The sequence below is a fragment of the Barbus barbus genome (assembly GCF_936440315.1).
Source record: "Barbus barbus genome assembly, chromosome: 2".
NCBI classification, from domain to species: Eukaryota; Metazoa; Chordata; class Actinopteri; order Cypriniformes; family Cyprinidae; genus Barbus; species Barbus barbus.
The window spans coordinates 23,311,628-23,455,480 of NC_136730.1; the positions used below are offsets into that span (position 1 = coordinate 23,311,628).

Consider the following 143,853-nt stretch of genomic DNA (forward strand, 5'->3'; position numbering starts at 1 on the left):
AACATGACTTAGTACTTCGTGGCAAAATTCTTGTTGGTCAGACGTTTCTTGTAGTTAGCCACCAGGTTTGCACACATCTCAGGAGGGATTTTGTCCTGCTCCTCTTTGCAGATCCTCTCCAAGTTATTAAGGTTTCGAGGCTGACGTGATTAAGGTCTGGAGACTGGCTAGGCCACTCCAGGACCTTAATGTGCTTCTTCTTGAGCCACTCCTTTGTTGCCTTGGCTGTGTGTTTTGGATCATTGCTTCAATGCCCTGCCCCTGACAGCACATGGCCCCATCCATTGTCCCTTTGATGCAGTGCAGTAGTCCTGTCCCCTTAGCAGAAAAACACCCCCAAAGCATAATGTTTCCACCTCCATGTTTGACGGTGGGGGTGGTGCTCTTGGAGTCAAAGGCAGCATTCCTACTCCTCCAAACACGGCAAGTTGAGTTGATGCCAACTCGATTTTGGTGTCATCTGACCATAACACTTTCACCCAGTTCTCCTCTGAATCAATGGCAAACTTCAGACGGGCCTACTTTCTTGAGCAGGGGGACCTTGCGGGCGCTACAGGATTTCAGTCCTTCACGGTGTAGTGTATCCCAGCTGCCTTGAGATCATTGATAAGATCCTCCCATGTAGTTCTGGTCTGATTCCTCACTGGTACATGTGCATGTATTTTTATTATTATTTGTCTGCCCTCTAGGAGGCTGGAAACCTGTGTTACCTATGTTTGTGATTGAGCAGATTTCCTACAGCTGAGGACCATTAGCACGTGCTGAATAGAAGCCACGCAGCTGCACTTGAGTGTGCGGGACTTGAGCGGCCGTCCAGACATGGAGATGCGCTCTCTTTTCTACTTTTGCTCTCCTGACTAATTCCTCCTATTCGTGGTTTATATTGAATGACTTACGCACATCTGTGGCCACAGGATATCACTAGTTTCTCACACTGTGCTGGGGTGCTTTTGGACCACTCTTTTCCATAGTTAGTTTCCCCAGTTTGACGCCAAAAAGAAAAATGTTTCCCATCGGACCCAAATATTAAACTTGCTAAACAGATACAATACAGTTGGCCTTTTAATTATTAAATGCATAATTATGCAAAAAAAAAAGAAAAAAAGGAAGAGTTTTCAGTATGATAGTCTCACAACCCCATGCAGTCCATCAGTTAACAAATCCACCATTAAAGCATTGCTTCTGGCCAAAAGACTCATTGGTGAGCAACTGATGTATTGTTAAATATCTTCAAATTTCGATGAAGAAACATCTGCATCTTAGATGGCCTGATGGTGAGAAATGTTTCATTTTGGGCTAAACTATTCCTTTAATAACATGTATGGACATAATCTTGATTCACAACATGATTGCAGCTCCATTCAGACAATAATGAATTTTAATGATTTAAAAAACTAATGATTAAAACAAAAATCTGGTGTACACTCTTTTTCTCCTTCTCAAATGTACAGAAAGAGGTGGTGCTGATTTATGAGAATGTGTTCTCCATTCATCCAAGCCACCATAAAACCTGTGAATGAAGGTTGCTACATGTTTTACAAATCACAGCTTGAAGTGACCAGGTCATGTGTGCGTGTGTGTGTGTGCATGTGATGCATCCAATCTGCCCTCTGAGCCTCTCCTGGCTTAGACTGATCCATGTTGCCAAGGTGATGTGAGAAGGCTGAGTGATCGAGATCCTTTCTGCATTCATCACGAGGGCTGGTTGGTAATTTAGAAAGGAATGACTGCTGAACAACATCATGGTTTAGAAATATCAGTTCAGACCATTTCCTCAACAATCGTCTCAGAACTATCAGACACAAAATGTGCAAGTCCTTAACAGTAACAATTCAACAATCAGTTTTACCAGAGTAGAGAGATCAATAGGTTAACAAGGAGACATAGATCAGAGGATAACAGGATATGGGGAAAGTAGCAGAACTAATGAGGGGAGAGGGGGGCAGAAACAGATTGATCTTCAAGAGAACAAACTAACAGAATTTCAAAGCAGAGACAAACACATGAAGCAAGGAGAGAATTAGCTGCTTAAGACATTCACTGTGACTGGATTTGTCTTCTGACACTATAAGCTGCTCTACCTTGATGGCTATTATGGTCAAAAACATAAAAATAACACTATATATAAAATGTAATAACTTGCACCTCCTTTAAAATTAAAAGAAGAGCTCTTCTTGCTCCTTGTTGTGCGATAATAATAATTGTAATAAATTGTTGTTGTGCGATGAGATTTCATGTTAACTTTTCCCTAAGAGCAGGTTCCCCAATACGTTTAGAAACTACAAATAGCTTTAGGCATTGGACAGAACTGCACTTTTATCAAGAGATCTAATATAGGTCAAATTTTTCTTTATGCCTTTTTATTTGCACATCAGACAAAAAATGAACTCTCAGATCCATTTCCATTATAAGTGCCATATAATTGCTGCTGCTGTGATTAGCGCCAGCCAGGTAGCATCGCAAAATCAAACTTTTGCTCATGGCACAAACTTGTTGAGGGATATTAGACTACTGTAACAAATATTTCTGCAATATATGTTTCTTGCATTAGCCTATAGTGTTGGGCGGTAGCGTCGCTACAAGTAATGAAGCTACTAGTTTAAATTCATTTCTCAGTAGCGTGGTGGTAGCGTCGCTGCTTTCTGAATCAAATAGCTTTTCAGCTTTTTTGGATCAAGTAGCGCGGTAGCATCAACAAAAGCTAACGTTACATTATCCAAAGTATTTCTGAAAGTCAAGTTTAAATCATAAATATTACAACTAAAGCCAAGTTCACACTACACGACTTTACACGTCAGCAGATCGCTGTGCCGTTCAGACTACATGACTTTGTCTGTCTTTTAGTCGTTGTGGCGTTACATGACTCTTATGTAAATGATCTGCAACCAGGGGTTACACACTACACGAGCTGACAACAACCCTGTCACCCAACTACTCGATTCGGTCCCTAAACCACGTTTTGTCATGAGAACACGCGAGAATTGACCGTTCGCAAAGAGCTTGATTGAAAGGTGATCTGACCAATTACAACATGTATATTATGTGCCGCCGCTGCTATCCGCCATCTTGCCTGACAGCTGCCCAGTCTTCATATAAATACATGTTAAAACGGGGTGAAAAAAATCGACTGAATTTAAACTTTTTCAATATAACTAAATATAAATATGTGAGGAGGGTTAAGCTGTGCTGTTGTTGGGTGCCATGGTAACGGCAATAAGCTGAGGTATTTAAAAGTGCTTGTTTTGGTCCAGAAATTTGGCATGCTAGATATTTGTTTGGCGTCAGGGAGCGTCTTTGATGCATCCTTGTGCAGTTCACACATAAAGATCGCGGAGCGCCGATCACCCGCAGATTTCCCCCCGATTACAGCTCGTTAATTTGCAAATCGGGTTTAAAATCCTGTAGTGTGAACTAGCCTTTACTGGATCAGTAAGTGACGCCACCGCCGTAAACCTCGTAACGCCATTGGCTCCTCAAGCTGTCAATCAAACCTCATTATTCCTCCCGCCTCTCTCTCATGAATAAAGTGCGGCGCGCTATAGTAAAAGCCGTTTTGTCTTTTATTCCTTCTCAGGATATGAATTGTTGATATCAACAATTAAATTGTTGATATCTGTAATTGTATTTTCACTAGTTAAATGTCACCATAGGCTGCCATTCAAAATCAATTGTTGATATCAAGAATTAATTTATTACTAGTTGAAATTCCAATTTCACATCAGAAATGCAATTCTTACTAGTAAAGATAGGCTATAGTTCAGTTTCTGATAGGCTCTAATGGCAATGAAAAGTTATTGTGCTGTTATATTGTGCATTTAAGGAAATGAATGTTATGCCATTTAGAACTTGTAGAAATATAAAGCTTTGAAGCGAAGTGATATGAGATGTTTTGCATTTGTACTGACACTGTGGGCATATTTCGAGTAGCCAGCATGAAAACATTTTAAATACAAACACTGCATCAGAATGTGGTGGTGTTTTATACTTTAAAGTATACTTATACGCATTGTTTTTTGTCAAAACGTCCACAAAACCTTTTGTTCTGTAGCTACCGTGTGTCCTAGCTGTGCTCCTCCGCCGACTGTAGGCGTGTAAAGCAGAGCTGTGCTTCTAGCGCCATCTTGTGCTCGAAAGTTTGACTTTCAGCTTTATTTGGTGAGGGTGCATGCAGCGGTGTTGCCAGCCGCCGTTAAAAACCAAGAAGAAGAAGAAGAAGAAGCGGTAGCTGTTTCTAGGAGACTGAGGTCTCTGCAGAGTAAAAGAGGGCGTTTCTGAATTTGTGGGTGTTTTCAAACTGCTGGGAGTTTCTCAATCATACAAAAAAAATGATTTCCTTTACCTAACCCCACCCCTAAACCTACCATCACTATGACGTCAGCCAATCAGGACACATGGTCTAAAAACGCCCCGATCTGGTAACTCCCATTACTTTGCTGCAGAGACCTATACTTGGGTTTCTAGAGGGAACCGTTTCTGTGAAACAGTCAGCTACTTGACTTCCGGTCGATGCACCTTTGGCTGGAGAACGATAGTTTTCCCGGAGTTTGGATGGATAAACAAGACCGTCGTGTGGCCAATGCGCAGAGGAAATATAGCCCTGAGTTGATTGAAAGTGTTTATGCTAATGCTTATGTTTTCAGATTCAACCAATGACCTACTAGATGAACACTGTTTTTTTTTTTTTTTTTTAGCACAATCTGTATCTATGAAGAAGCTTTAAAGATACACAGCAAAACAATATTTGCTAGGGATCTATAGGACATTGCGCTTTACTCCATAAAGAAAGATGTGGAATGCATTGGACAATGATATTCATCTTCGAATATCTGCATCTGTCCCATAATACTTTATAGTTTACTAACTGCACATTGCTTTATAAACTTACAAACAGAATTATCACGTGAAAGGTTACCAAAGTCTTAAATCTACCATATTGTTCTAAAATTGTGCATTTAATGAAGAACTGCATTCATTCGTATTGTAACGTGCATTAATCCGTATTGCATCTAACCATGACATTCACAGTACAAAAATGACTAGTAGTTATAACCATTGTTGTTATTACTGTGAAACCTTAATAAATAAATACTGACTTTCCTTCAAACAGTAAGAAATAAGAAACCATCTAGAAATAAATCTTTCTGATGTGTCTGAGAAAAAAAAAAAAAGAAATAGAATGAAAAAGTATGTTAATTTAATTAAAAATGAGCACAGCCCAATAACAATCATCAAGAATGAGTGCTGTCCATCTGTATTAGCATTTAATTTAATAATGTCCCATTTTTATTGCTAAATTGTCTGAGCTACATTTTTTAAGATGAAAGTGTGAGTACCACCTTGTCTAATTGTGGTGTGTTTTTATCTAGTGGCTACAGGCATTGAGAGGGACAAAGGCTCTGGGAACATGAGAGACTCCATCCACAGCGTGCTGAGATCAGTACCGCGAGGGCTGACCCTGTGTCCTTCTCTGGCTGAAGATGGACAGCTGGGTCTGTGGTGTGTTGGGCGAGTGCTAGAGAAAGGACTCTGCTAGTTCTGGAGGAACCTGACAAAATAAACAGGAAAGAAAAAGCTGAGGTATGCATACTAGTGTGTTTCAATTTTCATTTTGCACCATACAGCTGAGATAAAGGTTTGTTTGTTTGTTTAGTACCATTGTGTGTTTCAAGACAATAGCAGCCTTTATATTTACTTCTCACCTAATACTGCAAGTACTTTATATGTTCAAGAAGCATTGTTATAGTTTTTTCTCTTTTTTAACTGAATAATAGCCCCAAGTAAGAAGCAAAAATGTGTTCAAAAATAAAATCTCAGATTAAATCTACTGGATGAGGTAAATTTACCCAGAATTTATTAATTATTATATTTAGTAGAACTATTAAGTTACATATCAAGACATCGCAGAATCAGACTTGTTTAATTGCCTTCACAGGTTTGCCTGCAGTGCTCAAAGTGAGGAAGAGTGCAATGTCAGTGTGCTCGAGGTGGATGGAAAATTAAACCTCAGGGTCTGTCGGGACATTCAACCAGGAACAGAACTGCTCCTCTGCAAAGAACAAAAACAAGAAACCCCTCTTGAAAAAAACATAGAAGTAATGCAACAAAAAGTCTGTGAAAATAGCAGTACTCCAAACAGACAACAAGAAAATGCTTGGCCATCACTTTAGATCACCTCTCAGGCTGTGCAGGTGAGTTTATACATAATATTTGCACCGTGTAAGTGGTCCATGATATGATGTTGTTCTTCTGAAAATGTGGAATTTTTTGTATTCTAACAGATCCTGTTCAAAGTGCCACACAAGAGGATACAAAACCTCCAATCAAGGAGAAAAATCTTGTGCAGGAGTCTAGAGCATGTAATTCCAGCGTCCTGGAGAAGAATGAGGTAGATGAGGCACATGGGGAAGGTGAAGCTCATCAGTGATGAACATCCTGCTAGAGATAAGATTCAGAGCATCAGTGATGGTACATCACAAGTCCAGGGTTCATCAGAACATCTGAAGCCAGAGAGAAGCCTGAGAGCCAGCTCTCGTCTTGCTGCTAAACCTCGTAAAGTGCACTCGTCAACCATCCGCATCTACAAACGACAAGATCCAAAAAACAGGTCAGACCTCAGCAGCAAGAAGAAGCTCTCGGATCACAAAGACAACACAATACAGACATTGTATACTAATGAGGATTCCAGCGCAGAGCAAAATGAGCAGGATTTTCCTCATTTTGTCATCCGAGAGAGGAAGTACAAATGCGACGAGTGTGACAAGAGCTTCTTTCAGCTGTGCCATCTGAAGAAACACAAATTTACACATCAAAATCAGAAGCCTTACATGTGCACAGAGTGTGGTAAAACATACAGTTCGCAGGAGAGCTTCCAAGCCCACCTGCTGATGCATCGCGGCCAGAGGCCCTTTCAATGCCAGCACTGTGACAAAAGCTACGGCTTGTAACGGGACCTCAAGGAGCACCAGGTTCTTCACTCAGGTGAAAAAACGTTCGTCTGTGACATCTGTGGAAAAGCTTTCGCTCACCGGCCCTCGCTACGCGTCCACAGGGAAGTCCATCGGACGAAAGAACCAGACTACCAGGCTCCCAAAGTCAAGTGTCCAGAGTGCAATAACGAACTGGCCAATTCTGGCTCGTTGAGGAACCACATGCGTCTGCACACCGGAGAACGGCCGTACGTTTGCCAGCACTGCAACAAGAGCTTTCGCCAACGTGGCAATCTGCTGGGACACATGCGCATCCACATGGGAGAGAAACCCTACAAGTGTGACCATTGCGAATTGCTCTTTTCCCAAGTTCCTGAACTGCGCCGGCATCTGATTTCTCACACAGGTGAGGTGTATTTGTACATGAAGTCTCACCTAGAGGAGAAGCCACATATTTGCCAAGTGTGCGGAGCCAAATACACAATGATGCAGAGTCTACAGCGGCATCTGCAGTCTCACAAACATCAGTCAGACTCTGGTCATGCATTGCCGACACGAGGTCGACCCAAAAGGTTGGGCCAGAAGGCAGAGGATGAGCAGGGTAGGACTGAATGCAGTAGTTTGGAGGAGGGACAGGCTGTAGCGTACGTTCAAGCCTCAGAAGATTGCACTATGGTGTCTCACCCAGAAGGTGTTTTTTTGGACTCTGGAGTGTACCACCGTGGCACAATTGGTTTGGAAAAAGGAGTGGAGAAGGGGCTCGAACGCATTGAGCTCAGTGAGGATATGATTGAGATTATTGTCTCTGATGAAAATACCAAGTGTATAGTAGTACAAGAACAGCCTTCTAAGTGTATAGAGCTTCAGGAACAGGAAGCAAATGCTAAATGCCTAGTTATGCAGGAAAATGATGCCAGCAGTGGCTGTTTTGTTGTTCCAGAGCAGGATGCTAATAGTTGTTTGGTCATTTTACAAGGTCCGGATGGTTTAAGTTCAGTTGGACAGACAGTAGAAATAGAGACAGGGCTGTGACACTTAAGTGTTTCCATTATGTCTCACACATAAGGAAAAACAACCTTTGTGAAATAAATGTATAAGCTTTGATTTTTGATCTTTGATTTTTAGGAGGGTTTGTGGCACATATCAGTAAATATTGACTCCTGTGCACAGTGGACCTTGTTACATCACTGTTTATACAGACATTGTACAAGTACATCAGCAAAACACAGCTGTGTTGGGAAATGAGCTGATACAACAGGAAATTGTATGATACATCTGTTGCGTTAAAGTTAAAATGATCACATCATTTATGTGTTAACAGTTAAATTGAAATGCCATGTTTGTACTTTTTACATAAAATACATACTGATTACTGATGAATGAAAGGATAAGCAGAGCGCTAACAGCTCTTCAGCTACATAGATAAGATCATTATTTCATACTGAAAGCTATTTCTGATAACATGTAACAAATGCATCTACATTTAAATAAATATATGTAAAGAAAAAGCAATGTGAAATGTTTAACAGAGTACTTTTGTTTACTTTTTGTAAAATTTTTAGAATATGTCCTCACACATGAATTCACATAGCTTTGGAGATATGAAGCTTATCATCTTGTTTTCATTCAATATATCTGTGATTCATGTTCCTTATAAAGCAAAGAATGTTCCACATTGATATAAGGGGGACCTGATACAGAAGAGTGGCTTTTTTGAGTGAAAAGATTTCAGACACTTTGTTCTCTTTGAACTCTGGTAGTTTAATATTAACTTGGTGACTTCAGTAACTCCAGCTGTGGGCTTTCTGGCTGAGTGGGCGATTAGATTTGATGAGATGTTCCAAGTCTTTTCAGGATCACAGTCATCCTCAAGAATGGGAGCAAAAGCAGCACCTCTTCTACTATCCATACTTCTTGGACAAGTTCTCCACCTCACATTGTGTAATTATGGTAAGCATTAACAGAGATTTCTCTGCCTTTTTTGGCTAATTAGGCTAAGAACAAAATTATGATGTGATGATTCTACATATAGTATGCGAGTCTAGATGTTTTTGGAGAAATATTGACTTTTGTGCCTCAGTGTTTATCGACAACAAGGAAGCCTCTCAGATCATTCGAGCAAAGAGGGCTAACAGTGTTTTTGAGGAGATAAAATCAGGGAATCTGGAGAGAGAGTGTATGGAAGAGATTTGTGACCAAGAGGAAGCTCGAGAAGTGTTCGAGAGAGTTGATAAAACGGTGAGAAATGGCCTTGTGGACTGATTAGCTGGAGTTTGAAATAAATGTTTAAATTTCTATCAGTGAATTTTTCAGTGGTATATCGCTATATAAATACAGATATTTGAAGTGCTGTATAATTCATTTGATTTAGTATTAATGTTAATGATTTTTTCTTCCATTGCCTCACAGGAGATTTTTTGGGCGAAATATTTGGGTAAGAATATATATATATATATATATATCACATTACATAAAGTTTCAGTGTAAACAGTGACAACATTTTGTGTAAACAGTTTCTATTGAACCAGGGACAAAGTGCATTTTCACTGACCTTTCCCTGCTCAATTTACAAATTAGAAAGATTAGTATCAGGTTAAAACAGTAGCAATTATAAACAAACCTTAAGAATGACAGCTTGTGAATAAATATCATTGGTGGGAGTGGTAATACTTTATTTTTGAGGTATTTCTCAATATTAACTGTTTATAACTTTAAGAAATTGTTTGACCTGGCACCTCTGTTGGTTTTGATACAAGTTTGGTTTTTTTCACAGGATGTGGGGGAACAAAATTATCCAGAACACTAAGAAACATCAACAGTTTGAGAGTATGTGTGGAAACAGAGGGTAAGGGTGATGCATACTTAACAAATAATGTCTATAAAACTAAAATGAGACGTTTTTGGTAAAAGCTTTAGTTTCTATGTTGCAAAATAACCCTATAAATTGGACGTGTGATTGACAGGAGACTGTTACATTAATAATGGTGAAAACTATGATGGTAGTGTGTCTGTCACCAAGTCTGGAAAGTCGTGTCAGTACTGGAAAAGCAACTTCCCCCACAGGATTCAGTATGTGCTTCTGCTCTTTTTGTTGTTCTTGTGTTGAACCACCTTTAATCATTTTATATTGATTGATTAGAAAACACAAATGCTTTTAGTAAAGAAAAGGTTGTTTTGTTTTCATGTACTTAGCTTTACAAACCTTCAATGATGTTGAAGCAGCTCTCCTGTCTTATGACCGACTTGTTTCCCCCCTAGCGAATTTAATGTGACGCAGCTGAAGCTACCGGAGAATTTTTGCAGAAACCCAGATAAGAGCGAAGGCCCTTGGTGTTTTACAAGAGACCCGACAGTCAGGAGGGAGTCCTGCAGCGTGCCAAAATGCGGTAGAGAAAATACTAAAACATTAAAGTAAAACATCCTGTGGTGCAATAACTAAAGCTCTGTGCTGGCAACCAGAAAGTTGCGCCATCATTGTTGTGCCATTGTACCAGGTTGCTGAGAAGAAACTGTCGCTGTAATAAGTATACTGAATGTTGTTTTGGATCTGCTAAATGACTGCTGACTTACCAAAACATGCATATTACCATATTTGATAGCAACTGACACATATTTGTGCCCTGTGCTTATTGCACATTTTATGCTTCTGTGTAAGTTCATGTTTCATTTAATCAATTTATGCTGGCCCACCAGCACTGATCATCTCACACTTTCCTCCTCAGGTGAGGCTGTTGTTCCTCCTCCTCGACCACCTACTGTGAAACCTGAGGAGGGTTACCTGAAGACTAAAGACTGCCTGGATGGAAATGGGGAGACCTACACAGGGGATATGTCTGTGACTCTGGGAGATCGCACATGCCTGCAGTGGAGCACAGCAGAGGTGCAGGCCTTAATGAAGGGGAAAGAGTTGCTGCCTCAAGTTCATCTGGTGAAGAACTACTGCAGAAACCCAGATGGAGATATGGAGGGTCCCTGGTGCTATGTAAAGGGAGCAGGTGGAAACATTACCATTGATTACTGTGACTTGGAGTTGTGCGGTGAGTGAACAGTACTGTCTTCAACAAAAACACACATACATTAAAGGGATAGTTTACCCAAAATTTAAATCTTGTCATCATTTACTCACCCTCATGTTGTTACAAACCTGTATAAATGTCTTTCTTCTTTTGAACACAAAAGAAGAAAGTAGCTATTGACTTTCAAAGTATGAAAAAAAAACTATGCAAGTCAAAATACCTTTTTCTTTGGAACTACATGACAGAATTTAAATTTTTTTGTGAACTCTCCCAAAAAAATATTAATTTCTTCCCCTGAACCTTGGAGCTCCATTAAAAGTGACATCTGGACCAACATCTTTAAATTAAGATTAAATGTCACTTTCAAATGTTAAGAAAGCCTAGCTGCATTAGACATAAATCATAAACACACCACTGAGCCCACACTGAACATCATTCTGTCTTTGTCATTCACTCTCAGATGCCCCTTTGGACAAGTTTGTCGATGAATCAGGTGGTCGAGAAAGAACAACTCTCGAAGGCAAAAGGAAAGCTTTCTTTAATCCCCGTAGCTTTGGCAATGGAGAGCAAGGTAAAAGTCTGATACCTTCACCATCTCTTTTGCGGATGTTATCACTAGACGTTTGAGTTCTTGTATATTCAACTGATAATTAAGATGATTAAACTGTCCTTCGTCAGAGTGTGGAGTGCGCCCCATGTTTGAGAAGGTCAACAAAGAAGATAAGAACGAGAAGGAGCTACTGATGTCATACTCTGGAAGCAGAATAGTGGGAGGAGATGAGGCTGAAGTGGGCAGTGCTCCATGGTAAATACAGCACAGGGGCTGTTTTTAAACATCTGTTTTCAAAAACCTTGGCATGATTGATCATGTCGAATGCTGCTAATGCTCTGTTTTTAATGTTGTGTTTGATGTCATTTGCAGGCAGGTGATGCTGTATAAGCGTAGTCCTCAGGAGCTGCTGTGTGGAGCCAGTCTGATCAGTGATGAATGGATTCTCACTGCCGCCCACTGCATTCTCTACCCACCATGGAACAAAAACTTCACAATCAATGATATCATCGTCCGCATTGGAAAACACTCTCGTACCAAGTGAGCCCTTTAAAAAATTCTAGAAAACGGCATATATTCCTTTTCACTAATACATTCTTTATTTATGCTAAGTAATTTAGAAATATCAGTTTACAGCTGTTTTGAACCCTTTCCTGTTTCTCTCAGGTATGAGAGGGGCACTGAGAAGATTGTGGCCATTGATGAAATCATTATCCACCCGAAATATAACTGGAAGGAAAACCTGAATCGAGACATTGCTCTTTTGCACATGAAGAAGCCTGTTGCCTTTACGAATGAGATCCACCCTGTTTGTCTGCCCACCAAGAACATCGCAAAGACGTAAGAAAATACAGTAGATTAATATAGACATATTTAATCGCAATGAGATAGAATCAGATATTTTCTTCCATATTGCATATCCGAGTGAACAGATTATTGGAAAAGAAAATCATGTTGGGCAGGGACTCTATTTATCCGTTGTTAACTGAATGGAGGTATAGGCCTATCTGAATGTGAGTTTGCAGTCAGCTGTAAGAAACAGGTGGAGTTTCAACACTAAACGATTCAAGAAGTCTGATGAATCATGGATGAATCATTCACAATAAGATTAAAAACATGCATCAAACTGTTGCCTCTGGCTTGCTCAGTTGGGGACACTTGATTTTTTAGCGATTATCATCAATTTGATTTCACAGATACTATTTAAACTAAACTGAGCTAGACAATGACATCACTGAATTCAATAATGAAATGCCTTTAACTGAAAATTGAGTGTTTAATCTTATTATTAAACATTACTGACACTCTATCCTCCAATTTGATACTGTTAAGTGCTTTGACACAATCTGTATTGTTAAAAGTGCTATATAAATAAAGGTGACTTGACTTGCCTTGACTAGAAAATAGATTTTCATTTGATGCCGATTTCGAAACTCACCTAACCTCTTGAAGGGGTCATTTTATACAATAGTTTACCTTTATGGGGAAACTTATTAAGAACACATTTTCTTGCGGAACAATGATGTATGGAAAATGCATTTTAGCATAACTTTAGAACAAACTGACAGTATACATATACCAGTAATTGACAGATTTTCTCTCTGAAGTCTGATGTTTGCAGGCTACAAGGGCCGTGTAACTGGATGGGGGAACCTCAGGGAATCGTGGACCTCAAACCCAACCAATCTTCCATCAGTGCTGCAACAGATTCACTTGCCCATTGTGGATCAGAGCATCTGTCGCAATTCCACCTCAGTCATCATCACCGATAACATGTTCTGTGCCGGTAAAATACTTCATATTTTTCATGGTCTTTAGACCCTAGGCCTAGACTATTCAGTTGCTGAGAGCTTGTGTGATGCTTTTGTACTCAGGTGTCACAACAAGGTTATCTTTTGGTTTGTAGGTTACCAGCCAGATGATACAAAAAGAGGTGACGCTTGTGAAGGAGACAGTGGCGGACCTTTTGTGATGAAGGTATAATAATGTTCATACTTTTCTCTCCTCAAACAAGTTTGACTTATCAGTGACCTATAAAGCTCTGATTGTTGTACTCACACTTATATTTAAACATCTTGTTCTTTTAAAACCCATTACTGCCCACAGAGTCCTACAGATAAACGCTGGTATCAGATTGGCATTGTGTCGTGGGGTGAGGGCTGTGACCGCGATGGCAAATATGGATTCTATACACACTTATTCCGTATGCGCCGCTGGATGAAGAAATTCATTGAAAAAACAGGCTCAGCAGATGAGGAGTGATCTTCCAAGCTGCCACGCAATGAATGAACACTTTGGTCAAATGTGATCAAATCTGCAAATGGATAAATAAATCTGAATTCTTTGTATGTTGATACCAGTGTGTGAGCATGGAGTTTCTTTCTGTGTACTGAGAGTGAGAATGGGCATGCTTCTTGTTTATAAAGAAAACGATGTAATTCTGGTTTGATTCTGAAATTAAATATCAGGTTTTGCCATACAGAACTAGAGAAGGAACAGTGACGTGACTGATATACAAATTTCAAGGGTGATTACAACAAACACCAAAGATGCTCTTTTTTTCATAGTTGTCAAAAACTACTGTTTTTTTTTTTGTTGTTGAGATGCTTTGAAAAAAAGTTTCCTATTAGTCTATTTACTTAAATGGGAAGGCAGACAAAAATAAACGATTATTAAGATTATTTGAATAATTTTCGTGTTACAAGAGAATTTGTGAAGCTGTGCAATGATCACTAAATGCTCTCATTAATGAATTTCTGTAGGCTATTTCACATCAAAATGTCTTACAATAAGATAAATGTAAAGCCGTTTCAGTGCACTAATATAATATATAATAGATTTATTATAATACCCACAAATCAAACTCATTTAAACTTAAGGTTATTATGTAATTCAATAGTGGTGTTGCTCAGATTTAACGGTCCCTAAATGAATGGGTGTTGAAACAGCGGGAGACTTCTGACATTCATGTCTCTTGACTGAACAAAGAGCAAAACACACAAATGTGTAGGTTTTAGGTCATTTGTTTTTATGTGGTGCATTTTGTATGTTGTTCAACCAATCGTTATGACAACGGGGGCGTGGCCATGCGGTCTCCTCCTGCATCCGGGCCGTTTACACCGAACTACACGGATCGCAAACCGGAAGTGCTGCGTGAAATTTGCAAGATTGTGAAGACTAAAATAGGGAGCGCTGAAAATTAGGTAAATAGGTACATTTATTTCTCCATATTTGATTCATAATATCTGTAGTTTTTTTTTTTGCTCTATTCATACGGCAGGGCAGCTCTTGTTAGAATTTCCGTTCTGTTAAGTCAAGATGAAACAGGTTTGCAGCTAGTTAGCTTAGCTGACTATCGACTGATCATAACGAGCAAATATGTGTGACATCTATCTTTTTGCACTAACGCCGTCACTGAGACCTGCACTATTGCGTCTTATTTAAATCACATGTCTGCATGTTGACTCTGTTCTTGCTGATAAACGCGCGGTTGCGTGTCACTAGAAACTCTGGGGAATCTGTCACTATCTGTCCTGAGCTGGAGACTAGACGTGTAAACACATACGACAATGAAAAAGAGTGTAAACGTTTGCCATTTTACTAAAATACTCAAAAAATTGGAAGAACATGAGCGATTATGTTGTCTGGCAGAAGATTACTGACCTGCCACAGATAAACATAGACTACCATATGTATGGGCAGAATTCAAACTCTGAACACTGATCCCAATGTCGAGTGTTTTTTTCCTGTAGTACTGTTAATGAATGTACATAGTTCATGTACCATGGTTGTTTAAAGTACATGGAAGTTACTCGTAACAGAAAATGTGGTTTTGTGTTGTTGACGTAAGTTACTGCAGTGTAACATGGCATACTTCATCTAAAACCATTCGTTCTTTTGTGATCATTAATATTGTGCATGCAGTTTGTATGACCTCATATTAATTGAGAGACTTACATAAAATATTTATATTTAAAAAAAAAAAACATTTGTTTCACCACAGGGCCATGTAGAACGATCCTTCATATCCATCATACCCTCACAATTTATTAAGTACCTTAATACATTTCTACAAATGACCTGATCACAGTTAATCTACACATTTGCTAATGTGCTCATCTGAGGCCTGCAGAGATCATTTGTTAGTTTTCCTCTGCCTTGGATCCATGTGTGGATGGCAACACTGCAGAGAGCTCTAGACCACCGCACACTCAGTTTTACTTTCATCTGCTTCATTCTGCAGGCGATTCTGTGGCATCTCACTGTGTTTGTCAGCTGAGCATATCTGAACCATCTGGCTCTACTTGAAACAAAACTGATAATTTTTTAGCAGACGTTTAGTAACTTTTGAATGAGGAATGTTACAGCTGGTATGAGCGATGTCTGGCACTCAGAATTACTGACCAGCCACAGATAAACTACCATGTGTATGGACAGAAATCAAGCTATGGGCACAGATCCCAATATTTTTGTTCCTGTAGTATTGTTCATAAGATTGTATATGATAGTGAAATCTTGATTGTACCTTGTTTGTTAATAATTATTAGCTCATTAGTACACGAGAAAAGGCCTAGCTATTGATTTTATTCCGGCGATTATTGCTTTTTATTGTGGTCTTTATATTTTAGAAAGCGTATAGTTGATTTTGGAGGTGTTGTGGTTTCTTGTTCTTAAGCTCTCTTTAGGGTCTTTGTTTCTGTCTGAAGAGCTGGTTGATTCACTGAGTGCAGCCTTGAAACACAACTGTGAATGAGGCGCATTGTTTTTGCTGATGATCTTTTGAACTGGTTAATGAATTAAATGGCACTGTAGAGTGGAAGAGGAATGATTTTGGACAGGTACTGTTTGGTTAGAAGAACCAAAAGATGTATTATCAAGTATTGACATTAATTATAGTCCAACTAGCTACCTACAATTATGAAAGCCTCTTTATATGATTTCTTAAGAGTGTAAGCAATCTATAGCAAGATTGCTGTCAGCAACAAGGCTAGATAACAGATGTTTTTAATCAGAGCGACAGAATAATGACCCGGTTTACGTCACCTGACGGCTGTTATCACATTATTTAGAGATGTGGATGTCATAGCAGAATAAAGGCTGTTAGTAAATGTGAAACTGGCTCTTATAGGGTTGAGGATATAAATAAGAGCAAAGGGTAAAACCGAGAATGCTTGTCAGTATACGGCTGGACGGCCACACTGCCGCGCGGCACCAAAGCGAGGGACTGTCTGAGCAGATCACTGTCTGAGCCCTACTGACGCCTGCACTAGTGACCCTGTGGCTACACACACACAGATTAAAAAATATGGCACATTCACGATGCCACAATATTTTAATACTAAAAGGTTAAGTACTGAATGTAACATAAGAAATTATAATATTATTAAGAATTTAGTTCCACAAAGCTTGACCCTTCTGACACAACATCTAAATGTTTTTGCTGAGAGGATTGATATTGTGATCATTATGGTTATCCAGATTTAATTTATACTTTATTTACATATAAGAAATGATTGACACACATACACAGAGCTCATCACATGACCACGGAAGTTCAAATATTCTGGGTGAACTATCCCTTTAATGCAGTGAGGCTGTGCTGAGGCTGCTTCATTAGTCCACTTCATGATTTTCTCGATGAATTCTACTGGCAAGCTTTCAAATGAATGCATTATGTACTGTTTTAGAAAGAACAACTGGTAGTTTACTGTTGGTGGTAGTTTATTTAAGATGGAGTGCACATGGAAGAACAGCTAGAGATTGTGATCTGGAAATTAATCCTTTTTAATCTTGTTTTTTTTTCTTAATGGACCCAATTTACTAATTGAAAACAAATGGAATGCAACAATTAACCTGATCTTTTGAATGTGATATTGTTGCAGTGAAGAAATTAATATTTTTTTTGTTTTGAGTCAGCACAAAAGCAAATACTTTTGTTTTTCCCCTTTCTGCAGTTGCTTTCTAGTCTATTAGCTGTGTCATTTATGAATAAAAATTCATCCTGAAAAATACAAATATTATTCATTTAAATGCTGGTTTCCCTAACAAAATAATTAAATAATTTTTGCATTATTGTAAATTATATATAAAGAATTAACCGGTATCTAAGCCAGAAAATAAAGCTAATATTGCCCGGTTTCTAGTGATGTGTTCTGTCAGTATTGTGCTGTATTATGAAAGGAACTTGTGTTAAACAATTCTCATGGGGGCAGATTCATAGTTAGCAAGATTGAGTTAGGAAACTAACTCAAATGATCTGTTCAGCATTTGTCATTGTGGTCACTCATGTGAGTCAGCCATTCACTGAACATGCAAGTGTGAAAATGCTGCATTTACCCAGGCTTATGCTGGACAGACCCGTTGTGAAGGCAGCTGAGCTTTCACAGGTCTCAGCATAAAATTGTGTGGTATTGTAAAGTGCAGTTTTGTGTCTAACCGTTATGTGTGAATTGTGTTGTCTTAGAGGACCATCATGTCCTCTGACCTGCTGGTGGACCTTCACGATGATCTGGGAGGAGATGACTCTCCTAGTGCTGCCCTGGACCAGCTCAAACTGGTACAGGACAAACAGTGGCCACCAGATGACCCTGTTAGCTTGAGCAAATCCGGTGAGTGCATGGCGGTGGGAATTGTGCATGTTAAAATCTAGTTTCATTTTGCAGAATTATACTGATTTTGTCAAAGAAAAAAAACAGTGTAAGAAAAAGGAAGTAATTGCCAAGAACTCTACCATTTTATCATGAATACCAATCATATGCTTCCTATATTTTTAGAGGCAAGGGAAGCCGAAACCTTCCAGTTGACATAATTGTCACAGCCTATTTAAGAGGCGGCAGAGAACTCAAGGAGTCATGCAGCATTACTCATACAGTACACACACACACACACACACACACACATACATGCTTGCGACACAGGCATACACCCTGAGACACACTTTAGTACTCTTACAGAGGATGACTATGACTGGGCGGGTGTGGGTGTGGGTGAAGTCCAGTGTAATTGATGCATCATCTGCAGAGTTTGAAAATAGGAATAAAAACCATATTCTCTGTGACTTCTCTTATAAAACAGCACTTATTTATTCACTCCAAAATGAATGTTTAGTGGTAAATTTGTTAAAGATTACCATGTCAGTTTATATCACAAAAAGTCAGCAAAATGAATTTATTCCTCCATTGACATCTATAAAAAAAAAAGAAAAGTGAGAATGGTTCAGAAAAAGTGGCTTGGTCTCCTGAGGGTTCAGTCGCACACTGGACGAGAAGCAGGTATCCCACAATGGATGCGTCATTCTGTAGTCTTTCTGTAGTCCAAACAGTGAACACAATCACTAGTATACAGGCAAAAGTTCACTTTAAGAATAACAAAGTGGCATCGATGACTTTGAATTAGGGCTGCACAATATATCGCATGTGATTGTGATGCGCATCTCATCACAGAACCGGCTTTGCTGACGAGATGCGCATGCAATATATCGTGCCGCCCTACTTTGAATTAAGGTGAAAGAGAAAGGATTATCCATATTATTATATTTCATATGTGCCCCCAGTGTATGTACATGGTTCTTTTCCAGTATGCAGCCCTCTTTATTCTTTGTTTTGTTTTGATGTTGGAGGACATGATATTTTTTACCAACTACAGCTGATTTTACTTGCATATGTTGGGTTGGTGGGTGTTCAGTTCAAAAACTGATCATCTAGTTGAGCTAGTGCTGAGAGGGATATGAGCGGATGACTTCCTCTGTCTATAGCCATGTACTCTATAGCTTGTGTTTGTAATGTTTACATGTTTTTTTTTATTTTTGTTTGAAATGTAGCATTCATTATATTCTTTCCTGCAGCTTCAGACATTAAAAGCCTTGGTGGCACTTCACATCTGCCCTGGGACGACCCCTTCTATGACATTGCCAGACATCAGATTGTGGAGGTGGCAGGCGAGTTGTTGTGAAATGCATAAGCATCACCAGCTAGTGTTAATTCTAGTTCTAAAGTCTTCTGATTTTTCTCTTTCTTTGTAGGTGATGATAACTTTGGTCGGAAGGTCATTGTTTTTAATGCTTGCCGCATGCCTCCTCAACATCAGCTGGACCATCATAAACTTCTCATGTAGGCATCGCTGCTCTTACTTCATTTTGTTGACTTGACGTGGGTTTATTATTTGTTGAGACTAACATACGTAGATGAGCACAAGACACTTAAAAGAGCAAGGTCAAGTGCAGGGAACAAAAAAACATTGATAATGATCCAAGGAGAGAAGTTGTCCCTAGATACACAAATAGAAGGTCTAAGCAGCCAACTGATGTCAACTGATGTTTTCTGTATTTGTGCAGTTTATTTGGTTAATAATATATTTAGATTTTAATTGATATGTTGTTAATATATTGATTACATTCTTACATCCTGATTTTTTTTTTCAGTTTAATGTTAAAATATACAAGCTTATGTCGATTTTAAAATACTATGTTTTTATAACATATATATATATATACACTGCCGCTCAAAAGTATGGGATCAATAAGATTTTTAATGTTTTTAAGGGAGTCTCTTCTGCTCATCAAGAATGTATTTATTCGATCCAAAATACAGAAAAAAACAGTAATATTGTGAAATCTTGTTGCAGTTTCTAATATTGGTTTCCTATTTTGATATACTTTAAAATAGAATTTATTTCTGTGACGCAGCGCTGAATTTTCATCATCATTAGTCCAGTCTTCAATGTCACATGATCCTTAAGAAATCATTCTGATTTATTATCAGTGTTGAAACTCTTGTGCTACTTCATATTGTTTTTTGGAACATGTGATACTTTTTTCTTTGATGAATACAAATTTAAAAAGAGCAGCATTTGTTCAAAATAGCAATCTTTTCTAACAATAGAAGTCTTTACTATGACTTTTAATTCATTTAACACATCCCTCCTGAATAAAAGTATTAATTTCTTTAAAAAAAAAAAAAAGGAAAAAATGTACTGACCCCAAACTTTTGAATAGCATTTTGTATTGTAACACAAAATTATTTTTTTAAATAAATGCTGTTCTTTTTAACTTTTTATTAATCAGATAATCCTAAAAATATGAAGCAGCACAACAATTTCCAACATTGATAATAAATCAGCATATTAGAATTATTTCTGCAGGATCATGACACTGAAGACTGGAGTAATGATGCTGAAGATTCAGCTTTGATCACAGAAATAAATTATATTTTAAAAACTGTTATTTTAAATTGCAATAATTTTTCACAAAATAAAAGTTTTTTTCTGTGTTTTTGATCAAATAGATACAGCCTTGATGAGCAGAAGAAACTTCTTTAAAAAAAACATAAAAAAATCTTACTGATCCCAAACCTTTGGGGAGACAAATTATAATAACTTGATTTTGTTCAGCACATTTATCAGAAACTTTATTTCAGTAGAGTAATTATTAAAAATAATTGTTTTACCTTTTTTTTATAAATGTATATGTCACATTACTTGACACATTTAGGGATTAACTGTCAGTTTTTTCTAGACTTAGTTTAAAATGCCAAAAGCCATATCCTGTGAGACATATATTTAGGACAACAGTATTATATTCTTTTCATATTCTTGAGGTTTACCTTCCTCAATTCTTTTGCTTGAATGTCAACCACTGATATGCTGAGTTATAAATGAATCTTGTGTTCAGTGAGTCAAAACACCACAAGACAGTGTCCTAAGACAATGAAGTTTTTAATGAAGTGAAATCCAGACAGTTTAGTTCCCTGTTGTGAACTTCAGGAGTTGTCTGAGAAGAGTATGGCTTGTGTAATGAAATCTAGAACAAATGTCTAAATGAATCTGAAGTGAATAAATAAAACCTGAAGTTTCAGTAATTGACAGCTGATTAAGTGAAGATGTTCATTCTGTTTGTTTTAGTGTCTAATGTGAACTCAAACTGTCAGTAAAAAAAAAGAAAAGTTTCTATTTGGTGTGCATTTATTGATATTTGTGTGCAGGTATTTGAAGCAGACTCTTGATAAGTATGTGGAGAGTGATTATACCCTCATCTACTTCCATCATGGTCTGACCAACGAAAACAAGCCCTCTCTAAGCTGGCTTCGAGATGCCTATCGAGAGGTTGACAGGAAGTGAGTGATGCTGTTGTTAGTGAGAGGCTCTTGATTGCTTTAACAGCAGTACACATGCAAACCTCATTGGTTCTGTCAAGCTTCAGTATCGTTGTGTCTGTTGCAGGTATAAGAAAAATATCAAGGCGCTGTACATTGTCCATCCCACTATGTTTATCAGAACCATCCTTATTCTCTTCAAACCCATCATCAGGTCAGTGCCACACTATACTCAATATTATTTGTGCAGTGTGATCTGTACTGTAATCACAATCTTACAGCCTGTATTCTATACTTCATAATACACTACAGACCGATGTGCTTGTGTTCTGTTTTCAGCTTTAAGTTCGGCCGTAAGATAAACTACATAAATTATTTGAGTGAGCTGGAGGAGATTGTGAAATGTGATCAGCTGGTGATCCCCAACAGAGTCCGAGAGTAAGAAATTCTATATATGCAGTTATACATGTGCTTAGATCACACTGTTATTTCTTAGCCCAGATAAACAGTTCTTTTAAGGCGTGTTCAAGAGTTTTTTTGTGTAGGTATGATGATAAGATCTGTCTGTCCCTGAAGCCATCTGTCGTCCCTGGACTGATCTCTCCCCCTCATAGTCCTCCTCTTCCTTTCCAGCAGTTTGGGGTCCCACTGTCAGCGTAAGTTCCCCTAACAATTCCTCTCATATCTCACACAGCTACAGTCTGTTACTAACTGAAGTACGAAATTAAAATTTGGACTTGATGTTGTTGAAGAAGAATACATATATGTATATATTATTTATACTTTATAGCTTATAAAAAACGTGTACATTTTGATTGTGCGCTATGAGAAACTCCTATTTAGATATGAGTTTTTTTATATTGTTGTTTGTAATCAGATTGAGACGCAGGGCGGCAGACTCAGAGGGAATTCCACTAGTCATCCGTGATGCTATTGGATACCTGCAAGAGAACGGTAGGTCTTTTTAGTCAAGTCAGATTTATGGCTCAATCAAACTTTTACGTACCTCTTAACGTGAATGTATTCACGTTAGGTTTGATATACCAATAGTAGTCATTTTGTTTAGCCTCAGGGGTGGGTTGTAGGGTACTGGGCCAATGTTATTATAGAATAGTGCAAACGTATGTTTTTACTTACTTTCTTAAATCGAGAATGTGAATTTTATTTCCTTCTTTATTCTAGGTATTAAGACAGAGGGAATATTCCGGCGTTCTGCTAATGTTTCTTTGGTTAAGAAAGTTAAGCAGAAATATAACTCAGGTAAAGTCGTGTGATGCTCTGTATGCAGATTTCCTGTTCACAAAAATGATTGGCATCAGTCCTTAGAATGTTGTGTGTGTCTCTGTCTGTAGGAGAGGAAGTGAATCTCTCTCAGCTGGACGATGTCCACTTGGCAGCTGTGATCTTAAAGATGTTCCTCAGAGAACTGCCAGAGCCGCTGCTCACCTATCAGCTCTACAACGACATTGTCAACTTCCACAGTGAGAACACAAAACGCAACGCTCGCATTGCAACACCAGCAGCTTCCAGAAAGCTCACATAAGCACACACACACATGTCTGTCCACCTACTATACTGACATTTGTTAATAGATTGTTAAAACCACAGTTTTTGCATGTAGACTGTTGAGCCTTGAAAGTGACATAACCACACACATTCACAGCTTAGTTTGCATTCCTTGTGTGTTGTGTTATCAGATGTTGACACAGAGTCACAGGCAGAAAGGATTCGGAACATGCTGACGTCACTTCCTGAGGAGAACTATGCATCACTGCGCTTCCTCATACAGTTTCTTGCTCAGGTAATACTCAATATAACTACCAATGTTCAACAAAAATAATTTTTACTTTAAAATGAATTTAATTTTTTTTTATATATATATATTTTTTATATTTACATATCATTTTATACACACACACACACAAACATATATACATACACACAAAATTTTAAACGCAACACTTTTGTTTTTGCCCCCATTTTTCATGAGCTGAACTCAAAGATCTAAGGCTGTCCACAATAAAAGGCCACTCTAAAATGTGCAGTTTTATAAGTTAAGAAGGACAGTGGTTATATATATATATATATATATATATATATATATATATATATATATATTTGTAGATATATAGGATTTACTGCCAAATTCTCTGAAACGCCTTTGGAGACGGCTTATGGTAGAGAAATTAACATTCAATTCACGGGCAACAGCTCTGGTGGACATTCCTGCAGTCAGCATGCCAATTGCACGCTCCCTCAAAACTTGCGACATCTGTGGCATTGTGCTGTGTGATAAAACTGCACATTTTAGAGTGGCCTTTTATTGTGGCCAGCCTAAGGCACACCTGTGCAATAATCATGCTGTCTAATCAGCATCTTGATATGTCACACCTGTGAGGTGGATGGATTATCTCGGCAAAGGAGAAGTGCTCACTAACACAGATTTAGACAGATTTGTGAACAATATTTGAGAGAAATGGGCCTTTTGTGTACATAGAAAAAGTCTTAGATCTTTGAGTTCAGCTCATGAAAAATGGGGGCAAAAACAAAAGTGTTGCGTTTAAAATTTTATGTATGTATATGTATGTGTGTGTGTAAATGTATAAAATATAATATACACACACATATTTAGGGCCCAAGCCAGTAAGGCGCAGGGCCCTATTGTTCTTCTAAGGATTATTATTTTTTTTTTTTTTTTTTTTTTTTTTTTTTATTTCAATCATCCGGGCACTTTTGGGGGCCTTAACGTGCCCGAAAACTCTCGAAAATTGGCACGCACATTGGAACCTGCGGCCATTAGGACGCCGCTGAGGCTGGGACCCGGGCGTGGCACAGGGGCTCTACGGCGCCCCCTGGAAAATTGTCAGAAAACTTGATGTATAGCTCACACATACTTGCACGTATTCATATGAAACTCGGTACACATATAGAACTCATTGAGCTGAACAACTTCCGCGCAGCATGTCATAGGCTCCGCCCAACAGGAAGTCGGCTATTCAGGGCTGTTTAAAAAGCGCATGCTCTGGAATTTGATATACTCCTCTGAGGATTTCCATACGATTGCCACCAAACTCGGTGAACATGATCTCAAGACATTGGGGACGCTAAATTGCGAAGATATTTTTGATATGTCGAACGGTTTGCCCGTGGCGAGGCGATGAAGTTATGGCGAAAAATGAGACCCAGGAAATGCCTAATAACGTCCACATACATTGTATGATGTTGATCAAACTTCAGTGATTTGTTCGTTGTATGATGCCGATCGGATAGATGTGACTATAATGACTGAAAGTTATAGCGCCACCAACTGGCTGCAGGAAGTGTGTCGTTTTCAAAATGCTTTGAATTCAGCATCTTATTTTTACTCGATTTGCTTCAAACTTCACCAGAATAATGTCAAAACACGGCCGATGTAAAACTGTGAAGGCAATATTGATATCTAAACTTATGTTGCCATGGCAACGTGTCAAAGTTGAAAATTCGTTTCTGGTGATTTTGAGGCAGATAACATGTTTAGAATGTCATGAAACTCAACACACATATGAGTATTAATGATAGTTAGACACTGGAAAAAGCTCATAAACGGGCGTGGAAGAGGCACTCTTTAGCGCCACCTTTTGTCAAAAATGGGGGGGTTAGTTTTAGCTACAGACACCAAACTTGGTACATAAATTGTTCTTATTAATCCGGACAACTTTCTAATTTACAGTCATTAGCTACGACCAACAGGAAGTCGGCTATATTTATTTTAATGTGGGTTTTTTTTTAAAACGGGCTGTAAACAAATTAATACTCCTCCAAGCAGAAACACGGAAATCACACGAAACATTTTTTATCATGATGCCAAAATACTGAAGATGCTAAATTGCGGACGGATTTAGGATATCTTGAACGATGATTTAATGGCAATTTATTAAAGTTACAGTAAAAAAGATAATTTTTATTTTTTTTTATCTTTTAAGAGCAGCTTCCAAACACTTCATAAAAAATTACATACACAGAACAATACAGTCTGAGAATATGTGATTAATTTCATGAATTTACAATACACTATGCTTAGGAGAAAATTTAAAAACTATCAGAGAGTTGATATAATGCTTCTGAGTGAGAGGTCCTGTCAGCCTGCAGCTGAGTGAGGGGTGGGGGTGGGGTGGGCTGTGAGTGACTGTGTGAGTGACTGTGTGGATTGAGGCAGTGGGTGAGAGAGAGAAAGAGAGAGAGAGGGTCTGTTTTTTTAAAATCTTTAAAAAATGCTTATAAATCATTAAAGATTTTGATAACACTTTATAATAAGGTCTCAATTCTTAACATTAGGAAATGCATTAATTAACGTGAACTAACAATGAAAAATATATTTTTACAGCATGTTAATTCTTCCATGATAGTATGAACTAACAAAGAACTTTTTTTTTAAAGCATTTATTAATCTTTTTAATGTTAGAAAAATAATCATGTTCAAAAGATTAACTTTAAAATGTAATAATATATAAACACATTTTGGAATTAATATTCATCAACATTAAATGGTATATAATTATTAATGATTATATATATATAATGATAGCTACAGACACCAAACTCGGTACATAAATTGTTCTTATTAATCCGGACAACTTTCTAATTTACAGTCATTAGCTACGACCAACAGGAAATCGGCTATTTTTTTTTTTATGTGTTTTTTTTTTTTTTTAAACGGGCTGTAAACAAATTCATACTCCTCCCAAGCAGAAACCAACAATTCACACCAAACATTTTTTCACATGCTTCCAAGATACTGAAGATACTACATTGCGGACGGATTTAGGATATCTTGAACGGTGATTTAATGGCAATTTATTAAAGTCACAGTAAAAAATAACACTTTTCTTTTTTTTTATCTTTTAAGAGCAGCTTCAAAACACTTCATAAAAAATTACATACACAGAACAATACAGTCTGAGGATATGTTATTAATTCCATGAATTTACAATACACTATACAGAGGAGAACATTTTCAAACTTATCAGAGTTCTCCTGTCTCTGTGCTTCTAATGTGTGCGGTAGGTGACTGGGTGGGTGACTGACTGTGTGAGTTCAGTGAGTGTGGAGGAGAGAGAGAGAGAGAGAGAGAGAGAGAGAGAGAGAGAGAGAGAGAGGGTCTGTTTAAACTTCTCAATAAAATCCTTAAAAAATGCTTATAAAGCATTAAAGGTTTTGATAACACTTTATAATTAAGTCTCATTTGTTAACAGTAGGGAATGCATTAATTAACATGAACTAACAATGAAAAATGTATTTTTTACAGCATGTTAATTCTTCATTGATAGTATGAACTTACAATGAACTAACAATGAACAAAATATTTTTAATATTAGAAAAATAGTCATGTTCAAAAAATAAAACTTTAAAATGTAATAATATATTAACACATTTTGGAATTGATTTTGATAAACATTAAATGGTATATATTTATTAATGATGTAAATTAACAACAGTTAAATAATGTTGTTTTTTAACATTGGTTAATTCACAAATAACATTAAATATTAACAATATATTTTTTACTTTATTAATTTGTGTTAGAAAAAATTATTCATGTTAGTTAATGGAAAAATAAATCATTAAAAAAAGCTTATAAATCATTAAAACCTTTGGTAACTATAATAATTTCTCATTTGTTAGCATTAGTAAATGCATTAACTAACATCAACTACCAATGAAAAATATATTTTCACAGAATTTAAAGTTTTATATGTTGTTCTGTGTGTGTGTGTTTCACTGAGTTGATGGTTTGGATTAACCCTTTAATTGCCGTATCCCTTAAAACCAAACTGCCAGAGGGTTACTGTGATGCTTGTGCTCGCTGGGCACCGTTTTATCGATGCCACCGGGGTGGCGTATGCTGACGGCTTGGGCCCGTCATCGCTGCTCGCAGCTATATTATATATTTATTCTCCCGTTCAAAAGTTTGGTATCAGTATGATTTGATTATGATATGATGATTGAGTCTCTTATGCTCATCAAGTATTTATTTGATCAAAAATACAGAAAAAAATGTAATATTGTGAAATATTATTGCAATTTATAGTAATGGTTTCCTGTTTAAGTATAATTTTAAATATAATTGATTTCCTTGACACAGCGCTGAATTTTCATCAGCCATTACTCCAGTCTGCAGTGTGACATGATCCTTCAGAAATCATTCTAATATGCCGATTTATTATTAGTGTTGAAACTGTTGTGCTGCTTAATATTTTTTGGAACCTGTCCTGGAATACTTTTTTCTTTGATAAACAAAACGTTAAAAAGCGCAGCAAAATAGCAATCTTTTCTAACAATATTAGTCTTTACTATCACTTTTTTTCTTTAAATATAAAAAAATTACTGACCCCAAACTTTACAATAGTGGTGCATATTGTAACACAAAAATTCTATTTTGAATAACCACTGTCCTTCTTAACTTTTTATTTATCAAAAAATTCTGAAAAAAGTATCACCGTTCCCAAAAAATGTTAAGCAGCAAAACTGTTTCCAACATTGATTATAAAACAGTGTATTAGAATGATTTCTGAAGAATCATGTGACACTGAAGACTGGAATAATGATGCTGAAAATGCAGCTTTTCTTCACGGGAATAAATTTGATTTTAAAGTATATTAAAATAGAAAACTGATATTTCAAATTGCAATAACTTTTCACAAAATTAAGGTTTTTCTGTATTTTTGATCAAATAAATGCAGCCTTGATGAGCATATTATGAAACTTCTTTAAAAAACATTTAAAAACTTATTGATCCCAAACTTTTTATATTTCTCTACATATGAATTTTTAATGTAACTTGTTATAGTTTAACGTGCATTTTTATATTTTATGGAAAATAAAAGAAACGCATTTAACACATTTAATTTTTTTTTTTTTTAAAGAAAGCAATAATAGCTCATAATTATTCAAGAAACCCCAATGCATCCATAAATAGCCCTTCTCATTGTTAATGCTGAGTATTTCGGTAACACTTTACAATAAGGTTCATTAGTTAACATTAGTAAACATGAACTGAATGAACAATACTTCTACAGCATTCATTCATCTTATTTAATGTTAATTTTAGCATTTACTAATGCATTATTAAAATCACAAGTTGTGTTTGTTAACATTAATGCACTGTGTGAACTAACATGAATAAACAATGAACAACTGTATTTTCATTAACATTAACAAAGTTGAATAAATAGTGTAATAAATGCATTGTTCATTGTTTGATCATGTTAGTTAATACATTAACTAATGTTAACAAATGACACCTTATTGTAAAGTGTTACCAGTATTTCTTTCTTACTTTCTCCTTCAAGCCCTTAAGTATTTCTGGTCTTTATTGTTATTGATGTGCAGGTGTCTGCTGAGAGTGAAGTCAATAAGATGACCAATGCCAACCTGGCTGTGGTGTTTGGGCCCAACTTGCTGTGGGGGCAGGATGCTTCCATGACACTCAGCGCAATCGGACCGATCAACAACTTCACCCGCATCCTGCTTGACCTACATCAGGAGGTCTTTATCCAGTGAGGAGCGGGAGAATTTTTCACGATGACTCCTCTCCAGTTATTGTCCCTCCCCGTTCCATAGCTTTGCTCCTCTGTTGCTGTGTCCCGTCCTTCGTGTCTCCCTCAGTATTACCAAATGCATGAGTATTTTAACTGGGTGAAGCTATGAAAAAAAGGATACTGGAGGGCACAGAGCGGTCGAGCTGTCACAAATGTTTAGGCTGTGATCAAATTCTGACAATCGTCTCCTTTTCTCTCCTGCAGAAGTCATGTAGCTGTTGTCAGACATAATGGTACTGCACAGGCACAAGAGTTTTTATATGGTCTGTTAGCAGAGGCCTAAGTCAGCTTGGTTTGGAAATTGTTTGTTCGACTTGACCGAATTCATTTCAGTTCATTTTTCCAAAAATTTAAATTAGACTACATGCACACGTCCTCAATTTTGTAAGCCATAGTTGGCACAAGCTTTGGACAAGTATAAAGCACTACTACTCAGACTTGAAACACTTATTATAAACATGCTTATTTCTTATTACATAAAATATGATATTATTATTATCTCAAACTTTCATCCAGTCTTCATTTATATTATCCTATCATTATATTCGTTTTCTATAATCTTTTTGTCTTTTTTGGTGTCTCTGTGATTCCAGGAACAGGGCAGATGCTTATAGCCAGCACAAATTTCCTGATGCTGAAACAAAAGTTATTTTTCTGATCAAAACCTCTGGGTCTATCTGTATGTGTGGAGTTGTGTGTGGTCTGTTCAGTAATTCCGTGTATTAGTCTACCCCAGACATTTATTTTGGCCAAAGTTTATATGGTTAAAATGTTTGTATGATCAATTTTATTTGCTACTACACTGTAAAAAAAAAAGTTGAGCCAACTTAAAATTTTAAGGCAACCAGCTTCAGCAGATTTTTGAGTTTTCTCAAATGTATTTTTTTTTTTTTTACAGTGTAGAAGACATACTGCCTGTCGAGAACGGTGCCATTACAAGTGGGCGCATTTGAAACAAAAGCCCAAATCAAGACAGGAGTAGCAAAGAATAGTTTGATGTCATTTTGTCCTCTTCGTAAAATTGTGGTTTTATCTATGAGGAAACATATCATAGTGCAATGAGTTATTACTAGAGTGTATAAAGTCCAAGAACAGCAACATTTTAGTTGTATCACAGAGCTCTGTACGTGTTCACTTTAATTTTATTATTAATGGATTTGAATCGTACGGATTTCGCACAATTAAGTCTAGTTTCGTGGGTCTGAAGTCTAAAAGAACCATAGAGCAGGTACTTGGGCACCAATTATTTTGCACTAACGAGTTAAGTGTCATATGCCTTGATATTGAATTGTAACTGTTTACGGTGTCATGTTAACGTCCTATTCATGTCAATCCATCTGAGCACTGACATGTGGACCAGTGGCTTAAATAGTTTTAGACAAGCGCCCTCAAACCCAAGTGTCTGTGTGCCTTAATGGAGTGAACTTGCAATGATATTAGCTGTTAAATTCCCTTTCTCTGGACAGATCTGTGAACTTTGTGCCATTTTGTTATACCTGTATCCAAACATCTACCCGTTTACCTGTATTGTAGACGTGTATTTCTGGTTTCCAGGTGGAACTTTGCATTACTTCTTTTGTGAAGGTTATTTTCTTCCATTTTGGCTGTTAAAATATATTCTGTGCTTTTGAAATCTTTACTTTTTGTATATCATGTTGTGATTTCAGAGTAATAAATTGTTAGAGATGGTGTAATATTTTTCCCTCAGTGGGGTTATTTTGTAAGCTTTAGAATATCCTTTGGTTGTGGTGAGCAAATAAAAACACTTTTAACAGTTTTCTGCGGTGGCCGAGAGAGCTCAACGCCTGCAAATTCAGAAAACAACTTTTGTCAATTTGACAACACACACGCTGCAAATGCTCACAACAAAAGCAAACAAAGAAGCGCACTGCAAATAAAATGTATTTGGTTGTGTTGTGGGCATTTGCAGTGTGTTTCTTTATTTGTTTGTGTTGTGAGCATTTGCAGCACCTGCTGTCAAACTGATGATGTTTTCTTGATTTGCTGGTGCTTTTTCTATTTGCATGTGTTTTCTGAAGTTGCAGCGCGTTGAGCTCTCTCAGCCACCATAGTTTTCTTATAAAAGCAGGAAGATATATTTTATTGGCTTTTACATATTTGTCCCAAAAATAACTACCATGTGAGTATAAAAAAACGTATTATAGATGCAGGTTTTGGAACACAATCATTGCCAACAACATCAGCTAGAAAGTGCAGAAATGGCATATTAAGAATACAAAAAGCAACATGTTTACATAGTTAAAGTTCACACATGCAGTTTTTGTTCAATTTAAGTAATAAAAATATAGCTGCAAGCAGCGATCACTGGGGTTCAAGCACTTTAGGTATTTAAGCACATAAGAAAAAAGACATTACATATTTAGTAAGCCTATAACCACCTAAATCAATTATTAAAAAAGCATTTTTGGCAAATCCAGGTGATTTACCATAGAAATATGTTTTTATAACATTTATGACTGTTACATATATTATTTCATGAAGTTTTGAGTTTTCATTTAGGCTTTATAGGCTTTTGGGTATATTTCAGTGCTGTCAGTCGATTAAAAAAATTAATCGCACATTTTTGTCTGAAATTAATTAATTCCACCTAACATTAAAGTTTTTAAATATACTTTTAGGTCCCACTTTATATTAAGTGGCCCTAACTACTATGTACTTGGTAAAATCCACTTATTCTGTACACGTTTTTACATTGTACTTATATTTTAAAAATACCTGCATGTAATTACATAAGGTAATTAATTTCTGTAATTACACTGTTGGCCCATCCCTTACACCTTAAACCTACCCACACACCAAACCTGTCCCTAACCTTACCCGTATCCCACCTCAATAGCAGCAGAAGTGTTTTGCAATAGAATATGAACACAATAAGTACACTGTATTTATTTCTCTCAACTCACTTTATTTTTTCTGGCCCACTTCAGGTCTTAAGTATCTAGTAATGAACTGACCAGTTGAATCAGGTGGGTCAGATGAGGGAGACAGTGCTGGGCTGCTCCAGGACAGTTTGGAAAATATTACATGCATGCACAGCTTTACGGCAGTTTTAATCGCCTTTTTGGTAACTTCATGCCTTAACTGACTAAGACATTGCATGCACGTAGTTTCTTTCGCTAATTGATATGAAATGATACAGGCTACAGGGCGCGCCAGCGCCTTTGTGCATACAATTGAAGCACAGTAACCTGCCGCTGAAGTGAAGTGAAGCGCGCGTCTGAAACGTCTCCGGTTTGATGTGGTTATAAACAGTGTTGGGAAGGTTACTTTGGAAATGAAATAGGTTACAGATTACAAGTTACCCTAGTTAAAATGTAATAAGTAGTGTAACTTTTAACAATTACTTTATTAAAGTACATTTGATTACTTTTCTAAATGTCTAATGTTTTCAACTGTTAATCATTTTCAAACATGTAAACCAGGCAGGGTTAACCTTACAGTAGTACTCAACACTGATAACTGTCAGACATCAAAGGCCTTCATCACCTGAATTAAGATTTTAATTTTAAAGGAGACATTGGATGCAAAATATCTTAATTTGCATATAAATGTGTCTTAGCAGTATGTGGACACACAACCACCCTACAATGATAAAAAATTCACTCCTTTTTTTCCCACCCCAAAACCTAAACAGTCTCAATTATCAAGCCATTTTGATTTTGGAGTGAATAATAGTGTTCACTGCTGTGTGTGTGCACTTGGATGGATTAAATGCATTGCACAAATCCGAGTATGGGTCACCATACTTGGCCACATGTCACTTCACTTCACTTTCACTAAATTAATTTATGTCTGACTGCGCAAATCATTTTACTCCAGACTGCTTTCTGAATGAGGGACAATTCAAGGCAGGTTTTGTTAAAAAGTTCAAACTCAAGGATGGATCAGTGCCCATTGTTCATGATCCAGCTGCACCTCCAGAAGAAGTAAGTCTTATATTTTTTATGATTGTTTGTGAATCGCATTTGCTCTCCCACAGAAGAGAGGGGCGGGGTGAGCAGAGCTCATTAGCATGTAAAGAGATATGCACCGAAACGAGTCGCTGTGAACAGAGCTGTTTTTGACGAGGTAAAAAGGGTGTTGTTTTTCATGACCACTGAGACCATTTCGAGAAGATCCTAAAGAATCATACCAACTTGTGGAAAATGGGCATCCAATGTCCCCTTTGAAGCGCAGCCACCACAAAATCAGACTTACTTTTAGATCATTCTGAGGTTAAATACAGATTTAAAATCATAACAAGAAATAGTTTAATAGCTAAGATACTATTTTTTTTAATCAAATATTTGCATAGCTATGACAGAAAACACTGGAATCTAACAATGTGTCACGGTATATTAATCTACTGCCTCCTTCATGTCTTGTGTATCATTGTCTGTGTCTGTGTATTGTGTGCGAGTGGGCGTGTCCCTCGCTCCGTGATCAGCGCGCCAGCTGATCTCAATTCCCACACCAGCTGCTGCCAATTCACTCAGCTATAAAGCCTCACTAAATCTTCTCTCCCTTGTCAGATCGTTGAATGTTCCTGGATGTGTTGGATGTGCCCCAGTCAGTGTTTCTTCGTGTACCTTTGTCTTCCTGTTCGTGTTCAAGTGTGTCAGAAGTCTTCGTCCCACCCGGATCATCACCTGCACTGGATTCATCCCCGACACTCTTCACCTGCACTGGATTCATCACCGACACTCTCCACCTGCACGCTGTTCATCTGGTCCCTGCGCCACGACATCATCCGAGAGACTGTTGTCTGTATTGTGCTGTGTAATCTGACTATTAAATATAACTTCACCTGCATCTTTGCTTCCGCCTCAGTTCCGTGACAGAACGATCTGACCAGGGAATGGAAGCAGCAGGCGGATCATCCTCGCCTCTGGAGGACTTCCTCAGAGCCAGCGTCTCTCGGATGGATGCCCAGGAGAAGAGCATGAAGGAGTCCGGGCTGGCGATTCATGCTCTTATGGCGCAGGTGTCCGAGCTCACCCAGAAAATGGAACATCTGCAAATCTCTGCTGCGCCACCCACACCGCCAGCTCCCCTCATACCACCAGAGAGCGTCTCCCAGCCAGAGCCCCGCCTACCAGCTCCGGAAAGGTATAGTGGTGAGCCGAACTATTGCAGAGCATTTCTTACGCATTGTTCTATGCATTTTGCTCTGCAGCCTAGGACCTACGCCAACGAACAGAGCAGGGTGGCGTTCGTGCTCACCCTTCTGACTGGGAGAGCAGCACTATGGGGAACGGCGGTGTGGGAGAACCAGGATCCATGCTGTACCTCGTTTCAGACACTCTCCGCCGAGATGAAAGGAGTCTTTGACCGCGCGGCCGCGGGAAAGGAGGCGGCCCGGATCCTCGCGGATCTGAGACAAGGGGAGAGATCGGTAGCGGATTACTCCATCGAGTTCCGGACCTTGGCGGCAGAGTGTCAGTGGAACGAGGAGGCGCAGTGGGATATGTTCCTGCATGGGCTGGCTGACCGCGTCCAGAGGGAGATCTATATGCTGGATTTACCCACCACCCTGAATGGGCTGATCGAACTGGCTCTTCGGGTGGACTCCCGACTCTCGCGAGTTGAACGGCGGAGGGTTCCTACTCGATTTCCGGAGGAGACGCCGACACTCAGAGCCAGTGACAGGGACGTGGTCAGCCCCGTCTACGATCCCGAGCCCATGCAGGTCGGGCGAGCTCGGCTGTCTCGGGAGGAGAAGGAGAGGCGGAGGTCCCAGGGCCTTTGCCTTTACTGTGGTACGGCGGGACATTTCGCATACAACTGCCCAGTAAAAGGCCAAGCCCGGCAGGGAATCTGAGGCTACTGTCGGGTGGGATTTCCGCTGAAAAGACCTCATTTACATCTACACTCCTCCCGGTAAGACTAAGGTGGACAGCACACACTCACGACGGTCAAGCACTATTGGACTCTGGGGCAGAAGGTAATTTTATGGACCACAAGTTTGCTCTCCGGATTCAGGTTCCCCTCCTACCCCTCACTCATACCATCTCAGTCCACGCCCTCAATGGCCAAACCTTGCCTACCATTTCCTTCACCACTGGACCCATCACACTCATTGTATCTGGCAATCACACTGAAATCATCTCATTCTACATTCTGGACTCCCCCCTGGCACCCATTGTTTTAGGACACCCCTGGCTTACCAAGCACAACCCCAGGATAGATTGGCAGCAGAAATCTGTATCGGAATGGAGCACTAAATGTCATGAGTCTTGTCTTGTGTCTGCTTGTCCGTCTGTTTCTGTTTCCACTTTGCAGGAGGAGGCAGGGGATTTGTCTAACGTGCCCACGGAGTATCTAGACCTGAAGGAGGTGTTCAGTAAGTCTCGTGCTGCTTCTCTCCCTCCACATCGTCCCTATGACTGTGCCATAGAGTTATTGCCAGGTACGTCTCCGCCTAAGGGCAAATTATATTCACTTTCTGTTCCAGAGAGAGAGGTTATGGAGAAATATATTTCTGATTCTCTAGCAGCGGGGTTCATCCGGCCCTCCTCTTCTCCCGCGGGGGCGGGGTTCTTTTTTGTGGGGAAGAAGGACGGATCACTGCGACCTTGCATTGACTACCGAGGGTTGAACAGCATCACGGTAAAGAATACCTATCCTTTGCCGCTGATGTCTTCAGCTTTCGAGAGGTTGCAGGGAGCGTCGATCTTCACTAAATTGGACTTACGTAACGCTTATCATTTGGTCCGCATCAGGAGGGGGGACGAATGGAAGACTGCTTTTAACACCCCCAGGGGGCACTTTGAATACTTGGTCATGCCCTTCGGGCTGTCCAACTCCCCGGCAGTCTTCCAGGCACTCGTCAACGACGTGCTGCGAGATATGGTCGATCAATTCATATATGTTTACCTGGATGACATATTGATTTTTTCTTCTTCTCTCCAGGAGCACGTGCAGCACGTTCGACGAGTGCTTCAGAGGCTGTTAGAGAATGGGCTTTTTGTCAAGGCGGAGAAATGCGCTTTTCATGCACAGTCGGTTCCTTTCCTAGGGTACATTGTGTCGTCTGAGGGAGTGCGCATGGACCCTGACAAGGTTAAGGCTGTGGTGGATTGGCCAAGCCCAGACTCCCGCAAGGCCCTGCAGAGGTTTCTGGGGTTCGCCAATTTTTACCGGCGGTTTATTCGCAATTTCAGCCAACTAGCCTCTCCTCTGACCGCCTTGACCTCCCCCAGAACTACGTTCAGGTGGTCAAACGCAGCTGAGGCTGCGTTTGCCAAACTGAAGGACCGCTTTGTTTCAGCCCCCATCTTAATTACCCCTGATCCATCACGTCAGTTCGTGGTGGAGGTCGATGCGTCAGAGGTGGGGGTAGGTGCAGTGCTATCCCAGCGCTCTCCGGCAGACGACAGAATGCATCCATGCGCGTTTTTGTCCCACCGTTTGTCCCCTGCCGAGAGTAATTATGACATTGGTAACAGAGAGTTGTTGGCAGTCAAGCTAGCATTGGAAGAATGGCGCCACTGGTTGGAAGGGTCGGGGGTACCTTTCATCGTATGGACCGATCACAAGAATTTAGAATACATTAAAACTGCCAAAAGATTGAACTCTAGGCAGGCTCGGTGGGCACTTTTTTTCGGACGTTTTGACTTCACTCTCTCGTACCGCCCGGGCTCCAAGAACATCAAGCCCGATTCTTTATCACGCATTTTTGACCGTTCCGATCGCCCGTCTACTCCCGAGTGTATTTTTCCGGAGACCCTTATCATCTCCGCACTCACATGGGAGGTCGAATCGAAGGTCAAGACGGCCTTGCAAGGGGTAACGCCTCCGGTCGGTTGCCCACCGAACCGGTTATTTGTGCCAGAGGGATTACGGTCCGACGTTATTCAGTGGGGTCATTGTTCCAGTGTGGCTTGTCATCCAGGAGTCAGTCGCACTACATCTTTAGTCAAGCAACGATTTTGGTGGCCACTTATGGCTCGCGATGTTCACAGTTTTGTTTTGGCTTGCTCAGTTTGTGCCACTGGTAAGACTTCCAATAGACCCCCAGATGGGCTCCTTCAACCGCTGCCGGTCCCTTCGAGACCCTGGTCCCATATCGCTCTAGATTTTGTCACCGCCCTCCCACCCTCTCAGGGTAACACGGTAGTTTTGACCGTGGTGGACCGATTCTCGAAGGCGGCCCACTTTATTCCCTTGCCCAAATTACCCTCAGCCAAGGAGACAGCGGTAACAGTCGTTGACCACGTCTTTCGGTTACATGGCCTCCCGACGGACGTGGTTTCCGACAGAGGTCCCCAATTTGTGTCCAAATTTTGGCGAGAGTTTTGTAAATTGCTGGGTGCTACTGTTAGTCTGTCCTCAGGGTTTCATCCCCAGAGCAATGGTCAAACCGAGAGAGCCAACCAGGATTTGGAGAGAACGTTGCGATGTCTGGTCTCCAAGAATCCTTCCTCATGGAGCCAACAACTGTCAATGGTGGAGTACGCCCACAATTCGTTGCCAGTGTCATCTACGGGCCTATCTCCGTTTGAAGGTAGTATAGGTTACCAGCCACCAATTTTTCCTAGTCTGGAATCCGAGGTCGCGGTCCCCTCCGCTCACGCCTTTGTCCAGAGGTGTCATCGCACTTGGACTAGAGCCCGCGAGACTCTACTCCAAGTGGGAGCGCGCACCAAGGCCAAGGCCGATCGCCACCGGTCTAGACCTCCCGTATATGTCGTCGGTTCCAAAGTGTGGCTTTCTACCAAGAACATTCCTCTCCGCTCCGTTTCTAATAAACTTGCTCCCAAATTCATTGGCCCGTTTGCTGTCACTAAAATCATTAGTCCGGTGGCAGTTCGCCTCAATCTTCCTCCAGTGTACAGGAGAATTCATCCCGTCTTCCATGTGTCCAAAATTAAACCCGTTTTTTATTCCCGCATTAATCCGCCAGCCCCGGTTCCCCCACCACCGCGACTCGTAGAAGGGGAACCTGCTTATTCGGTCGATCGTATTCTGGACTCTAGGCGGAGGGGACGCGGATTCCAGTACTTGGTGGACTGGGAAGGTTACGGTCCGGAGGAGAGAAGTTGGGTGCCTGCTAGAGACATTCTGGATCACTCCCTTATCGATGATTACAATCGACAGGTAAGGGAGTCTGGGGACGCCAGGAGGCGTTCCTAGGAGGGAGGGTACTGTCACGGTATATTAATCTACTGCCTCCTTCATGTCTTGTGTATCATTGTCTGTGTCTGTGTATTGTGTGCGAGTGGGCGTGTCCCTCGCTCCGTGATCAGCGCGCCAGCTGATCTCAATTCCCACACCAGCTGCTGCCAATTCACTCAGCTATAAAGCCTCACTAAATCTTCTCTCCCTTGTCAGATCGTTGAATGTTCCTGGATGTGTTGGATGTGCCCCAGTCAGTGTTTCTTCGTGTACCTTTGTCTTCCTGTTCGTGTTCAAGTGTGTCAGAAGTCTTCGTCCCACCCGGATCATCACCTGCACTGGATTCATCCCCGACACTCTTCACCTGCACTGGATTCATCACCGACACTCTCCACCTGCACGCTGTTCATCTGGTCCCTGCGCCACGACATCATCCGAGAGACTGTTGTCTGTATTGTGCTGTGTAATCTGACTATTAAATATAACTTCACCTGCATCTTTGCTTCCGCCTCAGTTCCGTGACACAATGCCTTAGAAAAAACAGTTAATCTTAAAAAAATAAAGCATGTACATAAACTCATATAGGAAATATAAGAGTTAACAGATTGTTATAAACTTAACAAGCATGTTATAAACTTCTGAAACATTGGTGTTTCATATTTTAGAGCAGTCACTGTAATTTCTGAAAGAAATCAATTAAATCTTTATATGGGAGTGTGTGTGTGTGTGTGTGCGTGTGTGCATGTTTATGTGGTTTATGAGGACACAAATTTGTATAATGACATGGGTATGACAGAGGTATTACAATATGAAGGTGGTTTATGAGGACACTGCCTATGTCCCCGTAATTCAAAAGGCTTAAAAAACATACTAAATGGTGTTTTTTTGAAAATCTAAAAATGCACAAAGTCTCCTGTGAGGGCTAAGTTTAGGTGTAGGGTTGGTGTAGGGCAATAGCACACACAGTTTGTTCAGTATAAAAACCATTACGCCTATGGAGAGTCCCCATAAACCACAAAAACCAACATGTGTCTGTGTGTGTGTGTGTGTGAAAAAATCAGATGTAAACCCCTTTGTAATTCTTAACAATTTCATAAGTAACTGTAATTTAATTACACATTTTTTATTAGTAACTGTAACTAATTACAATTACTTTTATTTTGTAATTAAATGAAGTAATTCCATTACATGTAACTAGTTACTCCCCAACACTGGTCATAAAGACATTCTGCGACTGAATAAATGCACTTCTTGTCAAGAAAAAAGAGACAGAAGTAGCAGTTATGAGTGGGGTGGCCAACCCTAGGATCCGCCCCTGCATTAATGGCGTTAAATAATTAATCGCCTGCATTAGCGCGCTAATTCTCATAGATATATATACTGACTAGATCTCGCCTCTGACGCTGCTGTCCATAGGAACGATGCGTCAGCGCGGCCGCCATCTTGAGTCGGGGGAAGCCGCGTCTACTCTGCATTAGTTAACATTGGCAGAGAACTATCAACGATTAAAATCACCTTAATTTGTTTAATTTTCAACCGATTTTCAAGCCGTTTGGTTTATTATAAATGTCAGACATATATTTATGCTAGAACATAGATTAATTATTTTACTTATATATAAGTAAAATAATTAATCTATGTTCTATCATAAATATGTGATATTTCATATACAATACAGTACTTAGACACACCTACATAACTAATTAATTTGTTCTACAATGCACAAAACAATTACAAGGATGCTGATAGTGATATGAAAAAAACATGAATAATATAAAGTATATATAAAATATAAATAAATAATAGAGCAAAATTTAAAGAGTTAAAGGCAAGAGTTAAACAAACAAAGCGGGAAAAAAACAATTATGGACTTCCTGACCAACAGACCTTAGAATGTTAGGATGGGGAACCTAACATCTGCATCTAGGCAGAAATGAAATCATCATAAATCGTCCAAATCTCAAATGATTTTGCTTAGTTTTTTGGTTTGTTCCAACTGACAGACATGTATTTATGATCGAGTCCAGAGAAAATTGAAGCTTTTGATATTAATCTACTTCAAAACTAGGTGTAAGTTTATTATTCTTCCACTTCAGTGAACCTAAAATTAACTATTGTTATGTACCTTAGCCTAGTCTACTGCACACAAAATGGCTACAATGGTGTGATATCCATACTTAAAAATACATGTTAATTAAAACATTTGAATTGTACTGGTTTATTTTGTACATCAGCAAGCCTGCAATACAATGACCCAGCGTAAAATGGTTATATAACACAAAAACAAACATAACGTGCGTACATAGTGTGAAAACATCTTCCAGTATTTACAACAGCTTATTAAATGATTAGGCTACAGTATATAACAGGTTAACCATTATTTGAAAACATCCAGTTCATGAAAATATCTACTACAGCACAAAAGTCCGGCATCTTCAGAGTTCATCTGAATGCAGGGAAACTTTGGCGCCTTCTTCAGATCCCCGACCCAAGATGGCGGCGATGTTGACGCATGCTTAGAGGCCCAAGGCGACATCTAGTCAGTATATATATCTATGGCTAATTCTGACAGCACTAGCATATTTAGACATCCCCTTTTCTAAAGGACCCTGTTATAAATTCCAACATGTTTTTGATAATATTGACCTAGAGAGTGCGGAGAATTGCACTGCGGTGTTTTTTCCAGACTGAGCAAAAAACCTAGGGCTAGTTCGCAATAGTAGGTTTTTTTACCGCATCCTCTCAATCATTTAAAAAACGGTCTGATTGACAGCAGTGGTTCTAGAGGCAAAGTCGTTCGGAACGAGGAGGTCTATCATATGAATATCGCGTGTATGTGCGGAAAACTACGCAGTGTAGAATCGTTTACGCCCTCAAAATATGCGATACCGACCCCCGGTGACTGATTTCTTTCAAATTTCTCACAGGCCCACCGAGTTTCGTTCCGATTGGCCTCCGCTAACCTAATAGGTGCTCAAACTTCATCGGCCAATGGCGGCCATGTTTTTTTTTAGATTCGCAAATGCCCCCATAGACACTTGTGGCACTTTGGACCAAGACCGTGCACAGCGATTTTCATCTTGATAGGACAAATGGTTGCCTAGTTATAGCCATTTTTATGCTTTTTTCCCCCGCTTATAGCGCCACCAAGCGGCCAATCTCCGCGATTTTTTTCCTGTGACCTCAGCTTCTGAGTTTGGCAAAGATATTTCACTCTGTTGTTCAGGAGTTATAGACCCTTTTTCTGTTAGTAAACACTGACTTTTTTGTGGGCGGAGCTTAGGTGGAGGCAGAAGGATTCCCCTGACCGCTTTACTAACGCTAGCTATGAAGTTTGTTAGCTTGTTTTTTTAACAATGACTGGAGAAAATCCGACTTTCCTGCATATGCTAGGTCACTCACTGTCCGGGACCGCAATTGTTATTTGAAAAGGTTCGCTTTAACGGACGGAACCAAATCGGCCAACCCGTAATGTTACACGCTTTCTCAAAGCTTAAAGGGATACTCCACACATTCTCTGTCATCAGTAATGCATGGATACGTACTGTAGGTTTATTTATGCTTTGATTTGAACAGAATCCGCGTATCAGAATCAGAAGAAAGAGCTTTATTGCCAAGTGTGTTTGCACACACAAGGAATTTGTCTTGGTGTTATGAGCTACCAGTACAGAAAGTACAAACATAGTGCAGACAACATATAATTAAGGTGATAAAGAACACTATCATGTGTTACTGATGACAGAGAATAGCCTAGGCACGTCCATCGGATGTTCTCCAAAATGGCGCTACGCTGACACAGAGAGACAGAGAGGAGACGAATTGTTGAATACATGTCTTTATTTTTTGCATACAAAAAGTATTCTCGTCGCTTCATAAAATTCAGATGGAACCATGATGGCAGATGGACTATTTTGACAAGGCTTTTTAGTCGTTGGTGTAGAGGGAGAAGAGCAGTGGGGAGAGAAGCAGCCCTGAGGAGCTCCAGTGCAGGTGATGGATGTGAGTTTTCCCAGCCTCACTAGCTGCTGCCTGTCTGTCAGGAAGCTGGTGATCCACTGACAGACGGAGGTGGGGACGGAGAGCTGTGTCAGTTTATTCTGAAGGGTATCCGGGATGATGGTGTTGAAAGCGGAGCTGAAGTCCACAAACAGGATCCTTGCATAAGTCCCTGGTTTGTCCAGATGTTGGAGGATGTAGTGCAATCCCATGTTGACTGCATCATCCACAGACCTGTTGCTCGGTAAGCAAACTGCAGGGGGTCCAGCAAGGGAACAGTAAAGTCCTTCAGGTGAGCCAACACGAGCCTCTCAAATGACTTAATCACCACAGACGTTAAAGCAACAGGTCTGTAGTCATTAAGCCCTGTGATTTTTGGTTTCTTGGGTACAGGGATGATGGTGGAGCGTTTGAAGCAGGAGGGGACTTCACACAGCTCCAGTGATCTGTAAGATCAATGTGAAGATGGATGATAGCTGGACAGCACAGGCTTTGAGGCGGGCTGGAGAGACACCGTCTGGGCCTTTGGCTTTCCTTATCTTCTGTTTCCTGAAGACTTTGCTTACATCATCTTCACAGATCTTGATTACAGGCTGAGAAACAGTAGGGGGGAGGGAGGGGGGAGGTGTTGATGGCTGTGTTGTGAGATGGTCAGAGTGGGTGTGAGGTGTCAGACCAGGCTTTTGCATTTCAAATCTACAATAAAACTTATTAGTGGGCATTCTAGCTTTAACAGTGATCAAACTTAAGTTTGCATCAAAGCATTAACATTTGGGTACTGTCATTTTAGACACGTCCAAAACTGTTGCAACAGAGATAGAAATACAATTTTTAAATACATGAATTATGTTTCCATCTTTGTTGCCACAGTTTTGTTAGTGCCTTTTTCTGTTCTAAAGAAACACTTTTGTCCTTATAGTGTCTGTACAAGTCATTGGTGTTTGGTGACGAGTTTTTGGCTCAAGGTCTGCATTTAAAGTCACACCAGAGGTGTTCAGCTGGGATCAGGACTTGGCTTTCTGCAGACCAGTCAAGCTCTTCCACACTGACTGAATCAATCATGTCTTTTTGAACCGTGCCTTATACACAGAGGCACTGTCATGTTAGAATAGAAAAGGGTCCTGTCCAAACTGTTGCTATAAAATTAGAAGCACACAATTCCCTAGAATATCATTATATGCTTTAACATTAACATTTGTACTCATAGAAATTACTAAAGTAGTCAAACATGTTAATTAGAAGGGGGTGACCCAATACTTTTGGCAATATAGTGTATATAGTTTTGGATTGCATTTTCTCAAGATATGTCCAGATGTGCAGTCTACCAATAACAGTGACAGCAGTAGGAACGCCCACAAGTGTCTTCACAGTACAGACTCTAGCGACATACAGCGAAAAAATGAGATGGTCCTCACTGCAGAACACAAGATCCAGGGGGCGAGGTTGGATCCAGATTCAACTCCTCCCTTACATATACCTAAACCCACCCATCTCCACCCCTAAACCTACCAATCTCCACCCCCTAGATCTAGATCCAGCCCCGCCCCCTGGATCTTTGTTCTGCAGTGAGGGGCTACTGGAAGAAATCGCTGGCGGTGTGAACGGGGCATTACCGTTTGATCTGCACAATCAGTTTTATACAGAAATCGCTCATCTGTGACCATTCTAACAATTACAATAGGGTTTCAGCGCTACGTGCTTGAACCCCTTAATATACATTTTTGAGGTAGGCTTCATATAAAATGGATCTTTTGTACTGGACAGAATTGTGTTATTTGAAGTTGGAGAAACAGGTTGTGCCCTGCTTATAAATGCACATGTTTGTGTATTTGACAGAGCAGAGGTGCGGGTAATGGCAATTCGTGTGTCTGTCTATAATTCGAGAGTGACTGCGTGATGATGTGTATGCACTTTTCCTGTAGGGAGGAGATTATCTGGCTTCTCACACCCAGCTGAAGCTCAGTTTCAGGGGCCGTAGAGCTCGCCAGAGGGTACAGAGCCTTGTTGACCTTCAGGGAACACAAAAGTTCCAGGAGCATTGTAAATTCCCAAATTTAACTTACATCCAATACTTCCACATACTTAGTGCATTGATATTTACCTGCTCCAGGCCAGTGAAGGCCACCCCAAGGTTCACACCATTTCGGAAGAACGTCAGTGTTCCAGCGCTCAAGTCCAGCAAAACCCCAATGACTGTATTGCTTTCATAAAAAGGCTCTGTGTATTTTTGACTCCTCCCATTATGCCAGATGAAGCCTTTGTATGATAGACCCCAACTCTCACTGTCGATGCCTTTGAAGAAAGAAACAGGACGATCAGAACAATAACATAATGATTCAAGGAAAAACATTGTGTGCTTTTGTACGCTCTGATTGTTCTGTACTTTTCCTCCCTTGTTTATCTATTCCTGTTTGATAATTAGATGATGAAATTCGTTTTTAGGTTGTCAAGTGTCATCAACCTGAGGGAGTTTATGTTTGTGCTGTGTGGAGCTGGGCTGGGCTGATTTGGCTGAAGAAGAATATGAGCATTCCTAAGAGGAACATGACTCACCTATGAGGTTAACAAACTTTTGATCCCCTCTGTGCAGAAGTGCATTTTCGGTACCGACTCCCACCATCACAGAGCTTCCATATAGAGGCTCAAGGAACTCAATCTCCCAGTAATGCTCACCATGAGTGAAGCCTTACACAGAAATATGCGTTATTTTGTGGTAATCAATTATCAGAAAATTCTACCTCAACACATGATAGTTATCCTCAGGACTACTAATCAATACTCTACTAGAGAATAATAAAAGCCTTACTAACATTACAATTGATAGTTAAAAATTAACTTGAACCAAGCTTGTTGCAAAGGAAACTAGCACTTAATGTACAACTACTTATCACTGAACGTCTATAATCCTAAAACAGTATCAGCGTGATGAAATGTGACTGTACTTTAATAATAAATCTAGCTGACTTGTGAACAACCAAAACAGCAGTATTCACTCACAGAGCTGGGTAGTAACTGATCACATGTAATCAGATTCCAAATATTAAGTACTTGTAATTAGAGTAAGTTACATTTTAAAATACTCGTAATCAGACTAGTTACTTTTTTTATTGATTACATGATTATATATTATTCACACAATAGCAATACATTATTCAGAATTTATTGCTTCTGTCTAATTCCTCTTTTTTATCTTTTAAATTTCCGTTTCTAAAATAGTCTACCGCATATTTATCCTCAGAATATCCAGTTTTGTGGACATTCACACAGACTAGTCATTAGTCAGGTCAGGTGGCGGCAGCATTTGACCACTGGATTTACAAAAATCATTTCAGGTTTAAGAAGTGTTTCAACATTGCATCAACTACTGATGAACACATTCATTTTTATTTGAATTATCACTCAGTAGGTTATTTAAATGTATTATGTATTATTGAAAGGCTTTTATCTTTCAAACTCATTAAAATGCACAAATTCTTATTTCTTTTTTGCAGACATTCTTAAACTTTTTTTGTCATCTGAACCTCTTTCACCTAATATATTTACTTTAAAGGGTTGGTCAATCAGCAATTGTGTAAAAGACAACATCTCCCTTTGCACTGAACTTTGAGCGTCTTCATTTTGCAGATGTTGTTTATGCCCAAACAGAAACATTACACACTAGCTAAAGTTAAAAAAGTGAAATCATATTCAATGACCTCTTTTAGTACCCCTGAGATTTTAAAATAAATATTAAGTATCACATGTTCACAGTTCTCTGACATTGGTTAATGGGCATATGGCGTGCAGGTAAACATAAAAAATGTATTCTTTTTTAGTAGATTAATTATTTGGATTAATTTTAAAATGATTTATTTTAATTTTACATTTTTGTTATTTAATTACATTTTTGCCTTTCATTAAACTCACAAACACCCTGCAGTTCCTTTACGAACCCCAGTTTGGGAAACCTTGATCTAATATAATGTTTAATACACCATGTTAATTACAATGAAAGGAATATATTTCCTCAATCTTTGTGTTTTTACATCATTATGGTATAAGATTATCCTGTTCAAATCAATGTGATAAATGAGTTAGTTGAAAAGTAATCTGTTTATTTTAATTTAACACATTTACTTAAAATGTGTAATGTAATGGATTATGTTACTGACTACAATTTTTGTCATGTAATCTGGAATCAGTAACGGATTACAATTTGTAAGTAATCTACCCAGCTCTGTTAACTCGTGTAGAGAGAGACCTTCAGACTGACGGCAGGTCGTTTTTATTGGCTAAGGCCCGCCCACGAGGCCGTTTGACTGACACGTCAAACAACCAATCATAGTTCGTTTGGTTTGCGTCACGTTTCGGGGCGTGGAAACTCGGATGTATTTCTTTTTTAAAAGATTATTTGCCGCGAACATTAAATATTTCACATACTTTTAAAAATCCATCGTTTAGTTGATAAGCGTTCGTCGTCACATTTGTAAACAGGACGGCTTTCTTCTTTCGTGAGGGTGTTTGGCGCCACGGCATCTTTGTTTCCCGGCGGACCGAATATAAACACCACACTCGCGTCTCCCGGAAATCCGGTTTAATTCAACCAGTCAGATGACGACTTCGGCTGTGTCCAAATTCAGGGTCTGCATCCTCCTTAGGATCCTTCCTACCCGGTTGAAGGAGGAGGGATCCTCCGACGTCCGCAAAACCCGGAAGTCGGTGTTTGTGAATTTGGACAGCCTACCCTTCTTTCAGTTCCCTCCCTTACCAGTTGCTCATATCCTGTCGCCTAGCAACCGTGACAGCGCCAAGCAAGAAGCGGGAAAAGAGTTATTCTCCTCATTTTAATTCTTTTGGAAGAAATAAAGCAATTAAATAAATTAAATACTTTCTTTGCTCGTTGTCGGAGAGTTTTTTATATCAGACTACAAGACAGTCACATCCAGGTAAGCCATTATAGCCTATTTTTATTTGTTTTTAAGTATTCTACTAATTTCTCCTACAAATTAATTGAGCCGAAGCATAAACTTTAGCTTGTTTTGTCAGAGAAACTCCTCTCCCACTCCGCTACCGCTCGCTTCGTCCGCCATTACGCTCTGCCAAAAAGAATTATGGGATAGGTAGGACGGGAAAGGATCCACCACACCCATCCTTCCAATTCGGGGAAAAGGAGGACGTATTTGTGGGCCGCATTTGAAGGATCCTACGAATTTGGACAGCCTTCGTCGCGGCGCTGTGACGTAACATCCTTCAAATGAGTACTCCGAAGGATGCAGACCCTGAATTTGGACACAGACATTCCTGAAGTGTTTCTAGAAAAGTGTGCCACATGCATCAGACGTGAGACTAGCTCACCTTTGGTGCCTCTGACCCCAGCAGTACCCTGACTGTCCAGCAGAGGGCTGATATGAAAATATACAGCTTGTCGGCACAGAGAGAGATGAGCATCAGGAGATTTACTGTCTGGATCCCATTCCCAACTCTCCCAGGTGTGACCTCTAAAAAAACGCAACATATTCTCTCTACAACACACAGCATACATAGGCCTACATCAATGACTGTACAGTAAAAACAAACAAAACTAATTCTAGCTACTCAATATCCCCATTACCAAAACTAGTTTGCCATATTTCTAATTTAATATGCATAAGTTATTATTACATAAAGACAACGAGTGTACTATGCTGAGATATCTAGCCTGTTTCTTAATATTTCAAAGCACGGAGACCTTTCAGACGAGTGAGCTCGATGTACACATCTACTATAGAGAAAACATACGTGACTTACCAAGTGTACACTAAATTATGTAATCCGAAGTGTAATGAAGAATAAACTAAAACTTTCTTTTAGGCACTTGAAATCCGCTTTTAAAATGGAATAAAGACTACTCAAGTTTACCTATGGTCGTTCAGACAGCTGGCCATTTCACAAAAAACATTTCACAACTGCTGTCAAAACAACACTGGATTTATCTAAATATGGGAGTAGGCGTGTTTGTGGTATGGCGCTCATGAATTTTACAATAGCCTCTGCTGACGTTGCTTGGTAGCCTTCCAGTAACGCACCCTAATTAATATTCATGAGCTAAGCCGTCGAGTTCCATTGGACGAACGTCGAGCTAGAGAATATTCATTAGCTAGTGAACTCCAAGGTTTGCCTACAGGAGACACAATGTTTTTGACCAGTTCATTATTCAAGGGAAACAAAAACAGGCCTGTCTGAAATAAATCAGTTTATTACACAACATTTACATGCCATATTAACAAAGTGAAGAGCGAAAGAAGACACTTAAAATAATAAAAGAAGGTCCAGCTCCTAATGACTTGCCAACATAAGCTTTAAAAAAAACAAACAAACAAAAAAAAAACACATTCCTCACTGTGTAAAGACCTGACACGTAGTAATGATAAACTGTCCCTAATTTCAAAAAAAAAAAAAAAAATATTAAAATGTATGGTTAAATGCATTTACAGAACGCAGGTAAGCAGACAGACTCACAACTTACTGTTGTCAGTGTTCACTTGTAGTGTGTCATTCATGTTTAAGCCTATAAAGAAAAACTGGACAAATGATCAGATTATTCACATTTTCCCTTGAATTAGCATTGTAAGAGAATTGAGATGGTACAGCGGTACAATGACAGAAATCTGCTTCAGTGACTAGTCAGTGAACTGCATGTGGTGTTGTGATGAGCAAAACAAAAATAAAGGCTGGAACAGGTTTATACATTCATTACAGTGAGCTTTACTTACACAGTTCTGCTATTTTAATAAATACAAGGGTTGGAAATTTAATGTTGCTCTGTTCCTATAACAGATGCTGCTCTCCTTATACCTCAGTTCACTTTTTTTCTTGAATGATGATTCTCCTCATAGCTCATTGCACAAGGAAAAACTGACACAAAACATGGTTTAATGCAGACATCCAGTGAGGGATGCTTCAGTGAAGGAAGCAAGAAGAGTAAAGAAGTTGTGAAGAATGCAATCTCTGGTCTGTTTATTGTAGCGTGTCCACAAATGCATCAAACTCATCAATGTTCTTCTCATAAATGGCCAGTTTCTCTGGAAGAGAGTCCTGCAAAAATACATGTTCACTGTACCAAATATCTAATTATGAACACATCACAATGTTACTATGGCATGAATGTGAATAAGTCACTTTATGTATAATTTGTATACAGATATAGTTGTATACAGATTTTAAGTGAACTAACTACATATAAAAAATACTTGCAATTATTTCAGTGGTTCTTAATTTTACTATCCACACAATAAAACGTTTTCCTTAAGACTTTAACACCAACCCTGGTTTGGTAATCTGTAATGTAATTATACCTACAGTATATGAATACTCTCTATGTCTCTACTCGTTCTCATACCTCTCGCTTTAAAGCTCAACCTGTCCCATATAGACGGCAAAAATGTTCAGTATGTGCTCTGACAAGAATTTGTTTGCTTCTCACCAAATCCTCAGCCATAGACTGAGCGCTGACATCAAAGGACAGGCTTGCGAGTTGAGGAGGGTTTTGAAACTCTCTATAGAAAGTTCCCAGATCCATTGGCAAAAGGTCATCCTTAGAGAATGCAGGTTTCTGTTTGGCACACAATCACAGAACTGGTCTTTAAACATAATATGGATCATATTCGGCTTTTACCATACACTACTTAGAACAATATCTGGTCTGGGAGGGCCACTGGCCTGCAGAGTCTATTGGCAACCTTAATCAAACTCACCTGCCTGTAATTTTCAAGCAATTCTGAAGATTTAAGTTAGATTTTTCATGCGTGTTTATTTAGGAGCTAGTCTTTTCTTGTTTTTACTTCTCTAGTAACATTTGTATTGATTTTAGCCCAACACTAGAGCTCCGATCAATACCAGAACAGTGCTGCTAGGTCAAAAATAACATGATCAAGTAGGTCTCTTTGGGCCTCTCTTATGCAACATCAGCTCACTAGCTTCAAAGACTTCCAATTGGTGTGGGATACTGCATCATTTAACGGTGTATTTATTAAATAAAAATAAAGGAGAGTAAGGTCTTCTTCAGATTTATTAAACATCAAGCATATGTAGTTTTCTCTCAGGTCACAGTCTAAGTTTCATTTTTTGATGAATAATTGATTTCTCTGTCAATAGCTTGATAAAGCTCCTTTCTGCTGTCAAACCTCTCACAAGAGGAATTAAAAACAACAAAATGCCTACCAGTACCCATCTCTCTGGTACTCAACAGTTCCCATTCACGCAGTATAATTTTAACATTGAGCCTTTCAATGTGCTCAATGTTACGTAGTTCTCAGTATCTGGAGAGGAAAGCAGATCTTGATAAGTGTATTTTTATCATGTGTGTTGGTGCACTTACAAAGTCAACCATGACAAAGTCGTCTTGCGGCTGCCCCCCACTGTGGGTTGAGCTGTTTGAGTGCAGGCTGCCTTGCAAGGGAGACGAAGGAGCCGGGGATAGGGGAGGGTGCACCTGCAAACAGAGAAAAACACCTCTAAATCAGAGACACACAAAAACCGTATTAGGAGACAGTGGACGATGCATTGGGTTTTCTTAATTTGAAATGCATAAGTATGGGTGATTTTTTTTTTCTTTCAGTACCATTGGGTCGTTCTCCTCCAGGTCATAGGCTCTTGGAGCGAATGCAGCAAAAGGAAGATCCAAACTGGTTGTTGTCACCTGAGTTACACACATACACAACACATTAGAATGCATTTTTACCTCCCACTGAACATGACAGTGACTTTTTGCACTTAGCAGTAATACTTCTTATATTATGTACTTGTTAAACACGGTACTAGCCAGTCTTGACTTAAGAATATTAACAAATACAAGCTTAATATATACACACTACCCTTCAAAGTTTTGGGGTCTGTATGATTTGTAAAAAAGAAATGAACAATTTTAGTTTTAAAGAATGCATTAAACTGATCAAAAGTCACAGTTACAACATTTAAAATGTTACAAAAAGATTTCTATTTCAAATAAATGCTTTTGATTCATTAAAACAATTCAGAAAAAAATGTTCACAATATTAAGGTGCGCTATGTTTCTCAACATTGACAAAAATAATAACAAGAGGAAAGATTTTTTTGCATATTAGATTGTTGTCTGAAGCATCATGTGACACTGAAGACTGGAGTAATGGTTGCTAAAAGTTCTGTTTTGCCATCACGAGAATATATTCAATTTTACAACATTAAAACAGAAAACTGTAGTTTTAATAGTCAGTTTTTACTATTTTTGATTACATTTAACCTAGGTGAGCATAAGAGACTCAAAAACATTAAAAAACCTCACCGACCACAACTTTTTGAATGCTAACTGTATGCTTAACTGCTCAGTAGTAAGATTTTTATGAGAATGTATGAACTATTTCAATGCACATGAAGGTAATTTTTGTTTTCTAAAATAAATTAGAAAAAAGACAATTTATGTATTCTAACCTGAGTGGTGGCTTTGTTGACAAAAGCCCCAACTTTCCTGGTGAAGGTGGTCTCTAGAGCATCAGAGGGGGACAAGGTCTTCATCTCGCTACCACACACACACACAAACAAACATGGAATCAAATTTTGCTGAACTGACAAATGAAAAATCAGCACCGAACAGTCTGAATCTCCTCACACTCTTACCTATTACAGGATGTGGGTGGTGCTGGCTGAGGGGATTGTCCAGTGGGGCATGAAGGGATACGACCATGCTCAGCTGCAGTGCCATGAGTAGGCTGAGCCGGCACCTGTGGGACTCCACCTTCTTTACCGGGCACAACCATCTGATTAGGAAGAGACACATACTTGGTCACCGCAGTCAGGTCAACTCAAAACACACACTTCTGTAAACAGGTGCAAGTAATTCCAAGCAGCTGTTCTACATCAGAAGGGATGAGGGGCATGAAGTTATGATAGGGAAAGTGGTGCTTTTGCATGTGCGTAATGCGTATGCACTGGTGTGTTGTGTGCTGTACCTGGTGAGGATGTGCAGCAGTAGTACAAGCTGTAGGATGGCACAAATCCACAGTTCCCAGGGCAGGAGTCTGATATGACAGACGAGAGCTGTACAGCTGAGAGACAGAGAGAGATTCATATCACAATAAGAGTCAAAAGTCAGATCAAGAGGCCTTTTTAAGTCTGGTCCTGTATAAAACTCACTGCAGAGCAGGGAGCGAGAAGGGTCGGAGTAGTTATCAGAGCAAACACACAAATGCTTCAAGTAAAACAGCAGGCAGGTCAGCTCAAGGAGAAGGCAGCAGTGATTGTGTGCGTTTGCCTGAGCAGTGCTCAAACAATCTCTTGTGTGAGTGATACTGCATAACCCTCTTAATTAAAAGGTTATACAAGGTTATGAAGGGTAAGCAGTGGGGTATAGGTTACTGGGGCAGGCCACACACACTTTTTACTTTAATTAATCTATCAGCTGCATGCGTGTACACTCACTTCTCTCTCTCACACACACTGGACTCACTTGCTGTGAGATGCCAAGCCCCATGAGGGGAACCTTCAGTGTGGCCATCAGAGTCGGCTTAGGTGTCTTAAAATGTACCTGACTTACTGTACACACACACTACATGCACACAGAAAGAAAGAAAGAAAGAAAGAAAAACAAGGGCAACAACAGAAATGAAAGCACTACCACAGAAAGAGATAATGGGGAGAGAAACTGATTCTATGGTCACATAAATGACTTTTAACGCTTTTTTCTTCTGCACCCTCCAATACTACACGAGAGCATTTTGTGGAACTGAAGACAACACTTTTGTACTGAAGCAAGTACACTAAGACCAGTATTATTTATTTACCATTTAAAATATATATTTATTTTATATTTTATTTCAGCTTTATTTCAATTAATGAATTTAGTTAACAAAAACAACACCAAACAAAACGGCAGACTAATCAAACAGAAAGGAAAAAGAAAAAAAGAAAGAAAGGAACAACTAAGTATAGGGAGGATATGTACTGTACTTAGCAGCAATCTCAAATCATATTCATGGCTGGAGGAATATAAAAACTATAATGACATTTAAAGCATGAGACCTGTACATCAAGGAACTGCTGAAAGAGACTCATGAATGAAAACAGCTTATCCATTGTGAGAGGTTACCAGTTACTCTCTTAATGACAGGCTGCACTGCACCTGTACTGAAGCCTGGCTTGTACAAGGAAGGTGGTGAAGGGTTATATTTAATGGGATAGATGGGAAGGTGATAGTGATGGCATTACCTGTGATGGTGGGGAGGTGGAAAAAGACGTGGTGCACACCTCCTGAGAGTCTTCTATTCCTGCATAAGTCCCTCCCTCATCTTCTCCAGGTGCTCTAAGAGAGAAAAAAAGAAAAGAGCTGGTTAGAGGCCAGAGGTCAAGAAAGCAGAGTGTTTGAATCCCTGTACTATCAATATGTAAAAGTGATTTTTTTGTTATTAATGGTTTAATTCCAACTTATTCTGAATGCTGAAAAAAAAACATTTAAATATTGTATGTCATTCTAGTGTACTATAAAAAAAATATTAATTTTGATATAATACAGGTGATATTCGACATTGCAATATACACAACAGTTTGGGGTTGGTTTTTTACATTTTTTAAAATGTTTTGGAAATTAAGTCTCGTGCTCACCAAGAACACATTTATTTGACCAAAAGTACAGTTAAAACAGTAATAATTTGAAGTATTATTACAATTATTTTTTTTCTATCTTAATATACATTACAATGTAATTTATTCCTGCGATGATAAAGCTGAATTTTCAGTTGCCATTCCTTCAGAAATCATTCTAATATGCCCATTTGGTGCCTAAGAAACATTTCATATTATTATCAATGCTGAAAACAGTTTAGTACTTTTTATATATTTGGTATATCGTATGCTTTTTTTTTACAGAATTCTTTGATGAATAGAAAGAACAGCATTTATTCGAAATATAACTGTTTTGTAACAATGTAAAAGTATTCATTGTCACTTCTGATCAATTTATGTCTTTGTTGAATAAAAGTATTAATTAAAAAGTATATTTAAAAAAAACCTCTCTCACACCAAACCTCTGAACAGTAGCCTATCTATACTGTGATTATGTGTTTATTTATTTACGCACCTGTAACTGCAGGGATGCATGTGTGCCATATTAGTGAAGGGACGCTCCACAAAATGATCAATGATGATACCCATGATAGGGCCTGTCCTCTCAAATTGCCTGCGAGACACACAAGGACAATATCTTGAACTACAAAACTACCCAAAATATATGAATACATCAATGTGTTGCATTAGTGCTGGGCGGTTTGACCAAAAAAATCTGTATCACTTTTTTTTTCTTAAGGATTGTGGCGGTTTCAGGTTTATGACCTTTTTTTTCCTTGAATGTGCCTTTGTATGAATCAGAATTTGAATCAAAACAAACCAAACAAAGAAGGGGCTGCAAGTTTTGATTTAAATTAGACTGTATATCACATTTTAAAGCAAAAACAGAAAGGTCTGACTTTAGCTTTGTGAAAATGTACTACATAAAAACTAAACAAAAAGAGCAAATGGGATGAATGAGAACGCAAGTTCTCTCTCTTGACAGCAGGTGGCGCGAAGGGATAGCAGCAGTATAGCGTTTCCCTGGTTAGCACTGCAAACAAAGCAGCACTGCGCTTATGAAACTACTTTATTATGCATTAAATGGAGGCAAGACGAAAGGAAAATACCATCTAAACTTTTCTGAAGACAGTCAGTTCACCTAAAAAATACATTCATATAAACCTCCACTCCCAATTCAGTATTTAGGATTTTCTTCCAATATTTCACGCATAGTGAACAGTGAGCTTGCTCTGCCTGCTACAGGATTTTCTCCTCTGCACAGACACAGCTGCAGCTACTGGGAACACACCGTGTAACAATAATTACTGTTTTTGCATTATTGTAAGGGGTAGGTTTAGGGTTGGTGTAGGTATAGACGTTAATAAAACAATCTAATAGGTAGAACATTTAATTTAGCATAAATCTATGGAAAATTAAGAAAAATTATTATTTATGAAGTAGACATGTAAATATATCAATATTTCTCCAAGTACGTGCATTTTTGGACTATAAGCCCCAATGGATGTAGTTCAGTGAAGCTACGTGAACACAAATAAACCACAGCATATGTGACTGAATATGAATGTGTTTTTATTCTGTTCAAAATATCATGTATTATTTTGCACTCCTGACAAATTAAGAAATTACTGTCACTGCAACCGTGTTTTATCATAACAGTGGTCAAATATCGAAGCTGGAGTCTTACATCTTTCTAATGATAAACAGTCTGTCCAGATCAAATAGTTTAGACTTTTTTTGGTGTTGTGGATGTGAAACAACAATAATCTGAGGCTGCAGCAATATTTGCACGTTAATAGTCAACTCTCAATTCATAATGCTGTCGATGTTGCTTAGGCACTTGTGTCAGTATGCCAGTTTTTTTAAAACGTCTTACCAGTTGTGTAATTCAAAACAGTTTATCGCCCAGCACTTGCATACGGGAAGCTGTAATGCATACCTTGAAGACATAAGGGCCAAATTAGTGCGATATGCACAGGACAAAGTGATGGTGCCTATGGGAGTGCCTACAATACCCACTCGCACTGTCTGGAACCCTGCAGATAGAAGTGAAGAAGATACTACAGACCATCTACACAACCTTTATTAGTACTTTGAAGAGAGCCCTTCAAAATATTACCTTCCCCGAGACCTGTCAGCTGGACGTCTCCAAAATAGATCCTATCAAAGAGATATTAATAAAATCTGACTGTGCATGATATCCTGTTTTCCCTCTATGAACTCATGTATCAGGCAATATAAGGCTTTGTGGAGTGTAGAAGAAAGTGTGTTGAGTACCTGTAGAGTATGACATAATCATGACCTTGTTTACGAGAAAGCTTGTAAGCAGGTGTCACTCTTGTGATGGCCAGCAAAGACTTGAGCAGCAGAGACAGCCGATTATAAACTGTATAGGACACTTTAATGTCCTTATCACACCTGGAAGAAAATGCAAACCCGAGTTATGCCCCAGTATAGCAAATATTGACTTGCTGATAATGTATCAATCTCAACACAGAGCAGTTCTCAGTCTGTATAGGGGAATTGTGTGTGCTTACTTTTCATTCATTTCCAAACACCATGTCTCCAGCTCCATGGAGTCTCCCTGCATGAGTAAACACAACTTCTTAATACTCAAGTAAACATCTTTTTGATTAAGTTCAGCATTTCATCATAATTCTGTTAATATATTGATAATGAACTAAAAGAAAGACTAGACCTCTGAGGTTTTGAGGGAGATCTCCACACACATGGATCGGCCGATGCCAGGCAGCTGTCCAGCAAGCGCTTTTTTTGCTTCATGAGTCACCTCTGGGATGTCTTTTATTGCCAGATTAAACTGAATAAAAACATGAAAACAACCAGACATGCAGATTTAATGTTAGTTATGATGTAAATATACCAGAACCATTGTATGTGAAGTGTCCTGGATGTGTCTTACCCAGTCTGAACCTGTCGGTGATGAAGATGAGCAAGTGCTGATCTTCTCTCCAAGCCGGGCTTGAACTATAACTTGCACTGTCTGAAAGACACACATAAAGCAAAGGATATCATCACCCTGTCACCTAAGATACCAGATTTCATGCACGCAATAATACCCTTAGTACTGTAGAGTTTAATGTAATCACCTTCAAGGCAAAGAATTTGATGAACTTATCCAAGTCTTTCTTATCCTGTGGGCTCAGATCACTATCCATTGTCACACGCACCTAAGACATACAAATTAAAGACAGTTTCCTCAGTGCACAGTGAAAAAGCCGATATAAATAACACAATAATTGAAAAAGTACATAATACACATAACTGTAATTCTTTCTCAAATAATGAGAAAGAACCAAATTGCCTATCACAGCTATGCTGATGATACCCAGATTTACCTATCCTTATCTCCAAATGACTAAGGCCCCACTGACTCCCTCTGCCAATGCACTGATGAAATTAACAGTTTGATATGCCAGAACGTTCTTCAGTTAAACAAGGAGAAAACTGAAGTTATTGCATTTGGAAACAAAGATGATGAAGTTCTCAAGGTGAATGCACACCTTGACTCTAGGGGTCAAACAACTAAAAATCAAGTCAAAAATCTTGGGGTGATTCTGGAGACAGACCTTAGTTTTAGTAGTCATGTCAAAGCAGTAACTAAATTAGCATACTATCATCTCAAAAACATTGCAAGAATTAGATGTTTTGTTTCCAGTCAAGACTTGGAGAAACTTGTTCATGCCTTTATCACCAGCAGGGTGGATTATTGTAATGGTCTCCTCACCGGCCTTCCCAAGAAGACCATTAGAGAGCTGCAGCTCATCCAGAACGCTGCTGCCAGGATTCTGACTAGAACCAGAAAATCTGAGCATATCACACCAGTCCTCAGGTCCTTACACTGGCTTCCAGTTACATTTAGGATTGATTTTAAAGTACTTTTACTCGTTTATAAGTCACTCAATGGCCTAGGACCTAAATATATTGCTGATATGCTCACTGAATATAAACCGAACAGACCACTCAGATCATTAGGATCGAGTCACTTAGAAATACCAAGGGTTCACACAAAAGAAGGGGAGTCTGCTTTAAGCTATCATGCCACCCGCAGTTGAAACCAGCTTCCAGAAGAGATCAGATGTGCTAAAACATTAGCCACATTTAAATCCAGACTCAAAACTCATCTGTTTAACTGTGCATTTGTTGAATGAGCACTGTGCTACGTCCGAACTGACTGCACTGTACTTTATGTATAATAATTTTTATTTCTAATTATTCTAAATTCATTTTAAATCAATTTTTAAATAATTTTAAATCAATTTTTAAATCATTTTAAAATTTCTGGTTTTATTGTTGTGATTATTTTACTTCCTTTTATATAAAGCACTCTGAATTACCATTGTGTATGAAATGTGCTATATAAATAAATAAATAACTGACAGTCAGGTGAACTGGTAGGGTATGATGGAGGAACAAGCCCCCTTAATCATAATGTATATTTACACTTAACATATTTTAAAATAGTAACATATTTAGATACAACATGTACAAGATGTGTGTTATAATGTAAAATACTGCATCATCTATTCTACTTAAATTTGTACTTTGACAATTTTGTTGAATATTTGAATGACCAATGACAGACAAAGCAGGTTTTAATGAATAGCAAAGATATCTGAAATGTACATCTAACTCATAGAATTACTGAATAATAACCATTACATTATAACATATTACATTATTATAATATAATAACAATAACATGGCACTAAGGCTCTCCTGTGCCAGTTCTAGTGGCAAAACTACTACAGAACTTCAATATATATATATATATTCTCCATAGATGTAAAACCTTTCATTGGTCCACACATTCTTAATTAACAAATAGAAACAAAATCTTTAATATTTAACATAATGTAATGTCACTATTTTCCAAAGATACAAAATTAGACAAGTTAACCTCAAAACTGTTTCGACTAACGAAATCTTAAAAATTTTGAAAATCAAAGAGTATTCTATAGTCTTTGTGAGACTGTGTGCCTTCTATAGTCAAGAGAAAAAAATAAGGTGGAGGCAATCTTGCACCATCCTATAATAATAGTAATAAAGCTCGCCTCGAAGCATTTAAACGCACTGAATAGAAAACAACAACACAGCACTAAATCAATGTCAAATGACAGCTGACAGTTCATCTGATTTGAGATCTGAAAACTGTAGACCTGCCATTTGTTTCTCACAGTCAAACTGTTCACAATTATCTGTATGTCTGTGTGCAGACAATGCTAACCCCTTAGCAAAACATGCGCATATACTTACAGCTCATCACAGAGCGGAGATTCAACTGTTAACACCTAGAATATAACGTTAAGTGTGCAATACACCGTGCTGATTGCGTAAAATGATCAAATACAGCCTGAACGATCCTGTATTTTCAATTAATCACATCGTAGCACCACAACGTCACACACTTACAGGCACCCCATTTTTTGTTTATTTTGTTTGGCTAGATCAGGAGTGACGTGTTGCCTCTACCGATTCAACCACGCTACTTTCGTTATTTTTTAAAATTTGAATAAAGAAGTGCATGCAATTATTATTTAATACAATTATATTCACATATGTGTAACATTTTGATACGCACTTAATATGGCCTTGTCTTCATTTATTCTTAAAAACAACCAATACAAATATCGAAAGTGCAGCGGCTGAACAGGAAATTTGTTATTTGAAATTTGATTCCTGTTGAACAGGAAATGACGTCAGATTTCAACGTCGGCGTACACAAACAATCGGCAGTGCAGGTAAAGGCGAAGTAATTTTCAGGCAGTCTGACTATTTCCACTACCGTTGTGTTTATCGAATACATAAATAATTCGCGCACTGTGAGATAATTTAATTCAAGAGTTGGTTATGCTCGGTTTCGATTTTGTGTAAAATACTGTACTGAGCTCGTTACCAGTCGACAAAAAAACTCGATCATATCACCAGTTCAGCTCAACTGAGATAAATGTTGTAATAAAATGTGATTAGGTCAAAATAGGGGTTAAGCGTGGGTTGTAAGCAGCCACACATTGAGGAAATCAATGCAGAAATATATAGACACACACACACACACACTATATGTACATATACAGTTAGGTCCGTATATATTTGGACACTGACACAGTATTCAGAATTTTGGCTCTGCGTGCCACCAGAACACAGAAATGTGAATAGACAAATAAACATAATCATAAATAAAACGTTAATTTATAATATTTTATTGAGAATTCTTTGGCTGCCTTAAGTTTGGAACTCATGGACATCACCAGAGACTTTCCTCCTTTGTGATGCTTTGCCAGGCCTTTACTGCAGCTGACTTCAGTTGTTGTTTGTTTGTGGGTCTTTCTGCCTTTTTTGTCATTTTGTTTTCAGCAAGTGAAATGCATGCTCAATCAGGTTGATATCAGGAGATTGACTTGGCCATTGCAAGAATATTCTGCTTTTTTACCTTTGAGTTGCTTTTGCTGTATGTTTTGAGTCATCGTACATTTGTACTATGAAGTTTTAGATGTTTTTTGGCAAAGTCTAATCTGGCCTTGTTTGCACCTTGTGGTGAACCCTCTGTATTTGTTCTCGTGAAGTCTTCTCTTGATTGTAGACTTTGGCAGTGACACACCTCCCTCCTGGAGAGTGTTCTTCACTTGGCTGGATGTTGTGAAAGCCTTTTTCTTTACCATGGAAAAGATTCTCCGATCATAGCTTTCAAATGCAAATGGCACACTTAGAATCAACTCCAGACCTTTTAACTGCTTCGTTGATGTAGAAATAATGAAGGAATAGCCCACATCTATCCATGAAATGGCTTTTGAGTCAACTGTCCAATTATTTATGGTCCCTTGAAAAAAGGGGAAGTACATATTAAAGAGCTGTAATTAATTAACCTTTCCTCCAATTGTGATGAGAATACCCTCAGATTAAAGCTCAGCGTGTGCACTTTAAGCCCATATTCATTATATAACTGTAACATGAATATGTTTTACAGCTAAAATAATAAAAATGTGCCTGTGTCCAAATATATATGGACCTAACTGTATAACAAAATGTACAAATAATATTTGTTGTTGTTTTCATCCACCACTATATAAGTTTACCCAATTATGATGACTTCTGCTGAGAAGCCTGGAAATGTGAAAATTTGGATATGTTTTTGGATATCATGTTTTACATTCTGACATGGCATTACATGGCACTAGCTGACATTCACATGTACCATTTGCCCACAGGTCCTCCTGAGTATGTTGGAATGGCAATCTCTATTGCAGTCCTAGACTGTGACCTGCTGCTGCATGGCCGTGGGCACAAAACACTTGATCGATTTGATATCGAGACAGTCTCAGATGAATTTCTGCTGACAACATTCGGCTTCCCACGTGAGTTCATTTATTACCTGGTGGAACTGCTAAAGGACAGTTTGTTGAGACGGACACAGAGGTCACGAGCCATCAGCCCAGATGTTCAGATACTCGCAGCCCTGGGATTCTACTCAACCGGGTCCTTCCAGAGCAAGATGGGAGATGCGATCGGCATCAGCCAGGCCTCCATGAGCCGTTGTGTTTCTAATGTCACTAAAGCTCTGATTGAGAAAGCACCAGAGTTTATCGGCTTCACTAGGGATGAGGCCACCAGGCAGCAGTCTAAAGAGGAGTTTTACCGAATAGCAGGAATTCCTAATGTCTTGGGAGTAGTGGACTGTGCGCATATAGCCATTAAAGCTCCTAATGCAGATGACTCTTCCTATGTAAATAAAAAAGGATTTCACTCAATCAATTGCCAATTAGTATGTGATGCCAGAGGACTGCTGCTGAGCGCTGAGACACATTGGGCAGGTAGTCTGACAGATAGAGCTGTCTTTAAGCAATCCAGTGTGGCAAAGCTGTTTGAAGAGCAAGACAATGACGAAGGTTGGCTTTTGGGTGAGACACATAGTTTGGTTGCAGTAGTGACTTTTCTTAACATTGCCAAAGATTCCTGTGAAAATTTCCTTGTGCTTTCTGTGTCTCGCCTCCAGGTGACAACCGTTACCCTCTAAAAAAGTGGCTGATGTCTCCAGTACAGAGTCCAGAGTCCCCTGCTGACTACCGCTATAACCTGGCTCACACAACGACGCACGAGATTGTGGACCGCACATTCAGAGCCATTCAGACACGTTTCCGGTGCCTGGATGGGGCAAAAGGTTACCTGCAGTATTCCCCAGAGAAATGCTCACATATCATGCAGGCCTGCTGTGTGTTACATAACATTTCTCTGCAGTCTGGCCTTGATGCCTGGACTTTTGAAAGGACTGAGGCCACAGACCAATCAGGGGAGGATATTGATCCCACTGACACTGTTGACCCAGAGGCTCTCAGAGTTCGACAGGAACTCATCCAAAATCATTTCAGCTAGGATGGAATACCGAATTCAACATTTAATTTTTTTAAAGATACACATGCTATTGTCTTCCTGTATGCTAACATTTTGTTAAGGAATATTCCACCAAAAAAAAAAAAAAGATAAATTCTGTAATTTCACCACTAATTTCATCTTAAAGCAAGGAAGTAAATGAATAAATAAAAACAATGAGATGTTTCTCAAAATATGTTCTTAATGTTCAACATTAAAAAGAAAGTGACTTCTTTATTGGTCCTGTGAACACAAAAACTGCAAAGCAGGATTTTTTTTTTTTTAATTAGTATTTACAAATACTTTAGGAATGAGATATGAAAATGGACAGGGTCTTTTATTAAGTTACTGTCATTTTAATTTCGTTGTAAAGACCTGTAAAATGATTTAATCAATAAATAACACCTCAACGGTAGTTGTGTCTGTTTATATCGCTGCAAAGTGCATTATTTGTTTCAAAACTTGAATTAGACAGGAACAACTGACTTTCCAAACAAGGCAAACCTCTTGCTAGTTATTAACTTATGTTGTTAATTTTGTTTTGTTCATATCATCAGTAACACTTACCTACTAGGAGTTTCTTTCTCACAGGTCTCCACTGATGCTCTGTAATCTGAGTAAAATATATATTAGTGCAAAAATATAAAGCTTTAATTTTAGCCCGGGTTAATTAATGGTTTTGTTGGCGGAAAGAGCGAGTGGTCTGTCTCTGCTGCTCCGGAGGCTCGACTGTCAAAGGCGATAAATCAGCTGGTTCTTTAATGAGTGTCGCAGTCGAGCCCGGTGATGAATGTGTGGAATAAGAAGAGAGACCACGCTGAACAATGACGTGCTGTCCGCAGTGTGTGTGTGTGTCCCCGCTATTTCTAATGTCATTACTAAAAGCAGACAGACGGAGAGCACAGAAGAAGCAGAGTCTGCAGCATATGAACTCTCCACTGGAACACAATGATATAGAGTCAAGCACTGTTCGCACTTTTAACAACTTTGGGGAGCAAAGTAAGTATTTCTGGGGAACTTTGTTTTATTTTTAGCACAGTGCCTTTTATTTTAACGTTGTATTATGCTCAGAGTTGCATCTCTGCTCTGCCGCATTTATCTATCATCTTTATCGTATAGCGGAAGTGCAGTCAAGCTTAACCCGAGAAAAACACCTGTAACAAACAGTAGCTGCGGTTTATTTGGCCTACCTCTAAGAGTGTTATTATTATATTCAGACATAATATTATCCACAGTGATCATGTCAGAATCTGTACGGAAGATGTTGAGGGCGAAGCTCGTGGTGCTGGGAAGAGAGAACTGTGGGAAGACAGGTAACACCGTAGTGTTTTGGGGGGGGTTAATGACTATTGGTTGGTCTCGATGACTCTAACTGATCTGTTTTTCTTTTTTGAACTCCAGCTCTGTGTGTCAGATTTATCACCAGACGTTTCATTGGAGAGTATGAACATAAAAGGGGTAACACAAATGAAATTCAAACACACTGATGCTGTAAAGCTGTTTTCACGCTCTAAACATTTGTGCAAATGCATTGTAGTCAAGTAATCTGCATCATATGACATGCCATATACTTGTGTCTCTTAGAGGTCACCTACAGGTGTCAGAAAATTGTGGACAAGGAGGCGATTGAGCTGGAGATTTTAGACACTGTTAATAAGGTACAGAGTGATCTAAACTGTGTTGTTGTGTTGTATTTTGGCTCTCATCTCAAAGAAACACAGACTCAAAGAAAGACAGCAGGATGATCTTGCCTTGTCAAACGGCTGATGAGACACAGGGCTCTCTGAACCATTCCATTCCTTTCATGTCTGCTGTGCTGAATCTCAGGCTGGTGGAGCGGCTTTAACAGCCCGCCTGCCATTGATCATGTTACACAATGGAGCAGCACTTGTTAATTCATAGGATTAGGCTAAAGCTTTACCATCTTTGTGAATGCAGTGGAGTAGCATTTCTTATGTTTTGGAAGACTCTGATACACCCAGTGTAGGTCTTGGAGCCTGTAATGCACTGATGATATAAAGCAGGTGTGTTAAAAGGATAGCTCACCCAAAAATGAAAATTCTGTCATCGTCGTGCCATTCTGCAGAGCACAAAATAATTTTTTGTCAACACATTGAAGCATTTAAGAAGCGGGAGGTTTTGGGTCTGTGGATTTAATTTACATCCTTTGTGCTCCAGAACTGCCTTAAGAATCGCATCTTTGAAAGTCCAGATGTGCATCACCTCTATCCTCACAGATCTGTTTGTTTTTAGGAATCTGTAGGTCCTGCGGTGTCCTCTCTGGAGAGTTCCATTAAATGGGGTGATGGGTTTCTCATTATGTACTCTGTGACAGATCGCAGCAGTTTTGAGGCTGTGTCACGCCTGAAGAGACTGATTGACCACGTTAAACAAACGCTCGGTAAGGCTAAGATACTGCGAGTATTCATGTTTTTGTATATGGACCCTCCAACTAGCGAATAGCGCTGTTATCCATCAGTGTGACTCAGCCTGCCTTAATTGGTCTCAGTTCAGAGATTTCACCTCAGGCATGAACTCTTAATATAGTACACTGCAGCCTGTGAGTGTAAGTTTGTAAATGACAGATGGATACGTGGAAAGAGATAAAGAGAGAGAGAAAGCATCACAGGGCTGCAGTCTTTTATTATGCCATCCATCTCCAGGTACTGTCATTTTAATGCCAGTCTGTTCTTCTTCAGAGCCACAGCATTCATTACATCGTTCGGTGTCTGTGAATGCGAATGTGTCTTCCAGGTATTCCAACAGTCATTGTAGCCAACAAATGCGACATGGAGAACGGCCGAGTGGTGAGGATAGATGAGGGACAGGCTTTAGCCTCAGACCTGAGGTCAGTACGCTTTGCTCTTACTGATAACTGCACAGTTATAAGTGATAGTATGAAGTATATACAAATATAAGTTAATTTAACAGTGTTTAACACTAGAATCCCTCACAATATTCAAGAAACAATTAAAAACTCATCTTTTCCGTGAGCATCTAACTACCTCTTCATAAAAAAAAAAAATGCCTTCACTTTTCTCTTCTCTTATTATCCTTATCCCTTCCTGTCCTGTCTTTTACTTTTTTGAACGATGACTGAAACCTTGTGTAACAGGCACTTCTCGCGTTTATTGGCATTTTATGGTAATTTGCTTGTTGCATTCTTCAATTGTAAGTTGCTTCGGATAAAGGCGTCTGCCAAATGAATAAATGTAAATAGAATGCATAATTGGGGGCAAATTCTCACAGTAGTTTTTCCAATAAAATTATTTAATTCTTTGGCTTACAGGGTCATTTTGCCACACCTGCCTTTACTGGCCATGAAACTCTATGTACATTATTTCATTAATACACAGGCAGAACAAATTGGAGAAAGATATTTAATTGCAATGTTCATATTTTTATTTTGAATATCTAATTGCAATTTATTATTATTAACAATATTTATTATAGGGCTGTCAAATTATTAAATCGCATAAAAAAATAAAAGTTTGTGTGCATAATAGACGTGTGTTTGTGGTGTGTAATTATTATGTATATAAATATATATACACACATTCATGTATATATTTATGAAAAATATGTTATTTATATATGAAATATTTTTATTTGTATATAATATAAATTATATAAAAATATAAATAAATAAATGTACATGCAAATATTCCGTAAATATATACATGAATGTGTGTATTTATATATACTTAATTACACACCACATACACACGTTTATTATGCACACACAAACTTTTATTTTGTATGCGATTTGATCATTTCACAGCGCTAATTTATTATTTAATCAAATTATAAAAATTTTACAAATCAATAAATATCACTATAATACTGTTGAACTGTAAAGCATTTAATAATAATGATAATATAGGTTCTTAAAAAAAGAATACAAATTTTATGACTACCCCAAGTCAAAAAGCGGTTCAGAATGACCCGTATGCATTTCGAATGGAATTTTGACGAACAGTGTTTTTTTTTTTTAAATATATGTTCTATCAATAAGAATATTTATTAATAATATACTCATATATTTAATTATAATTATAATTAACTTATTTACACTCCATGGATTGCTCAATTTCCCAAATTAAAAGGAGCTATTTATTTATTACAGACTTTTGTCCTAGTTTATTATTATTATTATTTTTATTTTCCATCTTTATCAAAAATTGTGATTTAATCGCTTCGCTGCCCATCAAATTTTAAAGGCACTGAGATGATTTTCAATTTGATTTAAATGCCTAATATTTAGAATTTGAAGGCGTTGCTGTGTGTTAAAGCCAGGGTTTCACTGGTGGTGTAGGTGCAGTTTCTTTGAGCTGTCTGTGGCAGAGGACGCTTCAGCAGTGGAGGCCGCGTTTGGGCAGCTGGTGCGTGAAGTGCGTCAGGAGTTTCAGCGCCACCTGCTGGCTATGGACAAGCGCTCACGGATGCTGCAGATGAGACATGCGCTCAAAAACAAGCTCACGCGGAGTAAAACCATGCAGTGGTGACCAGAAAGACTAAACGCAGTTCAGATATGACTACCATAGTACTGTATCCTGGCGTAACAACCTTTCAGAGAACAACAAGATACTATTTCCAAATAGTATCATGGACATTGTTATGTGTGTGTGTTTGACAGACAACATAAAGCAACAAAAAGCAGTGTGTTTTTAAAGGTGCACTGGCTCCCTTAAAACACTCCCTTTCATTGTTTGGACAAACAGGTGGTCTCACTTCAAAGTTTTGCAACTGATTTAGCTGACCTCCCTAACCAAAAAGTAGTATACTTCAAGTTTATTTTATTAAGTATACTTAAGTAAAGTTCAAGTATATTTTTAAGTATACTTTATGTAGTAAGTATACAAATATCAGTGTACTAGTAGTACACTCGTAAGTGTAATATTTCAATACTCCTTGGGACTAAATTGGCCCACTTTCTAGTATATAAAATATACTTTTAAATTAAGTATACCAGTAGTAATCTTTGAGTACACAACTAGTTTACATCAAAGTTTTTAGCTTGTACTGCAAGTATACTAAAAGTGTACTTATAGCTATACTAATAGTTTACTAATGAAATACTTGTTGTAGCATTTTTAGTATACTTTGAAGTATAGTCTCTGTAAACTAGTTTAGTAGTTTTATACTGCGAGTATACTTTTCTTTAAGTGAACTTTACATCATACTTTAAGTATACTACTATGTCCCTATTTATTAATTTGTATATATTTTGTTTTATGAATATCTGAACATACAAAACATCAAAAGAAAGAACAGAGTATCTGCTTGTAAACAAAAACATTTTATTCTAGCTTCTATGGAAGCAGAATAATGACAATAGTTTTTGAAACATAAAGCATGCTGAATTCCACAAACGTTACACGTCGTTGGGGAATCCTGGAGTGTGACGTATGAGGGGAACCCCAGTATTACGGGGGGGTACAGTAGCACCACCTTGGCCGAGGTTCCAAGCGAGCCGTACCGTTACCAAAACATGACGTTTAAACTCTGCTGATCACTGATTGGCCGGAGAGAATCATCTATGCCTGCGTCATTGAACTTGCGGCACGAGACACAACAGACCCGCCAGATTTAAATCAGCAGCACAGCCAGCGAAGGATCGAACGCAACTGTTTTGAATGAGCGCACCTTTTTTAACAACCAAAAATGTTCGTTGTCTGTTGAGGAAGTACAGACGTTCCTCTCGTTGATAGCCGAGGAGCGGATCCAGCGAGAGTTTGATGGAGCGACGCGGAATTAAAAAAGTTTTTCATGAGTCACTGCAGTAGAGGCCGTGCAACTATTATAACAACACGTGAATAATCCCACCCTCTCTAAAGCGGTACTAAACTGCAGTGGAAACACAAACTGAGCCGAACTGAACCGTGTCGTGCCAAGTTGTACCACGCAGTGGAAAAGCGCCATAAGCAACTGAAATAAAGGCCCTGATAATCTTCTACTTAGCGCTTGCTCCATTTCTGCAAATCAGTTTTTGTGAATGAATGACTTGATCCACATATGGACTTCATCAAGAGCCGCTTGCGCCACCTGCTGGTGAGCGGCCGACATCAGCTGGAGATCATGCATCAGTGCTCTATTCCTGCGGGTCCCAGATGTGCAACGCTGAATTTTCTGCTGAATTTTAACCACTGAATTTGTGGCAGCAAATTTGTAAAGTGAAATAAAATGACAGAAATTTGCCTGTCGAATATTATACATCGTATTTTTAAACAGATTGAATATTTTGGAAGTGAATTCTGTAACGTGAATATGAATTATTTCATTTTTAATTATGAAAATGTGTGTGAAATATTTTGAATCTAAATATTCACAGCTTAAATAAATATGTTAAATTTCAGGACCTAAAAATGCAAGCCCTGGAAATACAAGGCATTAAAACACAAGCACTGTTAATTACAATGCATCTTTTTTTTCGATTTGTGGAATTCAGCATGCTTTATGTTTCAAAAACTATTGGCATTATTCTGCTTCCATAAGCTTCATGCATTCTTTTTTTAAACACTTGAATGTGGGTAAGTTCCATAATAATAAAAAATGATATTTTATGTCTGATGATCATGTTAGATTACATATGGAAGCGTCTGTTGTACCGGTGTCTTCTTCGCTTGTGTTTTTTGGAAATACTGTACAGAAGATGTGTACTAGTGCCCCCTACCATATAACAATGAAAACACGGATTCTAGGAGCACAAGCACAGCTCAATTATATTTAGAATTTTTCATTGTCATCTAATGTCATTTTAAGTATATTTCTGAGAAGTACATAAAAAGTAGACTAAAAGTATACTTTCCTATTTTAAGTTTAAAAGCAGTAGCCTATACTAATAGTACACTTGGAATAAACTTCTTTGGACCAACAAACAGAACAAAGTTAAAATTCTACAGTAAGCCAACCTCCGTTTTACTATAAAGTATTTCAACATTCAAAATGGATCCATTTGACCACGAGATAAGTATACCTCTTCTTTTGCATAAATTCTACTGTAAATTGTCATTCCAGTGCAGCATTCATTCTGTATTGAAACTGGATTTTATGTGCGAGAAGTTATAGATGCAAGTTATAGATGTAATTTACAATTTTATTTAGCAAAAATGGTAAAAATAAATAAATACAAATTGATCAAATGCTCCAGTAATATCCAGCCTCCTCAACAGAATTCATGAAGTTGTATATTCAAATAACTTACACAAGGAAAAGGTAAACAGACATCAGGCAACACACAAGATTATGAAACAAAACATACAAAATGTAGAAAAGTAAAATGAAACAAGAGCAATACACATCCCTTTTAGAAACTATTATGAAAGAATCTAGACACTTTTTATACAACAAATCGATGTAAATTGTGTTCTTAATTTATAGTTAAGGACATTAGATTAAGCACTGATATTTTCACATTGCAATAATCTCTCCTTGATTTAATTTGAGGGTTTCATCAACCTGAATGAGGTAACAGCAATCTTCATCAGCATTACTATGCGTATCTTGAAAACATGAACAAAAGCCTGAGCTCTTGGTAAACACTATTAATATCTGAGGAGATCAGATTTCGCACACTTCAGGACACAATACCCAATTCTCATGTGTAAGGAACATGAATGAGGAGACACAGTAGATTCCCATCTATCTCATCAGAGAACATCTGTCACAGATGCACTGTCAGTCCTACTAACCACATCTGGCCTTAGGATTCTTGGCCCTAAAGGATGAGAGATGACATTTGCAAATGTCACATCTGATGAGCATTTATGTAAAGGCTCTCTTCCCTTTTCTTTCTTTTTTCAACACACTAGAAAACCTGACATACCATTAAACCACCAAACAGAAGGCAGCTTCTCTACATGCCACTTTGGAATTTTCGCAGTTGTGATGAAATGTTATAGTATTAGCTTCTATCAGACAAAATGTGTGAATAGGCTACTTCTGTGATTGTTGAATACTTTTGAAAACGCAGATGCGATATGAGGGGGCGGATACCCAGATCATCAGACTGAGATAGAATCCTTTAACTAAAAGTAAAGTTTTTTTCATAAACTGTTTCATAAAAAGGTGAAATTTATTTCGTGTTTTGATAGAAGACGTAAGCACTTTAGAGTTCTTATGTGTAGTGGTCAGATTCACTATAGGCAGCGCAGGCACTGTCCTCACTAACACAACCTGAATGATCACACACTAGATGATAAAGTAGGTTGTTTCCGAAAAGGGAAAAATACGCACTCGTTTTGCTGACAACTGACTCTAGGACACCGACAAGTCATACCACTACGATGAAACAGCCTAACCTAGTCTATAGAACTTAAGGCAACCAATACACAGAGGCTACAGCAGGCCAGAGCTGCATGTTTAGCATTGAAAACACTCACAAACCTGAAATGAAGATATAAACACTGTAGATATTTCTGTCTTTTATCAAAAGCGTGTTTGACACCACCGTGTTTCTGGATTATTTCTTGTGCTTTTTTTTTTTTTTTAACACTATGGAAGTGCCTTGGCACATGATACAGTGTTAAAGCTACCGCGGCTGTATCTCAGGTGATATAACTGGTCTGGTGTGTTTGTCTGTCCTTGTTCGTGTGCAGTCACACGCTGTGAAATACACAGCGGAGAGAGAGCTCCGATATGGTAAATAAAGCGATAACAGAAGAGCTCCTAGGAAACACTGGTAGAAGTAGTTGTGCTAGGCACGTATAACGTCTGCCGTGTTGTGCTTTTGGACAGGTATACAGTGAACAGTTTAGTAAAGTGTGTTAAAACGATACAGAACAGAAGCCCTTAAATTGGCCCATAAGCATAACGTTACTGGCATAGCGGTTTCATGGGATATTTCTGACTGCATGATTCCTCCCGAGTCGTTGGACAAGGCATGAGACCCCCTGCTACAGTCTGGGTAAATAAAAAATCCTCTGGATGTGGAAATGGAGCGAGAGCGATGTGGGAGACATCTCATTCCCTTCTGTGATGGCGCCTGAACCGTGCTCTCAGTAAATCACATCTGTTCAGTAGATAAGGCATGGACAGAATTTACCTCACAGACACTTCAGGACTGACACTACAAATACTACTCTACTACTCTTAAATATCTATTTAATGTTCAGAGTAACGTAAAAGAAGAGTTCCCTGTGGCATCTATTATTTGGCAGAACAGAACTACGGAATATTTTTTGTAAGAAAGAAGAAAATTATAAATAAGGTCATGTGTAAAAAATAGCAAAACATATTTACAGAAATGTTTCCGTTTTTAAAAACCCCACAAAATAGACAAATGCAAATGATACAAGTTAAACCTCCAGAAGAACGCCTGGAAGACCTGTATTTCTGTCAGTGTGTGATAAAGAACCTGTGTTTGCGCTCCAAGTTCTGTCCTGGAGACACAACAACTGAAAACTAGATGAAACAACTGCACCTCGGTTGTATTTCACAGACAAAACGGACGCTGAACTCCTCAACACGCCATATCTTATGTCTTAGATCAGAGCTACAGGACCTGATAGGAAGCTGCACTACTCATCTAGCAGGACGAGACCTTCACCCGATCCAGCCTTCAGAAGCTTTCCCACTCAGAGGTGCTATGGCAACTGTATCAGGCACACAATGGTGTGATATCTTTAAATTTTATTACTCTTTTCTATATCATTATTCTTTGTAGAAATCTTTTCGGTGTGCATATGTGAGCATACACATTGCTGGTACTTTAGGAACCTTCCTGCATGTAGTAAATGGCACTATGGATTTTCTTTCCCTCATAGATACAAGAGATGAAACAACAACACGAAACAACAACACTGTTAACTGGCACGCGTTGGGCCCCAACTGCTGCAGGGTAATCGATGCTATTTCACCCCCTCTGTCACTTCTGTAAGGGGTACAATTGAGCCGAGGAGGGCCTGTGGGATGACGCTGAGGTCGCTGTTGTTTTTGTGTTTTTTTGTATTCTCCTCCGCTGCGGACATGGTGCAGTTGGTACTGAGAACCGCCTGGTTGCTGCTGTTATTGCTGAAGGCTGCGGCGTTTGCATTTGTGGGTTCGCTCTTGATTCTGGACGTGCTGTTGATCTGTACGCTCTCCTCACTGCCCTCGCCGCTCTTCACACCTGCAGCCTCTGGGTTGTTCTGCGTGGCGATCTGTTTTAATGTATCGCTCGTGTTTGTGAGGGTGCTAATTATCACCGTAGCTTCTGAAGAGCTTGTTGGGGCATTTGTGTTGTTGTTTGTGTCTGTGGTGACCGCACTGGAGCTGCTGGGTTTGGTTCCGTTGTGGGAGGTTTCTCCGTTAGCCATGGCCCCAGGGCAGATGAAGGGAGACAACTGGATCCCTCTGATCAGATGCACCAGCCCTCTCTTTTTCTCAAGCGAAGCCTCCATCTCTCTCTGCTGAGCCAGTACGTTGTTCTTGCTGTCCATACATCTCTGTGTGGGGAGAGAGGACACAGTGCTGCTGACTCATACAACCAAAATCTCATCATTATACAGTTATGGAATAGTGGCCTTCTGGAGGTATGGGATAATAAATGAATGCATCAGTTAGATTTGTAATTTTTCAGTGGTATGAGCAAAAGTGGATATGAACTTGAGAATTGTCTCACTGTTATAGAGTTGCTGAGTTGTCCTATTCTGTGCTCCAGTGTCTCTCTCTCCTGCCGCAGCTCTGTGCTCCATCTCTTCAGACGATCTTTCTCGCCCTCTTTAGCTGTAGGGAAATTAGTGCATGTTTAAATCTCAACTTAACGCACAAGTCGGGTTCTGGAATTAAAAATCCCATTCATTTTCCTCACAGAGAAATTGATTTTTAACAATTCTGTACAACCCTTTTTGAAACAGATCTACATGAGAGGTTATGAAGCAATTGTGGAGGCTTCCGTTGGAGCCAGCACAGTCAGGGGGATCAGAGAATGCGTTGGGGACCTTTTTCCCACATTTGTCCATGTTGGTTGATGTTAATTTATAAATATGCTCTTGTTCATTGTCAGATAATGTTCATTCTTTATGATACTACATAATATTAACAGTTAAAGTTTACAGTTAAAGAGGGTTAACTTTTTCCTTCAACTGAACTGTGCATCTCGTTTCATGCATCCATGCATGTTCTTGAAAAAGCTGGGTTTTCAAGCATAATTACTCAACTGTAAATGGTACAACCAATTTCAGGGGTGGCGAGTATTACAATTCAAAATCAGAGCTATTGAAAAGTTTCTTCATATTTTCAAGCAAAGCTTTATATTACGTGTTGGCTACTTTCTACGATGCCTGTGTTTATTGTTTTATTGCAACATTTTGAACATAATTAAAGGGAGGTACGATAGTAAAAGCAAATTAAACACTGAGAAAAACAAACAATCAAATCTTGATACGCAAATACTATATTATACTTCTGTCCTCATGTCTCGCTGTATTTCAGCTTTTCCTTAAGTGCTATCTACTGTCAGAGAGTGAAATTGCATTTTCATCTGCTTTTTTTTGCATTGGTCTGAACATACAAATTGCGTATGACAATCGGACCGAGTTTTCATACTAAACATTTAAATAGGTGTTGATTGTGGACAGGCCTTGGGTCAATATAATTTCAAATTTTGGACTAACAAATGCTCATTTAGGCTAACTGCCAAATTCCAGGTGGTGAAATTCACTGCCATCTAAAGTGGTATATTGTACCACCGTAATTATTTGATCACATACTTTGCAATGCTTCAAAAGATTGTAGTTCATATAAAGATTTTCTCCTGATGGTCATACACTATCTCTGCTTTTCTCAAAGTGTGTGATATCGTGGTTCTTGATGCATTTCATAAGAAACTCATAACAATAAACTTTGTTCCAATTTAAACTCTAAATATAGTTTTAAGTAATCTTACATCACCATTCTGTCATTGCAGGTTCACTCTTCTAGCATTAGTTGTATGTGAAACTCCTCACCTGCTTTATAGGAGATGTAGGAATGAACAATAGCAAGAGTCCCTGGCCACTCAATGGCATCTTCCTTCTGCAGAATCTGAAGAAAACATAACTGAATGATACTGAAATACACAAATTGTTCACAGTCTGCATTCAAAGCAATACACACAAAAACATAAACACTCAAAATGAACGTGAAAATGAATTGATAGTAGTAAAAAAATGAAGTGGAAAGAAATGAGGCTACCTAAACTTACAAAGTTTTGAGAAGTCTTCATTTAAATTCTGAATTTTCAGTATTTGGAATAAATATTAGGCCCTGCATCAATTTCTTCCTACTTCAGAGGTCTGAAGCAGCAGAATTGTGGGCTCATGCCTCTGGTTTTGGCATTTTAGGCAGAGCTGCATGACGCCCAGACAATTAGCAAGTATCGCATATGAGATTCTGCCTGCTGCAGCCATTAAATACTCATTTGCCAATCAAAACCTCATACTTACAGTCTCTATTCCAATCTAAACTGCACTAGATTTTAAATAGAGCATTTCTGGTTGGTCTGAGTAAAACAGCAGCCTCTTTGTCTGCTATTTTTGTCCAATTTTGCTCTGAAACTACAATGCCATTAATATTAAAAGTCTCTACTTTGAAAGAATGCCACCTGAAAAAGGTTACTCTATAAAGACTGTCTACTTTGTAAGACCAGTGACAAAAGTGAAACATGACATGGTACAAAAATGAAATGAGTTACGAGTGTGAGAGTGAATGGGAATGAATCTCTCAGTTACCTGAGACTCTTAATTCACCTCCGCTACCACTAGGTGTCGCTGGTGAGCACGGTGAACATTGGGATAGGGAAGTCTGAATTGTGTCTCAGTAACTGTAGTGGACTATCACAGCTACTTACATCCCCTGCTGAGCTGGGGCTGGGTGAGGGTGAATGTGATGGAAGGGTGAGTGAAAGGGCAGGGGAGAATGGGCTGCCCGTGGTGGGCTGCTGTAGGTCTGGGGAAGTAGAATGATGGCTGCTGGTGGTTGGGGGGAGGGGCCCCCGCTCCACAATACTGCAGCTTTTAGAAAGGCGACCTGGGTGAGATGAAACAAAGGACAAACAAAACACAAAAGAAAAGAAAATGAAAAGAAAAGGAAGACATAACATTGGTGTAGCATACCTCTGACAAGCTGTCCTCATTGGCTAGGGTAGCAGGAAGGAGCGGGTGGGGGTGGTGTGATGGAGTTTGGGAGGGAGAGAGCAATGTTAGATCACAAAACGAAGCATTGCATGCTGGGTAACAACACATTCTGCAAAAGCTGGCCTCAAATCAGCTGATAAAGGCAGAAGGCATTACATTTAGGCAGATGGGGATAAGAAATGCCAATAACAAAGAAAGATCAGAGGGCAATGATTCAAAGAAGCTTTTTAGGCATCAAGAAGCTTATTTTCATCTACAGCTAACACCGATGCTGTCAAATGTTAAGACGAGCCTTTAAGTGAATATGCAGCATCATATCAACAAATATTGCACATTTGTGTGCGCACTGGGCATTAACAGAACAAGTATGGATGCCCTTTATCAACAAGTACTAAAAGCACTATTACATTACACAGGTTAGCAAAGTTTCAAAATCATATTAAAATATATATATAGATTATATATTTTATATAATATATATATATATATATATATATATATATTCAAATAAGCTCTAATCATTTTACACGTAGACCCAAGTCAAGAGCTAAATTCAACTAAACAATAGAGCTGATAATATAACTCGGCAGGAGACTTGGTACCAAACAAGTGTTGGAAATCTATTTAAATATTTCCTTTACTTTCTCAACAAACACCGAAAAGTTACTGGAGAAGTAGGCTTTTAACCAGCCTTAAAAACAAATAAATTAACTGAGATCAAGAAGCATAAATTTCCTTCTTATTATTATAATTTTGCAATTATTCTGATTCTGTCTTTGATCACATTAATACTCACATACTTCTGACAGATATTTGTCTCAAGCCACTTACAGCTTATATCTTTCAGGATATAACTTACAGGGACAGTTTACCATAAGATGAAAACTGTCATCATTTACTCACCTTCGTGTTAAAATAAGAAATTCGGAAGAATGTCTCAGTTTTTTCTGTCTATACATTGAAAGTCAGGAGGTCCAATGTTAAGACATCTCTAACTTTCCATTATATGGACAAAAACAACTGAAAAATTCTTCAAAATATCTGTTTCACAGAAGAAATTAAGTCATACATCTTTGTAACAACATGATAATTAATTTAATAATTATCAGTAAGTACATAAGTAGTACATAATTTATATTTTAATTTCTGGGTGGACATTTCAGAATGGCCATATCAAAAGTATCGAAATATAACTTTAGTCAACTGTAATGTTGCGTTTTGAGGTTTTGTACTCGAGTCTGTCCAATACAAGTACTAATGGTACACTAATGATGCAGGATTGTCGCACCTTTAGGAGGTGCACAACTTGCCTAATTGTAAATCTATAGTCTTTTACTAATGTATACACTTTTACAGCAGCCTGAAGACAGTCATTATCCCACTTAACACACTGCAGGGTCATTTCTTTCTGCCTCACACATACACTCCAGGGCCACTCCACAGCAGAGTGCCTGTAAGCACATAACATAATCAAACAGTCATTACTGCTGAATGTGTGCTTGTGTGAGACACAGAGACTAACTGATGGGAGTAAAGCAGAGTGGATCAGTTCAGTATGAGAGGTGTAGAAAAGGGGCTTAAAGCACTGAATAATAACTGGCTAGTCATTTTTTTTAGCAATAAAACTAGACAATTCATTGTGGATGTTTAGTCACATTTCACACATGGATAATATCTGTGTTGTGATAAGCTCATTTGCATTTAGTTTTCAACCTGGAACATTCAAAATTAGATTTGTGCATTTTCTGACTAAATGTTTCTCTTTTTTTTTGACCTTGTAACATTCAAACCAAATGCTGTAATTTGTTCTTCCAGTGAACCAACATACCTCTTTTGCTTAAACTCCGCCCCTTTCTTACAATCTACTACAAACTAGAGGGTGACACGGGAGTGGATTTGCAAACTTCTCCCGTCCCACTCCCACAAAAAAAAAATCTCATCCCGTCCCAATCCCACAAAAAAACTGGGGGAAAATCCTGTCCCATTCCACTCCCGGAAGAATGCCTCCCACTCCCGTGTTGTTGATTTTTTTGGGGGGGTGTTTTGGTTTCCACTCTCCACACAAACACTTCAATAGCGCACATTTCTCTAGGTTAACATCATATTGAGCAGCCATGTAAAGTTTCTACTACATACATCTTTCAGATGAAAAGCCATATTTGAGGTTGATGAGTGATAGGTGAACGTTTGGATATTACCACATAGACCAGCCGTTAACAATCTGTCCGTCACGGACTGCGTCATTCATTTAACCAGCCACACCAAAGCAAACAGGAGGAGAGCATAAAGAGACAGGGCAACTATAATTGAGTTCAGAATTAAAATATACAGTTTATTTATATAAAAGGTATATTTGTGTATAAAGTTGGGTATCATTACTATTCCCGGTCCCGCCCACTCCCGCTGACATTTTTTCCTGTCCTGTCCCAATCACATGATTCGTAGCGATTTAGTTTCCCGAAAAATTGGATGTTACAATATGGAAGAAAAGATTTGTTGCCTTATCAGTTGAATCATGACTTTAAAGGGATAGTTCACCCAAAAATGACAATTCTGTCATTAATGCGCCATGGTAGTGTCGTGAGCATGCATCTAAGTTTGACATGGAAGAGAAGAAATTGTTTAAGATTTTTTTTGTTTTCTTTGCACACAAAAAGTATTCTCGTAGCTTCGTAAAATTACAGTTGAACCACCGTTGTCAAATGGACAATTTTAACGATGTCCTTACTACCTTTCTGGGCCTTGAAGGTGGTAATTACATTGCTGTCTATGGAGGGTCAGAAAGCTCTCGGATTTGATCAAAAATATCTTAATTTGTGTTCCGAAGATGAACAAAGGTCTTACACGTTTGGAATGCCAATAAGTAATTGATGACAGAATTTTCATTTTTTGGTGACTGTCCCTTTAATGTCAGTAGCACAAATGGTGGAGGAGAAGTTAAATCCCTAAAGTATGAGCAAAAGCAACTGTGTGATGCTTGCCTTAGCAAACACCTCTAACAACCTGTGATGTCTGCACTTGGATTTTTGCAAGCAGAGTATCTAATATAAGCACAGAAAGCTCACCTCTCTTCCTGCTGGACTGGTTTATGGAACTCAGATACGACACTGAGCTCTTCTTCCGCTGAAACACACAGAAGCATGGATATTGTAAATATAATTATTATTCTATTGGATATTTCTAATCAGTTTGCACAGAACTGCTCTTGTTTAATGTCTGTTTGTTACCTCTGGTTCAAACATGGCTCCGCTATATATTGGATTTGCTGTTGTTCGTCTTTTGCGTTCCTGACGCCTGCTTTGAATCTCTACACAAACAAAGCGCGAAAGGTCAATACACTTGCATGCACACAAACAAACCCACACGCAGACTCATTTCTTACCCTGACCTTCTAAATAGTCGCACGTGACCAGTCCCAGAGACAACATGAAGGCCAGTTTCTGTGGAAAGAATGAGTGCCATTATCATCATCATAATTTACATCACCATACTTATCATTATCGTCATTATAAACTGTGATGTAAACATAAGTGGATTTTACCAGAGGGCTCTCCTGATGTTTGGAGGAAGGAGTGTGTGTGTTTGTGGGGGCAGGTGAAGATGGCGCATCTAAAGACAGTGGAGGTGAAGTGTGTGTGGGCGTGTCTGGATAGATGAGCAATGAAGTCTTTGGCTCTGTCCCATATTCCACTGCAGGTATCTGAAGCAGAAACAGATGTATTAATACATACACTACAGTTTATTTAACAGTTTGTAGTCAGTAAAGTTGTTTTAAAATATTTCTAAAAGAAGTTTCCTATGCTCCCCATGACTTCAAAAATACAATAAACGGTTTATGTACTAATCAATGTTTTAGAGTAAATCTAAATACATTTCTCTCACCGTGTTGTCAGAGCTTGGGTTGTTGTGAGGTAACTGCTGTGTGTGTGTCTGTGCAGACGGCAGCGTGTGTGTAGATGGGGAGATCAGGATGCTTGTGTTGTTAGAGCTGTTGGGGCAGGGCAGGCCATTGAGGATTCGCATCTGCTGGACGTGACCAGAGGAAGGAAGGGCAGTGCTCAGTAACACCGGTGACTGTAAGGTGTGAACAGAAACTTGACCAGCAGCTGGAGACAAAGATGCTGGAGGTTTTGGCCTGACCTGCTCACACACAGGAAAAAGAGGATAATTACTTGTGTAATGACTGGAGATATTAAAAGGTGGCCCTAAGCAGTGAAAAATGACTGAGGTATCAGAAAAGTGATGCTTAACTCAGCAATTTAACACAGCAGGTCTTTCACATCTGTTTCAGTTTACAGAAAGATACTATTCCATAATAAAACTAACACCAGCTCCATTCCAACATGATTAAAAGTTGTCTACTTTTTGTCTATTATTTAATATTATAATTATGTTTAATTATTTGTTAAAAACCTTATCTTTAAGTTTAAATCCATCGAGTTTAATAAAACGAGATGAAGTACCATTTATTTGTGAAGTATGTAATTTACTGAATTATAAAAAAACTTTTGATTATTTAATATAATATGAATCATTTTTCAACACATTTACAAGTGACTATTTCTATGTGAAATACACTACCTTTAAATAAATGCTGTTCTTTAGAACTATTTATAAAATAAATAAAATGGGATCATGTGACAGTGAAGACTGGAGTAATGACTGTTAAAAATTCAGCTTTGCCATTAAAGGAATAAATTACATTTCAATATATAGAAATCAGTTATTTGAATGATTTCCCCCCAGTTTTTGATCAAATAAATGCATCCTTGGTAGGCATAAGAAACTTCTTTCAAAAACTTTTTTTTTTTAATCTTACGGACCTCAAACTTGTATACTGATATGCAATCTAAAATTACTATGTGATGCATGATTTATACCAACCAACCCCTAGCGTTATATGCACGGGCACACAAACAACACATACAACAGAGAATACAAAAGCACAAAATACTGCTGGAGAGAGATCAGGGTTAAGGATCAATTTACTGTAGGGTCAAAAGCAACAGCCAAAGCAGGGATTGCAAATGTCACCACTATGCAAGCACAAAGAAATTAAATCCAGAGCAGGATAACAAGGTGGAGCATGAAGAAAATATCACACATAAAAGTAACACCCGCAGTTGAACCCCCTCCAAGACATATAGATGCACACTAACACTCAGCATTGAGGGGTTTTCACTAGTACAGCCAGGCAGTAGGGTGTGAAGGGTTTCTATGGAAACAAACCTGCGGTAGAGTGGTTGGCCGAGTTGTTTGTCTGGTTGGTGGGACAAACTGAGGAACTTTGATTGGTTGGGAGGCAGCTTGCACCTGTGACAAGACCGCCCATTTAGAAACCCTTACTTCGCTAACCTGTCCAACATACATCCTACAACAAATAACTAACTATTTAAGCCATAAATAGAGGCAGATTCAAAAATCTAAAAGTACCAGCCCTGAGCTCTTGGGATCTAAATTAAATTGCCTCCCAACTCGCATGCTGTTTGCAAAACCAGCAGGAATAAGAAAACAAAACTCTTCTTGTTCTAGAGTCAAAACAACTGAAGAAATACTTACAACAATGGTGTTACTGGGTATGACTCGCAATGGCTCTGCTCCCTGATTGGTCATTTGGATGACCGGTTGGAAGTTTACTGGGGACTTTTGAGGATCTGAGCTAGGAGGGCTTGCCAGGAGTGTGCTGCCAAGGGTTGTAACCACGGTGATAGTAGGGGCTGGTGTCATGATGATAGGTGAGGTGGGTGTGGCAGCTCTCAGCACCAGAGGTAGAGTCTTTGAAGCAATGACAGGGGCCACAGTGCTCTACAGGGTCACAAAAAAAGACAATATAAAGACAGTTCACTCCTATACTTATGAATGGGAGAAAGTGCAGCGGGCAATATGGCGGGATAGTCCCGCCTTCTAAATGAAAGAGCCAATTGTTGATTGGTAAAGTCATTGCGTCACTGCAGCGGGCGTTAGAAGCTCCGGTTCCCATAGAAACCTGGGGCTGGACCAGCAGCTGAGCGTGCGCAGTTGTAAGCGTGTTTAAGCTACGCATGAGCACTGGCTGGTCTAGCCTGAAAAATAAGCTTTTTAAACGCTATTTCACGAGTTCACACTTACATATATTTAGCACGAGTAAGGTAATGCGTATTTGGCGAGTATAGTAATGCGTAGTTGGCGTGCTGTCCTGGGGAAGGGCTCCGGGCTCAGGAATGGCCCGAACCCAGAGTACCCCCCATAGTGTGGTGAGAACTCTAGTGATACCTCTTGAGTGGAGAAGGGGTGGTGGAGGGATGCTGATTAACCGGCAAATGAATAGAGGTATGTCAGCTGTATTTATATCCGTGTGTTGATTAACTTGAGTGCAAACCTCCTGTGTTAATTAGGCCAAGTATCTGACGCGCTCCTCCCGAGCTTTGTTAATAAAACATCATTTGAGCATAATAAACAACATTCATGGGGCAGTTCATTTCAGATTTTATTGGCGATTTGAAATATGTAATTTAATTGCGAGTTCAGCAAGCCCTTTTTGAGATTTCAGGATTCCCCCATTCATTTAGATAGGACTTGGTCTTGTCTGAGCTGCCCGGAGGCGTTGCAAATATGGCGGCCAAGTGAACGGACTTTCCTTAAAAGGGACTGTGTCACAAACACATACGCTGTTGTAAACGTGTTCACTTTTTCCTTTTATAGGTCAGGTATGGAAGCCCATTTCCGCCACTGAATAAATTTTTTTTTAAAAAAGGTAATTGCGACTTTTTCTCTCACAATTCTGTCTTTTTCTCAGAATTGCGAGATATACAGGTGCATCTCAAAAAATTTGAATATCGTGACAAAGTTCATTTTTTTCTTGTAACATTTCAAAAAGCGAAACTTTCATATATTTTAGATTCATCACACGTAAAGTAAAACGTTTCAGAAGTTTTTTTGTTTTAATTTTTGTTTTGGTGATTAGAGCTTACAGCTCATGAAAGTCAAAAATCCAGTATCTCAAAATATTAGAATATTTACATTTGAGCTTCATTAAATGACCATCACTACAGTATAAATTCCGGGTATCTCTTGTTCTTTGGCAATGGTCCAGAAGACAATCATTTACACTCTCCACAAAGAGGGTAAGTCACAGAAGGTCATTACTGAAAGGTGTGGCTGTTCACAGAGTGCTGTATCAAAGCATATTAAATAAAAAAAATTGACTGGAAGGAAGAAAAAGAAAGCAACAGGGATGACCACAAGCTTGAGAATACTGTCAAGCAAAAGCCAATTCAAACACTTGGGAGAGCTTCACAAGCAGTGAACTGAATCTGGAGTCAGTGCATCAAGAGTCACCACGCTCAGACAGCTTCAGGAAAAGAGCTACCAAGCCACTTCTGAAACAGAAACAGCTTTAGAAGCATCTTACCTGGGCTAAAGAGAAAAAGAACTAGACTGTTGCTCAGTGGTCCAAAGTCCTCTTTTCAGATAAAAGTAAATTTTGCATTTCATTTGGAAATCAAGGACTGGAGTCTGGAGGAAGACTGGAGAGGCACACAATCCAAGCTGCTTGAAGTCCAGTGCGAAGTTTCCAGTCTTTGATGATTTGGGGAGCCGTGACGTCTGCTAATGTTGGTCCATTGTGTTTTATCAAATCCAGAGTCAATGCAGCGGCTACCAGGAGATTTTGGAGCACTTTATGCTTCCATCTGCTGACAAGCTTTATGGAGACGCTGATTTCCTTTTCCAGCAGGACTTTAGCATATATCGAATCTATGGGATATTTTCAAGAGAAAGATGAAAAACAGTGGATCCAACAATCCAGATGAGCTGAAGACTCAATAGTGCCTCAGCAGAGCCACAGGCTGATCGCTTCCATGCCACACCTCACTGATGCTGGAGTTTGTGCTAGGAGCAAGTAATTTGCCATGTATTGAGTGCATAAATGAACATACTTTAAAGAATTTTTCTGTTTTGCAAATCCTTTTTTTGATTGATTTTAGGAAATATTCTAATATTTTGAGATACTGGATTTTTGACTTTCATAAACTAAGCTCTAATCATCAAAATTAAAACAAAAAAACTTTTGAAATGTTTTACTTTACATGTAATGAATCTAGAACCAAGCGGCAACCTCCCGCTCCCTCTAGTGAAACCAACACGGAAGTGATTAAAACTGCAATTCATCGACTAGCCGCTGGAGGCTGGCTCCAAAAGGGAGTCAATCACATTGACTCTCCATGTTAAAATGCCCAACTTTACAGTAGAAAAAAACATGTTTACAGCCTGGTACAAAAATTTATTTTGGTCTATATAGATAATTTTGCCCTTCGTGACAACTGTGAGGGGGGTGAATTTTTTTATAACTCATCCATTTAAATTATATTAAGCCTTAAACTTCTGCATAATTAAGGGCGTGGCCACTTGAGTGACAGGTTGATTGACGTTGCTGTCTCTATCTGCTGTCTGTTAGCCGTCACGTTACCTCAGCCGCTGAACTTGGCATCTCTGCCGTGTTTCTGCTTTTGTTTTATACAGTCTATGGCTTTTTTCATTATTATTTCTTAAAATTATCTAATAAAATGGCTTGTTGTGCGGTTAATTGTACTAACAGACCGTCCAAGTCTAGGCTCCATTTTTTCCGGTGAGTGATATTGTAATGTAATTTTATTTATTAATTTATTTATTCTTTATAATTTTATTTAAAACTTAACTACACTCCAGAATCCGACAGACTGTGATTGGCTGTAACGTTAGGCCTGTAATTAACGTTACTGGTTAAGCGTTTTCCTCCAATAGAAAACTGTTAGGCTATAATACAAACTCTGTGGCTTAAAGAATTAAAACCGATTAAAACTGTTTTTAAAAGACGAAACTCAGTGAGAACATGATTAATAAAGCATACTATATACAGACAACCAGGCACCTCAGTTCCGCCCACGTCCCGCCTCATTGCCCATTTTGGATCATCCGGGAGTGACGCGCGGTGACGCGTTGCCAAGATGGCGGCGGTCGGCTCCGCCCACTTTAGGCTTCAAAAACGCTCTTCAGAAACCTACGAGTGACGTCACGGACACTACGTCCATTTTTTTTTACAGTCTATGTCTAGAACATATGAAAGTTTCACTTTTTGAAATAAGGTACAAAAAATAATGACCTTTTTCACGATATTCTAATTTTTTGAGATGCACCTGTAAACTTGCGATTGTGCGAAATAAAGTCAGAATTGCAAGATAAAAATTTGCAATCGCGAGAAAGTCAGAATTGGGAGAACCCACAATTCTGCCTTTTTTTCTCAGAATTGCAAGTTTATATCTTGCAATTCTGACTTTATAACTTGCAATTCTAAGAAAAAAAAAGTCAGACTTGCGAGATTTTCACAATTACCTTGTGGCAGAATGGGCTTCCATAAGTCTTCTTACTGAACATAATGCTCTGGAGAATATTCTGGTCACTCTTCTTATAATGAAAAAAAAAAGCCACTGAAATAATGTTACCAAAGCTACGGTGAGTGTAACTGCCATATCTAAAAGGAAATCTGACATATGTCAGAGCTTTTAGTTTTTTTTAGCAAATACTTATATTATATATAGTCTCCACTAGTGACCTGTTCATAAGACGTAAATAAGCATACACAAATTCCCAAGATATAAACTGTGCATGTGCACAAAGTATTTTTGAAAAAAACTGTTTGATTATTTGAGGTGTTTACATGAAGGTTTTTAGTCCAACTGAGCCATTAATGCAATTACTTGGATGTGTGTAAACGTAGCTATTATGTCTCAAAAACAAGATCAGTTTGATTCATGAATAAATAATTCAGGCCGCTGACTCAAAACAACCAATTCTTCTCTCATTGACTTTCATGAATATGCCAAAGAGAATTAGGGCAGATGTCAAGTGGATAGCAAAATTCAACTTTAAGCCCATTCTTCAAACAAAGTTATAATATGGCTTCAGGAGTCACACGGACCACTTTTAGGTGCCCCTGCTTAGCCCAACTGCATGGAAAAGCATAACCAACACAATATTCATAAATTTCTCAGAATACTATTTCTATGTGGACCTTTTTTATAATACTTCTATGGTGCGTCTTTGTAATTTTGGAGCTTTTGTTCACATACAAAGCCAGACATATGGGTTTGGAATGACATGAAAGCAAGTAACTAATGCCAGAATTTTTAGTTTTGTGTGAACTAATCCTTTAAATGTTCAGCAAAGACAAGGCATTGTCTTTAGAGGGATCCTGTATGGAGTCCTACTGCATCTGACAGGGTATTGCATGTGTTTTGTGTGGGTACCTGTGGAGTAGTGAGCCTGGCAGTAGGCAGAGGCGTCTGTGTCTGTGTGATGAGCAAGGTAGACGTTTGCCCATCAGCTTGTAGTGTCTGCAGCTTCGTATCTTCTTGTTTCACCAGTAGATCCCTCCTTAACTGCTCCACCACCTTTTTCTGAGGGAGAAAGAGAGAACAAGCGCCTGTTCATTTTTTGTGTGTTCTGTCACTCGTACCTGCAATGAAGTCTCTCTCACTCACACCCTCTCTTTCTGCCTGCTGTTGATAAGAGAGTTTGTGATGTTGGATTTGGGCCCATTTGCACTGAGAGCAAGAGGGAACATGGAGTCCCTACAGCTGAACATCACTCTCTTTGTCTCTTTCTCTCTCAGGCAGGGGGCCCAACAGTATTCTGCCTTCAAAAACATCTTAAAAGTGACTAAAAAAAACCAAACAGATTTGGCATAACAGGAACATTTGGCAGTAATATATTACCATTAGCATCAGTTGTGGCTATGAACTATGTCCAGTACACAGCTGAAAAGAGTGCCTCTTCAAATCAAGCGTAACCTCAGTAATTAGGGAAAGATTTATTGAATTAATGTAAACAGTGTCTAAAACTCTGCCACTCTAGACCATTATTAAGGTACCCTTATTTATATGAAATGGATAATTCACTTCAAAATGAAAATTGTGTCATCATTCACTCACCCTCCTGCCATTTTAAACCTGTATGACTTTCTTCTGTGGAACACAAAAAAAGATATTTTGAAGATTGTTTCAGTGTGGTTTTGTTTTTTTTGCCTGTATAATGAAAGTCAGTGAGTTCAGATGGATCGGACCTTATTTACTTTAATTGTATAAACATAAACAGTTTAAACATTCTTCAAAATATCTTTGTTTTCCGCAAAAGAAAGTATTTTTATAAATGTTTAGAATTTTTATTTTTTGAGTGGACTTTCCCCTTTAAGAGTCTAAACAATGACAAATGGACAAGTGTTTGGTTTACTTGTTAGAAAACACCATTAATTACATTTCTATTTGGTTCTGCAAGTAGAACATAAATTCACCTTTAAAGGTTAAAATGTTCATCTGTTCATTTTTATAACGCCATCAAATCTTTTTCTGTTTTAGAAAGATTCCCACATAATAAGAACTAGTCCATTAGCATGTACAAGGACACACTGAGCCCTACATTTGCATAAGCTTAAAACACTCTTATGAAAAACATTTTCAAAATAGACATGCTTTAGTGACATCTGTGGTAGGTTCTTTACAGATAACCAATCATCTTACAATGAACGAGACAGAAATGGAAGTCATATGTAGAACAATGTAAAATAGACCATCTGCATACTTACACACTCTATAATATACTTGAGCTCAGTTATAACTGTGCAAATAAGAAACTCTACTGAGAAAAAAAAAAGAATGTGATTCTAAATGGTGAACACACTCATTCCTCACATACTCCAAATGCAATTTATTTGAAGCCATTTACTGTCTATGTTACAGTTTGGCATCAAAAAACTTGCACATACACACATACACAAAGCAACATTAAAAGAGTATGGATCCATAACAATCATAAAGTGAGGACAGAAGGAGGGAGAAATCAAAACTTTCAGATGGCTGTAAGAGTGCCTGGCTTTACTCAATGCAGGCTACAAATGTGCAATACAGCTTGTTTGTGTTCAGCTGAGAATGTGTTGATTCTGTATCCAGTGAAGACAGAGTGACAGATACATTAATGAATATGAACACAACCCCCCCAGCCCAGTCCTCTCACTGATTACAGCTTTAACAGGCTCCCTCCACCATCTCGCACACTCCTAGATCTGGGAGAATTCCACCGGACACCGAATGTATGCGAGCGAGGAAGGCAGCGCACTTTATTAAACAGTGCTGCAGGCTGGTACATTTCTGAATGCCGAAGCTTTAAGACAGTCACCGTGATTATAGGGCTGACCTTGTGTTTCTCATCTTCCCTTTTCGCTGTAGAATGATTTCAGGTGTGTGTTTTTCTCCTGTTGATGGCAGCTGCTCTGCTCTGTTACTTTAAAAAGCTTTGAGACACTAATTAAAATTCCTCTGCTGCCTGCAGTCTACAAAGCATCTTTTCTCCATCTCCTCCACAGAACTTTGGGTTCTGTACAGTAAGCTCAAGAGAAGGACAGTACGCCACGTAATCATCCCCAGACATTAATCATCAGTTATTGAAATGTCAAATAAAAGGGGGAAGAATAGATTTTTGCGTGTGTGTATGTGTGTTGGCAAATTGTTCATTTGGCAACACAAAACCACAGCGCACAAATCACACCACAAATGTTCAGCACAATACGACACAAAACAATGCCATGATGCAACACAGGTTTCAGAACCTAACAAGATCGCCTCGTTTTCTCGGGACACCACGAGGACTTTCAGACCCCAAGTAATTGAACTGATCAAAACACACGTGTAGCTCATAGAGAACACTGATACGGCAGCAGGTGTTCTCTCAGAGAGCAGCTCTCACCTGCCGCTCACTCAGCGCTGTGATCTTGGCCTGCAGGTCACGGAGCTGCAGCTTCAGATCTGCATTCTGTACAAAGAACACACACACTCCTCCCTGATACACTAGTCCAGCGGCCGGTATATGAGAGCGTATCGATCAAACAGCAATGGAAATGTTCAATGAGGGAGACGCACCTGTGGATCTTGCTTCATCTGGCTCACGAGTTTCTGTAAGGAAGAGAGAGAAAGTTTTAGCATTCTCATGAGTGGGAAACACATGCAGATGCAGTGACCTCTAGAGGACAAAGATGGTACTGCAGTTGCAACAATTACACTCCATCCATATGGTGTGAGGGGGGGCTGTGGGGATACCTGATGGATCTGGATTTCCACTTTGAGTGCTTCCTGTAAATTTTGCAGTTCCATCATCGATCTCTTCTTCCCAAAACCCAACACAGCTGCCTGGCGAATAAGAGGAAGAGAGCAGATATTCTTTCATTAATTGAGATGTATTGAATGACTACCAATAAAAAAAGAAGAGAGCTTTTTAGGTCTGACAGTGTGCAAGACTATGCCATGACAGATCTGTTAGTGTGCTAGTGCGAGTGTGTGTAAATCTGCTCAGTGTGAATAGGATATATCTCTGTGTACTGATTCAATCAGAACTACTCTCATCAAATCCTGCCTGAACACCACGGATCAGACTGAACAGTGCTCTTTTGCACATACACAATCCTGTTCTCTCCCTCTGTCATTCTTCTTTGGGGGAAATGATGCTGATGCATGCATTAACTGTTTCCGTCTCTCCCATCCTCTCAAAGTCTGTTGTAAACTAAGCTCTTCAGAACTGTGTTGCTATGCTGCTGTTGAGTAATAATTACACTGTGTAGTTCAGGAAAACATGTCAGTTAATTAGCTAGCCAATGAAACATCATAAAACTGACCATCACAGTTGTGTCAGAATGTGTGTACCCCCCTTAGGACAATGGTTTATTCTATACCTTCCCAGCGTCTGCCGTCTTGAACACCATCCAACTGGCAGAGTGGGGGGTGGAGCTGGAATAGACAAGAGAGGATGGTAAGGAGCACACACACACACACACACACACACATTTACACACAGCAGCGCTCTGTGAGTGACAAACCTTTTTCAGCCTAAAAATAAAAATTCTGTCATCATTACCCTCATGTTTTTCCAAACTTGTGTGCCTTTTTCAGACAGAGGTTTTTTTTAACAGTGTTTTCATTTTTGAGTTAACTATTCCTTTCAATCAAGGTTCCTAAAATGGAAGAACTACAAATTGCTTCTATGAAAAACTGTCCCCTAAAAAACATGTATCAAAAGGCTGGAATACACTACATGTCTTCTAAAATCGGAACAGATTTTAAAACACTGAGCATCATACACTTACCGACTTTGTAATAGTCACAGAGGAAAAACTGTCCATCATACACTAAACGACTGAGGATCATACACTTCCAGACTTTGAAGTCATTCCCATCACAACAAATTCACACAGAAACATGCGCACTCTTGCTTGGAGAAGCTATCAAATGAAAACAATGCATTCTAAAATCAGCTCAAAATATCAAACATGTTTGATATCCTCCATCTGGATGGGGAAAAAAAATCATAGTTTGTAACAATCATATACTATGTGATTTTCTATGGAATTTCTCAACTCAAATATGCAGACTGGCTCTGCCTTTCAGTAACTAGTGTCGACTTCTCCAGACTGTAAATCAGGGCAAAAAAATAAGTAGCTGGTACAATGTCAGCATATTTACAGAGGCCCAACATAGTCCCTTGAAGACAAGTAAGTTCACTTGGCGGCCATATTGGTAACACCACTTGGAAGCTATTTACAGCTCTATTATCTTGTATTGGGAAAGACCGAATTCTTAATTTCAAAAACATAATTCAAATCAGGAATATAATAATAAATTGTGCTTATTAAGGCCAACTCACTCAAAAGGGTATTTTTCAGCCAATAACAAGCACGTTCTATACTAAACGAACAGATAATTTGCTTATTTAACAGCCGCCACGTTGAGAGTAGCAATGCCTCCATCAAAAATTGTAATGCAGGACTATAGCCAGACACTATATTTTGAACTGTCTCTATCTTATACATCTTTGGAGTAAATGATGCCAGTGCAAATTCACTCACTTCCTGCTTTCTCTGGTTTGTTTGAGCTGTTATTTTTTGTTCTCGGTACTTGTGTGTCACAGAATCAGTCTCTGTCTCTGCCACAGATCATCACTCTCTTCTCATCGGAATGACTACCAGATGGGCACTCCACACACTAAGAGCTTCTACAGAGAAGCTAAACTCATCTACAGAGTGGCACCCTCTATCTTAAGTTGCACCAGTCACTGATGTATCTGCCTCAGGACAGTATTTAAGCAAAGGAATATAAAAATGTATATGACAAACCTTACAAACCCACAGAAAGTATTACATTTTTCCTATGAAGAACATCAGATCCTGCATTGTAAGTATCCACAGCAGAACAGCAGAGAAAAAGAGGGCAATTTTCTGGGACTTCTGTATTCAGTAAGGGCAAACAGCCAAAGTGATCATAACACGCTCACACACACACACACACACACACTACACCTGCCTGATCAGACTGGCACACCAAACCCTCACCTGTTGGCTCAGTAAACAGGCTGAAGCACAAGTAATTCAGAACTACTCCTTAGAGAAAAGGAACATGATACACCCTTTCTCATTCTCTGTCCTATGCTTGCGCTCGAACCTAATCAAATGTAACCAAACTTTCAAGGCCTGCACTCAAAGCAGTGTTCTTTCACATAAGGAACTGCTTAACACTTAATTCACTCATATATGCACAGCAGGCTATAGGTTTCATTTCTTAGTTCACATATTGATATAATCCTTCATGAATGGATTGCTTTAATTTTTTTTCTGGAATGCTTAATATAATAATATATATGTTAATAGAGTGTTGCAGGGATGATATATTTTTGTAGCCCACAACTTTGAAATAAGTTAGCATTTTTGCACTTCCGGTTCAATCCGATTCAAGTAAATGTTTTTGTTTTGTTTTGTTTTAAAATGGATTTTTCATTAAATGCCTGAAGTAAGTTCTGTGGTTGACACTCAAGATACTTTCTCCTTTTATTCTACAACAAAATACATCAGCAATTAGTGATTTTTAAAAAAAGCTTTTAGATGTGTTAAAGTCAGTTGGTAAATGGGACTACAGAGGTTGTCAGGGACATTAAATGTCATCACGCTCAACTTTTTTTTTTTTAAGACCGAAAGATTCAAAGATTTATTGCCTATGTTTAGCTTTTTACTGCTGCCAATTGCATTTAGGCTTCAAAATTCATAAAAGTTGTGTTTATTTATGAGTAACTTTTGTTCTTAACAGAGCTTATTTTCTGCAATAATCCAAAAGCCAATGGAAAAATCCTATTGGAAACCCAATTGTTAAGGGAACTGGGGTGATGCTAACTTCTGGGTTGGCCTACAAAAATACATTACCACTGTAGGACTTTATTAATAAAGGGCAAAAATATTCAAAACAAAATGGGAAATGAGGTGAAAGAGAGATGTAGGATTCGCCAAATTGTCAGAACTGACAGGTTTGGAATTTAATGAAGTCTTTGTAACCTTTGCATCTCTCCATCAATTAGTCTGTCTGTTTAGAAGCCAACTCTTCAGAACATCCATTCTCCATGGACGCTGGAGCCTATCCCAGTAACTTGAGAGTTGAGACACTGCAATAATGTTTGAGGACTAACATCCCATTATTTATCACAAATTCTAGGGTGTCATTTAAGTGGTAAACATTCACTCTGATAGAAAATTAATTCATGTTTATATTATATTGGAGACTGTCAGTGTACTGCTGAGAGCATGAACATATTTTATTCCGCTGAATACATCTTGTGAGTATCTATGACATGTTTAATCCTTAAATGGATTGTTTCCTGGGGGAAACAGACATTTGAGAGGTTGGGGGGAGGGCAGTGAATGTGTGGGCCTTGTGTCTGAGAAAAAAATACTGAAAAGGGGGCCCTGAAACCACTCAGGTCAAGTGACTTGGTATGAAAAAACTCTGGCACCACTCACCATCTTTATGTTAAAGCAACATGATGGCAGCATGCAGTGAGCAGAGCACTAACACTGAGGTAAACGCTGATATCTTATGTTATTGACAAAACATATACAACTGTGTAGATACAACTGCAAAACTAATAATAAAAGCAATATTCCAAACAAAAGCATGAAATTGGATTATTTGATAATGCATACATGAATAATGAGTTCATTGCACATTAAGGGTGAAACGTCAAGTAATGCAAGTATTTTACAGGATGAATTCATTGCAGAAAAAAGCAGGTGGAGAGAAGAAAAAAAATGGCTGTACAGTCAACATAGTTGGTAATAGAAGAGCACAGCTACACATGCATAAAACATGGCAAAACTGAAGAGAAGAGAATACTGTATTCTTTAATAACTCGGTACATCGCCAGTTCGAGCTAAACATTTTTTATCAAAAACAGGGTGTGATTTTGATGAGGAACAAACCACAGTGTTTGACGGCTATTCAGTACCAGCTGAGCTAATCACTAAAACAGCACTAACACAAAAAAGACACACAATCTTGTGAAACACACTGAGAGAGTGAGAAAGCAGCTCTTGGCGGTCCGGTCGTTAAAGCACCGCGGTCAAGCCAGCCTCCACTTTCAAAAACACGGTCATTCTAGCCGCCACGTTATTTTGTGGTGCGCGCATATACTAGGCGTTGCGGTAATACCGAGTAAAACTCAGATCAGAGGAAAAGCATATCTCCTTGTTTCCACACACCACTCCAAATATCATATTCTATAACTCTAAAAAGGAAACTCCCTGTTTCCACAGACCAGTTTCAATTCAGATCAATAGTCCACTACCGGGCACTCAACCAGTTTCAAGACGATCTGATTTTGCATTACAAAATAAAAGCCCTCCAAAAACTCATATGACCAATTTTGTCTTTGATTTTAGATGGCTCTAAAAAGCAAACTCCCTGTTTCCACAGACCAGTTTCAATTCAGATTAATAGCCCACTACCCCAGGGTATCACTCAACCAGTTTCAAGACGATCTGATGTTGCATTACATAATAAGAGCCCTCCAAAAACTCATATTCTACCTGTTCTGCCTGTGATTTTGGATAACTCTAAAAAGGAAACTCCCTGTTTCCACAAACCAGTTTCAATTCAGATTAATAGTCCACTACCCCAGGGTGGCACTCAACCAATTTCAAGACGATCTGATGTTGCATTACATAATAAGAGCCCTCCAAAAACTCATATTCTACCTGTTCTGCCTATGATTTTGGATAACTCTGAAAAGGAAACTCCCTGTTTCCACAGACCAGTTTCAATTCTGATCAATAGTCCACTACCCCAGGGTGGCACTCAACCAGTTTCAAGACGATCTGATGTTGCATTACATAATAAGAGCCCTCTAAAACTCATATTCTACCTGTTCTGCCTGTGATTTTGGATAACTCTAAAAAGGAAACTCCCTGTTTCCACAGACCAGTTCCAATTCAGATTAATAGTCCACTACCCCAGGATGGCACTCAACCAGTTTCAAGACGATCTGATGTTGTATTACATAATAAGAGCCCTCCAAAACTCATATTCTACCTGTTCTGCCTGTGATTTTGGATAACTCTAAAAAGGAAACTCCCTGTTTCCACAGACCAGTTTCAATTCAGATCAATACTCCACTACCCCAGGGTGGCACTCAACCAGTTTCAAGACGAGCTGATGTTGCATTACATAATAAGAGCCCTCCAAAAACTCATATTCTACCTGTTCTGCCTGTGATTTTGTATAACTCTAAAAAGGAAACTCCCTGTTTCCACAAACCAGTTTCAATTCAGATTAATAGTCCACTACCCCAGGGTGGTACTCAACCAGTTTCAAGACGATCTGATGTTGCATTACATAATAAGAGCCCTCCAAAAACTCATATATGATCAATTTTGTCTTTGATTTTAGATGGCTCTAAAAAGGAAACTTCCTGTTTCCACAAACCAGTTTCAATTCAGATTAATAGTCCACTACCCCAGGTTGGTACTCAACCAGTTTCAAGACGATCTGATGTTGCATTACAAAATAAAAGCCCATCCAAAAACTCATATATTACCAATTTTGTCTTTGATTTTAGATGGCTCTAAAAAGGAAACTCCCTGTTTCCACAAACCAGTTTCAATTCAGATTAATAGTCCACTACCCCAGGGTGGTACTCAACCAGTTTCAAGATGATCTGATGTTGCATTACATAATAAGAGCCCTCCAAAAACTCATATTCTACCTGTTCTGCCTGTGATTTTGGATAACTCTAAAAAGGAAACTCCCTGTTTCCACAGACCAGTTTCAATTCAGATTAATAGTCCACTACCCCAGGGTGGTACTCAACCAGTTTCAAGACGATCTGATGTTGCATTACATAATAAGAGCCCTCCAAAAACTCATATATGATCAATTTTGTCTTTGATTTTAGATGGCTCTAAAAAGGAAACTTCCTGTTTCCACAAACCAGTTTCAATTCAGATTAATAGTCCACTACCCCAGGGTGGTACTCAACCAGTTTCAAGACGATCTGATGTTGCATTACAAAATAAAAGCCCATCCAAAAACTCATATATTACCAATTTTGTCTTTGATTTTAGATGGCTCTAAAAAGGAAACTCCCTGTTTCCACAAACCAGTTTCAATTCAGATTAATAGTCCACTACCCCAGGGTGGTACTCAACCAGTTTCAAGATGATCTGATGTTGCATTACATAATACGAGCCCTCCAAAAACTCATATTCTACCTGTTCTGCCTGTGATTTTGGATAACTCTAAAAAGGAAACTCCCTGTTTCCACAGACCAGTTTCAATTCAGATTAATAGTCCACTACCCCAGGGTGGCACTCAACCAATTTCAAGACGATCTGATGTTGCATTACATAATAAGAGCCCTCCAAAACTCATATTCTACCTGTTCTGCCTGTGATTTTGTATAACTCTAAAAAGGAAACTCCCTGTTTCCACAAACCAGTTTCAATTCAGATTAATAGTCCACTACCCCAGGGTGGTACTCAACCAGTTTCAAGACGATCTGATGTTGCATTACATAATAAGAGCCCTCTAAAACTCATATTCTACCTGTTCTGCCTGTGATTTTGGATAACTCTAAAAAGGAAACTCCCTGTTTCCACAGACCAGTTCCAATTCAGATTAATAGTCCACTACCCCAGGATGGCACTCAACCAGTTTCAAGACGATCTGATGTTGTATTACATAATAAGAGCCCTCCAAAACTCATATTCTACCTGTTCTGCCTGTGATTTTGGATAACTCTAAAAAGGAAACTCCCTGTTTCCACAGACCAGTTTCAATTCAGATCAATACTCCACTACCCCAGGGTGGCACTCAACCAGTTTCAAGACGAGCTGATGTTGCATTACATAATAAGAGCCCTCCAAAACTCATATTCTACCTGTTCTGCCTGTGATTTTGGATAACTCTAAAAAGGAAACTCCCTGTTTCCACAGACCAGTTTCAATTCAGATCAATACTCCACTACCCCAGGGTGGCACTCAACCAGTTTCAAGACGATCTGATGTTGCATTACATAATAAGAGCCCTCCAAAACTCATATTCTACCTGTTCTGCCTGTGATTTTGTATAACTCTAAAAAGGAAACTCCCTGTTTCCACAGACCAGTTCCAATTCAGATTAATAGTCCACTACCCCAGGATGGCACTCAACCAGTTTCAAGACGATCTGATGTTGCATTACATAATAAGAGCCCTCCAAAAACTCATATTCTACCTGTTCTGCCTGTGATTTTGGATAACTCTAAAAAGGAAACTCCCTGTTTCCACAGACCAGTTTCAATTCAGATTAATAGTCCACTACCCCAGGGTGGCACTCAACCAATTTCAAGACGATCTGATGTTGCATTACATAATAAGAGCCCTCCAAAACTCATATTCTACCTGTTCTGCCTGTGATTTTGTATAACTCTAAAAAGGAAACTCCCTGTTTCCACAAACCAGTTTCAATTCAGATTAATAGTCCACTACCCCAGGGTGGTACTCAACCAGTTTCAAGACGATCTGATGTTGCATTACATAATAAGAGCCCTCCAAAAACTCATATTCTACCTGTTCTGCCTGTGATTTTGGATAACTCTAAAAAGGAAACTCCCTGTTTCCACAGACCAGTTTCAATTCAGATTAATAGTCCACTACCCCAGGGTGGCACTCAACCAATTTCAAGACGATCTGATGTTGCATTACATAATAAGAGCCCTCCAAAACTCATATTCTACCTGTTCTGCCTGTGATTTTGTATAACTCTAAAAAGGAAACTCCCTGTTTCCACAAACCAGTTTCAATTCAGATTAATAGTCCACTACCCCAGGGTGGTACTCAACCAGTTTCAAGACGATCTGATGTTGCATTACATAATAAGAGCCCTCTAAAACTCATATTCTACCTGTTCTGCCTGTGATTTTGGATAACTCTAAAAAGGAAACTCCCTGTTTCCACAGACCAGTTCCAATTCAGATTAATAGTCCACTACCCCAGGGTGGCACTCAACCAGTTTCAAGACGATCTGATGTTGTATTACATAATAAGAGCCCTCCAAAACTCATATTCTACCTGTTCTGCCTGTGATTTTGTATAACTCTAAAAAGGAAACTCCCTGTTTCCACAAACCAGTTTCAATTCAGATAAATAGTCCACTACCCCAGGGTGGCACTCAACCAGTTTCAAGACGATCTGATCTTGCATTACAAAATAAAAGCCCTCCAAAAACTCATATATGACCAATCTTGTCTTTGATTTTAGATGGCTCTAAAAAGGAAATTCCCTGTTTCCACAGACCAGTTTCAATTCAGATTAATAGTCCACTACCCCAGGATGGCACTCAACCAGTTTCAAGACGATCTGATGTTGTATTACAAAATAAAAGCCCTCCAAAAACTCCTATATGACCAATTTTGTCTTTGATTTTGGATAACTCTATAAAGGAAACTCCCTGTTTCCACACACTAGTTTCAATTCAGATTAATAGTCCACTACCCCAGGGTATCACTCAACCAGTTTCAAAACGATCTGATATTGCATTACATAATAAGAGCCCTCCAAAAACTCATATTTTACCTGTTCTGCCTGTGATTTTTTATAACTCTGAAAAGGAAACTCCCTGTTTCCACAGACCAGTTTCAATTCAGATCAATAGGCCACTACCCCAGGGTGACACTCAACCAGTTTCAAGACGATCTGAAGTTGCATTACAAAATAAAAGCCCTCCAAAAACTCATATATGACCAATCTTGTCTTTGATTTTAGATGGCTCTAAAAAGGAAACTCCCTGTTTCCACAAACCAGTTTCAATTCAGATTAATAGTCCACTACCCCAGGGTGGTACTCAACCAGTTTCAAGACGATCTGATGTTGCATTACATAATAAGAGCCCTCCAAAAACTCATATATGATCAATTTTGTCTTTGATTTTAGATGGCTCTAAAAAGGAAACTCCCTGTTTCCACAAACCAGTTTCAATTCAGATTAATAGTCCACTACCCCAGGGTGGTACTCAACCAGTTTCAAGACGATCTGATGTTGCATTACAAAATAAAAGCCCATCCAAAAACTCATATATGACCAATTTTGTCTTTGATTTTAGATGGCTCTAAAAAGGAAACTCCCTGTTTCCACAAACCAGTTTCAATTCAGATTAATAGTCCACTACCCCAGGGTGGTACTCAACCAGTTTCAAGAAGATCTGGTGTTGCATTACAAAACAAAAGCCCTCCAAAAACTCATATTCTACCTGTTCTGCCTGTGATTTTGGATAACTCTGAAAAGGAAACTCCCTGTTTCCACAGACCAGTTTCAATTCAGATTAATAGTCCACTACCCCAGGGTGGCACTCAACCAGTTTCAAGACGATCTGATGTTGCATTACAAAATAAAAGCCCTCGAAAAACTCATATATGACCAATCTTGTCTTTGATTTTAGATGGCTCTAAAAAGGAAACTCCCTGTTTCCACAGACCAGTTTCAATTCAGGTTAATAGTCCACTACCCCAGGGTGGTACTCAACCAGTTTCAAGATGATCTGATGTTGCATTACATAATAAGAGCCCTACAAAAACTCATATTCTACCTGTTCAATACTTGGTCGGGGCTCCTTCAGCATCAGTGAGGTGTGGCATGGAAGTGATCAGTCTGTTCCTGCTGAGGCACTATTGAACCTTCAGCTCAGATTGACAGTTTCTCATCTTTCTCTTGAAAATATCCCGTAGATTCCATATGGGTTTCAGGTCAGGCATGTTGGCTGGCCAATCAAGCACAGTAATATCATGGTCAGCAAAGCATGTTTAATTTTTTAAACATTATGAAATATTACTAGAAATATATTTTTGATCTAGTTATTATTTAGATTATACGTTGCAAACTTTATCTGCATTGTTCCTAATGTAAGTTACTCCCACAATGAATCACATACAGTGACTACCTAAAAATAAGAAAGCCAGGCGATGAAAAAGGGGACTGGGTGGACATTGAATGGACAGGTGGAGTCCTGACCCATCCAATACAGCAAGATAGCTGTAGCTGTGGGGTAATTGTCGTCATGGTATTGCTCATACTTGTATCATGTCATTTAAATCCATGTCTTCTAACTCTTTTTAACTGACTTGTACAGCCCTAAATGAGTAAATAATTATTATTTTGTTAATGTAGTTGTGGTTAATGCATTGGTACTGCTGCCCTATGCATGAGTCTGGTACAGATATAGATGGTAGTATGATGATAAATGTCTGTTTGTTTAGATGGCAAGAGCAGTGATGAAGACCTTTCCAGCTGTTCCAGAAATAAGTTTTGGTACAGCGAAAAAAGAAATGGCAAATGAGCGGAAAACAATGGCTCTGCAGATACTTAAAGCATCAGGTTTGTAAGGAAAGTGTTTGTGTGTAGTGTGTAGTAATACGAACCAAAAAATATATACCAAATTTAATATTGGTAACAGTTTAGTTTTGGGATAAATTCTCCCTACTAACTAGTTGTTTATAGCATACATATTACTAGCATATAGCTGTTTATGATTACTTATAGAGCACACGGTAATGTTTATTATGCATTATGCATATGATCCATTAATCCTACACCATACCTAAAATTAACAACTATTAGAAAAAGTGATGAAGACGTCGAAGGTCTTGATGAAAAAAATAATTTTATTACAGCGTAGCAGTGACAAAGTACAAATAACAGCGTAGTCTAAATGAACCCCGAACATCCTATATTAAAACATTGTAAACTGTATTACGTTCATCTTCCTGCTCAACATGTAAATTAAGTTTACTTTTAAATGTAAATTGCGGATAACAATGCAAGTTATAGCCTTCTGTTCCCTCAACTTTGGTAGACTTTCAAGTTTGGATGATAAGGTTAAACAGAATCCCTATCAGTTGTTTCATGTACCATTTTTGGTCAGCAGATGGTTCTTGATGGCCTACTGTTGCTCCCACGCTATAAGTGAAGAATTATCACTCCGGAGATACTATTTACATATTATTTGGATCGGGAATAACTATCTCTAGGATAATTAAGCTCTTTGTAGGGACAGGAGAATAGTTTAATATAAAATTTGGAGTGGAAGCTGGGTTGAGGCAGACTATAATGTCTTACATCTATTAATAGTGAGAATTGTTTCACAAACTACAATGTGACTGAAATAACTTACTGATAAAGTAATAATTCATCCGAGCAGTGGCATTCTTCAGCAGTGTTTTTCTCAATGATTGCCATGCAACAGTGGTGCAGTATTACTGATGTAACCTGTAAGTGTGAGATCTGCAAAAACATAAAAGTAACAACCACACAGAAACACAGAGTGGTGTTTCAATGAAGAAGGGGATGCTTATGGACTGATTGAAGTCTTAAAAGTGTTACCCACATTGTACCACATGCATTGTCTTAAGGTCTAATTTAAATGCTGCTTTTAGTCACTACTTAAATATATAGATGTTTGCTGTTAATTGTTTGTTATAAAAAACAAAAAAAGGAATCAATGTCATTTTGGCTGTATTCTGAAATTATTGTAAGTTTGTTAAGTGAAAGTCGAAGTGGGAGTTTCCCCAACATAGCATTTAACAATATACAGCCTCTCTTGGTGTTATTAATTTATTGATATGTATGCTTATATTTTAGTGTTCAATTAAGCCACTAACTGTGCCATGTGCTCCATGGCAAAGCCAATTGGACCTGGGCCTCCTCTGACAAAATGGGTAAGGTTTTTGACTTAGTAACATCAGTAGTAGTGTTGAAAGCTGATTTGAAGATCAAAGCCATAAGTAACTAATAAACTGTGATGCGCAGTGTAAGAATTACAGAAACTCAGACACTTTGAACTCCTGAGATGGACAACACACACACACAGTGCATTAACATACAGACATCTGTCTCCACATCCCACTGAGAGAGAATACAAGAAAATGCCTCTCTCACATATGCATCAGTTCCTTTTCATCCCCTTCCTTCCCCCATCCTTCACTCACTCAGCTCACTCAGAATGGTCAATAGAAGAATGTAATATTCTACATTAATGCAAGTGTTATTTACAGTCATGTTTGGTATCATTTGAATTGTCTCAGGGCGACTGGTACAATGGTCTCATTCTTGTAAGAAGTAAACTAAAAGGGAATACAGATCCTGAGAGTTCAGATATATTTTGCATACTATAGAGGGTGGGTCAGTTCCCAGTGGTTTTCATGCAAATTACCTTCTGTCCCAAAAAGGTGCTAACTCGGCTTGATCAAAGCAAATCCAAATTGTTAGTTCCTGTCTCCAGTTTGGGGGATGTTTATTCTGGTCTGAAGTACTTAAGGAAATTTGGCAAAAGGATCAGGGCGATTCTGTAACCAGAAAGCCCGTAGTGTGGGTCTCAATGCTCACACTATGTATTTCTATAAAGTCAGGTATGCATCCTTTACTCGTAGAATTATCTTTGAGAATTCGATGTTTTGTATTGATATGATTTGATCTCTTTGAATTGCTGTGGAATTGACATAATACATACAATATTTACCTGACTGATAATAAATTGTTACATTTGACCTTATTCTGTTTTACTCTGTAATTATTGACTCTAGTAGATTACGTTGCATCCTTGTTAAAGACATGAGCAACCGAATGAACGAGTAAATATGAAGTCAAGAGTTAACTAGAATAATCAAATATCAGAATAATAAATTAGAAATGGACAAACAATCAATTTGTATTTCAAGTTAAATACGAGGTCAAGCTAAAATGGAGTCAGATTAAATGATAAAATGGAGTCAGATTAGAGTTTAATTTAAATTGAAGAACTTTGCACACTGGAAAGACCGAACACGCAGGAACCCTTCATCCACCACCGGAAACCTTCTTTGGGCCGGATGGGTGGAGCCTTACAGCAGTATTTATCACCACTCTGAAATTTTCACCTTCTCATTTTCCAGATCCAGTGTGAGAGCTGTGATGTGTGGTTCCATGAAGAATAAGCATGGCAGAAGAAGACCTGGAACAGGCCAGGGCAGCCGAGTGGAACTGCAGCTTGTGCTGTTAAATCCCTTTTTGAAGAAAAGCTTAAAAAATAATGTGCCTTTGTTATGTTTATTTATTTATTTAACATATAATCTGTAAATCAATCTGAAAATAATCTGTAAACAATAATTTCATTAAACATTTTTTCAATGTAAAAAACATCAAACTCTACCGAAATTGTGTATGTTAAAATCTGTGGCGATGTACTGTCAATCATAAGTGACACTGGCCTGTGGAAACGGAGTTTCCTTTTAAAGCTATCTAAATCTATAAGCTAAACAGGTAATATATGAGCTTTTTATTTTGTCATTCAACATCAGATAGTCCTGAAATTGTGTGAGTAACACTCTTAAGAGTTGTACTGTCCACCTGAAATGAAAGTGGTCTGTAAAAACAAGAAGTCCACTTTTTAAACCAATCTGAACGAATAGTCAAAACAACATATATGTGAGTTTTAGAGGGCTTTTATTTTAAAATTGTACATCAGATAGTCCTGACATCAGCAACAGTCTGAGGTGCTGTACTGTCAATCTGAAGTGAAATTGTTATGTGAAAAGCTGAGTTTCCTTTTTATACCAATCTGAATTGATATTCAAAATATTTTATTAGTTTTTATTTTGAAATTTTGCAGCAAACAGTCCTGCCATTGTGTGTGTGGCAGTCAAATCACATACATGTACTATCAATATGAAGTAAAAGTGGTCACTGGAAACGCTGAAAAGCCAATTTGAATAGATAGCTTAAGCTGCATATATGTGAGTTTCTGTATTGCTTTTATTTAGAAATTATACAATAGACAATCCTGACATTCTGGGTGTGACACTCTGATGATGTAGGCTGTCCATCTAAAGTGAAAGTGGTCTGTCTAAACTAGGCATGTGACTTTTCAAATTTTCATGTTACGATAATTGCTAAATCTTTTACCACATTATAGGGTATTATCACAATAGTTATATTTAGTAGCAAAAAACTGTTACATAACTATTTTCTGATAGCAAAAAACCCTGATCATTTAAATACAATAAAGCAATACACAAATGTATAAAGTAAAAAATATTAAAGTGCAAAAGAATTATAAAGAACAATAGGTAACACTTTACAATATGGTCTTATTAGTTAACTTGAGTTATTGCATTAACATTAACAATGAGCAACAGATACATTTGTTACAGAAATTATTATTCTTTGTTTAAATTCAGAACATTTCATAGTACTATCAGCTTTATTAAAGGTGTTAAATGATATCTATATGGTAACTGACCAGGGTGATAGAATTGTATCAGTGCTTTTAGATCTTACTGCTGCATTTGATATGATCGATCATAATATTGTCATTGCCCGACTCAATTCCTATGTGGGCTTGACAGGAACTGTTTAAGGTTGGTTTAGTTCCTATTTAAAAGACTGGAGGATCTCAGTTCGACTACACACATGTCATCAGCTGCTAACCTCCCTGAGTCCCTTGGGGGGTCCCACAGGGATCAATACGTGCTCCAACACTTTTCTCTCTGTATATGCTCGCTATGGGCTCCATCTTTTGGAAGCACTGTGTCTCATTTCACTGTTACACTGATGCTACCCAGATTTATTTGCCACTTAAACGCTCTGATAACAACAACTTTGATACTTTGTTGGCTTGTATGAAGGATGTCAAAATCTGGATGTCATCAAATTTTCTCAACCTTCATGAAAAGAAAACAGAAATTATCATTCTGTGGTCTCCCTAGTGGCATTGCATTAAAATATCTCAGTAATCAATCTGTTACATCCCAAGCCAAAACCCTTGTTAAAAACTTTGGTGTTTTGCTTGACAGTAAGTTGAAATTTGATATTCATTGTCTCCTTCATCTCCATCTTCTGTCTAAAATCAAGCCTTACTTCTCTTTTCAAGACTTTGAAAGAGTAATTCATGTTTTTATATCATCACGTTTAGATTTCTGTAATTCACTGTATTGTGTAATTGAGTCTCCAGTTGATCCAAAATACTTCAGCAATACTCTTAATGGGCCTACGTAAATTCACCCATATCACCCCTGTCCTAGCTTAGAACTGCTCCTAATTTACAGGTTTTTAAATCTCTACTCATTACGCATTACTTGTGCATTGCTTTCAACGTCGCTTTATGTTTCATGTCTGTTTTCGACTTGATGGCAATTATCGACTCTATTTCTTATATTTTGTAATATATATATATATATATATATATATATATATATATATATATATATATATATATATATATATATATATATATATATATATATATATATACACTGTATATATATAACTTTAATTAATATATAATATATTAAATAATTATTTAATTTATATATATATATATATATATATATATATAATATTAATATAATTGGGGTTTTAGCAGTGACTTTATAGTGTTTTTTATTTACTTTGTTATATTTACTACTTATTGTTTTTTTGATGCTGTAAAGCACATTGGACAGATGCTGCTGTTGTAAATGGTGCTATATTAATAAATTAAACTTGAAACTTAAAAATAAAAAACTGTTAGTTCATGTTAACTCAGGTTCATTAAATAATACAGTTAAACTTTTTCAACTTAAGAGTTGCTGAAATCGCGTTTGGTCTCATACTGTATCGCGTACCTTGTCAGTGTGTGCACTTGCTTGGCCATTTTTAGTGATTAATAGGAAAGTGGGTTCAGCTGAATTCTAGTAGTGATTTGTTAGATAGGTATAAAAAAAAGGTTATTATACCGCGGCAGACCTCGTGTGAAGCCTTCTTTTTTAGTGTGAAGACCAAAGAGTGTAAAGACCATTGACTCTACCGTGCGACTCCACCGGGCTAGGACACCGGCAAAGGAAATATCGCTTTTTATTTTTATTTTATTTATTTATTTTTTTCCTTTATATGTTTACTATTGAAATGTTGTTGTATGCATTTGTCAATTTTATTTAATTTCTGTATTTTCTTAAATGGGTGTGTATAGAGTATTTACAGAGTGTTAACTTTTAGTTTTAGTTACTTTTTCTTATTTGTAAGTCGCTTTTGGATAAAAGCGTCTACTAAATGACTAAAAGTTAGTAAAAGTAAACTTTTGCTTTTAATGTGTTAAATGTTCAAATTAATTAAATTTAGTGAATGCTTAGAACAATTATTCATTGGCAGTTTATGGTAATTACTGAATGAACTAATGTTAACTAATGTTAATTAATGTAAAGTACAGATTAAAATATTTTTAAATATTTAAAGAAATAGGCTATTAGGTCTAAGTATTTAAGTATTTTGGCGCTGTTCTGAACACCATTGCCAATATAAAATCTGAACGGCTGTTTGAAACATTTAACCCTATGGTGTGCATTGGTAATTTTCAACTGAAAAAAAAAAGTAAGGAAATTGAAAAATTAATTAATCAGAATAGTACCAAACTCTTACTTTAATGGCAGTTGCTATGTGCTATGGTCAAAACTCACCGGGGGGCATAAGAGTGTTACAATTATTAAATGTTTTAATGTACTTAAAATTGTATGTAAACTACGTAAAATTACGTAAAATGTGTGTGTGTGTGTGTATATATATATATATATATAATTTTTTTTTTCCCCATTTAACTAATTTCACAAAGCATGTTTTTTCAATGTGCATTCCAATTAATCTCAAACAAACTAGAGTTGGGTTATTTTGATTAGGCAAAAAATTATATAACTAATAAATACAGCTAACTGCCACAATCAAACTTGATAACATAATAAAAAAAAGTATCAAATGAATTTAATCCAAAAATATGAATAATTTGTAAGAACTAATTTTCACAGTATTTTTAAGTGCCTACGATAACAATATTGTGAATGTTCCTTCTTGTTATATATTACGTTAGTGAATACTGGCACATGTTGAGTGGAAACAGGGAGTTTACTATTTAATCTGAATTGTCAGACAAAAACGTTTTTGGAAGGATTACGGGTACAATCCATCTGATATGAAAGTGGTCTGTGGAAACAGGGAGTTTAATTTCTGTTGCAACCTGAACCAATAGACAAAACAGCATATTTTGATATGAAATGACATATCAGTTAAAACTGTTGGAGTCCACCCTGGGGTGGTGGACTATTAATCTGAATTAAAACTGGTCTGTGGAAACAGGGAGTTTCCTTTTTAGAGTTATACAAAATCACAGGCAGAACAGGTAGAATATGAGTTTTTGGAGGGCTCTTATTATGTAATGCAACATCAGATCGTCTTGAAACTGGTTGAGTGCCATCCTGGGGTAGTGGACTATTAATCTGAATTGGAACTGGTCTGTGGAAACAGGGAGTTTCCTTTTTAGAGTTATCCAAAATCACAGGCAGAACAGGTAGAATATGAGTTTTGGAGGGCTCTTATTATGTAATGCAACATCAGATCGTCTTGAAATTGGTTGAGTGCCACCCTGGGGTAGTGGACTATTAATCTGAATTGAAACTGGTCTGTGGAAACAGGGAGTTTCCTTTTTAGAGTTATCCAAAATCACAGGCAGAACAGGTAGAATATGAGTTTTTGGAGGGCTCTTATTATGTAATGCAACATCAGATCATCTTGAAACTGGTTGAGTACCACCCTGGGGTAGTGGACTATTAATCTGAATTGAAACTGGTTTGTGGAAACAGGGAGTTTCCTTTTTAGAGCCATCTAAAATCGAAGACAAAATTGGTCATATATGAGATTTTGGAGGGCTTTTATTTAGTAATGCAAGATCAGATCGTCTTGAAACTGGTTGAGTGCCACCCTGGGGTAGTGGACTATTAATCTGAATTGAAACTGGTCTGTGGAAACAGGGAGTTTCCTTTATAGAGCCATCTAAAATCAAAGACAAAATTGGTCATATAGGAGTTTTTGGAGGGCTTTTATTTTGTAATACAACATCAGATCGTCTTGAAACTGGTTGAGTGCCATCCTGGGGTAGTGGGCTATTAATCTGAATTGGAACTGGTCTGTGCAAACAGGGAGTTTCCTTTTTAGAGTTATCCAAAATCACAGGCAGAACAGGTAGAATATGAGTTTTGGAGGGCTCTTATTATGTAATGCAACATCAGATCGTCTTGAAACTGGTTGAGTGCCACCCTGGGGTAGTGGACTATTAATCTGAATTGGAACTGGTCTGTGGAAACAGGGAGTTTCCTTTTTAGAGTTATCCAAAATCACAGGCAGAACAGGTAGAATATGAGTTTTTGGAGGGCTCTTATTATGTAATGCAACATCAGATCGTCTTGAAACTGGTTGAGTGCCATCCTGGGGTAGTGGACTATTAATCTGAATTGAAACTGGTCTGTGGAAACAGGGAATTTCCTTTTTAGAGCCATCTAAAATCAAAGACAAGATTGGTCATATATGAGTTTTTGGAGGGCTTTTATTTTGTAATGCAAGATCAGATCGTCTTGAAACTGGTTGAGTGCCACCCTGGGGTAGTGGACTATTTATCTGAATTGAAACTGGTTTGTGGAAACAGGGAGTTTCCTTTTTAGAGTTATACAAAATCACAGGCAGAACAGGTAGAATATGAGTTTTGGAGGGCTCTTATTATGTAATACAACATCAGATCGTCTTGAAACTGGTTGAGTGCCACCCTGGGGTAGTGGACTATTAATCTGAATTGGAACTGGTCTGTGGAAACAGGGAGTTTCCTTTTTAGAGTTATCCAAAATCACAGGCAGAACAGGTAGAATATGAGTTTTAGAGGGCTCTTATTATGTAATGCAACATCAGATCGTCTTGAAACTGGTTGAGTGCCATCCTGGGGTAGTGGACTATTAATCTGAATTGAAACTGGTCTGTGGAAACAGGGAATTTCCTTTTTAGAGCCATCTAAAATCAAAGACAAGATTGGTCATATATGAGTTTTTGGAGGGCTTTTATTTTGTAATGCAAGATCAGATCGTCTTGAAACTGGTTGAGTGCCACCCTGGGGTAGTGGACTATTTATCTGAATTGAAACTGGTTTGTGGAAACAGGGAGTTTCCTTTTTAGAGTTATACAAAATCACAGGCAGAACAGGTAGAATATGAGTTTTGGAGGGCTCTTATTATGTAATACAACATCAGATCGTCTTGAAACTGGTTGAGTGCCACCCTGGGGTAGTGGACTATTAATCTGAATTGGAACTGGTCTGTGGAAACAGGGAGTTTCCTTTTTAGAGTTATCCAAAATCACAGGCAGAACAGGTAGAATATGAGTTTTAGAGGGCTCTTATTATGTAATGCAACATCAGATCGTCTTGAAACTGGTTGAGTACCACCCTGGGGTAGTGGACTATTAATCTGAATTGAAACTGGTTTGTGGAAACAGGGAGTTTCCTTTTTAGAGTTATCCAAAATCACAGGCAGAACAGGTAGAATATGAGTTTTTGGAGGGCTCTTATTATGTAATGCAACATCAGCTCGTCTTGAAACTGGTTGAGTGCCACCCTGGGGTAGTGGAGTATTGATCTGAATTGAAACTGGTCTGTGGAAACAGGGAGTTTCCTTTTTAGAGTTATCCAAAATCACAGGCAGAACAGGTAGAATATGAGTTTTGGAGGGCTCTTATTATGTAATACAACATCAGATCGTCTTGAAACTGGTTGAGTGCCATCCTGGGGTAGTGGACTATTAATCTGAATTGGAACTGGTCTGTGGAAACAGGGAGTTTCCTTTTTAGAGTTATCCAAAATCACAGGCAGAACAGGTAGAATATGAGTTTTAGAGGGCTCTTATTATGTAATGCAACATCAGATCGTCTTGAAACTGGTTGAGTACCACCCTGGGGTAGTGGACTATTAATCTGAATTGAAACTGGTTTGTGGAAACAGGGAGTTTCCTTTTTAGAGTTATACAAAATCACAGGCAGAACAGGTAGAATATGAGTTTTGGAGGGCTCTTATTATGTAATGCAACATCAGATCGTCTTGAAATTGGTTGAGTGCCACCCTGGGGTAGTGGACTATTAATCTGAATTGAAACTGGTCTGTGGAAACAGGGAGTTTCCTTTTTAGAGTTATCCAAAATCACAGGCAGAACAGGTAGAATATGAGTTTTTGGAGGGCTCTTATTATGTAATGCAACATCAGATCGTCTTGAAACTGGTTGAGTGCCATCCTGGGGTAGTGGACTATTAATCTGAATTGGAACTGGTCTGTGGAAACAGGGAGTTTCCTTTTTAGAGTTATACAAAATCACAGGCAGAACAGGTAGAATATGAGTTTTGGAGGGCTCTTATTATGTAATGCAACATCAGATCGTCTTGAAACTGGTTGAGTGCCACCCTGGGGTAGTGGAGTATTGATCTGAATTGAAACTGGTCTGTGGAAACAGGGAGTTTCCTTTTTAGAGTTATCCAAAATCACAGGCAGAACAGGTAGAATATGAGTTTTGGAGGGCTCTTATTATGTAATGCAACATCAGCTCGTCTTGAAACTGGTTGAGTGCCACCCTGGGGTAGTGGAGTATTGATCTGAATTGAAACTGGTCTGTGGAAACAGGGAGTTTCCTTTTTAGAGTTATCCAAAATCACAGGCAGAACAGGTAGAATATGAGTTTTGGAGGGCTCTTATTATGTAATACAACATCAGATCGTCTTGAAACTGGTTGAGTGCCATCCTGGGGTAGTGGACTATTAATCTGAATTGGAACTGGTCTGTGGAAACAGGGAGTTTCCTTTTTAGAGTTATCCAAAATCACAGGCAGAACAGGTAGAATATGAGTTTTAGAGGGCTCTTATTATGTAATGCAACATCAGATCGTCTTGAAACTGGTTGAGTACCACCCTGGGGTAGTGGACTATTAATCTGAATTGAAACTGGTTTGTGGAAACAGGGAGTTTCCTTTTTAGAGTTATACAAAATCACAGGCAGAACAGGTAGAATATGAGTTTTGGAGGGCTCTTATTATGTAATGCAACATCAGATCGTCTTGAAATTGGTTGAGTGCCACCCTGGGGTAGTGGACTATTAATCTGAATTGAAACTGGTCTGTGGAAACAGGGAGTTTCCTTTTTAGAGTTATCCAAAATCACAGGCAGAACAGGTAGAATATGAGTTTTTGGAGGGCTCTTATTATGTAATGCAACATCAGATCATCTTGAAACTGGTTGAGTACCACCCTGGAGTAGTGGACTATTAATCTGAATTGAAACTGGTTTGTGGAAACAGGGAGTTTCCTTTTTAGAGCCATCTAAAATCAAAGACAAAATTGGTAATATATGAGTTTTTGGATGGGCTTTTATTTTGTAATGCAACATCAGATCGTCTTGAAACTGGTTGAGTACCACCCTGGGGTAGTGGACTATTAATCTGAATTGAAACTGGTTTGTGGAAACAGGAAGTTTCCTTTTTAGAGCCATCTAAAATCAAAGACAAAATTGATCATATATGAGTTTTTGGAGGGCTCTTATTATGTAATGCAACATCAGATCGTCTTGAAATTGGTTGAGTGCCACCCTGGGGTAGTGGACTATTAATCTGAATTGAAACTGGTTTGTGGAAACAGGGAGTTTCCTTTTTAGAGTTATCCAAAATCACAGGCAGAACAGGTAGAATATGAGTTTTTGGAGGGCTCTTATTATGTAATGCAACATCAGATCATTTTGAAACTGGTTGAGTGATACCCTGGGGTAGTGGGCTATTAATCTGAATTGAAACTGGTCTGTGGAAACAGGGAGTTTCCTTTTTAGAGCCATCTAATTCAAAGACAAAATTGGTCATATGAGTTTTTAGAGGGCTTTTATTTTGTAATGCAAAATCAGATCGTCTTGAAACTGGTTGAGTGATACCCTGGGGTAGTGGACTATTGATCTGAATTGAAACTGGTCTGTGGAAACAGGGAGTTTCCTTTTTAGAGTTATAGAATATGATATTTGGAGTGGTGTGTGGAAACAAGGAGATATGCTTTTCCTCTGATCTGAGTTTTACTCGGTATTACCGCAACGCCTAGTATATGCGCGCACCACAAAATAACGTGGCGGCTAGAATGACCGTGTTTTTGAAAGTGGAGGCTGGCTTGACCGCGGTGTTAAAGCGGACCTAGCGCCATCTGAAAGCTTGAGAAGGTCATCATCATCATCCTCCTCATCAGCATCATTAGCGTTCCAGCGCATCCACACCGGAAACAACACCATCACTTTATATACTCACACAATCACACATCAAACTCACTACACAGGGCCTACAACTTTCCTCACAGATTTAAGAGAGCAGATTTAAGGAGACTTCGTTACAGCGAGCTCGGGTTTGTGCTGATATGTCAAGGCGTGGTGCCGAGAACACGAACTGGGAAAAATCTTTCATGATCACACGTCTTGTCGCCCTAGCGGCTCTTAACAATAATAGTAGCTCAACACATCAAGAATACACATAACGTTACACACACTTTATCAGGTTTATGGCTCGAGATCTCGTCCCTTGTGAATGTGAATGTAAGCGCAAAGTGCATTTATAATGGCATCCCATGACTCTTTGACGGCATGGTGTGAAAACTACGGCACGCGCTGGAATCACATTTCCATCCATTTTAACGCAATTCTGCGACCCAAGTGTCGTTTAAAGGGTGTTTCGGTGCCATTCGAGGCGTTATTGTGTAACGGCTGTAAGTTATAACGTTTCGTTGACTGCAGCTGCACTCTCTCTCCTGCAACTCCTACAATAAAGAGAAATGAACAAAACCCCCAGCGCTGGCTCTGCGCTTTCACATCCACTCAAATCACTACCGACATCGGCACATAAAGAACGAGAAAAGAGTTGCACCGCTCACAAAACTTCACAAAATGAAGATGAAAAAACCGAGGTGCACTTACCCTTGTACACACTCCTCCAGCAGTTAAACCCCGATCTTCATACACTTACACACACTCACCAATTATTTAAATATATATCTACAAACAGCCAAGCATTTCACCACTAAAGCCCTATTCCGCGGATTAATTTACTCCCTTTAGCGCCCTAAAGTTTTGTACAGTGTAACAGAAGGAATCTTCGCTTTGTTCGCTTGATTTTGAACCAAAAATACATAAAAAAACAGAAACTGATATACAAAACAAGAACTCTTCTTCCATCCCATTCACCCCCAGCTTGTGCGCTCGGCGTATCAATGCGCGCCGGAGAGAGATAATGGGACAGCAAAACCATGCCGTATAACGCACAAAATAACTCGTCCAACAGAACACATTATTCGTCACGTTGGAAATTAATTTAATATTGTCGCAAACCGGGTCGAGAGGATTATTGCCGAGCGCGAAAGAACACTTATAAGAAGAGAACTAGTTTATGTAACGGTGCGGCGAATTTATTTCACTTTGCCTAAGGAACGGTTGTAGTGCGCCCCCCATTGCCTAGGGAAAAACCCCGGATGTAAACTCGGTGAAACTCATGTTGAGTGAAGTTACAAATAATGTGCATCCAGCGTGGGCCAGAGATATTGTTAGGACAAGAGGAAAGAGATTTGCTCACGTATTCAATAAACGACGGTGTTTTTTTTTTATGTTTTATCCATGATTAACCTATTATATGGTCGCGTCCAGCCGCCAGAGCTGCTTTAGACCTATTCAAACATAACATTCACATTGCGACAAACACAAATGTGTTTTAATAATGAATTTCAAAAGCATTTTATTTCTAGCAATATTGCATTACACCATGTATTTTGGAAATTTATGGTGATTTAGCTAAGTAACTGTCTTGTACAAATGCTCTGCTATGTCCATTATAATGCATTTCCGCTGCCTGCTTCCTCTCAGTTAATGTGGATTATGTACTGTTTATGCATACTGTCAAATTGTTCTGTATGGTGTCATTTTACACAAAGAGTGATTAGTGAATAGAAACTAATTTCCCCACAATTACTTTTCTTTCTTTGTTTGTCAATACTGCCAGAAAGGTTGTGGCTAGTTTTCTATCATGTGCAGTGAACGGTAGGGGGAGACAGAGGGCTGTGTTTGTGAGCGAGCGATCCTGCTCTCAGCACCGTTTTCTTTTCTAGGCCCTTGCCTCCTAAACTGGTCCACACTCTCTGTCATCAGCACCACTGAGTCATCGCAGTTCGCTTTGAATTATCACTCCGCATAAAAAGAACAAGAAGTACAAGCCTCAACATTTTTACATCCATTTAATAATGAAATACAGAAGAGTGACATCATTGTCCAGACTGTGCAAACATAACATGCTGAAGCAGTAGAAATTAATATATCAGATGAGAGAACTTTTTTCATAGAAAAAAAGTGATGATTGAAAACGTAAACAAAAAGAGACAAAAATAATGGCAAACAAGCAATTGATGTGTAAATGAATGTAACCACATAATCGATTTCCGTGTGTGTTTAATTACAGAGCTCAGAGTTTCTTTTCGTAGCACTTTTGGTTTGGAGGCACGAAGAGTTGAGCACGCCTGTGTAGCATCAATCTTATAATAAAACAACATTTCCAGGAGGTCAGTGAAAGTAGTTGTTTACTATTTTGGGATATGCATACATACTGATTGATTGCATACACATAGACATTCCTAGAAGACTTTCTTAGCAAAGTAAGCACAAGATGTTAGGAATACACTATGCTTGCTAAGGTCCTTCACCCTACTATCCATTGCATAGCAGTGCATGATGGCAGCTATCAGAATCTTCAGTAGCTTCTGCTATTTATCTTTTTTTATTTCATCTAACACAATGACAGATGAGCTGGTAGTCAGTGACTCATCCTCTTCAGCTCTTGTGTCATTGGAACTCATTGAGCTGTTTCCTCTCTGGCTGATTGTGATTGGCTGTTGCGTCTGTGATCTTTGTGAAAGACATTGATAAAGTATAAAAATTGATTTCTGCACTGCACCTCCAGACTAATCCAAAGTGATTGAACTAATCAAGACTCCGTTTATCCGGAAGTCCCACACTGCCAGAAACTGAGTCAGACATTCTTTTTGTCAACATGTGTTTACATAAAGTAAAGAGCAAAGGAGACTCTCAGAGTTAATGAAAGGGCGCATGATAAGGTGCTTAGCATCTCGTTCCCAAACAGTGTATTTTACACAGTCATTATGCAGTTGACGCATGACACCCTAACAAACAAAATACTGAAACACATGATGAATAAAGGTTAGTCACAACCAAGACATTACAATTAAACAAGATCTTTCTAACAGCTATCATCTATAATCATCTAAACTCTGATTGCTGGTATATACTTTATAGCATTAGTATAGTGTATTTTAGTGTATTATACATAATATGCCCTACCATTGAAAAGTTTGAGGTCAGAGAGATTTAATTGCTTCTTTTCGATGCATTAAATTGGTGGTGGTTGAGGAGAGACCCCCCCCCCCCCCCCCCCACATGATTGTAAAGCGCTTTGGGTGTACAGCAATACACAATAAGGCGCTATATACACTCACCTAAAGGATTATTAGGAACACCATACTAATACTGTGTTTGACCCCCTTTCGCCTTCAGAACTGCCTTAATTCTACGTGGCATTGATTCAACAAGGTGCTGAAAGCATTCTTTAGAAATGTTGGCCCATATTGATAGGATAGCATCTTGCAGTTGATGGAGATTTGTGGCACGAAGCTCCCGTTCCACCACATCCCAAAGATGCTCTATTGGGTTGAGATCTGGTGACTGTGGGGGCCATTTTAGTACAGTGAATTCATTGTCATGTTCAAGAAACCAATTTGAAATGATTCGAGCTTTGTGACATGGTGCATTATCCTGCTGGAAGTAGCCATCAGAGGATGGGTACATGGTGGTCATAAAGGGATGGACATGGTCAGAAACAATGCTCAGGTAGGCCGTGGCAATTAAACGATGCCCAATTGGCACTAAGGGGCCTAAAGTGTGCCAAGAAAACATCCCCCACACCATTACACCACCACCACCAGCCTGCACAGTGGAAACAAGGCATGATGGATCCATGTTCTCATTCTGTTTACGCCAAATTCTGACTCTACCATCTGAATGTCTCAACAGAAATCGAGACTCATCAGACCAGGCAACATTTTCCAGTCTTCAACCGTCCAATTTTGGTGAGCTCGTGCAAATTGTAGCCTCTTTTTCCTATTTGTAGTGGAGATGAGTGGTACCCGATGGGGTCTTCTGCTGTTGTAGCCCATCCGCCACAAGGTTGTGCGTGTTGTGGCTTCACAATTGCTTTGCTGCATACCTCGGTTGTAACGAGTGGTTATTTCAGTCAACGTTGCTCTTCTATCAGCTTGAATCAGTCGGCCTATTCTCCTCTGACCTCTAGCATCAACAAGGCATTTTCGCCCACAGGACTGCCGCATACTGGATGTTTTTCCCTTTTCACACCATTCTTTGTAAACCCTAGAAATTGTTGTGCGTGAAAATCCCAGTAACTGAGCAGATTGTGAAATACTCAGACCGGCCCGTCTGGCACCAACAACCATGCCACGCTCAAAATTGCTTAAATCACCTTTCTTTCCCATTCTGACATTCAGTTTGGATTTCAGGAGATTGTCTTGACCAGGACCACACCCCTAAATGCATTGAAGCAACTGCCATGTGATTGGTTGATTAGATAATTACATTAATGAGAAATTGAACAGGTGTTCCTAATAATCCTTTAGGTGAGTGTAAATGCATTATTCATTAAATTGACCAAAAGTCACAGTAAAGACATTTATAGTGTTACAAAATATTTCGATTTGAAATAAAGGCAAATAAAATAGTCAAAGAATACTAAAATATGACCGTTTCCACAAAGACACTTCAACATTGATAAGACATTTTTCTTGAGCATATTAGATCATGTGACACTGAAACATTATTTTAAAGTTATAATTATGTCTTACAATATTATTGTTTTTAATCTGTATTTGTCAAATGCAGCCTTGGTAAACATGAGATTTAAAAAAAAAAAAAAAATTATATATATATATATATCTCACCAACCCCAAACTCTCGAATGATAGTGCAATTTTTTGCCACTGCTTGTGTGGCATGTATTCCACTTTTTCTATTCTATTTTTGTAACGGAAGCAGGCGGACACGGAGGTAAGTGATAATGTGCCTTTATTTACAGTGATTGTGCTGAAAGGTGAGTAGGTGAACTTGAGGTTGAATGACAGGGGATCCGACGACAGAACTGTCCTTTGCTTCACAGGTATTACAGGACGAGACTTGAGAGGATAGCCGGAGCCAGACGAGATGAATCCCCAACAGTGGCGAGACTGCAGACAGGGGTGACAGACGGGACGGAGAACAACAGGTTAGACAAACAGGTAAGTTGAAGGTAGGTATACTCATCGGCTTCTGGAGAGGAGTCCACACTGAAACAACGGCTTGCAGCCTGTTACATCAAGATCGGACACTGAAGTGAGCTGAGGGAAGTGCTTTTATGAGTGTGGTGATTGGAGCTTGATGAAGTGCAGGTGCGGGTGATGATTGAAGATAACCAGGTGACAGTGATGAGTGACGGGGAAGACGGGCCATTCTGTGACAATTTGATTCCGTCCAATTCTTTTTTTATTTTATCCAATAGTTAAGTCTGATATGATGTTACAGTTTTCAGATCCAAAACGCAAACAGTGCTCATATACACTCACGTTGTGCTGTAATACTACCAAAAAATCTCCTATGCAAACTCTCAGTTGGTCAGCAGAGATTCATCTTTCCAAAATCATTAAAATATTGGTGTCCAGGACACTGCGATCCTGAAGACTATATCAGAAGTTAAAAAAAACTTAGCAGGAATCTTTAATCCTGGAGCTCTACCTTCCAGCAGACTTAAGTTCCAACCCTGCTCCAACACACGTGCCTGTAATTATCAAGTAACAATGAACAGCTTGATTAGCTGCTTCCAATATGCTTGATTGTGGTTGGAGCTAAAATCTACAGGATGGTAGCACTCAAGTAGCAGGGTTGGAGACCCTGGATTTAAAGGTTTGCTATAAATGAATTGCACTCACAGCTGTTGAGATAGTATTGTCACTTGAAACAGAGTATCCGACTTAACAAGCAGATACACATTTTCCTCTGACAGCTAGACTGCAATCTTGAGAGAGAGATAATGTATGGTGTTAGTTTGATTGGCACAGAGTAAGCAAAGCTGTGTTCAGCTGCAGAGAGTGCTGTGATCTGACATCTATGCTGAAGCTACTATACTATATAGCTGAACCAATGCTGCCTTAAACCTCTCATCATGATGACCACATCCTTCACTCTGAACTCCAGTCACTGACCCAAACCTTCTGACCTTACTACACACAGAGAGATGGTTTCCTTCCATCTTTCTTACCACAGGGCCCTTTTTGCATACTGTATGTTTCTGTCTCTTATATACCCAGTAATCACTGTCTGCCTGCTTGCTGGCTTTGTTTCTCTTTTTTATATGCCCATTCTCTTTTTAATTGAAGTATGGTTTGTAGTGTAGTTTGTCATGATTGCTGGACAAGAAATAAAACTGTAACAGTTAGGAAAATAAAAAAGAAAACAAGAATGAATGGTGATGAGGCACACAGTAAAATAAGGAAACAGCTTGCATTGAGTTGAATTCTTCTACTTAATTATTCTAAGTAAATTTATCCCTTAAGCATAAAATGTTATGCAAGTCTAAAAAACGAAATATTTTATAATTCTGTTTGTCAAGAATTCTAAACAACTTGCTTTGATTGTTCTTGTGGTTTTAAACGACTCATTAATATGTGCTTCACCACATGTTTTTATTATGAAATAGATGGAGATTGAAGTGCTTCCTGGGGCCTGTACCATGATGGTGGCTGAACAAACTCAGGGTTACAGGATTAGTTTTGAGTTGACTAAACCAAACCAGTCCAATCCGGCTTTGTTGGTACCATGAAGCTAATCATCAACTTTCTCTGTCAACTCAGGCTTGATCATGAGTTAATGGAACGCGTGCAGGTGAAAGTGTGACATCATTAATGTGTAGCCAATCACATGCCTTTAAACTGTGATTCACTTCTCGTGAGAGAATCAGTGCAATTTAAAAGATTAAAAGATTGAACAATATGAAGAATTTAAACACATTTACCCAGCAAGATGAAATGATGGATCCATGAAAGAGGAATACTTAAAGCAAACATTTTACTATGTAGGTGCAAGTAAAAGTTGTAAAGTTAGTTTATAGAGTTGATAATATGTACAGTTATAAAAACACTTAAAAATCCAAGCTTATATGTAGTCATGTTTAAAGCTACTGATTCTAAAACTTATTAGCTATATGTTTATATTAATTTAAAATAAAATCTTAATAATTAGAATTAATCTAAACTGGTTTGTGTAATGGATTAAGGGTATAGTAATGCATAAAATAATTATAAAAATAATCATCTCTAAAAATCAGATGATTTTATCTTTAAAAATGTTTTACTGTAGCGTCCTCTAATTTGGAGTTAGAGAAATTGGAGGAGTGGCTTTATTGCGTCAGAGATGTGTCACTTTACTTGAAGCTGATTGGTCAAATTTCGGTTTGAGATCTCTAAACCAGAACATAACCTGCCCTGGAGCAGGTTAGCTGTGGAGCATAAGTTACCATGGCAATGAACACTGCTAAAAGCCAAACCACTTTCTTGGTACCTAAAACCCAGAGTTGGCACAAACTAAACTGAAACTTACCTCGCTAGCCAGCTAAACCGGCTTCATGGTACAGGCCCCTGTTTTTTTGTTGTTGTTGTTATGCTGGTTGAATGTCTCTTCACATCCTGATAGCAACCATTAAGTTAAGTGGTCTAAATGTATTTTTATGCATTTATATAATCTGTGGAAGGAATGCCCTCGGTCCAAGGGCTACGATAGACTGTCCTACCTGCCTGTCAATATACGTATTTGCATACCTCTGCGCACTCTGTTTGCGCAGACGTGATACGTCATCAGCATGTTCCATTACACTACTGCAGACCGAGCAATAATAGTAGGCGCTATTATTGTATTATACTATGTTAAATATTAAATGCTTGAATCTGATTGGCAGATTCTGATTGGCTAAGGTGTGCAATTATTTTCAGGGAAACGCACAGCGAACGTAGTTCCAGGCAGCTCTTGACCGCATTACATACATCTTCATATCACTTCGCCAAATGATTTCAGTCAAAGGTCCTTACAGGCTACAACGGCAAAAGAACCAAAACCCACAACTACACTGGCTAAACAAAAAATGTTCCATGTGTTGCCATGAAATTACATTTTATTATGTACGTAAAGCACATACTCTATTTCTCCCACTCTTATTAACTTACAGATGCTCATACGGTAACATTGTTAGCACTACTCGATTTTATCAGTAAAATGATTTAGCAGCTTAAAAACTACATGACATTTCTCACAATGTCAGCCCGTCGTCAGTTATTCCGTACATATTATGCGCTTTATACTAAAATGATTTCTCACTGGTTAATGAGACATGAGTTAATCTGACAGTGTTGTGTTCAACCCTCAACCAACATTGTGTTGCTCGTTAGCCTCTGGTCTGTCTGCATTCATGTGTTTTGGAGGAGGCGTGGCTTTGGAGAGTGATTTGCAGGGAGAGTGGGATCTTATGCTTTCAAAGCTATTGCTAGCCTCTCCGAAATCACCTACCCTACCTTTAGTGAATAAAAACTACTTCTGAATAGAAAAACTATAATAATATATATTTTTATTTTACCAGATTTCACCCCCAAAAATATTTATTTAATCTTAATCTTTAATAATTATTTATCTATATATATATATTACATTAGTCTAGACATTACATTAGTGACATTACATTAGTGGATTATTACACTAAATCAGTGGTCTCAAACTCAATTCTTGGAGGTCCACAGCTCTGCAGAGTTTAGCTCCAACCAGCTCCAACTCACACCTGCCTGGAAGTTTCTAGTGATTCTGAAGACCTTGATTAGCTGGATCAGGTGTGTTTGATTAGGGTTGGAGCAAAACTGTGCAGAGCTGCTGCCCTCCAGCAACTGAGTTTGAGACCAGTGCACTAAATGGTTGAAAAATGGAAACAGTTCTACATAAACTGTACTATGCCAACGCATGAATTAGCCTCCCACAGAACATTTTTAAAACTAGCCGACAGGATTCTTACCAGCGCAAGTGCCAGCAATTCCCCAGAGATTTTCCAGTGTGAATTGTGTGAATTTTAGAGCACAGTTAAATTGCTCATATTTCATCCTTAATGTTTGCAACAGATTTAATGAATAGAAATCTCAATAGAAGAAATCTTTACAAGCTGTATGTTTGAAACTCAAATAGGAAAGGCTGCTGTGAAGTGGTTTTTGAATAACACACACGAAAACCCCAGAATATGAAATCATTTGAATTATTCACATGGAAACAGACACATCACTTGTGCATGTTTCTGCTAGAGCAAATTGTATCCCTTCTCCAGATTCAGTTATTAGGTCTATTCTTTTTTTCGGTGTCTTTTTCCATTAGTGCTTGTATGTACATGTCTAGGTGTCTGTGTGTATGTTTGTAGTATGCTTAGTACAGATGTTTGGACATTAGTCTCTGCCTAAATAGTGCTTGTATAGTTGACCCTACTTAACTTCTCATGCATTCTGCATTAGAAAATGAAACAACTTATTACATGGCAGTGTTTCTAGAAATATTTAATTTCTCCAGTCATTTTGATTTCTGAATAAAATTACCATAATAAGAGCAGTGAGGCAGTCCTGATGACTTGAACAAAGCTCTAGGCATTCCTGAGGAATATACAGTGAGACTTCCTTAGTAAGGCCAAGGAGTAATCTTATGGGAGTAATTTCTGACTCATTTTACAGTGGTGACACACTGAATCTTGTCAGTGTGTGCTAACATACAGCAGGGGCTTCTGGTATAGGTTGTGTGTATGTGCATGTGCATGTGTGTTGTTGTACAGCATTTAACAGGCACACTTTGTGAGTGATGTTCATCTGTCTATCCTGGGAGTAATCATACACAGCTTCACACAAATGGCACTGTAGCATACCATCCTGAAAAGAAGAGGGAAAATCTGAATCATAACATTGCAGAATAGTCAGGTACATCTGTGCAGTTTGTTTGTGTAAAGAGAGCTGATAGCTTTATTACTAGTCATCTCTCCATCTGTGCTTAAATGTTGCCCAGACTCGTGCTGAGTTCATCTACATGTGTTTGCAGCACACTGATGAAGAAACCAGATCAGACAAGACCAGACTTCAAATAAAAATCTCCAGACCCCACACACCATGCGCAGAGGAGTTTATTTGTCATAATAGATGAATTTGAGTGTTTCCTCATGGCACATTGCAATGTTATGCATGTTATCGGACGCTTCTGGGAGGCTAAATAGCATTAGCTGCTGGTCATTATGTGGTCCGATTGGTGTGCAGGGAAAAGAGGTATAAACCAAGCGGTTGCATTTTTTTTTTTGATCATTTTAAGAATTGGAACAACCTTGACTAAAAGTCAAAAAATCTTTTGAGGTTGAAAGTAATTTAGGTTTTATGTTGTTTGAATATTTACTGCATTGTAATGAGAGATTTGAAGTTTGAGTAATGGTGGTATGTTGGCTTTGTCATGGAAATACATTTATTTGTAACTCTTGTAACTCAAAACACTTGTAATTATTAATAATCACATCAGTTAAAATCACTTTGAAATTGTGCACATTTATAGAGTCAGTAACTAGTTTTTATGCATATGACCTGTGATTGAGTTTATGCTGCATCATGTGCAAACAATTTCTACAATTTTATGTTACTCAGATTTTGTGCAGGCATTTTTCAAAGGGATTAAAACATTTGACAACAGCTAAATTCTGTCATATTATGCTGTACTGTAACTAGTATTGTCCAGTAAAACTAGACGGAAACCTAATTTAGGTTACCAGAATCCAGACACCACTTTCCTCACGCTGAGAAATGAAGGGAAAAACTATCACTGAACTAAAAGAGGAATGGAACACAATGCCTTGATTAAAAAGGGAGCTGTAGCTTTATTATTTTAAGGATTATTCTCATGGTTTGTTGGACAGTGTGGTTCATGAATCACTTAGGAAAATGACAGAGCTCAGAGTGAAGTGGACTGCTTCTCAGTCAGTGCACAGTGTTGCTTCAGTGGGGGTTTCAGTCTCCTCCTGGCATCCACCTCATGCAGACCAGCCCCCCAGTCTTCTGCTATTATCCCCCCCCCCCCCAAACATACATACATACATACACCACATCAGAACCGTGCAGCTGTGTGCTCTGTTCTCCACCCTTAGAAGAGTGTGCGGTAGCACTGCTGCTGAACAGGACTGTGGGAGCAGAGAGTAGACACACCCTTCTCTCTTTCTCTCAGACAGGCAGACACACTGACCCCATGGATTGATATAAATATCCCTCTTATTGCTGGCTGCTTCTGGGGTTGCTGCCTAAAGCGTCTCATTTTGGCTTTTGACTGAAATAACCAGTAAACCTCAGAGAATAAAAGACACAGAGAGCGAGTGAGAGAAGGAGAGGGTATGTAAGGTGTGCATCTGAGAAAAAAAATAATTTGGACAGAAGAGGGAATTCACTTTAGTTGGTTTTATTCACACACATAATATCTATCTATCTATCTATCTATCTATCTATCTATCTATCTATCTATCTATCTATCTATCTATCTATCTATCTATCTATCTATCTATCTATCTATCTATCTATCTATCTATCTATCTATCTATCTATCTATCTGTATATATAAATATATATATGTTTTTTAGAGAAGTCTCTTCTGCTCATCAATGCTGCATTTATTTGATCAAAAATACAGAAAAAAACAGTAATATTGTAAAATATTATTGCAATTTAAAATAATGGTTTTCTATTTTAATATACTTCAAAATATAATTTATTCCTGTGATGCAAATCTGAATCTTCAGCATCATTACTCCAGTCTTCAGTGTCACATGATCCTGCAGAAATCATTCTAATATGCTGATTTATTATCAATGTTGGAAACAGTTGTGCTGCTTCAAAATTTTTAGAACCTTTTCCAGCACTTTTTTGATGAATAAGAAGTTAAAAAGAACAGCATTTATTTAAAATGGAAGTCTTTTCTAACAATATACGTCTTTACTATCACTTGATGAATAAAAGTATTCATTTCTTTTTTAAGTTACTGACCGCAGACTTTTAAACAGTAGCATATATTGTTACAAAAGATTTCTATTTTGAAAAAAAATGTTGAAAAAAGTATCACAGGTTCCAAAAAATATTAGGCAGCACAACTGTTTCCAACATTTATAATAAATCGGCATAGAATTTCTAAAGGATCATGTGACACTGAAGACTGGAGTAATGGTGCTGAAAATTCAGCTTTGCATCACAGAAATTATTTTTTTCTGTATTTTGGATCAAATAAATGCAGCCTTGATGACAAATAAACCTGATTGATCCCAAACGTTTGAACGGCAGTGAACATGGTCAAATTTTAAGGTCCAATTCTCACTATTAACTATTATCTATGACTTTTGCCTAAATAAACTCCTGATTACTGCTTAGTAAGGTAGTTGTTAAGTTTAGGTATTGGGTAGGATTAGGGATGTAGAATATGGTCAATATTATATAATATTCATGTGTATTTATTAAATAATGAAAGATCTAATTAAAATTGTATTTTTTTCACTTGAAAACCTAAATATAAAATATGACAATTTATGTATACACACACATATATATGAGTGTATGTGTGTGTGTGTATTAAACAGAGAGAGAGAGAGAGAGAGAAATTTATACATACTTTGTTATTGGGTATGGTGATCAGGCAATTGGAACGAACCTCAAGTGTTTTTAACGTATGATGTTTCAGTCCTGGAGGTCTGTAAGATGAGTCACCTCTCCCTTTGGTTCTGGGATATATCCCACCCACTCCAATAACAAAGTCACATTAGAATATTCCATGTTGTTTATGTGAGAATCATTCAGATCTGCCTCAGTTGGGGTTTGTGTTTATCAAACTGCACTGTTCTCACAGGCGTCATAGGAAAATGTCAGGATCACAGACATCTACACACGCATGAAAAGGTCACCCCTCACTGCGCATTCTGTGACCTCTGAGTCTGATCTGGCTCTGTCCTGCTGATGATTACATTTAAATGATCATACTGAATACACACATACACCTAACTAAACTCAGAAACACATCACATAGTGATATATGTACCGAACACACAAAACCATTTTCTGTCCAATGCATTTTTCTGTCACTTTATTGAAAGCAAAACAATTCCAATATTTTGCTGAACTATTCATACGCAAACACACATTCGTCTGTCTTCTGTCGCTTTTCTTCTGGCTGTATCTCACTCTGCTCTGGATGAATCAAACCTGATAAGTGTTCCCACACAGTCACAGTAGGCACTGTAGGTGGCAAACAGCTCAGTGTTACTCTAATGCACACTAAATATGGCTACACTAATTCTGCCGCCCTTAATTTAGTGCACAATTTACACAACTATGCTAGTGTACACAGCAGTCATACAACCCATACAACAGAGAGTTTCAGTTACAGTTACATGCATTTGCAAGCATTTAATTTAATATGGCAAAATATATTCTTAAATATTGCGATCATTTAACATATCATAAATTTTCATCTCAGTTTCTTGAATTTTCCTCTGGTTCATTTCCACATAGCAAAACCTTTAAACCCAGATAACTAGCACTGGGCAAAGAAGACACAACAAATGTTTACTTTTCAAGATATATAAATGTTTTCAATTTATAAAGCTGCACTTTGTGAAAAGAGAGACATCAGGAGGATATTGCTGGTCTGAACTGAATCAGGAGGCAAACAGAGGAGATGGGAGAAAATGATGTTTGCAGTTTTCTATGGCATCTCTGTATGAATGTGATTATGTGCAAATATATCCAGGCTCCTAACAGGAATGCAGGAAACCTCAGGTCACTGTGCATTACCCTGTGGGAATACATATTTAGATGCACTGAAATTAAACTGCGTCTAGGTCGCAGCGTAATGTTGTTTAAACGTTACAATACTCCAAGTATCTGGCTTAGGGCATGCAATGCTGTCATCTCCATTACTATGTCTCTCTCTCTCTCTCCCTTTTTTTTTTACACATACAACATCATTTTCTTTTCTCACTCATTTTGTCACAGCACCCTCCGCGTGTGCATACAAATACACAAATGTCCATCCCTTTATGAAACTACATTTGTAGCAATGTCATATTGTTCTCAGTTTGTCTATGATGAGTGCTTGTCTGAAATAAGAACCTTCCAGAACAATGTTTTACCCCAAAAAAACCTCCCCGGTGATGACTAACACACTGACTCACTGTTGTGCACACATTGCAGCCCAGCTAAAAGATGCATAAAACAGAGGCAGCAGAACAGAGGAGTATATTCTTTCCCCTTCGCAGATTGATAGTCTATTTTTAAACAAGTTATGCAATGTTTAGCCCTATCACTTGAAGATAACAATATAATACATTTATTCCATTAGAAACGTGGTTCTCAACTGGTTTTGACCAAGATTTTAGATGAAGTCACCCAGTACAGTACCAGTAATGTTTATTATACAGAAGTTGTCCTTAAAATGTCCTTAAAACCAAACATTGAAATGTATTGAAATGGCCATGGACTGCATGGGTGCATAGCATCAAATCTGTCAAGAAATGTATAAAACATTTTTCATAAGGAACATCTTAGAATTGAGCAATCTTAGATTTTTTTTGTATGATGAGATTATTTAGGGCTATTTAGCACATTTATGTTCTCCAAATCTGCATTTATGTGCTCAAAATACAGTGTAATAGTACATTTGTAATTTTATTAAAACCGTAAAATAACTGTTTTATATTAGGCTATATTTAAGCAATTTATTCATGTTATGGTAAAGGTGAATTTTCAAAAGCCATTATTCCAGTCTTCAGTGGCACATTATCAATGTTGAAAACAATTGTGCTGCTTAATATTTTTGTAATATTTGAGTTGATATTTGCCTATTATCATATGATCAGGGAGAGAGTTGGATGATTATTTGTTCATGCATGACTCTTAGAACATAGGCTACCGTACCATTCAAATGTTTGAGGTTGGTAAGGTTTTATTAATTAATTTATTTTAACATTTTTGGAAGAATCTCATGCAAGGCTGCTTTTATTTAATCAATATACAGAAAATACAGCAAGACAATTGTAATAATAATTATAACATTATTATAATTATTATTATGATTTATTATTACAATAATAATTGTATTCTATTGTAATATATAGTCAAATGTAATTTAATCCTGCGATGGAAAAGCTGAATTTTCAGCAGCCATTACTACAGTCTTCAGTGCCTATGATGCTTCAGACATTATTCTAATATTCTGATTTTGTGCTTAAGAATTTGTTTTATTATTATCAATGTTGAAACGAAAATCGTTGTGCTGCTTAATATTTTTGTTGAAACCATGACATTTTTTTTCTGGATTCTTTGGTGAATAGAAAATTCAAAAGAATTGCATTTATTTGAAATATAAATCTTTTGCAACATAAATGTCTTTAATGTCACTTTGATCAATTTAATGCATACTTCAGTCTGAATGTATGAATGAAAAATTAATTAATGTTTTAAAAAATATTACTGACTGTATACAGTAAAATATAGGCCTACCATTTTGAATATTTTAAATAAACATTATTTTTAAATTACATCAATGTATACACATTTTAATATATATATATATACAGTTGCATGCGAAAGTTTGGAAAACCCTTGCAGAATTTGTGAAAATATTAATTTTAATAATAAATAATTTTAACAAAATAAGAGAGATCATACAAAATGCATGTTATTTTTTATTTAGTGCTGTCCTGAGTAAGATATTTTCAATAAATGATGTTTACATATAGTCCACAAGACAAAAAAATAGCTGAAATTATTAAAATAACCCCATTCAAAAGTTTGGGAACCCTTGGTTCTTAATACTGTGTGTGGTTACCTGGATGATCTACGACTGTTTTTTTGTTTTGTGATGGTTGTTCATGAGTCCCTTGTTTGTTCTGAACAGTTAAACTGAGCACTGTTCTTCAGAAAAATCCTCCAGGTCCTGCAGAATCTTCAGTTTTCCAGCATCTTTGAACCCTTTCCAGCAGTAACTGTATGATTTTGAGATCCACCTTTTCACGCTGAGGATGATTGAGGGACTCAAACACAACAATTAAAATTTTTTCAAACATTCACTGATGCTCCTGAAGGAAACACGATGCATTAAGAGCCGGGGGTGAAAACTTTTGAACAGAATGAAGATGTCCAAATTTTTCTTATTTTGTAGAAATATATATTTTTTTCCATTTAGTTCTGCCCTTCGGAAGTATCAGAAGCTACTTGCATGTTTCCTGGAAGACAAATGAAGTACAATTTACCTTGATCTTCAAATTCAAAAAGTTTTCACCCCCGGCTCTTAATGTTTCCTTCTGGAGCATAAGTGAATGTTTGAAAATTTTTTAATTGTTCTGTTTGAGTCCCTCAATCATCCTCAGTGTGAAAAGGTGGATCTCAAAATCATACAGTTACTGCTGGAAAGGGTTAAAATATGCTGGAAAACTGAAGATTCTGCAGGACCTGGAGGATTTTTCTGAAGAACAGTGCTCAGTTTAACTGTTCAGAACAAACAAGGGACTCATGAACAACCATCACAAAACAAAAAAACAGTCGTAGATCATCCAGGTAACCACACACAGTATTAAGAACCAAGGGTTCCCAAACTTTTGAATGGGGTTATTTTAATAATTTCAGCTATTTTTTTGTCTTGTGGACTATATGTAAACATCTTTTATGGAAAATATCTTACTCAGGACAGCACTAAATAAAAATAACATGCATTTTGTATGATCTCTCTTATTTTGTTAAAATTATTCACATTTTCACAGATTCTGCAAGGGGTTCCCAAACTTTCGCATGCAACTGTATAAATATATTTTTTTATGTTATGAGAATGAGACTCTGTATGTAACATTTAGCATTTTTTCGAGTAAAATGTGACCTGAAAACCTGTGGGATTAACTCTATAAAGTTCTAGAGTGAGTGAAAGTTTTATTGAATAGTCAGCCAGTGACATAAGTAGTAAAAGATATGGACCTTATTTTGTTATCTTACATTTAATTATATGATTGGTTATTTGCATTAATCATTGTTATTCCCTGCTATCGATGGCCCTATAAGAACAGACCTGTTATACATTTTTGGGTCGTGACCCACCAGCTCAGAGCCATTACATTACAATTCTGTACAGTGTGTTTTGTGAAGTTAGTGCAGCTAACTGATTCCTCTTTACACACTAACAAATTATGTGTTGATCTCCTGAGCACTTGTTGATTAAGATCTTTTGTGAGTCTGAATATTCCTTTAACACATCATTTCTGTTGTTCTGTCTTCATCTTTATTTCATCCTCTCTTTCCTTCTTTCTGTGTGCATTTTTCTTCTCATTTCATGCTCGAATGTTCATTCATCAGTCCTGCTCTAGCTGTTGTCATAGTACCACTGGCTCTTCTTACACTGGACTGCTTCGTAAACTACTAGCATACGGTCATGACATTATGACTCAGGTATACGCTCAGTGTGTCACCTGCTTCCAGACGTCATGGGAACACTGCTGCGTACGTTAAACGTATACATGAACAAAATATTTTATCTTGTTTTCATTTTCTCTGTCAGTCTTTTACTTGGCTGCTGTTGTTTCGGTGCAGTTGACTGCTCTGCAGTTTCTCTGACCCTCTTGGTACAAACAGATCCCGTGTTCTTTAATGCGAGCGTGGTTGTCATGGATACAGTAGCTCGTTAGAATGTCATGGATTTTGAACATGGCTCGGAATCTCAGAACGGCACCTCAGAGACAAGATCATACCAGTGCAGCTATTAACAGCGCACCGGTTAGGTCTCATTCACTTTGACTGAGTCCTGTGTAATGCAACGCTGCTTTTGCCAAAGGATTCAGTCCCTGTCCTCGACAGACTTGCACTTAATCTAAGCCAGAAAATGTCAAATAAAAATCATGTTGCCCTCATATGAAATGTGGGGGTGAGATGTTAGAACATCAACACAAAACAATTCAGTGTTATCCTCATTGGATTTAATCTGAAAGCCTATGAAACTGAAATATTTGTAGATTGTTTTGATCTAAGCCACACCTGCCCTGTGTTGTAGGACATTTCTTTCTTTCTCTCTCAAGCCACTCACACCCAACTCACTGAAATATGGAACTACATTGATGGCTATCGGCCCTGCTTATTTCAGCAAGAAAGGCTGGGTTTCACAGGCCTGCTTTGTCAAAGGGCCCGGAGCTGTGATAGGCAGTATAGAAGGATTGTTCTCGGAGGCTGCTCGCTGATTGTGTGTCCTGACCTTCTTGTCTTCAGTACCCAGGTTCAGTTATCCAGTTTCATTGGGTATATGGAAACTCCTTCACCTATGGCTATGATGTTACCTCACATACAGTAAAGAATGGAGAGACTGAAAGAGGATTTTTCTCTGTGTTTATCTGAACATGTGACACTGGGGCATTCAGATTGCATAAGTGTTTTTGTTTTGAGTGTGTGAAAGATTTGCACTTCTGTTATTTTAGGGTGCAGACTTGGCATTTAGTGTGTGAGAGATCATACGCATCTGAAGTGAACTTTGAGCAGTAAGTACCCACCCGAGCAGACCAATCAGGGGCTTTCAAACTTTCTGAAGTTTAAGGCAGCTACAGTGACAGAAATTGCTTTTTCTTTTAAGGGATGATATATTGCCACTTGAATTGAATTTTAGGGACATTTTTACCTGTATTAAGACTTATTGAATGTATTTGTAATTTTTCATGTCAAATTCAACAGAAATAATAAGATACTGTAGGCAAACAATGCTAAGACAATGCTGAGATTTTAAATATAACATTTTGAATAGAGAAATACGGACCTGATCCCAACAAATCACTGCCTTAATGAGTGAATCATTAAATCATTCATTCAACAGAATTGTTTAAAATGCTGGTTTATTCAGAAATTACGCATGTGACTGTCTCTTTAAATGGCTCATTGAATCATTCACTTGACCAGTTCATCCAAAAGTGCAGATTACTTCATCATCAAAACATCACTGTGTGTTGTTCAAAGATGTGTGATGGTTCTGCTGTAGTTTTGTGTGCCATTATTTTTGTGGCCATAATAAAGTGACAACAGGCAAAATACGCAACATTTTGTTTAAAATACAAGTCTCTTATTATTATAAAATGGTTAGTTGAATCAAAAAAAAAGATTTTATGAAGTTGTATCGATTGTATATAAATTGTAAACCCATTATCACATTTGCAGTCATGCTGATATTTGGAAAAACAACACTCTTTATCTTCAATTTTTAGGGCATTATATTCATTTTGGTGGCATTTCTGCTCCAAGCCCCTGTTATTTCCAACCCTGGGCAGTTATATATTTTTGTCTAAAGACCAATTTGTACATGTGAGAGAAATATTGGTGTTAAATTAAATTTAACATGAAATATTGGTTAATATTGGTGTTATAAAGACAACATGCTTTTTTCTAAATTTAATAGCTTTTATATTGTTGTTGTACTAAAATATAGTATTATATTACCTGATTGTTATTAAATATGATATTTAGTTTGTATTAAATTGACAGTGTATCTATTAATGTTCCACATATATAGTGGTGGCCAAAATTATTAGAACACTAGTATTTTCACCAGCTAAAAAATGGGTTTAAGTGAGTTATTTCTATCTTTTGCTGTAGTGTGTCAGTAGGAAATATCAGTTTACTTTTCCAAACATTTATTTTGCCATTAATTGTGCCATTAACACTCCACAAGGAGAGACATGAAGAAACAGAACAAACTGAGACAGACTAAATCCAGAAGAACTGTGACAATGTCTCCAAGACGCTTCAAGAAGCCTACCTGCACAGCTACCTGAAAAACTATGTGCAAGTGCACCTAGGGCAAAAACTGCTTTAAACGCAAAGGATGGCCACATCAAATGTTTGAACTTTTTTTTTGAGTTTTGCAGGTAGGTTTCTTGAAGCCACAGTTCTTCTGGATTTAGTCTGTCTCAGTTTGTCATTCCAGACAGACTGGATGATGATGAGATAAGATCTCTGTGTGGAGCACTGGCTGTAGACAGGCTCCTTGTGCAAACAAAAATCTCACTGGATTACTACAATTAATGACAAAATGAATGTTTGGAAATGTAAACTGATATTTCACTCACACACTACAGCAAAAGATAGAAATAACTGACTTAAAGTGTTCGTTCACCCAAAAATGAAAATTCTGTCATTTATTACTCACCCTCGTGTCGTTTCAAACCTGTAAGACCTCCGTTCATCTTCGGAACACAAATTAAGATATTTTTGATGGAATCTGAGAGCTCGCAGACCCTCCATAGACAGCAAGGGTCCTTACACGATCAAGGTCCAGAAACCTAGCAAGGAGATCAGTAAAATAATCCATGTGACATCAGGGGTTCAACTGTAATTTTACGAAGCTATGAGAATACTTTTTGTATGCAAAGAAAACAAAAATAATGACTTTATTCAACAGTTCATCTCCTCTATATCAGCAGAGCGCAATTTTGGAGAATATCCGCTGGACGGAAACGTTTTTCTGTGTCAGCCGCACTGCGCGGATACGTCTTCTACGTATATTCTATGTATATTCTACGTCTTCTACGTATATATAAAGATGAACGTGGGTCTTGCGGGTTTGGAACAACATGAGGGTGAGTAATTAATGACAGAATTTTCATTTTTGGGTGAACTATCCCTTTAAAACCATTTTTAGCTAGTGAAAATGCTAGTGTTCTAATAAATTTGGCCCCCACTGTAAACCTAAAGGTAAACATTTTTAATATTCCCCTCAATTATTATATTAATATATTATAATTAACACATTCATTTTGATAGCCATAAGAATTTAGTTTGTGTATTTGCCTGCTTCACTTTGCTTTAGTCTTGGGTAGGAGTCCAAAATGAGCTTGATGTGGTGTTCCTATAATACTTGTGCATGGTGTCCACCCTAGGAGGATTTGGAAAACCTCTTTTGAGTCCTGTGGGGGTTAACCTCTCACCTGACAGGAGATCTTGATTATTCTAGTGTTCATCTACATAACTGAGTGACTATGCTGTGTTTAGGGTGACACGGGTGCAAAGAGTTCTGGCCATACACACACAAAGAGACACAGAGAGTAATGCTATAATCACATCCTACTCAGAGTGTGCTCTGTAGTCTGTAATTATGGAGCGAAGGCTCAACGGTGTTTTTGAAAAAGGGATGATCATCTCTGCTTCCTTCACTTTGTGTTGTGCAGTGCAGTGTCCCCCGTGCCCTCTGGACAGCAATGCGTGTGAGCGTAAATGGCTGTGCGTGATTAGTGAAGAATATGAAGAACGGAGGAAGTGGAGATAATGAATGAATAAGATGAAGCTGTGGGAACCGAGAGCAGAGATGTCACACACTGATGCCACTGTCAGCTGTATTGTACTCTCATCAACACACCCTCACAGACCTGCAAACAGCACACAACCATAACCTTACACCTCGGCTACATTAGCATTAGCGGAGCAGTAAGCATATTAGTCAGGCATCTAATTGGTTAATTAAGAGAAAAGAAAGCCTGAGTGGATTATGCATAGACTGTTCACCTTTATTTCCTGTTCCCACATTCACCGGTGTCCCTCAGTAGCACTGCAAACATCACAAACACCTCAAATTGACCTAATTAGCTAAACCAGTACAGTGATGCTTTAATCTGTTTTTAGTGTGTGTGTTATAAGCGAGTATTTCTGAGAAGTGAAAATTAAGCTTTTTCAACAACCTGTTCTGAATTTCTCTTCCTCATTCTTTCTTATTCACAGATATTTCCATCACACAATTGTAATGCCATTATCACCCTTATAAAAACAGGATAGCAAAATGCCTTCAAACCTTCGATAAAGGTGAAGTGTGTATACATTTGGCACCATTTTTGACACCAAACAGATAAAACATTAGGAACAGGTTTACCAAGAAGATCTTTTAAACACTCCCCCTGTCTGCCACTAGTTGAGTGAAAATATCACCTCTACCCAACCTCATGTCTTTGGTGAGTTATAGTTCTTTTGAAGAATGTTTCAACTCTTTTTTTCCATACAATGATAGATAACTGAGTCCAAAATAACACTGGACACCAATGACTTTCATTGCATTGATTTTTTTTTTGAAATATCTGGTTTTGTATTCCAAAGAAGAAAATCTTACAATTTTGGAACAATATTTGGGTGACTGTTATATATTTTAGACCTTTAGATATTTTTGATGAAATCCGAGAGCTTTCTGAACCTGCATAGACAGCAGCGCAACTGCCATGTTCAAGGCCCAGAAAGGTAGTAAGAACATCATTAAAATAGTACACCTGACATTAGTGGTTCAACCATAATTTCAACACGCATTCACAAGAGTACCACAACGCATGCGTGTGCATTCCTCTGCTTGTAAACAAGGTGCAGCGCATCTGTTCTGTCAGCAGCCCCACACACGTGTTGTGGTAGTGTCGTGAACACGTGTCAAAGACTGACACAGAAGAGAAGAATTGTTGAATAAAGTCATTATTTTTGTTTTCTTTGCACACAAAAAGAGTTCTTGTAGCTTCATAAAATTACGGTTGAACCACTGATCTCCCCTGGACTATTTTAACAATGTCATTACTACCTTGTTGTATTGCTGTCTATGCAGGGTCAGAAAGCTCTTGGTTTTCATCAAAAATATCTTAATTTGTGTTCCAAAGATGAACGAAGGTCTTAAGGGTTTTTTTCATTTTTGTGTGAACTATACCTTTAAACCTTGAGTTAGGAGAAAGTATTTTTAACTTAAAAAATTACACAGTTTGAAACTAGTGAAAATGGAAAACAATTAGAAAAAAGTTAAAAAGTGAGATAATCTATTCAAAACTTGTCATCGTATTTAACCATAACCCAAAGGGTCATTTTACTCTCTGATACAGTGATGTCATTTTAGTGGTTTCCCTAGAGTTGTAATTGAAGCTGTTTGTATGACACTTTTGAGATCGTAATATTATATTTAACAGTATTGTATACAGTGAACATCACAGCGTGACTGAAAAGCTGCTGATCGGAGAGGCGTGTGTGGGGAAGTGGATGGGGCGTTGGAATTTTCAGACCATGTGGAGACACAAGGCAGTAAATAAAGTGAAACCTCATGGTTGCTTTGCTTTATGGTGTTTTTCCAGCAAGTCACCTTCCACATACTGTTTATGGGATGTATGTGTGTGTGTGTGTTTATTGCACAGGGGGAGGACGGAAGCTTCACATGACCATAAAAACCATACGGACAGGAGAGCTGACCAGGTGTGAGGGTTACCACGACAACTACAAAGTGTGAGAGAGTTCTCCAGTGTATACAGGCTATTTGACATCAGAGAGATTCTTAATTTGTGGAAATCAGGAGGATGCAGTTGAGCTCAAAATATCACAGCTTCACCTGCATCACATGCACGTTTTAGAGGACTACAGAGTGGTAGGTTATTGGTCATTGATCACATACTATGGGACTCTTTCACTGATACTTCTGTGTGAATCATTTATATAGAGTAAATTTCTCCTGAAGATGAATGAAAAAGGAGTAAAACAGTATTGATGTGTGTTCGGTATAAGTCAGGATATTAGTCACTCATGGACAAAGATTCTGGCTGATCATAACATTAATATCTGTCTAACATCACATCATTTGATGACTCTTTAGTGTTTACTTTCTAAATTAAATAACCTTTTAAAAGATTCATTAATTAGCTGACTCTGTCACACATCCCGATTTCTAAAATATAAACGTGTTTTGATCATATGGACTGCAATGGAAGTGACACAGGTACAATCCTAGGTAAGGGAAAGGGAAGCCTGTAAACTAGAGACTTGTTGAGAGAACCCTATCACCATTATATTCTTGAGCTAACATCAACTTGGTCCATAAACATCAACCATAACAGCCTTGAGTAATTCATAAAAGGTCAATTTCCACTTTCACTGGACTGAAAAAACTGGAATCTGCTTGGACTTAAATAACACCAAACCATTTTGTAATCATATGTAATGTGTAAAGGTAGGATGTGAATTGAAAAATTACACCTTTCACTGCAAATAGAAATTCCATTATTGAAGAGCAGGTTTCTGTAAAACTAGGGCACCTTGAATGAAAGAGAAAGACAGAGAAAAAGCAGGAAAGAGAGCTGTAACAGTACCTGAGGTAAAGTTACTGGTGAGAAAACTACCAATGAGGAAAGAATTTCTGAGTATTAAGTTTCATCCTTATAAACTCTTGTGTGAGCCCGGCACACTTGATCTGAAATTATTTTTCATCACTTGAACTGACTCTTAGCACTCCACAGACAAGAGCAAATAATCTAAAAGAGGAGAGCGAGGAGCCAAATTAGTGAAATGATTCAGTGGAATCAATCTATGTAATCAGACACTGAATCATCTTCCACTCATGTGTGTGTCTTATCCCCCTATAGTGAATTGATTTACTGCAATTACATAACTGGAAAGTTATCCAATCAGACAGAGATCATTTGTCATTGAAAATGATGAAAAATAGGTTGTGTGAAGAATGCACGCTTTAAAGGTTAAATCGATGCCTGGTATACTGCCTTTTAATGGTTCAAATTTCATAAACAACCCCTCTGTACTTTATAATCCAGAAGACATCACACTGTCCATGTGGGGTCTTAGCACTCCTCCAAAACATCATCACATATTTATATTTATCTGTTGTTATACGATTTGGTTTTAATGTCAACATCTAAATGCCATCTTTGGTTATGTATGACATAAAGATGAGATCATTTAGGTCAGTTCACGTTTGAGACTGTTATTGCCACTTTATCTTTACAGCAGAGTAAAAAATTCAACAAATACATCAAGACCTATATGACGTTATTCAATGTGTCCTCTTGCATTGAAAATTCAAGTTCACATTTTTGCCATTTGAATCTCCTCCATTAAAGCATCTTGCATGAATTCAACATGACTAAATGAGTTTGTTTCATCAAGAAGGATTTCTAGGTATTTTGTGGTCATGAAAACATTGTACTATTACTTTTACAAGTGGAATTCAGATTTGCGTAATTGTCAGCCAAGGCTGTTACTGTAATGGATTCAGTCTTTCATGTGCGTCAATGGCTGAAGCGCTCGGAAATCAGTGCGCTGTCGCTTTAAATGAAGTGAAAGGTGGGTGTTACCATTGGCAGCAGAGAGCAAGAGTAGGGCGGAGACAACATTAAATATGTAGCAGTCTAGTTACCCCTTAGAGACTCAACGCAGATGAATGAGACAGATTTGGAAGAAACACGCACGGCCACATCGCTTTAATCACGTCCAATTTATCCGACACTTCCAGAGAAGTGTAAATGGGCAGATTATAGACGCTCAGTGGATGAAGGCGACTTGACCGTGCAGACGAGCGCACGTCGCTTAAACCACACATATTACTGTTTGCGATTTTTGAATTGGATTTCAACAGTTTTACGACCTGTCTCACCTTTGAGATATTGTTATTGTTTCCCAAGCCTTTTTTTTTTAATTCACAGCCGATATGGACACCATATTGGACAACTTCGCTTCGGACAAACTTTTTCCCAATTCCAACCTGTTGGACCTAGAGGATCTGAATGAGAGCGATTTCTTATCCAATGTGGTACGTCAAACCTCCGCATCTTCCATCATTATGAACAGTGGCAGAGAGGGAAAATGTGCAGAACCTGTCTTAAATTGCGAATGTCTTAAGAATTTTGTAACACTTTTTCCTGTGCTCATATTATGACATTATAATACTCTCTTATAAATTTAGAAATATTAATGATCGTTTTGTTATTATGACTAGATAAGATAAATATATGCTTATGCTTTTATTACATATGTATATGATTTATATATGTATATGATTTATATATATATATATATATATATATATATATATATATATATATATATATATATATATGCTTGCATGAATGTATGTATGTATAGCCTATGTATGTATATATGAAGGTGTTTGTTCAGTTTATTTGTCACACATGTCTGGGATGCTATGCTGCAAATTAAACATAAACAAGGGCAGGAGTTCTCAAGCTGTGAAGTTTGCCCAGCTGCACACAGATAGGGGCACTTTCCAACTTGAACCGGACCTTTGGGGAATGGGGGGAGGTCTTCGTTAATGTTATTTATTCAAACCACGCCCACACGCCGTAGCATCCTGTTTAACCAAACCACGCCTATACAACAATTCCAAACCACGCCCACGGATCGCCTCATCCTGTTTCTCGTGTCCGGCCACAGCCGGCGAAGCAAGATGCTGGAGTTATTGTACTTCGTGGTATATTTGCTTTCTGTTTGGAGGCCAGAAACACAACTGACGAGTTTACCTGGCACAGAAAGTAGGAAATTAAGAAAACTAATTTAGTGGGGAACCAATTCTATATAGGCTACCGTCACATTGTGTTTTTGTTGTTTATTCTGAAAGTAGGCTATCTGAATGATCAAATCATGCCAACTAAAAATCTTAGGTGATATTGACAGTTAATGTAATATATTACTGTGGGATAAAAGGTGTATATGGGTATACTTGGGGCAAACAAATTGCACAACAAAACTGTGACATGAAAAAAAAAAAAAAAAAAAATATATATATATATATATATATATATATATATATATATATATATATATATATAAATAATAATAATAAAAAAAAGTAGCCTACCCCATCATGTTGTTCCAAACCAAAATGATATTTTTCCATGGAAAACTGAAGGTGAATTGCTTTGAGAATATCCCAGCTTAATATATTGAAAGTAAATGACTACCCTAGCCTACTGGAGTGGTTGAGCTCTAAAATCAAAATGTGTGGGAAAAAAAAGTAGGCTATACTATTATTAAAAGAGGTCTTAAAAACAAATACAGACTTCATTCAGTCCATGGAAAAGAGCAACCAGTGCATTATTCCTAAAGTGTTCCACGGAATAAAGTAAGTCATACAGGCTACATGCGAGTGGGCAAATTAAGACTTTATTTTCATTTTTGCGTAACACATTCCTTTAATTAGGTCAGTAGGAAAGTAATATTTTGGTTGTTAATGCTATTGGAGCGATGCTTTCACTCGATAGTGTAGTGCATAGTGCATATGATCCATTAGGAGCCCAGGACACTTCTGCAGTTTCCACAGTGATTCAGACACTGCTGTGGCTAATGCTTCTACTGACACACATTCATGATGAATTTCTTTTAATCCCACCGCAGAGAGACAGAAAGAGATGGAACGAGTCATCACAAATGTCACTATTATGAGGCTCAGACGAGATGGAACAGTTTTGACCTTTATTTTAACAGGGAAGCAGCAGCATCATCTGGATCTAGTGTGGATGGACAGACAGGAGATGTATATTCTGTAGCCTCTTATGAGCTACCTAAGCCTAAATGCTATTTTCTACAATACAAAGTAGTTGATAGACAATAAATTATCAACTTTATAACTATATATATATCATACCTCATTAATAAAGAAGCAGTTGTAAGATAGATAAACAAAAGAAGATAAATATAGATAAAACTGTACCAGTGTCCTGCGGTTTGACATGCTATAATTCACCTAAAACTATTTTTTAAGGGAAAGGTCACCCCAAAAATTGTCTCATAATTTACTCTCCCTCACATCATTTGAAAAACCTGTATGGCTGACATTCATGTGCGGAACACAAAAGAGGACAAAGTGGACCAAAAAATGCCTTTTTTAATTAAATATCCCTTTAAATAATATTTTCACCACCTTATTTGATTATATATTTTTGATTGTATATGCATTTTGTGTCCTCATATCAATTTAGTAAAAATACATTTGTCACACTGCAGGACCTTTTAAAATTAACTTGTTAAAGTTGGTGAAAAACTTTCAAGAAATGGTGACCAGTTACTGGACCCAAATATATGTCTATGTAAACTGAACTTACAATCTTGAAGCTGAAATAAAAAAAAAAAACTAATAGAAATGATAATAGATATTAGATCAACTAGATAGATAGATCATTTAATCACTGTCTGGCTGTGTGTCTCTAATGAAATCACTTCCTTATAAGGATTAGAGTGTTAGGGTTTCTTATGAAGATTTTGCTTTAGTGCCTCTCTGTCTTTTTTTTCTGTTGGTTGCTGAGGATATTTAACGGGTAGTATTCAATCCAGATGTCCCTCGTTGAGTAACAGCTGTGCTCCAGTTTGCTCTGTAAGGACCTGACTAAGGGGAGAGTGATGATAGAGAAAAGAGAGAGAGGCTTGTGAGTGAAGGAGGCTCATTCACGGCTCCTGATAGCTGTCTGTGTATGTGTGCATGAGCGTATGAATGCCACTGTGCTCCTGTGTGGGTGTGTGAATGGACGTCTGTAAAAGACCACTCCAGACCCTCCATGGTCCCCCACTCTACCCCTTGGCATATGTGTGTGTGTTTGTATGTGTGTGTGAGAGACACTGGCCCTTGAAGGCTCAGTGAATGACTGCCTTGTGCCCTCAGAGAGGAAGCTGCTCCTGGGTTACACAAACCGGTTTCTGACCTCCTGTGTGTTTTGTTCATTCATTCTACCATATTTATAAATGCTAGCGGGTCAATCCAGCACTGTTGCATTGAGATATATTTATAACCTGGAATTCCTCCACACTGAGAATTTGTATTTGTGTGTGGGGGACCAAATATCCCCATAAGGATAGTAACACCTGAAATCATGTACAAAAGGAAAACAGATTGAATTGACAGTTTACCCACAAATTAAAATTTGTCATTACTTACCTAGCTTTGTCACTGCAAATCAGAATGACTTTAATAGGATCTGAAGACAACTGAGTATCATAAAAGTGCTTCATATAGGCCTATACGCATGCACTATATAACAAGTGTTCTTGTGCCATGACAGACAGACATTTAAGTCATTATTCCCTCCAGTGATGATTCATTCAATGACGATTCATTCAGACCACTTATGTGAACTGGATCAACCAATTAATTGAAAAGGTCTGACTCAAAAGAATTGCCAAAGTTTTCATTGACTTAAAGGTTTATTATTTAAAGGTTATGTCTCACACAGTTATTGTATGACTTTTGAAGATTTGGTATATAATTTGCTTTGTAATGGGGCCACATTTAAGCTATTTGTTGTGCTTTTGCATCCATTTTGACACTTGGATGCTTAATTTTCCTTTTGTGTTCCTTGAATTAAAGGAAATCATATGGGTTTAGAATGACACAAAGATTAGAGAAAAAACATTGACAGAATTAAAATTTTTGTGCAAACTGTTCCTCACCTATGCATGCTAAATAATGCTTTAATGAAAATGTAAAAAAGCAAATAGATTTGATTGGCCTTTAGGAATAGTGGAGAGAAAATATTATCTCAGAATAAGAACTATAGAAGGCAATGGAAAGTCCCTACAGTGATAGAAGAACGTATGTGTGTGTGCACGTCTGGCCGTTTAAATCACGGCTTTAGCGTAATTGCATGGCTTGCGCTAAAGGGTGGAAATCATTGTGTCTCACTCTACTGTGTGGTAAAGCTAAGATCACAGAGAGGATCTGTGAACCACAACAGCGCAGAAAAACCTCAGGCTTATTTAAATGACTTTATATTATATATCTGCTGTATTTCTTTGGTGCATCATTTATACAAAGGGTGCTGTCGTTGTGATTCTGTCTTTTTCTTTGGATTTATATTGTTGTTATTATACTGCTGTTTTTTGCCCAATTTCGTAAACTGAGAATGGATTTGGTGACAGGGAGAATGATTCACAGTGTTAATCTCATAAACAGGGTACTGTGATCTGTCTCTTTTGCACTAAAATAGAGAAGACATTTATTAATCTGGAAATCAGATTCTAACATTTGAGTGGCATTTGATCTCAGCTCACATCAAGCAATATCTGTGATAAGCTACAGGAATATGAAATCAGTTAAATTACTCGTGTTGCTTAACTGACACAGAGGAGGTTGTACTACAATATTGTCAGTGAATGTATGCAAAGAATTCAGAGATGAAAAATTGTAAAATACAAAGTCATCTACCAGTCTGACAACTTTTACCTGTTCAGTCACTTCCCACATGTGAGGAAGCAACAGAAACCTGAATAGCAAGGGTGGTGTAATGCTTCCCTCCGTCTTCAGTATTCTGAAGACAAGATGAGTCAGATTCAAGACCTTTCTTTAGAAGCACATAACGTGTTTGAACACTAGAAGAAGACTGGAGATGATATCTACAGGTTTGGCAGTCCCCACCCGTCTTAAAAGTCGTTTCTGCTTTGCTGGTACATCTAGAATACTGAGCATTAAGCGGCATAGACACCATATGTAATATCTGAAGCAAAACATGATGCATTTCATGTGTATCCTAGAAGGCAGGGAGTTATAGTTGACAGCTGTGCTCTTTTTATTGTGACTGAAATAATAAATTATGGTCTTTGATTAGTAGAGACAGACACCTTCTACCAAGAGTCTGGGGTGAATGTTGAAGGTTTGGAGTAGGGGGAGGTGAGGGGAGGAGTGGAGGAAAGGCAGCACATTCCTCTAGAACTTTCTCTCAGATGTAGTGGATGCTTCTGATGGAAGCTGTCCACATAAAAAAAGAGAAATAGAGAAAAAGAAAGAGAAGGAAGGTAAGAAGAGAGGTTGCATAATCTTCAGAATGACTGGGCCAACGATAAAGATAGTAGTGATACGGCTCTAACTGTTATTCTCATCTTAACTCTCAACATCTGTGAGCTACAATTAAGATGACTGTAAAGAATGAAGAAATTATGACACTCTCTGGGTGTGATACAGAAATAGAAGTTTAACTCTATGATCATGGAGTTTGATTCATCATAGCAGCCACATGATTTAACCCAGTCTGCCACCAAAATAAAGGTTAAAGTTTTTAATCAGCCAGTTTTTCCCAGTCTGTGTGCATCTAGAAGACTACCACTGTAATTTTCACATATGCTTAGTTTTCACACACATTCTTCATCTCTTCTGCACAGGACAAAGTATGACGATCACTCCCATGTGTTACGTAATTTTGTCATGTATTGCTCAGTAAAGGTTAAGTATGGCTGCTGTTGTCATACCTATGGTTTGGGTTTTAAATCTGCTCACATGATAGACATAAATAGAGAGAATAAAGAGTTCATTGAGGTGTGTTCTTACGTGAGCAGACATTCACTTACGCACAAAATAACTAAATCAGCAGTTAGTGTGTAGAGACTTAAGGGTGTGTTAGCTTTGGTCCTGTCAAACCAGATCCTTTCATCTTTTTTTTCAAATTGCTAGATGCTTTGAATAGTTTTGAAGCATTTGTAAAATACGTTATAGACAAGCAATTGTTCACCGATAATAGTGGGCGCTGACTCTTTTCACCCCGGCGCCTACCCTGTTATTGCAAAAGCCATCAAAATATATTTCATGTATCTGTTTTATTTAAATATGAACAAATAAAACAATAGCTCTAATTAGTATCTCAGTCACCACTGATTATTATTTGATCTCTTGAGCAAGTTATGCAGTTTTAAGTATACTTCTAAGCTAATAAGGTAAAGTTTCTCATAAATATTTCGTTGTAACTCATAGAATAAAATTAAGTAAAATGAAATGCAATATGTAACGGGGGTTCCAGCTCTGTCCTTGTCTTCAATAAGGGGTCCTTGGCCCAAAAAGGGCTGAAAATCTACAATTTAGACATATTTTAGTGCTTAGTGATATAAATCAGTTGTCATTTAACTTAACATTATGAACTGGTTTGAAGTGCTAAAATACCTGCATTCTGCATTCCTCTCCTCAGCTGATGTTTTAGCAGGAGTTCCCTGACATGCCAGAACTCCTTCTGCTCTCCAGGCACTCTCTCTATCTTTCACTCTCTCTGTCTTTCTCCCGAGGGGCTGCAGTGAACAGAACTGTGGATGTTGTAGAGATGTCAGCCAACTGCGCTGTTCAGTGACCCCCTGAAGTGTACTAGATTTAACCACCAAAGAGAGTCCTATCTCAGTTGAATTATAGAAACAAACTGCAAACTGACGTCATGATGGAAGGAACATTGCTATATATCCAGAACCTATCAGACTCAGATGTTGGTCTGAATTACTGCCAACTTCTTGATCAAACAAGAAAGTCTGAGCTGGAACACATTACATTACAAAGGTACAGAGGCTTTGGGGTAAGACGGGCAAGAGTTTACAGAACTTTTTAAACTGTATCTGCACTCTTGGGTTGCGTTTTGACTCCTGACCTTTGCGCTAGAGCATGTATAACTTATTCTTCACATGTGGAAGACATATTCTTAGCCCCGTTCTAAGGCAATGAGCCCTGCAGAGACATATGTGTACCCACTCTTAGCTCTGTCTCACCCCTCAAGCTCTGAATAAACATGTCAGGTGGGTGTCAGTGTTTGCAGGAACTTGTCGTCAGTTTACCTCGAGGTCTCCAACTCGGATATCCAGCATTGTTTTCCCAGGCTCCCTCTCTACTGAGGATCAAAGACCCAGCTGATTATGTTAATTACATTATGACTTTTAATTCCATGGAACAGTTTTGAATATGCAGTATAACAGAGATGCTAATGAGAGTTAATGTATTTTATTATAACTGCAATGGATAATATATTTAATTTGTAGCAAAGCTACAATGAAGCATGTTTCTGCCTCAGATATAAAAAGTCAAATGTAATTAGGATTTTATTTTTCATAATTGCAACATTATATTTCACAATTGTGACTTTCTCATAATTGTGACATATTTCTTGTCTCACAGTGTGTCTCACATACTTTACTACTACTAGTAGAATTTTTATCTCATCATTGTGGCTATAATTCACAATATGACTTCTCTCACAATTATCACTATTTCTAATTCTTCTGAATCTTTCTCACAAATTGTACTTAATTTCTCGTAATTGCCACTTTTTAATCTCACAGTTGCAGTTATATTTTTCATATTTGTGAACTGCAATTTTTTCCTCAATTGCAACTTTGTTTAGTTAACACAGTTGCGACTTGGGTCTCTTTATTATGACTTCATATCTCACATTGCGACTGTGTCACAAATTTGACCATTTCTTGTGACTATATCTAACAATTCTGACTTTTCTTATTTTGTTAATTTATTTTATACAGTGTGAATGACAAATTTGACTATTTCTTGTAGTTGTGACTTAATATCTCACATTAATATAATATTTGTCTTTTATTGTGATTTAACATTTCATAATGCGACTGTCTCAAAAATTTTGCTTTATTTTCAAAC

The 143,853-nt window shown here is 38.2% G+C and overlaps 10 protein-coding genes across 21 annotated transcripts in view; 7 read left to right on the top strand and 3 right to left on the bottom strand.

Moving 5' to 3' along the window:
* The first annotated feature begins 4,489 nt into the window (after positions 1–4,489).
* Positions 4,490–8,425, top strand: LOC306877365 (uncharacterized protein). The gene is made up of 4 exons (XM_079429092.1): positions 4,490–4,907; positions 5,367–5,577; positions 5,933–6,188; positions 6,279–8,425. Exon 4 carries the CDS (start codon positions 7,149–7,151, stop codon positions 7,956–7,958), a length of 810 nt encoding a protein of 269 aa, XP_079285218.1. The 5' UTR covers positions 4,490–4,907; positions 5,367–5,577; positions 5,933–6,188; positions 6,279–7,148; the 3' UTR covers positions 7,959–8,425.
* LOC306877245 (prothrombin-like) lies at positions 8,289–13,848 on the top strand. The gene is made up of 14 exons (XM_079428886.1): positions 8,289–8,876; positions 9,007–9,164; positions 9,336–9,360; positions 9,700–9,771; positions 9,890–9,995; positions 10,185–10,312; positions 10,649–10,963; positions 11,403–11,513; positions 11,621–11,747; positions 11,865–12,032; positions 12,159–12,332; positions 13,100–13,278; positions 13,399–13,469; positions 13,599–13,848. Exons 1-14 carry the CDS (start codon positions 8,762–8,764, stop codon positions 13,752–13,754), a joined length of 1,905 nt encoding a protein of 634 aa, XP_079285012.1. The 5' UTR covers positions 8,289–8,761; the 3' UTR covers positions 13,755–13,848.
* Positions 13,849–14,593: 745 nt separating this feature from the next.
* LOC306877310 (rho GTPase-activating protein 1-like) lies at positions 14,594–30,857 on the top strand. 2 transcript variants are annotated; one of them, XM_079429010.1, is made up of 13 exons: positions 14,594–14,695; positions 17,956–18,100; positions 19,336–19,428; positions 19,513–19,600; positions 21,470–21,601; positions 21,708–21,794; positions 21,920–22,018; positions 22,126–22,236; positions 22,458–22,534; positions 22,763–22,840; positions 22,933–23,061; positions 23,278–23,381; positions 28,949–30,857. In XM_079429010.1, exons 2-13 carry the CDS (start codon positions 17,965–17,967, stop codon positions 29,117–29,119), a joined length of 1,305 nt encoding a protein of 434 aa, XP_079285136.1. In that variant the 5' UTR covers positions 14,594–14,695; positions 17,956–17,964; the 3' UTR covers positions 29,120–30,857. The 2 variants fall into 2 exon arrangements, with proteins under 2 accessions (XP_079285136.1, XP_079285137.1); XM_079429011.1 differs by having other exon boundaries at positions 14,614–14,703.
* A 3,614-nt stretch (positions 30,858–34,471) lies between these two features.
* Positions 34,472–38,796, top strand: LOC306881330 (uncharacterized protein; the record flags this gene model as incomplete). Its single annotated transcript, XM_079435373.1, has 4 exons — positions 34,472–34,552; positions 34,658–34,813; positions 37,264–38,256; positions 38,491–38,796. 4 exons carry the CDS (start codon positions 34,472–34,474, stop codon positions 38,794–38,796), a joined length of 1,536 nt encoding a protein of 511 aa, XP_079291499.1.
* A 5,144-nt stretch (positions 38,797–43,940) lies between these two features.
* Positions 43,941–48,182, bottom strand: LOC306877377 (SPRY domain-containing SOCS box protein 3-like). 3 transcript variants are annotated; one of them, XM_079429120.1, is made up of 5 exons: positions 48,148–48,182; positions 47,605–47,771; positions 44,824–44,955; positions 44,372–44,562; positions 43,941–44,279 (listed from the first exon to the last, which is right to left on the bottom strand). In XM_079429120.1, the coding sequence occupies exons 1-5, from the start codon at positions 48,171–48,173 to the stop codon at positions 44,076–44,078; spliced, it is 720 nt and encodes a 239-aa protein (XP_079285246.1). In that variant the 5' UTR covers positions 48,174–48,182; the 3' UTR covers positions 43,941–44,075. The 3 variants fall into 3 exon arrangements, with proteins under 3 accessions (XP_079285246.1, XP_079285247.1, XP_079285248.1); XM_079429121.1 differs by having other exon boundaries at positions 48,037–48,169; XM_079429122.1 differs by lacking the exon at positions 44,824–44,955.
* Positions 48,183–48,463: 281 nt separating this feature from the next.
* LOC306877254 (autophagy-related protein 13) lies at positions 48,464–59,325 on the bottom strand. 4 transcript variants are annotated; one of them, XM_079428899.1, is made up of 18 exons: positions 59,095–59,325; positions 56,928–57,008; positions 56,741–56,821; positions 56,519–56,638; positions 56,358–56,404; positions 56,098–56,238; positions 55,940–55,980; positions 55,760–55,856; positions 54,335–54,433; positions 53,467–53,560; positions 52,709–52,807; positions 52,212–52,307; positions 51,880–52,019; positions 51,694–51,781; positions 50,849–50,926; positions 50,606–50,719; positions 49,712–49,840; positions 48,464–49,323 (listed from the first exon to the last, which is right to left on the bottom strand). In XM_079428899.1, the coding sequence occupies exons 2-18, from the start codon at positions 56,994–56,996 to the stop codon at positions 49,246–49,248; spliced, it is 1,611 nt and encodes a 536-aa protein (XP_079285025.1). In that variant the 5' UTR covers positions 56,997–57,008; positions 59,095–59,325; the 3' UTR covers positions 48,464–49,245. The 4 variants fall into 4 exon arrangements, with proteins under 4 accessions (XP_079285025.1, XP_079285027.1, XP_079285028.1 ...); XM_079428900.1 differs by having other exon boundaries at positions 48,466–49,323; positions 59,251–59,279; XM_079428901.1 differs by lacking the exon at positions 52,709–52,807 and having other exon boundaries at positions 59,095–59,299.
* A 203-nt stretch (positions 59,326–59,528) lies between these two features.
* On the top strand, positions 59,529–62,613 carry harbi1 (harbinger transposase derived 1). The gene is made up of 3 exons (XM_079429057.1): positions 59,529–59,579; positions 61,044–61,733; positions 61,829–62,613. Exons 2-3 carry the CDS (start codon positions 61,064–61,066, stop codon positions 62,203–62,205), a joined length of 1,047 nt encoding a protein of 348 aa, XP_079285183.1. The 5' UTR covers positions 59,529–59,579; positions 61,044–61,063; the 3' UTR covers positions 62,206–62,613.
* A 502-nt stretch (positions 62,614–63,115) lies between these two features.
* Positions 63,116–66,707, top strand: LOC306877388 (ras-related and estrogen-regulated growth inhibitor-like; the record flags this gene model as incomplete). Its single annotated transcript, XM_079429150.1, has 7 exons — positions 63,116–63,201; positions 63,438–63,515; positions 63,604–63,660; positions 63,787–63,860; positions 64,456–64,603; positions 64,957–65,050; positions 66,518–66,707. The coding sequence occupies exons 1-7, from the start codon at positions 63,129–63,131 to the stop codon at positions 66,705–66,707; spliced, it is 714 nt and encodes a 237-aa protein (XP_079285276.1). The 5' UTR covers positions 63,116–63,128.
* Positions 66,708–69,279: 2,572 nt separating this feature from the next.
* Positions 69,280–111,716, bottom strand: LOC306877219 (PHD finger protein 21A-like). Of its 5 annotated transcripts, XM_079428840.1 has the most exons (17): positions 111,433–111,716; positions 89,029–89,083; positions 88,400–88,489; positions 88,223–88,255; positions 88,050–88,115; positions 85,559–85,708; positions 80,856–81,101; positions 80,526–80,609; positions 79,179–79,436; positions 78,838–78,996; positions 78,685–78,736; positions 78,524–78,603; positions 78,362–78,419; positions 75,011–75,189; positions 74,130–74,205; positions 72,803–72,906; positions 69,280–72,626 (listed from the first exon to the last, which is right to left on the bottom strand). In XM_079428840.1, the coding sequence occupies exons 2-17, from the start codon at positions 89,056–89,058 to the stop codon at positions 72,051–72,053; spliced, it is 2,241 nt and encodes a 746-aa protein (XP_079284966.1). In that variant the 5' UTR covers positions 89,059–89,083; positions 111,433–111,716; the 3' UTR covers positions 69,280–72,050. The 5 variants fall into 5 exon arrangements, with proteins under 5 accessions (XP_079284966.1, XP_079284967.1, XP_079284969.1 ...); XM_079428841.1 differs by lacking the exon at positions 80,526–80,609; XM_079428843.1 differs by lacking the exons at positions 75,011–75,189; positions 80,526–80,609 and adding an exon at positions 75,276–75,298.
* Positions 111,717–135,869: 24,153 nt separating this feature from the next.
* The window catches only part of LOC306877276 (cyclic AMP-responsive element-binding protein 3-like protein 1), a gene marked incomplete at its 3' end in the record, with an annotated part of 30,924 nt that continues 22,940 nt past the window's right edge, over positions 135,870–143,853 (top strand). Inside the window, exon 1 of one of the 2 annotated variants that reach the window (XM_079428937.1) lies at positions 135,870–136,248. In XM_079428937.1, coding sequence (XP_079285063.1) covers positions 136,147–136,248 — 102 coding nt within the window. In that variant the 5' untranslated portion in view covers positions 135,870–136,146. The remainder of the gene's footprint in view (positions 136,249–143,853) is intronic. The other variant, XM_079428938.1, reaches the window with a different exon arrangement.

What these genes read in the sequence shown, in the direction of transcription:
- LOC306877377 (XM_079429120.1), bottom strand. Translation starts at nt 48,173, where the DNA reads ATGGCCAGCTGTCTGAACGACCATAG. An exon ending in AGCTGTCTGAACGACCATAG is followed by an intron (nt 47,772 to 48,147) that starts GTAAACTTGAGT and finishes TGTGTGTTGTAG; the next exon opens with AGAGAATATGTTGCGTTTTT. An exon ending in AAAGTTTGTTAACCTCATAG is followed by an intron (nt 44,563 to 44,823) that starts GTGAGTCATGTT and finishes CTTTCTTCAAAG; the next exon opens with GCATCGACAGTGAGAGTTGG.
- LOC306877219 (XM_079428840.1), bottom strand. Translation starts at nt 89,058, where the DNA reads ATGGTGTTCAAGACGGCAGACGCTGGGAAG. An exon ending in AGATGAAGCAAGATCCACAG is followed by an intron (nt 88,116 to 88,222) that starts GTGCGTCTCCCT and finishes TTCTTTGTACAG; the next exon opens with AATGCAGATCTGAAGCTGCA. An exon ending in CACGTGCGACTATTTAGAAG is followed by an intron (nt 78,604 to 78,684) that starts GTCAGGGTAAGA and finishes TTGTTTGTGTAG; the next exon opens with AGATTCAAAGCAGGCGTCAG.
- LOC306877254 (XM_079428899.1), bottom strand. Translation starts at nt 56,996, where the DNA reads ATGGATAGTGATCTGAGCCCACAGGATAAGAAAGACTTGGATAAGTTC. An exon ending in GATTATGTCATACTCTACAG is followed by an intron (nt 55,981 to 56,097) that starts GTACTCAACACA and finishes TCTCTTTGATAG; the next exon opens with GATCTATTTTGGAGACGTCC. An exon ending in GCTGACAGGTCTCGGGGAAG is followed by an intron (nt 55,857 to 55,939) that starts GTAATATTTTGA and finishes TTCTATCTGCAG; the next exon opens with GGTTCCAGACAGTGCGAGTG.
- LOC306877310 (XM_079429010.1), top strand. Translation starts at nt 17,965, where the DNA reads ATGTCCTCTGACCTGCTGGTGGACCTTCACGATGATCTGGGAGGAGAT. An exon ending in TGTTAGCTTGAGCAAATCCG is followed by an intron (nt 18,101 to 19,335) that starts GTGAGTGCATGG and finishes TCTTTCCTGCAG; the next exon opens with CTTCAGACATTAAAAGCCTT. An exon ending in TGGATACCTGCAAGAGAACG is followed by an intron (nt 22,535 to 22,762) that starts GTAGGTCTTTTT and finishes TCTTTATTCTAG; the next exon opens with GTATTAAGACAGAGGGAATA.
- harbi1 (XM_079429057.1), top strand. Translation starts at nt 61,064, where the DNA reads ATGGCAATCTCTATTGCAGTCCTAGACTGTGACCTGCTGCTGCATGGC. An exon ending in TGACGAAGGTTGGCTTTTGG is followed by an intron (nt 61,734 to 61,828) that starts GTGAGACACATA and finishes TCTCGCCTCCAG; the next exon opens with GTGACAACCGTTACCCTCTA.
- LOC306877245 (XM_079428886.1), top strand. Translation starts at nt 8,762, where the DNA reads ATGTTCCAAGTCTTTTCAGGATCACAGTCATCCTCAAGAATGGGAGCA. An exon ending in AACTTCCCCCACAGGATTCA is followed by an intron (nt 9,996 to 10,184) that starts GTATGTGCTTCT and finishes TTTCCCCCCTAG; the next exon opens with CGAATTTAATGTGACGCAGC. An exon ending in GGAAAACACTCTCGTACCAA is followed by an intron (nt 12,033 to 12,158) that starts GTGAGCCCTTTA and finishes TGTTTCTCTCAG; the next exon opens with GTATGAGAGGGGCACTGAGA.
- LOC306877365 (XM_079429092.1), top strand. Translation starts at nt 7,149, where the DNA reads ATGCGTCTGCACACCGGAGAACGGCCGTACGTTTGCCAGCACTGCAAC.